Source organism: Candoia aspera, chromosome 4, assembly GCF_035149785.1.
Source record: "Candoia aspera isolate rCanAsp1 chromosome 4, rCanAsp1.hap2, whole genome shotgun sequence".
Taxonomy (NCBI): Eukaryota; Metazoa; Chordata; class Lepidosauria; order Squamata; family Boidae; genus Candoia; species Candoia aspera.
The window spans coordinates 113,846,852-113,991,030 of NC_086156.1; the positions used below are offsets into that span (position 1 = coordinate 113,846,852).

The window sequence follows — 144,179 nt, forward strand, 5'->3', positions numbered from 1 at the left end:
TTTTCCCCCTCCTTTGCTCTTTTCTGATAACCAGGCTGACAGAGTTCATTGCACAGTGAAATGGGAAGGACCTATCCATAAATAAAAAGCAAATTACGAAGCTGGATGTTTTGTCATTCTTTTCTAAAGAAAATATTCTACTTGCTACACGGAATCCAACAACAACACCATAATAAATTAATTTATTTCCATTTATTTCCCCCCAACATTGCAGGGAGTTTATTTATTTATTTATATATTTATTGGAATTTCCTATACAGTGTAGAGTAACACTTCATGGGTTTTATGATAAGAAGGCAGGAAATTTCCAGATCCAAACAGACCTTTCAAAATCCATACCTGATTAAACTTTTTGTGCCATGTAATTATATCCCCATTAATGGTTAATTCTTTCCCTTTAGGAGCTTCTAGATCCATCCTTCCAACTCTCACCCTCTCGAACGAGACATTTGGAAAGGTGACCAAATTTATGATGTCAAATCCACTTTCCATTTCCCCATTATCCTTCAAGGACACTTTTTCTCCAGCTGAGTTGTTGAATGAAATACCTCGAAGAAATGGGTGGAGCTGCAGGGTTGGAAAAATAAATCAAAGGAGGTTGAGAATAAAAGGAAAAGGATTCCTCAGCTTTAAGGAATGTCTGAATAAAAACTGGTGGTAGATTATAGTTAATGCAGAAATGGAGCTTCTAACACTCTCAGGAGTGATCAAACTTTACTACTGGATTATATCTTTCAGATTGTATTAGAGGTCTGTCATAACAGAGTCAGAGTGATACTCAGGTCATGAAACCTTCAAGAAGAAATTTCTAGGAAGCTATAGAGTTAATCTGCCCTCCCCTGATCCCCCTAAGGAATAAAGAAGAGAAAAAGAAATCAGAAAAAAAATCAATGAACAAGATGTAGAAACAGTATGGTAAACATTTTCTCACATATATTGAATATATTTTCCAGAGTCATTACCTGCCAAGCTTGCACATCAAAACATAAAGATTTTTTGCATCCTACCAAATGTCTTCTGCTGGACCTGAGTAAGGAGATAGCGTGCAGAGCATGAGCCAAAGCATAGACAGCATTATAGATACTATAGCTGTGTCCAGTCATCTGCATCTCAAAAAGAGGTCCAGGAAGATTCTCCACCCTCTCTTTCCCAGTACACCTGTCATTGTCCAAAATACCGTCCAGGGGATCTGGAAAGATGCAGTCAAATGCTTGTGCCCAGAAGTCCTTAAGAAATCTATCTCCTTGGGTCCAAGAAGGATGTATGACCTGAACAAATTCCTTGAACCCTAAATGTTCTCCAGGAAGAATTGTAAAGGAAATGGCACCATGGAACACCTCAAGATCAAATTGTCTTTGTGTTCCTGTCAATAGGAAATCAATCTGGGCAGTGATGATCCAAACTTTTCCAAATAATATACTTCTTTCACTAGTAGGATGAAGTATAAATATAATAGTGTTCAGCCATGAAATTGTCAATGATTCTCCATAGATTATTGATGTACTAGTTTTATTATCTGATAAGATGTTGTAAGTATTGGATACTAATTCAAGCATATCATTAATCTTATCCCAGTGGGTTTTTTGTGGGATAATTTGTGTAAAAGCTGAACAGATTCCATGTTGAGAAAGCAGGGGCTCCAAAATTTGCAAAAAATGCTCTCCACCATTACTATCCACAGCAAGTAACCCAATCCACATCCAGTCAAAATGTTGAAGAAGTCGAACAATCCCCATGTATTGTGGAGATTCATTTGGGACCATGTAATAAATGGGCAAGTTCCTAGTCCTCTGAATGTCCAGTGGGGGAAATGAGCCATATGTGAGCTAAAAAGAAATGTACATAAATTACAGCAGTTCTATGGGAAAAAAAGTGTGATTTTTGTCATTCGATCTATCCTTTCAAACAGCTTTCAATATATATATATAGATATAGATATACATACATATATACATACATACATACATACATACACACACACACAAATACATACATACATACTTGTCATGAGTGCCGTTGAGCTGAAGGCATCAGCACAACAGCACACATGAAAATACCCATCAAGCAGGGGAAGGGATTTAGGATAAGCAAAGCACGCACAACAAAAGACACAGACCCCGAGGAGAAGGGAAGGTCCCCGGCCGGACGACCCAGCCATCGAGACACAAAAGAAGAGGAAGGAAAGACAAAAGACAGGGTGGGTCACAAGGCACACCTGAAGCTGTCAGCAGAGCGCAACGGAGATCGCCCAGCTGACAGCAATCACCGGCCGGAGAAAAGAACCGATCATGGGCAAGCCCGGGGCAACAGCAGGGGCCCCGCAACCCTTCACCTACCGGCACGGAAGCATGAAGGACAAAGGGGGGATGACGCAAACCAAAGAGGAGGGGCGCTGACCGGCGCGGGCTATTTAAACCCCGCACCGGCGCGCTCCCTTCACTCTCAGCTTTTTTCGCGTTCTGCACTACGCTGTAATAAACCTGAGCCTGCTCTTCCTAAAACAGTGTCTGTGTTTTACTCAGCAGCAGGCAGCGCATGACATAAAGCTGAGAGTCACAAACTCAGCCTCGCCAAGCCCCACCGGACAGCAACAAGTCCGCGGGAGGAATAGACGGCAAGAGGACCACGAGCGATGGGGCCGACGCGTCGCGACCAAGGCGGGCGAAACGCACGGCGAGGAGCGGAGGAGGACCGATCGAGGCCAGAGGCCAGGAGCCACAGACACCCTCCCGGCCCACCCCGAGCCTCAGCTCCAACCTGAGAGGAAGGCGGAGGCGGAGGCGGCCCGACCACGGGAGGGAGCAACATACCTCCCGAGACCCGCGGAGACCTCCCCGCCCCACATCGCACCCCAGCCACAGGCATGGAGCGTCAGCCCAACCGCAGCAAGCACGGTGGAGGATGAAGAGGCAACCCAGCCGACGCACTCCCAAATCGAGGAAGCGGACCAGCGGACGGGAACGCCCGAACCCCACCGGCGGCTCAACCCTGCGGAAACACCGACAGATCCGATCCCAGCCGCGGCGCGAATCTCGGACGGGGAAACGCAAGCCAGGCTCGCGGCCATGGAGGCCCAACTAAGGGACCTCAGGACCATGCTGCAATCGCTAATGTCCCCCACACTTCACAACGACGTTCCCATGCAGGTACACACCCTGACCCACACCCCGAGCAGGTCGTCGCACCCCCATAGGCCAAATGCTAACAAGCAAGCGCCCCAGGCGGACGAAGCCACGGGTCGGGAAGCGAGAAGAGGGGACTCACCGAACGCCCGGGCCCCAAAGGACTTCCCCATTTTCTTTAACGGGGACCCCGCGAAACTGTCGTTCTTCATCACGAACGCCAGGGAGTCCATGGGGCGGCACGGACACTCCTTTAACTGTGAAGCGGACAAGATCGCAGTCATGGCGATCAAGCTACAAGACAGGCGGCAGACTGGTACGTCCAAATGTATGAGTCCAACTCCCCCGCCCTATCCGACTTCCACGCCTTCATCGCGGAGATGAAGCACTACTTCGAGGACCCGCTGGCCAAAGAAAGGGTTAAAAGCGCACTCCAAGGCCTCAAACAGGGTGCACGAACTGTCCCGGACTACGCCCTCGAATTTAAAGCCCTCGCAGGGAAGATCAACGATTGGTCTGAGACCACCCTGCTAGAAATGTTCAAAAGGGGCCTCAACCGCGAGGTACTCCAATGGGCACTCTACTGGGATGACCCGGAGATTCTGCAAGGCTGGATCCGCCTCGCGGGGAGAGGGAACACGCGCACCGCACTTTACTAATGGCGACAACAGCGGATGAGACACACAACAGCCCAAAGGTACCCGCACCTCACTTGGGGCCGGCCGGTCCCACGTAACAAAAGCGGAGGTTTAATCAAGGGCCTTGTGGGAAGTGCGGAAAAATGGGGCACAAAACGGCGGATTGCTTCGCCAACCGAACACTAGCTAGCGCTCCCAAACCGGCACCGAGACCAACCCTCAAACCAACCAACCCAGCACCGCCCCCTCACCACCGGATGACCGGAGCCACAGCGACACCAGACGAAGGTTGGGACGCCTACCTGGGGGGAGAGGCCGCCGAAGGCCCAGACCAGCGGGCGGGAAACGCCCCCCACCTGCGGTAAAACGCGCCGAAAAGCAGGTGGTGGGACCGGGGCGTGAAGCACACCGACAGAGCGACGAAAGCCCCATAATAATGGGGGCAATCAGGCTCTCCGTGGGCAACAGAGCCACCACGGCCGCGGCACTAGTGGACTCGGGGTGTTCAAAGAACCTGATCCACCCTGACATAGTCGCCAAGCTCAACCTACCTTGCCGCCCCCTCCCCACGCCGCTGGCATTCCACCAGCTGGACGGCTCAACAGCAGGAGGGAAACCAGCCACGATGCAGACCGAGCCGGTCACCCTTCAAATGGGCACCCACACTGAACGAACATCGTTTGTGGTGGCCCACATAGGGCGGCCCATCGTGGTCTTGGGAATACCATGGCTCGCAACGAACAACCCCCGCATTGACTGGAAGTCCCGCACCTTCCAATTCGACAACGGCGCGTACCGGGTGCCAGCTACGGCGGGCAGGATCAACCCCACAGTGGGACGGGCAGAGGCGGCAGCCCAGGACAACACAACTACCCCAGAAGAACTACCCGAGCAATACGCTGACTTCTCAGAGGTCTTCGGGGAAGCGGAGGTGGATCAACTACCCCCCCACTGCAAGATGGACTGCAGGATCGACCTGCTTCCCGATGTCCCCTTACCCAGGCCGAAGATTTACTCGATGACCCTGAAGGAGATGACAACCCTCCGGGAGTTCATCGATAAAAAACCTGGAGAGGGGCTTCATAGAGCCGGCATGCTCACCAGTCGGAGCACCCGTCTTATTCCGGGAGAAAAAAGATGGCACCCTGTGGCTCTGCACGGACTACCGGGGTCTCAACGCAGCGTCCCTATCCAACAAATACCCCTTACCCCTCGTGAAGGACATGCTCGCCCACCTGGCCACGGGTAGAGTATTTTCCAAGCTGGACCTTCGCGAGGCGTACTACAGAATCCGGATCAGGGAGGGGGACGAATGGAAAACTGCGTTCAACTGCCCCCTAGGCACCTTTCAGTACAAAGTGCTGCCATTTGGACTAGCAGGGGCCCCGGGAGTGTTCCTGCAGCTCATCAATGAGGTACTGCATGAACACCTGTTCAAAGGGGTCCTGGTCTACATAGATGACGTCCTCATCTACACCCAGATGCACAAGGAACACGTCACCCTAGTCAGACAAGTCCTCGAGAAGCTAAAAAGGGCGAAACTATACGCCAAACCCGCAAAGTGCGAATTCCACAAAGCACGGCTAGACTACCTGGGGTACTGAATCTCCGGGGAAGGCGTGGAAATGGACCCCGCAAAAGTCGAGGCGGTGGTGAACTGGGAACGCCCACGTAACAGACGCCAACTCCAAAGTTTCCTCGGCTTCACAAATTTTTACAGGTCATTCGCACGGGGGTTCGCGGAGATAGCCCTCCCCCTGACAGACCTCCTCAAAACGAAAGGAGTGGGGGACACACGGTGCGCCAAGAACCCAGGGACGGTACTAAATTGGACTCCCGCGTGTCAAACCGCATTCAACAAGCTGAAAGCGCTGTTCACCACGGAGCCAATCCTCGCGCACCCGGACCCAGAACGGCCGTTCGTGGTCCAAGCCGACGCCTCAGACTTCTCCCTGGGGGCCATACTACTCCAAAAGGACCCCACAGGACTCCTGAAGCCATGCGCCTACCTGTCGAGGAAATTCTCGGAGACGGAAAGGTGCTGGCACATGTGGGAGAAGGAAGCCTTCGCCGTAAAATCGGCGCTAGAAACATGGAGGCATCTACTAGAAGGAGCCACCCAACCATTCGAGGTCTGGACAGACCACCGGAACCTCGAGGCCCTCCGGACGCCCAGACGCCTCAGCCCGAAACAGGTCAGATGGGCCCAATTCTTCAGCCGCTTTAACTTTCAGCTGAAGTTCCTGCCGGGCAAAAAGAACTTCCTGGCTGACGCCCTCTCCCGACTGCCCCAAGACGAAGAGCCCGTCCCAGACATGATCAGGACAGTCCTATCCGCCTCCCAGCTGGGGATGGCTGTGACCACCCGGAGCGGTGCACAGAAACAGCCCAACCCCACGGCGCAACCGGCGGCGGGGCAACCAGCGACCAGACGGCGCCACCCGCAACTGCCAGGAGATATACGAGGGGACCTCACCGCCGCCCTCAAAACCGACCCCTGGCTACGAGCAAACCCCGACAAGGTGACGATGGCGCAGGACCTAGCATGGGGGGAAGGCAGAATATATGTCCCGGACTCGCAACACCAGGCGATCTTGCGTAGATCGCATGACAGCAAGCAAGCGGGACACTTCGGGTTCCTAAAGACCCTGCATCTAACACGGCAACAATTCTGGTGGCCCGTGCTCAGATGGGACGTGAAGGCCTACGTAGCATCCTGCCCGACATGCGCCACGGCCAAACGGGCACCAGGCAAGCCCCCGGGACTCCTACAAATGGTGGCGGAGCCCTCCCGCCCATGGGAGGAGATCTCCATGGATTTTATAGTAGATCTCCCACCCAGCCAGAAGAAAACGACCATTTGGGTGGTGAAAGACTACTTTTCGAAACAGGCCCACTTCATCCCCTGCTCATCGGTCCCGTCTGCCCAGCAACTGGCCAAACTCTTCCTTATACACGTGTACAGGTTACATGGATGTCCTGCATGCGTGGTGACCGACAGGGGCACACAATTCACCTCAAAATCCTGGCGGGCCTTCCTAAAACTGACTGGGACCCAACAAGCCCTATCCACGGCCTGGCATCCCCAGACGGACGGAGCCACAGAGATCCTCAATGCCACTCTGGAACAATTCATACGCTCATACACCAACTACCATCAAGACGACTGGGTCGACCTGCTCCCATTCGCAGAAGTCGCATACAATAACGCCGTCCACACGAGCACGGGGAAAACCCTGTTCGAAGTAGTCTCCGGACGCGACTTCGTACCTATACCAGAGCTACCGCAACCCCCGGGACCCCAAGTGGATGCTAGCGACTGGGGACGGAAGATAGCGGAATCGTGGCCAATAATCACGGCAGCGCTAAAGGACGCACAGGCGGCCTACAAAGAACAGGCCGACAAGCACCGGCGCCAGCAACCAACATTCCAGGCAGGGGACATGGTCTACCTATCCACCAAATTCCTGAAATCACCGCAACCTTCGAAAAAACTGGGGCCTAAGTATATCGGGCCGCTGCGAGTAACACAGATAGTGAACCCGGTGGCGGTACGCCTGGACCTGCCGCACAACCTAAGGAGACTCCACCCGGTATTTCACACGAGCCTCCTGAAAACTGCAACCACCTCGCGATGGCACCCAAGCACGCCGCGGCCCTCCCCGGTGATGATCGACGGCCAACAACACTTCGAAGTAAGAGAAATACTCGACTCGTGCCGTCAATGGGGAATGCTACACTACCTGGTGAGGTGGAAACACTTCCCCCACCCAGAATGGGTGGCGGCACAACACGTCAAGGCACCAGACCTGACCCGGGCATTCCACAGGTTGTACCCCGAGAAGCCACTGGGGCACCAAGCCGAACCGGGCCCTTGAACACCCTCTCCCCTCGGGCCTCCCCCCCCCACCTGCCACACCCCCAGGGGAAAGGGCCTCCCAAGCCCGCGACTTGAGTAGACCTCCTCCCCCCCGGGACTCACCCTCCCCCCACCCCGGGCCCACTAAGGAGAGGTGATTAGTCACAAGTGCATCGCCAGGGGGCAAATGCCCAGGATGCACACAGGACAAATCCGGACTCAAATACAAAAAAGATAAGGGTCCTACCTGGAGCTGAGAAGCACCCGACCAGCCACGCCTCTACCTACGATGGACTGAGCCCAAACCAGCAGGGTGTGGTCGAGGCATGCGCACTCCCAGGGTGTGGGTGGGGCATGCACACTCGACACACACCTCAAAGATGGACACGAGGCAGAGGGCGGAACAAGGGGAGGGGCGCAAACACTCCGGCGGGAGATTAAAAAAAAAAAAAAATTTTTGACAGCTGTCCTGGGGAAAGCCGGAATGCCTGGGGGGGGGCACTATTCGAACGGGGGGCAGTATGTCATGAGTGCCATTGAGCTGAAGGCATCAGCACAACGGCACACATGACAATACCCATCAAGCAGGGGAAGGGATTTAGGATAAGCAAAGCACGCACAACAAAAGACACAGACCCCGAGGAGAAGGGAAGGTCCCAGGCCGGACGACCCAGCCATCGAGACACAAAAGAAGAGGAAGGAAAGACAAAAGACAGGGCGGGTCACAAGGCACACCTGAAGCTGTCAGCAGAGCGCAACGGAGATCGCCCAGCTGACAGCAATCACCAGCCGGAGAAAAGAACCGATCATGGGCAAGCCCGGGGCAACAGCAGGGGCCCCACAACCCTTCACCTACCGGCACGGAAGCATGCAGGACAAAGGGGGGATGACGCAAACCAAAGAGGAGGGGCGCTGACCGGCGCGGGCTATTTAAACCCCGCACCGGCGCGCTCCCTTCACTCTCAGCTTTTTTCGCGTTCTGCACTACGCTGTAATAAACCTGAGCCTGCTCTTCCTAAAACAGTATCTGTGTTTTACTCAGCGGCAGGCAGCGCATGACAATACTACAGATATAGATATAGATATATACATACATACATACACACAGACACAGACACACACTTAGGTATATTATTATTATTATTATATTTCAATTTTTCCTCACTGTCCATCTCCCCCAAAGGGGGACTCTGGGTGGTTTACAACACAACAAACTAATTAAAACCATAAAAGATAGATTGCAATACAAAAGATCATTGTAAATCGATAAATACATGACCCTTCTGGCAAAATGCTCTCATATATATACTCTATGTATGTCTGTGTGTACGTATGTGTTCTTGTATACACACACACACATACACACACAGATATGTACATACATACATATACTGGATATATAACTGTTTTCCCCCCAATCATCTCACTATCACATCAGATCCTGTTCCACTGCTTATCCTCCATGCATCCATCCATCCATCCTACACATTTTGTTCAATCACCTTTGTGTCTGCCTTGGGTCACAAAATTCCTCAAACAACTACTGTAGGAAGGCAGAGTTGTTGTTTTTTTCAAAAAAATACCCCTGAAATATAATTGAAGACAGCCATATTTTTTTTCCCGAAATCACATCATGGAATCAGTTATCATCATCATCATCATCATCATCATCATCATCACCATCATCATCATCCCCCTTATTCCCACAACCTACCTGTGGAATCTTGTAGGAATTTATGATGTCTGCCATATAAAATGAAGTATCAGAACCAAGTCCCCCAATGATGGCAATAAGATTTTTCTTCTTGGTATCACATAAGTAGTTGGGGAGAAATCTAGCTGATTTGAAAAGCAGATCCAGGGTGGTCCGATAGGTCATTCTTCCATCATAGTAGCTGTCATAAATGTGGAAGCCAAGGGTGATATTGGGTAAGATCAGGGGATTTTCATTGATCTCCATCACAGCAAATGTCAAGGCAAGGGCATGCTGGTAGAATTTTGTTATAACACTGAAAAATATTAGTTAAGAATGTCATGCTACAGTCAGTGGAACTGTCTGCCTCCCTGCTGAGAATTAGAATGTCTTTAAATTATTAGAAGGTTAGAAGGAATGTTGTTTGATAGGTAGGTAGGTAGGTAGGTAGGTAGATATGTAGATAGACAGATAGATCTTCCATGAATGGGGTAACTTTCAATGAAATCTTGCCTTATTTTATAAGAACAGAAACCATCTACCAAAGTTTCCTTTTTACTCTCGGACCATTTCTTAAAGATCAAAATGAAATTGTTATATTTTCCAGGGAGCTACAGAAATGGTAGCTGGGGTGGGAGACTTGGAGAGTTTTCATCCCTCCCTCTTCAAATTTCCTTTTCTGAAGTTTGTGACTTCTGAATAAATTCTTTTCAAAAGAAAAATAAAGATAAACTCAGTTCTGTTCAGATTTTAGCACCTCATTTTCCATGTTGCAATGAAATAGTTCTTTAACCCTGACATCCCTACGAAGGGGAGAGAAATTAAATTCCATGAAGTGAGATTCTGAACACGTGCACAGATTTCCTCTGGGAGACAGGGAGTTACTTTGATAAAAGAGATGAATTCTAACTACTTTCAAGGACATTGGAAAGAACTTGAATTCTATTCCAAATTGTTAGGTTTTCCTTAAAACCAATTTCCTCTTTTAATAAAATTAATCTAATACAAGAGTGTACTTCTATAGAGATGAAAAACATGAATATAATTTAAATCAGTCCATGAATCAATATTGCCCTGTGTCTACTTTCAAACCAAACCATTTTTATCTGTACTTGAATAGAACTAGTAAGAGACTCACCTTTTAGGAAACATATACCTTCTTGTAACCATAAAGATAACCCAGGGTTTGTTTGATTATGATTAATGGGGTAAACCATTAATGCTTACCCAATAAGCAGAATCCCAAACCTTTATTTCCTTTTCAATATCCTGAATTCTTTTAAAGAGTTCATTGCAATCTGATTCAGTGATTGTTTTGAGTTGGCCAGTTCTAAGAAATCCATCTTCACACTCCCAAAGAGAAAACTTTTCATTATGGACTAATATAGTCCACAATTTTTATCTCTCTTCTCTTCTCTTCTCTTCTCTTCTCTTCTCTTCTCTTCTCTTCCTCTTATCATCTTATCTCATCTCATCTTATCTTATCATCTTATCCTACCTTGCCATCTTTTTACCATCTTATCTTATCATACTTTATCATCTCATCTCATCTTATCATCTTATCATATCATCTTATCTGATCTTATCTCATCTGATCTTATCATATTATCTTATCCTATTTTGCCATCTTTTTATCGTCTTATTTATCTTATCGTCTTACCTTATCTTATCATCTTGTCTTATCATCTTGTCTTGTCTTATCGTATCTTTTCTTATCATATTTTCTTATTATCCTATCTTGTCTTGTCTTGTCTTGTCTTGTCTTATCTTCTCTTGTCTTATCATATGTTCTTATTATCTTATCTTTTCTTATTATCTTACCTTACCATACCTTGCCTTACGTTATCCTATCATCTTATCTTATCCTACCATCTTGTCTTATCATCTTATCTTATCTTATCATCTTTTCTCATCATCTTTTCTTATCTTATCATCTCATCTTATCATCTGCAATTGTTTAAATTTAAGAGATACAAAAGGAAAAAGTAAAAATTCCTTACTCTGGAACCTCAGAAACTTCCTGATAAGGCTGCTCATTGAATGAAACTTCATTAAAAGGGTAAAAGACCATAGAGGTCATCCCACCAATGAGGAGGTCACCAGCTTGGTACCAGTCATGTGGAATCGGAAGAGGATCACCTTCAGAGTAGGACAGAGAATCCGCTTTCAGCCCCTGGAACAGCAACAGGAACAACATCTTGGCAGCATCACTTCTCCCCCAAAGCAGACTCTTGTTTATCCATCCACTTTTAGATAGAATAAACTGGTTGGTTTGCACAGAGCGTGTGAAATTGGTGAGCTGAACCAATCATAGTCCTTTACATAATTGTAGAGGAAAGGTAATTTGTCCTTTGACTAAATGAAGGAGAAGATAATCAGTTATTTATTATTCTTCATTTTATGTAACTCCCATGGTAGAAAGAAGCAAACAAACTAGTTGATGGCGCAAGATTTGCAATAAGTGACATAAGTTAGAAATTGAATGTTCAATCCCACATAGAGTCAGAACTTCAGGACACTGTTATTCTAGAATTACCAAGGGGTCAACATTACCTCAATATTGGGAGCAATTCCAGATGCTTTTCTGGCTATCCAGTTGGGAGAGAGGCATTCAGGCTTCTCCCAAGGCTGACTGTAATTTTCTGAGTCCACTGTGAGTCATCCTAGGCACTTCATTCTGCACTTCCTCTTTTACCAAGTTCTATCTCTGCAGTTCAATGATCGCTTGTTCTGACTGTGCCACATTTTTGCCCAAACTTCCATTGACCATTTCCTTTTATAATTTGACTGATCCACCTCTTGTCATGTTCACTGTTTCAGTGTGCTCTGTACATCGTAATGTTTCACATGCCATGGTGCTGATGCACGTTTCTGTTGGGAGGGAGCTGCTTGAAAGCCTTGTGACAAGTTCTGTATCTATCTTCATTTCAATGGAATGTGTTTGAGTTATGTGCTCTGCTCAAGGACTTTTCCCGCGGACCATCATAAGCCGTTAGGAGCACCTGGGATTGTGAGCCTGGGAAGATTCTACATGGGGAGGGATCTCGTTTGTACCGAGGGTTTTTTTAGTTTGCATTTGGTGTGCTTTTCCTATTCTCAGCTCTCTTTGTGATCCTGCATACTATTCTTTAATAAATCAGATATCTGTATGAACCTGTTCATGAGTCTGATGGTGTTTTAGGATAGGCAATCATTACATAAAGCTGAGAATCAAAATAAAAGTTATACCGTTAGCTCCTACCAAGAAAAGTTCTTGTGAGGGAAAATAGTTAACGATGGCCGGGCCAACGGGTAAGAGCAGAGAACTGAACCTCACCCCGGAACCCTTGGGTTTCAGGCAGGATCCGAGTTCTAGCCCTGCTGTGGAGGATTCCGATGATGGGAGAGAACAAGAGCCGCCATGACCCAACAAATTGCCTGCCGAGTCAATTGCCTGGAAGGCAGTGAGAAACATTCATTGGTTCCCGCTGACCCCAAAAATACGGTAACCAGGGCCACAACCACTCAAGCAGCAGCTGATTCAGTGCCAACAGGAGTGGGGGTGAAAGACTTTTCCATTAAGTTTGATGGGGATCCGACCAGATTATCTTTCTTCCTCACTAATGCTAAAACATACATGAAGCAGTTTGGACCATGCTTCCCTTCTGAAGAGCCCTGGTTACCGTATTTTTTCCCTCCATGGGGTGAGGGCACAGGTGGTTGAACTCTGTGGGGTGAGGATTCATCCCAGGGCCATCTTCGTCCCAGCTCTGCTGGCGGTCGATGTGGGGGGATGGAGGATGATTGCACAGAGCTGGAATCTCCTTTGTGCCTCGGGTGCCCCCCCCCATGCTAGATACAAGGTTCTTAGCATGTACTGCATTGATTCTAACTTTGCCTCTACCACTCTTAGCCTTTCAGGGGTTTGAGATTCCCTCCCCCCCCATGTGTTAGGCTGTCTCTCCGTTGACACCATGGTAAACTCTACGTTTGGGGTCAGCGGGAACCAATGAAAGTCTTCTTGTGTATTGGCCAAAACCATCACAGTGGTGGTAGCTTTTAAGGCCACCTTGCCAGGGTCCAACCTGAAAAGGTGGTTGGGGAAAAGATTGGCCCTTTCCATTGTCCTTTCGGGTTCTCTATCTCAAGCTGGCATTTGTACTGTGTGGTTGTCAAGCTCTCCCCCATTCCCTGACTTAGACATTCATTCTGTCACTGAGGAAGCTATTGTGTATTGCAGTGAAGGGTCAGTGTCCATGTTCTACTGCGTGATTGGCTATCTGGGCCTCCTGTCTCTTGCCAGCTTTGTTGTGGCTTTCCAAGCCCGCAAACTCCCCAACAGCTTTAATGAAGCCAAGTTCATCACCTTCAGCATGTTGGCCTTCTGCAGTGTGTGGGTCTCCTTTGTTCCGACATACCTGAGTACCAGGGGAAACGCCATGGTGGCTGTGGAGGTCTTCTCCATCTTGGCATCCACTACTGGATTACTGGGGTGTATCTTTTTCTCTAAATGCTACATTATTGTCTGGAGGCCCGAATTAAACAACAGGGAGAAAGTGATAAGAAAAAAATAATAATGAACCCCTTTACATTATCTCTGATGATATTCTACATCGGTGTAAAAATTTTCCTCAAGAAGTTCCAAGAACTCCATCACGGGAAAAGCCATTGGAAAACAGGATTGAAAAGACAAAGAATGCTGTTGAGTAGAATCACTGGTGAGATGAATTTAACCTGTCCTGCAATCCAATCAATTCTTTCTCTGCTCTGGAAGTCGGACCCTAACCGGTCTTGCCTCAGTCAGGTGCTGCTATGCCACTCTTGGTAGATTGAATTAAGTTGTGATGAAAGTTAATAAAGTTGTGATATCACTGTGCTCTTTTCATCCCTAAATGGGGATGAGGAAGTGGATTCCATTTAGCTCCATATCAAGAACTGGAATCCAACTGTCGTTCTTATTGTACCTCCCACTTGGTCCTTTTAGATTTCTCAGTGGCATTCAGTCCTGTTGTCCATGGTTCTCTCAGATTGGCTCCTAAGCTTGGGAATGGAGGGGACTGATTTATTGTGTTTCTACTCCTTCCGGTGTGGGCAATTCCAGTCAATAGCTATAGGGAAGAACACTTAAGGCCTTCACATGGCTACCCAGCTAACATATGAACTCTGGAGGGCTATCAGCAGCAAAAAGTAACTTAACATAATCATAAAGCCAAGTCACTATCAAACAAGTTCAATCTCACAAACCATACCTATACTGGGCTCATCCATCATCCAAGCCAAATGGCTGGGGAAAAAGCCACAGTTTCAGGGGCCTCCAGATTTCAGGAAAGAGACTGAACCTTTGATTGCCCTTTTTCCTTGTTATGCCACATTTATATGAAACCACAAGAAGGGGTCATCAGCAAGGTTAGGATGAAGTTATACATTATGACAAATTATGTTTGTTCCAGTCAAGGCTGAGCTTCAGATGTTCTGGAGGTCTTTATTCAGGGTTTGAATGGGGCTATAAAGGATTTTATGGGAAATTTCATAGCCTGGAAAATCTGCAGCTGCTATGCTACAGGCAAATCGTTTTGTAGCAGTAGTGACTCATTAGTGCCCATCTGGTACAACTAATGAAGCCCTTGATAAGTTGTATCAGGTGTGCTTGAGACAACACCCATTTTGCATACTGTATATGTGCTGTTGTGACGGATTCTATTCGGGCGGTTGAATAATTTTGAGACGGGAGAAGTCATGATCAGTGGCATTTTCAGTTGACTTTGGGGACACCACTTGAAGCATTTGTTGTGTTGAGCTACTTCAATTGCCTTTGCTTGATTTTTTCATTGCAAACAGCTGAAAGTCTGTACATTTTGATAATCAACCTGATTTGCAATGAATAATTTTGATTACAACTGTAGCTTCCAATATTCTTCACAGCAGTTATAAGTACAATGTAGTTTAACCCCTCTGTCTAATATTACTCTTTTTTCTATAATCTGTCTTGCCTAACCATCAAAACCATAAATCACAATTTCATTGTTTTGTTTTTTTTTCATTTTTATGGAAAATGTACATAGGAAGCTTCCAGTCACCAATAAATGTAGATAGTGTCTTTTATCTAATCAAAGCAGTCAATTTATCCATTTCAGCGAAATCTGTTACCTTCACCAACCATTCCTCCATAGTGGGTATTATTGCATCTTTCCATATCTGTGCATATAGTAATCTCACATTCCCCTTCTCAAAATTCTAGTATCTCATGATAAGTTAGCCATTTTTGTTTGCTTATTTCTCATGTATAATGTGCGTCCTGTGCTGAGAGCCACAGAGGCATTTTTTGGCACAACTGGGTTTGTGTGTGCTCCATAGTCTCAATGAGGCCGGCCTGACATAATGATTTTTAAAATCCACCTCGACCTTGACTTTGTCATACCACAAATATCCATGCAGCCCAAATCTCAGGTCATGTCCTTCTAACTCCAAGAGCTTTTTGTTTCTCAACAGCACCTACTGCCTCAACCAAACCAAACAGCTGCAAAATGTAATTTCAAACCAGGTAAACCCAGTCCTCCTCTTTTCTTTGCATCTTGTAACACCTTATCTTTAATTCATGTCTTTTTCCCCTACCACACAAATTTAGATATATCCTTCTGCCACTGTTTAAATGGTGCATCAGTTGTCAAAACAGCTATTGTCTGAAACAAAAACATCCTTCTAGGTAAGACATTCATTTTTATCACAGAAATTCTCCCCAACAATGACAATGACAATTTCTCCCATCTGAACATACCTTTTTAAACTTCATTCCATATTTTAACATGATTGTTTTGAAATAACATACAGTTCATGTTTGTCATAATGAATATTTTACCTTCTCCTCAATCTTAAACCTGTTGCATTCATCATTCTGTTTGATCTTCTGTTTTCATATATTTGTTAACATCTTTGTTTTCAATTCATTAATTTGAAATCTGCATATTCACCCAATTCTTTTATTTGCTCATTAATATTTCAGATCCCTTTAAAGGTTCTTCCAGAATCAACACCAAGTCACCGCAAAAGCCCTTAACTGAGGGCTGTAACTAAGTTTCTTTTTTAGTCTTTACTCCCACAACCCTCTTATCTTTTCTTATATCTCTATTCAATATCTCCAGAACTAAAATAAACAAGAGAGGCATCTGTGTCTTGTTCCTTTTTGTACCTCACACAGTTTTGTTAAATCTCCATTAAACATTATTTGTGCTTTCTGTAATCAATCATGTTCTCTCCAAAATGCATATCTTCCAGAACCTTAAACAAGAAAGCCCAATTCAAATTGTCAAAGGACTTTTCTGCATCTAAGAAGATTAATTCAGCTTGTTTTTTATCATCTTGCTTCTGAAATGCCCAACACATTTCTGACATTGTCCTTTAACTATCTTTTAGGTAAAAACCCACATTGATCCTCATGAATAAATTATTCAAAGCTATTTTCAGTCTATAAGCAAGGATTGTTGTGAGCAACTTGTCATTATTCAATAATGATATCAGCCTATAGTTTCTTGTTAAAGTCAAATCTTGTCCTTCTTTAGGGACTAATGCTATATAGGCCTCTTTCCAACTCCCTGGCATCTTTCCTCTCTGGCATCCTTCCTTCTCTATCCTGTAGGATAGACTTTGTGTTTTGTCAAAGTTATAAAAGTCCATCCACAAAACATTGAGAATAAGAACCCGATAATCCATCTGGTCCAGACACGTTTCCTAGTTTGATCTTTTTTATAGCTTCAGAAACTTCCCTTATTGTTCTAGGTCCATTCATAATTTCTTTCTGTTCCTCTGTAATCCTTCATAAATTTTGTTTCTTTAGATATTCATCTATTTTCCTTCTAAAGATATGAGTTCTTTTATGCAAATTAGAATAATATTGATGAAATGCTTTTTGTATTATCACATTCTCTGTTAATACAATGTCTCTCTTTTGGAACTACGGTATCTTTTCCTTTTCTTTTTCTTTTCATAATTTTTATGCTAGCCACTTCCCTGGTTTATCTGCAAGGTCTTTTCTTTTTTCTTTTTTCTTTTACTTTGCATATGGATTTTGAAATAGAATTGTGTACAAATGATGAAAGTGTAATTGCTAACACACACAGACGCACACATGCACATTTTTATTGAAATTTGAAACAGAAGAAAAACAAATTAAAGATGTGATGATAGTGGACTAAAATTTTTAGTTATAATATACAGATGGCTGAATATGGTGCTGGAAGGATTGAAATTTATATTATGTTATAATCTTGTAGAGATTTTTTATAAAATAATGTACCATTGGTATTTGTCACCAGAGAAATTCTCTAGAACGTATAAAGGCACTTCAAATTTATGTTGGAAATGTGAACAGCGAGAAGGATATTTTATCTTGTTTGGTGCATATGTAAAAAAGGTAGAAAATTCTGGATTCAAGAATATAAATGGATTCAGAGGACCTTAAGGAATGATATATGATTTGTTTTGATTGGTAATATATGATTGAAAGCAGAGGTTTTTCTTTTGGGACTGGTGGACATAGAGTTGAAAAATTCTCATGGCTTGAATTCTGTTCTGGTACATGATAACTGCAGCAAGGTTACTGTATGTAGAAAGACGGAAAGATTCAGCACTACCCACAATGAAGGAATGGCTGGTGAAAACAATGGAACTTCCTGAGATGGCTAATTTGACTTCTTTGATCAGAGAAAACACATTGTCTATTTTTCCTGGCTGGAAACCCCTTATAGACATTTTGGTTGAAAGAGAATAAAATGAACTTATGAGTTATGGAATTATGGAATAGAATATGTACAGAAGAGAGGCATTTTGTAACCATAAACAAATATCTAAACTTAAAATTGTCCTTGTAAGTGCTCTGAAGAAAATTGGAAGCTACTTTTTATATCTTTTTTCTTCCTTTCTATTTTTTCTTTCTTTCTTTTCCTTTCTTGCACTTCTGTTTGATTTCTTTTTCTTTCTTTTTTATTATCTTATTACTTTGAGCTTCTAGAGGAAAGATTATAAACCTATATCTATGAAATTGTTGAGCTGTTTTACCAATCCTCAAATGTGACTCCAATAAAACTTTCAGATTGATTGATTGATTAGAATTGAGTTGCAAGCCGAATCACCAACCATATTTGAGTTACTTATATTTCCACCATACATAAATATAATTAAAACAGCAAAAATAATCAAACAAAAAATGATACCAAAGAATATATTTCTACAAAGTGGAATCATAAAAAGCTTAGAATTTCAATACATAGATTGGAGGAATCTTCCTCCATTCATCTCCCCCTGAAAAGCTTGTTGAATTAGGTTTAGGTTCTACTTAATGTAAGTAGGAGTGGTCACCCAGCCTTTTATTTGGAACCCAAAGTCCAGAGGGTTGGATTTTCTGATATGTATTCAGGCCTACTGATCTCCATGCCAGAGGCAGAACTTCCAAAATAAAGATACATCAATGAATAGTGTCTAAGTCTTCCTTTTTATCAAGTGCTCCTTGGAATTCAAGTCAGGCCTCAGCACAATAATGTAACATTTGGGGAAAAAGATGCAACCAAGTAGTGCAAAAGTGGATGCTAAAATGGAGAAGATCTCCACAGCTACTGTGTACTTCCCTTTGATGCTCAAATAAGCTGGAATGAAGGACAACCAAACAGTGCAAAAAATCAGCATGCTGAAGCTGATATACTTGGCTTCATTGAAGTTATCTGGCAACTTCCTCGTTTGGAAAGCCACTATGAAGCTGATGATGGACAGAAGGCCCAGGTAACCCAAGACAAGGTAAAACATGTTGGCAGAGCCTTCATTGCATTCAGCTATAATTTCAGTGATTAGGGTCTTATGGTCCAGATCTGGGAAAGGAGGAGAGATGGCCATCCCTGCTACACAGATGGCTGCTTGAAGAAGGGAGCAGGAAAGAATTATGAGCCTGGCCAATCTTTTCCCCAGCCACTTTCTCAGGCTGGACCCTGGTTTGGTGGCCATGAAGGCCAAACTGACAGTGATGGTTTTGGCCAACACACAGGAAACAGCCACTAAGAAGATGAAGCCAAAGGCTGCTTGTTGCAGAAGGCAGCTTACGGTTCCAGGTTGTCCAATGAATAAAAAAGATTAAATATTAAATCCTGTCTCAAAGTCAAAATTAGCCACCCAAAGTTACAAATTTGAGATGGGTGGCAATTTAAATTGAATGAATAAATTATATATGTATATATATATGTATATGTTAATGTATATTTGTATGTATGTCTATGTGTATGTGTGTCTATATCTATATCTGTGTGTGTGTATGTGTGTCTGTATGTATGTGTGTGTATGTATGTATGTATGTGTGTGTGTATGTGTGTGTATGTATGTATATATATATTTCAATTACTCTTGTTATTGCTTCTCCAGCAACACAACTAATTTCATCATTCCTGTTTTAATAACTGCCCTGTAATTACATTTGAGATACCCAGGAAATGCTATAGATTTGAGATGGTGTGCAAATGTCCTTTGTGTTTGTAAAAGACGAGGACAATGTTTCACAAATTTGAAAACACAACAATCAAAGCGAGAACAGTGTTGAAAATGAGCACAGAGCTGTCTGCATGTTGTGTCCTGAAACTTCTTTTGTTTAATCCAAACAGCTACACCTATTTCTTTGTATGATTTCCTTCAACAATTCCACTGGAGATACCTTCTCATTTAATGAAAACAAAGACATGGAATCTTGTTTTCTGCTTTACATAACATTCCTTACTTTCAAAGGGAAGAGTGTTTACTGGGTACTGTATGTATGTATACATGTATATACATATAATACCATTTAAACATATGTTGTTTTAATGAGTAGGTGATGTCTGCAACGAATTCTGCCATCCTGGTTGTCATAAGAAATGGATGAAGGGAGAAATTATGCTGTTATGATTGTACTCCATTGTCAGAAGCAAGGACTTCAAATGAGAGTGGTAGCTCATGTAATCAGCTGGTTTTCTCCTGCAATCTCACATGCACAATTAGAAAAAAAAAATGAGTTGTTTGTATATATTTTATATGTTTGAGCAAAAACTGAAAGTTTAAAACTTCCTGATTGATTGATTGATCAATTGGAATTGAGTTACACTCCTAATCACCAAACATATTTGAATGCCTTATAGTTCCACCATACAAAAAGATGATTACAACAGCAAAAAGAATCAAAGAAAAATAGTACCAAAGAATATATTTCCACAAAGTAGAATCATAAAAAGGCTATTAATTTGAATACATAGATAGGAGGAATCTCTCCCCCATTCATCTCCCCCTCAAAGGGGAGAATTGACGATTCATGAAGTAGGTTCAGGTTCTTCTTAATATATGTAGGAGTGCTCAGCCAGCCTTTTATTTGGAACCCAAAGGCCAGAGGGTGGGATTTTCTGATATGTATTCAGCCCTATTGATCTCCATGCCAGAGGCAGATCTTCCAAAATAAAGATGCCTCAATGAATAGTTTCTAAGTCTTCCTTTTTATCAAGTGCTCCTTGGAATTCAAGTCAGGCCTCAGCACAATAATGTAACATTTGGGGAAAAAGATGCAACCAAGTAGAGCAAAAGTGGATGCTAAAATGGAGAAGATCTCCACGGCTACTGTGTACTTCCCTTTGATGCTCAAATAAGCTGGAATGAAGGACAACCAAACAGTGCAAAAAATCAGCATGCTGAAGCTGATAAACTTGGCTTCATTGAAGTTATCTGGCAACTTCCTCGTTTGGAAAGCCACTATGAAGCTGATGATGGACAGAAGGCCCAGGTAACCCAAGACAAGATAAAACATGTTGGCAGAGCCTTCGTTGCATTCAGCTATAATTTCAGTGATTAGAGTCTTATGGTCCAGATCTGGGAAAGGAGGAGAGATGGCCATCCCTACTACACAGATGGCTGCTTGAAGAAGGGAGCAGGAAAGAATTATGAGCCTGGCCAATCTTTTCCCCAGCCACTTTCTCATGCTGGACCCTGGTTTGGTGGCCCTGAAGGCCACAATGACAGTGATGGTTTTGGCCAACACACAGGAAACAGCCGCTGAGAAGATGAAGCCAAAAGCTGCTTGTTGCAGAAGGCAGCTTGTGGTTCCAGGTCGTCCAATGAATAAAAAAGAGCAGAGAAAGCAAAGAAGCAGGAATGCAAGGAGAGTGTAGGTGAGTTCCCTATTGTTGGCTTTGACTATCGGAGTATCTCTGTGCTTTATGAAAATTCCTAGCATGAAAAGAGTGAGGAGGGCAAAAGATAGAGCAAGAATTGCTAAACTAGCTCCTAAAGGGTCTTTATATGATAGGAAAATTATCGTTTTGGGAATGCATTGGTCCTGGTGCCTGCTTGGATACTGATGTTCTGGACATTCAGAGCAGTCATTCATATCTAGGGAAAAGAACCACAAATTACACATTTTCTTACTCATACTACTGGTTGAATGCCCCAGTCTTAGCTGCCTCATAAAGGAATGCATATCTTCTGGTACATTTTTTCCTTTGAATTTGCAATCAGTATTTTATTTTTCTCTTTTGGGAGATGCATTTTGTTAAGTATTTTTTTTTTTTTTTTATGCTTTTGATTTTGCAGATCAGCTTATTTCCTGCACAGATATTTTTCTTTCCTGTATTGTATGTTTGCTGTGGTTGATATCGATTTTGTCATAAAATAATCCTCAGGAAGGAGAAATGCTCAATCTCTTCCAAAATGCTTAGAAAAGTTTTCACATCATATTCAAATCATCAGTAGAGGAATTTTCAGGCCTAAAGATCTCTCTTTCTCTCTCTCATAATAATAATAATAATAAATAATAATAATAATAATAACTGCAGGCATAACCTTCATGATGTGCTTGTATTGTTGCATCCAGGTAAGTGGTGTGGATAAACACTAGTCTGAGAAAATTTGAAAATACTTTTGGAAAATGTGGCATTTTTTTTAATCAGCATATCAATATTAATTGTATATAAATGATGGTGAGAAAATAAATTTTGGTTGTCTGAACATAAACACTTTATAGGAAATCAATTGAAGCAATGCAGTTTCACATAGGTATAAGATTAACCATAAAGACCTCTAATGAACGCAGTGGGATGAATTCCTTTTTTCTCCCCACAGGAGAGTTCTTCTGAGGACTATCTATCTCTGCCTTTTTCTGTATGAACAAATGCTCCAGGTTATTCTCAACCCAGAGTTGGGTTTACAATTCTCTAGTCTCAGACATCCACCACAGTGTCTTCCGCAGACCCAGCTGGATTCTTCCTCTGTTGGTCTGTCCTTTATCAACCAAAAGTTCAGCTCTAATGTATCCCAGGTAACTCTCCTATCCCCCCTTCTCAAAGGCCATCTCCTCATGTCCCTATATGATCTTTATATCTTTCTTCTGACACTTCTCAAGCCTGTCAGTAGCTTACTGGAAATGTGGGGCCTAGAATTCTACACAGGAATTCCCACTGGCTGGATTTCTACAAGAGGATTTCCCTATCCTTCTGTGGGCCTCACAGGAAAACACAAGTAGGTTTCAAACGAGATGAGCTAATTCTATTTTATTGTAATGCTACATTTACAGAATCTTGCAAGTCAGAAGGTACAATTGTCCCCTCCCCAATTTCCCTTACTGCCCATGAAATTAGAGCTTCTCTTCTTAGCCTCTTGCCCGCCCACGATCCCGTTGTGGGCTGTCTGACTGTTCCCTTTCCAGTGTTGCTTTGCCCCACCTCCCAAGGTCTTTTCCACATACCATTACACCTTCATTCATGCTGTTTCCTCCATTGATTATTCCATTTAAACTCTCCCATCTCCCAACCTTATCTTTTCATTTACCTTATTCAAAATTTGACTAACCAAGAGCAGATGGAGATTACAGTCTTACCAGGAAGAAAGAAGTTCAAGCAATTCTAATAGATCCCACCCTCATGAACTCGTTGGAAATATGTGTGTTTAATCCATGTTTCTATATCCCACTCCCCACTTCTTTTATTCTGGCATTAAACCTGATTCATGGGACTAAATGTGAATCTCCTGGGTTTCCCTAGTTATTTCTTGCTGAATAACCCTAACTTCCTCCTGTCACTTTTTTCTGCAGCAGTTTATATCTTTTCTTAAATTTGTTTTCTATGTACCTTTGGGGGCTCCAAAGATCCTATTCCTGCCAATTCCCATAACAATAGTACCCTTGAAAAGAAATAGGCATTTCCTTGGGAGGGTAGAATGGGGAGGCCACCTAAATTAACCTGGGTGGCGTATGAAAATGCCTACCTTTCTGGTTTGAAATCTTCCCTTCTGGGCATGGAACACAATTGTAACAACAAAATGTTGCTCCTTCTTTCTTTTCCTTCTGATAACCAGGGAGGCAGGGAGGGTTACACAGAGACATGGGCTGTGTCTGTCCATAGAGAGAAAAGGGTTTCAGGAGTGAAAGGATGGTGAAGAATAGTATTTTATTGTTAACTTATTCAGTAGCCCTGTGACCCAACCTTCAGACAGTCACTGCTGAATGAGCAGATATAGGAATAGATGGGAAGAGAGATAAAAACATTCCTGATTTTCTAGCATATCATTTCTACAGTCTACTTCAATGTTTTTTCCAATAAAATGGTGTTTTCTCTGAATGAGTTAAGAGAGTCCAACCGGTATAAGTAGGAGTTAATTAGATATCCATGACATGCCTAGAAAGAAATGCACCAGGTAATTGCATGAAAATAACTTGAATTCACAAACCTTGTATTCCATTGTATTTTAACTGATTTACAGGGATGTCTATCCTGCTAAACATGATTCTCAGTGGCTAATAAAATTAAAATCAATGCAATAAATAAGGTACAGCCATGAGACAAAAGAATGTGGGCTCAGCTAGTCTTCTGACCTCAATGGTAGAAAAGAAGAAAGATATAGTCAAGGTCAGAGTTGCAGAAATTGGTGGGCATGTTCCTGACCAAATCTTGAAGAATCACTAACTGCAAAGTAACAGTATGATGAGAGCTTGTCTGCTATACAGTTTCAGGTCTGGTTTTTAGTTCCTGGAGAAACGAGAAACAGGTCAGTTGCAAGTTCTCTGAGTGATTCTGGTCTGCTCAGTTGCTATCAGCTCAACCTATTCCGGAAGATTGCCTTTGGGAAAAAATGGAGGTTGGATTGCTCTACATTTCATATTGATTCCTCAAGGCAAGACAAATCAAATGTGAGAAATGAAAATCTTTCAGACTTAATATCTCATTTGGATTCCTAGGATTGGATCCATCACAAAGGTGATGGTGGTCAGATTCATCCAGGATTGTTCCTGCCTCTGGCAATGAATATAAGAATGAATGGGACCCTAGGAACTGCTGAAGTCTATTATATTTTACCTGGTTAAATCCTTGATGCCAAACAATCTCATCCTTATTTATAGTTAGATATTTCCCATCAGAAATGTAAGGATTTACCCTTCCAATTTTGTGCCTAAGGAAAGAGTTGTTTTTGAAGACAACCAGGTTAGTTATTTCAAAACCAGTTGGCATCTCTCCGTGCTTATCCAGGAAGATAGTATCTCCAGCAGAATTGTTGAATGAAATGTCTTGAAGAAATAGATGAAGCTACTTATAAGAATGGGGGAAAGATTAGTCACCTTGAGTTTCTGTGTGACAGCTTTTTTTAAAAAAAACATATATAATACACTCAATTTTTGTTGTTAATATTGTGGGCACTATAACCAATAGCTGCAGTAATCTTGACATTAATGAATTGTGATTTAAATTTTATTTCTCAGAAACCACAATCTGTTCTGTTTTCCATAAAACAAACCTCCTAAAGTGCTATTGGACTCTGGTACTTTTGAAGAAATGTAAGGTTCCAGTATTTTTCAGCTTTGGGACAAGACTGGGGAGACCTGATCTACTTCTACCTTGGAAGCATATTGGGTGACTGAGCTAATAACTCTGTGCTGGCCTCAATAACATCATAGAGTTCTTGTTATAGTTGTTATGATAAATGAGAGGAGAGAGCACTATGTTTCCTTCAGCTCCTGAATACAAGACAAAATATAAATCTAATAAATTAATAATATAATAAATAAGCATTAAAAATCTATATCAAATATGTCATATCTTACTGCATGTTTCAATAGGAATAAAATGTTTTCAGCTCCTATGGAGGTTGCATCATCTCATCCTTGATACCTTAGTACCACTTTATTCATCTGACAGAAAAGAAATTACCTGCCAAGGCTTTAGTTTCTGAAGATGAAGATCATGGTTACCCATCTTTGCTTTTCTTCTGGACCAGGATGAATAGATGTTTTGCAAGCCATGTGCCACAGCATAGATTGCATTATAGATACTGTAACTGTGAGCAGCCATGGCCATTTCAAAAAAAGGACCAGGAAGGGTCTCCAGCTTCTCCTCTCCAGTACATGTCTTATTGACCTTTAATGATCCTGTGGAATTTGGGAGAAGACATCCAAAAGCTTGTTCCCAAAACTCCTTGAGAAAAAGGTCTCCTTGTGTCCCAGACAGCTGAATCCTCTGAAGAAATGCATGGAACCCCTGAATTTCATTTGATTGAAGTGTCAGAGAAATGGATCCTCCAAACAGCTGCAAATTCCAGCCTTTCTGGAAGCTCATTAATGCAAAATCCATCTGGGCTGTCATGATCCACACATTTCCAACTGGGAAAAGTTCTTCAGATTCACTACTGACTTCTTCTATCATCAAGGTCAACCAAATGAATGATGTAGTTTCTCCATAAACAATAAAGACTCTGGATGTTCCCTGTGTCACATGTAGGTTATATTTTTCAGCTGTTTCCAAGGTTTCTTCATAGTGATTCGTATGAGCTTGTTTTGGAGTTCTTTCAATGAAGGCTGTACAGATTCCATTCTTGGAAAACAAGGGCTGCAAGCTCTGGAGGAAAAGTGTTCCACTTTCATCTTCTACAATGAAGAGGCCAACCCAGGTCCACCCAAAATGTCGTAGCACGTGAATAATCCCCAAACTCTGATGGGCTTCATTGGGGACAATGCGGTAAAAGGAAGGCATCCCAGTTTCATACTTCTTTTCTGGGGCAAATGACCCATATGAAATCTACAAAAAGCAAAGAAATAAAAATGCAGCAGTAATTGAGTGAGTGGACTAATGGATGGTTTTCAATAGGTGTCTTTTTTTAAACAGCATTTAGGCAGCAAATTCAGTTCACAGAAATGGGGTGAATGTGCTTAGTGAAAATGTATATATTGGAAAACTGGAAAGGGATTTTTTTTTTCCCCATCTGAATTTAGAAAAATAGAAAAGTGACTTCTGCATTTTCCCCAGAAGGAGAGAACTAATTTTCTAATCTTCTTGTCTCTAGTTTTGAAGTATGTTTGATCCCAGGTTTCTAAAATATTGATTTTTTAAATTTAAATTTTACACACTCTCCTCCAACTCTATCACTTAATGACTAAACTCCATGCTCATTGATTATGAATATAATGAGGGTATGGGAAATGAATATTAATTTATATGCTTCACTGAACGTAGAATAGAAAATTAGCAGAATGATCTCTATATCCTCCTCTTATATGTACAGTATGACTGAATTGTTCATAGCAAATCTTTTCATATGTTAGGTAGATCTCTTTCCATGAGACTAAAATATTCCCCTTCCCAAGATGCTGAGTTTAATGTTGGTAATTTCAGGTAGACTGAGCAGAGGAGATGAGCAATGGATGTTTCCTGGTGCAGGTGAGGAGTAGAAGAGAAGTGATTGTAAATAAATCTAAAGAGAAGACCGAAAAGAGACTGGGATGCCCACATGAGTAAGAGAGAGAGAGCAGAAATGACTTGTACAGAGAAGCAAAATCAGAAAGAGAGGCATTTCCTCAACAATCTTCTATTTGGTTGTCGCCTAGAAGCTCATAGGTTGAGTAGAAAACTGAGCAATTGGCCATCCAGAAATGATAAACTTTATAAAGTCTTTAAAAAGACTTCAAATCATACAATAACACCATCACAAGGATGTGTAGAAAGGTGAGTTTAGCAAAAGACAGGAAATAGCTACTGGGCTCTTTACATATGAGTGGGATAATGAATTCCTCTTTGATTCAGGTGTGTCCCACTAATTCTGCCCAAAAAGTTTGGGAGGTCCAAGCGAAAGAGGAATGAGGAGGCATGTGAAAATTCCAAACTTCCCCTTACCTCTGAAATGTCTTACCTGTGGAATTTTGTAGAGACTTAAGAGGCCTGCCATGTGGAAGGAAATATCATAGCCGAGCCCCCCAATGACAGCTATGAGGTTTTTCTCCACCCCACAGTGGAAGTTGGGGACAAACCGGTCAGCTTTTGAGAGGAGATCCAAGTTATTGCGGTAGACCATCCTTGCATCATAGTAGCTATCATAAATATGGAATCCAAGGGTGACATTGGGCAAAAGCTGGGGATCCTCATTTACCTCATTTACAGCAAACACCAAGGCCAAGAGATGCTGGTAGAACTTGGTCACCATGCTGTCAACATAGAAGCATATTGCAGTTTTAGAAAATTTTACCTTTGAATTCTCCAAAACAAATGTCCATTATTTTGACCTCTCTTTCAATCCAACTTTCTTTCCTTTCTAAAATAAGAGAGAAAAATAAAAGATGCTCTGCCCATTATTATGCCTCACAATTGTATCTATCTCTGAAAACCCACCTTTCTATACATTCTTTTGAAGGTGTTATCATATGATTTTATTCAATCTAATATGCTTCTTACGTTATGTGTGTAGCAAGAAGATAGACCTATTTGATATATCAAATAAACCATGACTACAGAAAGAAACTAATATTACACAATGAAAATTCAGGAAAGGATATAAATGGGGTAGTCTGCCCAGTCCATTTTCTTTCTACTGTCAAGGGGAGCTCTCTGTAATAGTAATTCTCAATAAGAATCAGAAAACTGACTTCTTGAAAATATGGGAAAATTTTGAGATTAGCCCTGCCGCTCCTTGCTATCTATGCCTTTACAGAGTTAATTATGAGTATCTTTTTTACCACTGCCATGTAATCATTATAATTCCTCAAACACTAAACTGTACACTGTAGTGGAAACCCATTTCTACATTAAAGTTGGAATTGAAAAGAAAGCTCCTTACATGGGTAGATCAAGGTTTAGCTCCTGGAAGGGGTGATCCATATAGTAAGCTTGGTTTAAAATACAGAGTATCTGAGAGAGCATCCCACCTATGAGGAGGCCACCTGGCTGATACCGCTCATGAGGAACCGGGAGAGGATCTGTTGTGGGGCACTTCATTGTAACTGGCTAATATGCTATAATAACACTTTTGAATTGGCTTTTTGATATCGGTCAGTGAGGCATCATCGTAAGTTGAGTTCCCCCTGTGATCAACCTTCTGACTAGCTGCTATCCAACCAAACACAGCATTGGTAATGTCAAGAGAATTATTAGAAACTAATCCAGAACAGTAACCTTGGCATGTACATGAGACCTCACAAGTAAACAATAAAGGGGTGACATTCTCAACAGATAAGACAGAATTTGTTCCTCCCCCTGTGTCAAATGGCACCTATAGAGGAGCTTATAATAACTTTTGATGATGCATCAAGTCTCAAAGTCATGAAGAAGAAAATAGTTTTCTCCACTGTAATTATCTTCTGTCACCAAGTGGATTATTTCATTATAGATTCTCCTCCTTTTTCCTGCCTCTGCTGTTTAGCATCACAACTGGGTAGGTCAATGGCTTGGGGTTCCTGCTCTGTGCCTTTGTGCAGGAAATATTTTTTTGAAAGAAAATGCTGAAAGTGGTGCAGGAAGTACATTAAGTTCCTCTCATATTATGTTTCTTTTCAATCCTCTCAAAATGTCAAGGCAAGACAGTGAGGGCATCAGACACCTTCAGCATAGTTGGACCTGTGTGCCTTCAAGTCAATTTTTGACTGCTCAAGTTCCTGCCCTACAATTTTCTTGCCAACAGTTTCAGAAGTGTCTTTCCTGTTCCTTCTTCCTAGGGCTGAGGAAGAATGACTGACCCAAAGTCCCCCAGCTGTCTTTGTGCCTAAGTGGGAGTAGAGCTCCCAGTCTTCTGGTTTCTGGCTTAATGCCTTAAGTTTACATGTAATTAATTGCTGTAAACAAAAAGAAGGTCTTTTTTCTATATATTACATAGGCAGTACAGAAGGCTTAGACAACCTTGTGCCATCTACAGGCCCTTCAGTCCTGATCATTTCCCATTTTTGTAACACTTCCTTTGAGTTTATTTCTTTGTTCATAACACTTATATCCCACCATAACCAGATGACTTTCATTGGTTGAGTTATGGCTTAAGAGATGTAGAGGGCACTAGTTAATTGCCTCCTTTGGACTTGAGTTTATCTCAGATGGAAAAGAAACCCCTTGGAAATCTCCATTATCACATACTGTACATAAGCCTGCCTTTTAGGTCAACGTCACATCCTCAGACCAGCAGTATTATGACTTTATATTGAGTAGACAGAGGGATTCACTGGATTTAGTTTTTTCATTAAAAATGATGAAAACAGTGTCACTCTACAAGTTCTGTCCTCTTGTATGTCTGTGTGATATCAGAAATCTTGTACAAAAGTAGTCGAAATTATGATATAATGGCAGAATACTCCTTTCATCATTGGTCCCATGTCACATGATCAAAGCTGGGCCCTTGGCAACCAGCATGTATTAACGATGGTTGTAGCATCATTGGTCACATGATTGCCATTTGCCACCTTCCAGGCCAGCTTCCAACAAGAAAAATCAATGGGAAACTGTGATTCATTGAATGACCACTGTAAATAATGTCATACAATCATGTGCGGTCATGCTTAATTACCACACTGCTTAATGATGAATTTTCTGATCCCTATTTGGTCAGATGTCAGGGACTGCCTGTCTATAACAAGCATGGCTTTTCTCCCGATCCCTAGCCTATTTGAAGTTAAGAATGTGCACCCATCACATTTTCAAATGAAGGAGACAGTTGTGCAAAGCAAAGACAAAGAGAGATGTCATAGTGGTGAACAGGTTAGATTAGGGTTTGTTTCTTACATGTTCAACAAATGATGGCACTAACAAGACATGGATTGACATTACCTGTGACTTCAGACACTGACTTTCCCCTCAGATGCCCACCATGTTTATTGGATTGATAATGGAGAAGGAAAAGGCAGGTATCGGGCTGGCAAAATAGAAGGAAGGTGGGACAAGGGGGGAAGTGGACAGGGAGATAGAAGGGTAGATGTTGGGGCCAATCAGGTACAATATGCCCTAGATTTTCTGAAATCTGGGTTATGCTTTATTCTTGCTTGTTGGGCATGAAGGAGCAGAGATCACTTTGGTTCAGATCTGGAGGGGGAAAAAAAGTAATAATAACTTAGTGTCACAGTACTAATTACTGCCCACTGGAATCATCCTAAGGATAGTAATTTGCCCATCTCTCTCAGATGCTCACTGTCTTTCAGAAAGAAATAAGCATATCTAACATTTAAAAATAAAATAAAATAAATAAATAACCCCTGTGTTCTGCTGATATCGGATAGGACAAGAAGACGATCTTCCAGAACTTCTGTCTACTTCTTGAAGAAAATGACTTTGGGCTGGCTTTAGGTTCTGGTGGTTTGGATACAAATTTGCACTGCCATGAATTAAGGCTTCTGCATGTCATTGGACGAAGTGGCCTTGACAGAGCTTGGTGTTAACCATGTCAGGCTGTTGTAGTGGGTTGACCCAAGAGAACCTGCAGCTCAAGAGCAGCCGGGCTGCTCGCTTGTGGATGCTAGTGGTGCTCCTGCTGCTTCAAGCCTGCAAAGTAAATTCTCTGAGCTGCCCACAAAATGATCCCCTCCTTGTCCCACACGAATGGTACCAACCAGGTGGCCTCATCATTCGTGGGATTGCTTCTCAAATTATGTATGTTGCTCTTGAAATTTCCTTTAAGCAGCATCCCTCTAAGGAGATTTTTGAGGTTCCAAAGAAAGGGTTTATATTTTATTTCATTTCATTTTACTTTATTTTATATTTTATATATTTTACTTTATTTATTTTACTTTTACATCTGCTTCATGGGATCTCATCCATAATGCAAATCCTTAGAATTCTTTATTAAAAAAATATTGGATGCTTGATGGAAAGCTTAGATAGGCTGGTCTTTCCCTTGGGCTTTCCTTCCTGTCATGTTTGTAAAAAACTGATGGGTCATCAATTTTCCTGCAAGGGAAACTTTCAGCCAAAGTTAAAACTTTCTTAAAAACTCACATTCAATCATGCTCTAGAGGGCGTAGGGAATGGCCTTGAAGGACAGGAAGACTAGCCACTAGCAAGGTGATGGTCAGATAGGAGGGGCCTGAGCCTGGCCCAAGAAAGTAACTTGAGAAAACGTCTCAGAAAAGCCCCTTCCTGGTTCTGACAAAGGTAAAATGAGGGAGTGGGAAGCAGATTCAGACTTGCAGGCACCTCTTATTATAGTTGCCATGATGAAAATACTCCTCAGCTATACAGCATTGGTTTCTTAGTCTGGTCTACCTTGTTGGGCTGACACAATTGCATTCTATACAGCTTTTTGCAATGTTGGGCTTTTCTATGATTCTTTAGACTTAAAAAAATGGGGTTAGCAGACTAGCAGATTAATTTGAAAGGGAAGCCTTGATTTTGCTGAATTTGCCCACAGAACCATGAAGACAGAGGACATAAGTTTGATTTGAAGTATTTTCTGCTGTAAACAAAAAGAAGGTCTGTTTTCTATATATTACATATGCAGTACAGAAGGATTAGACAACCTTGTGCCATCTACAGACCCTTCAGTCCTGATCATTTCCCCTTTTTGTAATATCTCCTTTGAGTTTATTTGTTTATTTGAGTATTTTTTTTAAATAGGGCCAAGTTTTTATAGACCTACAGTATAAATGTGCATCAGGCCAGCTCCATCTTTCTACAACTATCTCCATAACAAGAGAAAGTAGAATTTATTTATTTGTTATTCAAATTTAGACACCGCCCATCTCCCCCAAAAGAGGGACTTGTAGGACTAGATCTGGTTAACAATTGGGTTGGGGACAAGCAGGAGATCCAAAGGTTGTAGGCCAGACTGAGAAATTGGGGAGGAAAAACCAAAATCCAGTGGAAGGAAAGGGCAATCCACGTTCATAGTGTTGCCAAGAAAATTGTGTGTTTTTCTTGATGTAGTCAACAGGAGTCCAGCTTTAGTCTTGCAGATATGTACTAAAGAGAAGAAATAATAAAACTGTGAATCTAACATAAGATTACCATAAATAAGAGTGACTCACCTGGCTGTACTTATGTGGTATCTGGAATATGCTTGGGTATTAGTCCTTTTCTCTACAAAAGCCAAATGTGAAAACCTGAAGCACTGCTTATGACGTGAGGTATTAGAACGTATTTAAAGTTAGACCCTCAATTTCTTTATTCTCCCTTGTTTAGGAAGGGACATTTCCAAATCTCCTTAAGTTTTAAATTTTAACGTTTTAAAAAGTTTTCAAGAATAGAAAAATGGAAATAACTCCACAGAATGAAAGAAAAAGTGAAGTGACTCAGGTAGGTAAAGGTTAAGGTTTCCCTTGACATGAAGTCCAGTCATGTCTGACTCTAGGGGATGGTGCTCATCTCCGTTTCAAAGCAGAGGAGCCGGTGTTTGTCTGTAGACTGTTCTGTGGTCATGTGGCCGGCATGACTACACAGAACGCCATTCCCTGCCCGCTGAAGCCGTACCTATTAATCTACTCACATTTGCATGTTTTTGAACTGCTAGGATGGCAGGAGCTGGGACTAGCAACGGGAGCTCACCCCGTCATGCTGATTCGAACCACTGACCTTCCGATCGGCAAGCTCAGAAGCTCAGCGGTTTAACCCGCAGCGCCACCGCGTCCCTTGAAGTGACTCAAATAGTGTAGAAAAGGGCAGAAAAGGCTTATATAGGCTCTCCCACTTCTCTTTAAAATTGGACTGCAGTTGTTGTTATAATGCTGAATTGAATCCAATTCCCTTACCTCATTCCCATTTAGGGAGAAATTAAATGCATATCGCAAACATTTTTGTTTTAAACCACAATTTATTTTGATAAATAAGAGGCATGTAGGAGTAGTAAAAAAAGAATTATTTCTTTCATTAAGCCATCAGGAGCTGTCTGTATCTCTTTAAATTCTTCTCTGTTTTGAGCTCATACTGTCATTTAATGCACTGCCCTTAGTCCCACTCTAACTATTGTCTAACCGCCTTATATAGAGCACATGATTCATATATATGATGTAAAGCTTCATTACAGGCCTAGTGAGAGAGAAGAGTAATGAGAAGACAAGGCAGAAGAAGAACTTGGATCAATGTAAGAAAGGCCAGAAGAATAAACGGGTCATAATAGAGGTTACCATAAAGTAGCAGATTGTAATTGTCTATTAGATCACAATCATGATGGTAGAAGTTCAAATGGGAGAAATAGGAAGCTTCTCCATAAAAGAAAAATGGCTTTCAATGATACAATATCAAGCAATATATCTTGTTGGGGCATGGATGGAAAGTTTGATTTAAGATTTAGGTATTTAGATGAGTCTAAATAGTTTTTTTTTTCTTTTTTTTCCCCCAATCATTATATGACTGTAAATTCTGGAGGAAATTTTAAATATCGATGTAGGATAGAATCAGAGAAAATGTATAGGGTTAGTTATTTTTTTTTCCTTATCAGTTGCTCTCTGTTATTTAATTCAGGCCAAAGCACAACGGAGAGTCATGGCCATCCTGATCTCCAGAGGGATGGTGGCCCATAGGGGAGGTGCTGCCACAGAGAATACAGGACTTCAGGGTCCAAAAAGATGGCATTATTTGATGGAAAGAACCTGGAGCATGCCCTCTCTGCTAGAACTGATAGAGTGAGCAGAGACAATGGAGGCAGGAGATTCCACAAATAGCTTGGCCCCATGCCATGGAGATGAACAAGCACTTTGAATGAGACCCAGGAACCTGCTGGCAAGCCATGCAGTGCCTACAAAACAAGTGTTATATTGCTGATGCTCTTTCCTGCCAGCACATAGGCAGCAGTATCAGGGTATTCTCCAAAGGCAGCCCCAAGTAGAGGTTATTACACTAATCTACATTTGGGCAGAAAAACTCATAAGTCACTGCTGCTCCAAAAAGATCTGCCTGTACCACACCAGCTTCAGATGTTCCAGGCTATGACATGTCCCACACAATCCTTTATGGCCCCATACAAACCCTGAATAAAGACCTGCAGAACATCTCCAGCTCAGCCTTGAATGAAAAAACAAAACAAAACAAAAAACCTAACTTGGCATAATGTGTAACTTCATCCAAAACTTACTAATGACCCCTACCTGTGGTTTCATATTAGTGTGGCATAACAAGGAGAAAGATCAATCAAAGGTTCAGCCACTCACCTGAGATCTGGGGGGCCCTGAAACTCTGACTTTTCCCCCAGCAATTTGGTTTGGATGATGAATGAGCCCAGTATAGCAATGGTTTGTGTGATTGAACTTGTTTGATAGTGACTTGGTTTTATGATTATTTTAACTTAATTTTTGCTGTAACATATCCAGAGTACATACGTTAGTTGCATAGATATGTGATAGTTCTCCAGGATTAATATGTTAGTTAGATAGCCAACTGAATGCCTTAAGTGCTCTTCCCTATAACTGTTGACCGGAATGGCCCACTCAGGAAGGAGTAGAAACACAATAAATCAGTCCCCTCATTTCCCAAGCTTAGGAGCCAATCCTGGAGAAGAATGGATTATGGAATTGAATGCCACTGAGAAATGGAAAAGGACCAAGTGGGAGGAACAATAAGAATTACAGTTGGATTCCAGTTTTTGATATAGTGCTGAATGGAATCCAGTTCCTCATCCCCATTTAGGGATGAATCGAGCACAGTGCTATCACAACTTCATTACCTTTCAACACAAGTTATTTCAATGCACCAAGAGTGGCCTAGCAGCACCTGACTGAGGCAAGACCGGAGCAGAGAGAGAGTTGATTGGATTGCAGGACACATAAAATGCATCTCACCAGTGATTCTACTCAATAGCATTCTTTGTCTTTTCAATCCTGTTTTCCAATGTCTTTTCCCATGATGGAGTTCTTCAAACTTCTTGATAACAAATTTTACACTGATGTAGAATAATATCAGATAAAATGTAAAGGGGTTAATTATTATTTTTTTCGTATCATTTGCTCCCTGTTATTTAATTCAGGCCTCCAGACAATAATGTAGCATTTAGAGAAAAAGATACACCCCAGTAATCCAGTAGTGGATGCCAAGATAGAAAAGACCTCCACAGCCACCATGGCTTTTCCCCTAGTACTCAGGTATGTTGGAACAAAGGAGACCCACACACTGCAGAAGGCCAACATGCTGAAGGTGATGAACTTGGCTTCATTAAAGCTGTCAGGCAATTTACGAGCCTGGAAAGCCACAATGAAGCTGGCAATAGCCAAGAAGCCCAGGTAGCCCAGAATACAGTAAAACATGGAGACCGATCGTTCATTGCACTGCAGAATGCTTTCTTCATTTACTGAATGCATGTCTAACTCAGGGAATGGAGGATAGATTGACAACCACACAGAACAAGTACCTGCTTGGAGAAGAGAGCAGGAAAGGACAATGGAAAGGGCCAGTCTTTTCCCCAACCACCTTTTCAGGTTGGACCCTGGCATGGTGGCCCTGAAAGCGACCACCACCATGATGGTTTTGGCCAACACACAAGAAACAGCCACAGAGAAGATGATGCCAAAAGCTGGTTGTCGGAGGAGACAAATCACTTTCCCAGGTTGGCTGAGGAATAAGAAAGAAGACAAGAAGCAGAGCAACAGGGAGACAAGGAGAGTGTAGGTGAGGTTCCTATTGTTGGCTTTGACTATGGGGGTGTCTCTGTGCTTAATAAAAATCCCAAGTACCCAGATTGTGATGAGGGAGAAAGAAAAAGCAACTGAGGCCAAACTCATTCCAATAGGATCTTCATAAGACAAAAAGGTAATGGTTTTGGGGAAGCATCCATTTTTTTCTTGGTTTGGATATTGATCTTCTGGGCACTGGAAACAATCGTGCTCATCTGAAAAAAAATAAAAATAAGGAAGTCCCATTTTGATTTTCATCCATGAGTAAGACAGTGTTGATTTCCTACTTTCTCATTCATACTGGACATTCATGGCCATGAGATTTTCCTTTTTTTAAATCTTCTCATGCCTCACTATACTTCAAATATCATTATTGATCCTCCCCAGACTATTCTTCCTTTAGTCAACTACAAGACACACACAGATGTTGCTGACAAAGGATCAGATAGGCATCTTCACAAATTTGTACTTTTAATTTTTAAATATCTCTTCGAAACTTGGAATTTCTTTTAACAGCAAAATCTGTAGTTGTTTTTTTGGGGGGGATGCTTGGGGAGTCATGCATGTCTTTTTTCAGACACCACTCTGGTTTTCCCATTCAATTTCAGAAAGAAATTAGGGATGAATGCAGGTGCTTAATAACTACCCACCAAATTCTTCTATGCTTACTTGCTGAACTTATTCTGTTTTTAAATTGTGTCTGCCAGCTAAGAAATTTGGAGTACATTTTTATCTACCTGTCTTATTGGAGACCTTTCCTTCTGGGCATGGAACACAATCATAGCAGCAGAATATTTCCCCTTCTTTTACTCTTTTTTGATAACCAGGCTGACAGAGTTCATTGCACAGTGAAATGGGAAGGACCTATCCATAAATAAAAAGAAAGTTACAAAGCTGGAGGTTTTGTCATCCTTTTCTCAAGCAAATATTCCCGTTGCTATGCTGAGAAGAACAACAACATTAAAATAAAATAATTTCTTCCCATTTATTTCCCACCAAGATTGCAGGAAGATAAATCAGTTATTAAACATATTTTATTTTGGAATTTACTATTCAGTGTAGAGTTTGGTAAATTAACCTTCATCGGTTTTATGATAAGAGGAAAGTAAATTTCCAGATCCAAACAGGCCTTTCAACATCCATACCTGATTAAACATTTTGTGCCACGTGATTATATCCCCATGAATGATTAATTCTTTCCCTTTAGGAGCTTCTAGATCCATCCTTCCAACTTTCACCCTCTCGAACGAGACATTTGGAAAGGTTAGCAGGTTTATGACATCAAACCCACTTTCCATTTCCCCATTATCATTCAAGGACACTTTTTCTCCAGCTGAGTTGTTGAATGAAATACCTCGAAGAAATGGGTGGAGCTGCAGGGTTGGAAAAATAAATCAAAGGGATTGAGAATAAAAGGAAAAGGATCTTGTTCATTTAATTTCATTGGGAAAAAGCCAGTAAACACATCTGCATAGACTCCCTCACTGCCTTCCTGAGAATTTCTCTGTCTGCACTGGGACACTAAAGTAAAGAACGAGATCAGCTACAGCCTTTGACAAAACATTTGATGTTCTCGATCACAGGGAGGTTGCCCCACCATCTCAGTTGGTTCACAGATCTTGCTGAGAAATCACATGGTTTCCAGAACTGAAGCAGTAAGCTGAGGTTATCCTCCCCTCTTCTCTTTTGCAAGCCAACATCTGCAATTTAACTTCAGTTATCCTAGCCTTCTGTCTTCCCTCCCGATCATTACAATTCCTGAGTTTTAAGGAATGTCTGACTGAAAACTGGTAGTCGATTATACTTAATGCAGAAATGGAACTTCTACATTCTCAGGAGTGATCAAACATTACTGGAATATATTATTCAGGTTTTATTAGCGGTCTGTCATGATACAGTCAGAGTGATACTCAATCTCTGATACTGCTCTGGTCATGAAACCTGTGAGAAGAAATTTGTAGAGGGCTATTAAGTGAATCTGCGCTCCCCTGATCCCCCTGAGGAAATAAATAAATAATAATAATAGATGAAATCAGAAAAAAAACATCAATGAACAAGATGTAGAACCAGTGGGGTGAATTATTTCTCACAAATATTGAATGTTTTTTCCAGAGCAATTACCTGCCAAGCTTGCAAATCAAAACATGAAGATTTTTTACATCCTACCAAATGTCTTCTGCTGGACCTGACTAAGGAGATAGCATGAAGAGCATGAGCCAAAGCATAGACAGCATTATAGATACTATAGCTGTGTCCAGTCATCCGCATCTCAAAAAGAGGTCCAGGAAGATTCTCCACCCTCTCTTTCCCAGTACATGTGTCATTCTCCAAAATACCATCCAGGGGATCTGGAAAGATGCAGTCAAATGCTTGTGCCCAGAAATCCTTAAGAAATCTATCTCCTTGGGTCCAAGAAGGATGTACGTCCTGAACAAATTCCTTGAACCCTAAATGTTCTCCAGAATGAATTGTAAAGGAAATGGCACCATGAAACACCTCAAGATCAAACTGTCTTTGTGTTCCTGTCAATAGGAAATCAATCTGGGCAGTGATGATCCAAACCTTTCCAAATAATAGAGCTCTTTCACTGCTGCGGGTTAAACCGCTGAGCTGTCGATCGGAAGGTCGGCGGTTCGAAACCGCGCGGCGGGGTGAGCTCCCGTTGCTCGTCCCAGCTTCTGCACACCAAGCAGTTCGAAAACATGCAAATGTGAGTAGATTAATTGGTACCGCTTCGGCGGGAAGGTAACGGCGTTCCGTGAGTCATACTAGCCACATGACCCGGAAGTGTCTATGACAACGCCGGCTCCAAGGCTTTGAAACGGAGATGAGCACCGCCCCCTAGAGTCGGACACGACTGGACTTTACGTCAAGGGAAACCCCACTGCTGGGTCCAAGTATATATATGATAGTATTCAGCCATGAAAGTGTCAATGATTCTCCATAGATGATAACTGTACTAGTTTTATTGTCTGATAAAATGTTGTAAATATCGGATGCTAATTCAAGCATATCTTTTATCTTATCCCAATGAGTTTTTTGTGGGATTCTTTGTGTAGAAGCTAAACAGATTCCATGTTGAGAAAGCAGGGGCTCCAAAATTTGTGAGAAATGCTCTCCACCATTACTATCTGAAAAAAAGAGCCCAACCCACGTCCAGTCAAAATGTTGAAGAAGTCGAACAATCCCCATGTATTGTTGAGATTCATTTGGGACCATGTAATAAATGGGTGAGTTCCTAGTCCTCTGAATGTCCAGTGGGGGAAATGAGCCATATGTGAGCTAAAAAGAAATGTACACACAGTATATTCCAGGAGTTCTATGAAAAAAAAAATGTAATTTTGTCATTCTGTCTATCCTTTCAAGACATATTTCTTAAAATATCTTTCACATAGTTCTAATATTATTAGTTTCCCCCCTCCCATCACGTCATTACGGATCCAGATCAAGTTCTATTGCTTTTTCCTCCATCCATCCATCCATCCATCCATCAACACATTTTGTTGAATCAGCTCTGTGATTGTTTCAGCCTTGTATCACAACATTCCTCAAACAACTATGAAGATTTTTTTTTTTAATTACCCCTGAAATATAGTTGAAGACAGTATTTTTCCCCAAAAATCACACCATTATGGGACCAGTTCTGGTTTAGAAATTCTATCTAACATATCTCTATCTGTCTATCTGGCCATCCCTCCGTCCCTCCATCCCTCCATCCCTCCGTCCCTCCATCCCTCCATCCCTCCATCCATCCCTCCATCCCTCCATCCCTCCATCCCTCCATCCATCCATCCATCCATTCTCTATTTCTACCTTGGATTACAACATTCCACAAACAGCTATGAAGGAAGAGTTTGTTTGTTTGCTTTTAAATCCCCCCTTATTCCCACAACCTACCTGTGGAATCTTGTAGGTGTTTATAATATCTGCCATATAAAATGAAGTATCAAAACCAAATCCTCCAATGATGGCAATAAGATTTTTCTTCTTGGTATCACATAAGTAGTTGGGGAGAAATCTAGCTGATTTGAAAAGCAGATCCAGGGTGGTCCGATAGGTCATTCTTCCATCATAGTAGCTGTCATAAATGTGGAAGCCAAGGGTGATATTGGGTAAAATCAGGGGATTTTCATTGATCTCCTTCACAGCAAATGCCAAGGCAAGGGCATGCTGGTAGAATTTTGTTATAACACTGAAAAATATTAGTTAAGAATGTCATGCTACAGTCAGTGGAACTGTCTGCCTCCCAGCTGAGAATTAGAATGTGTTTAAATTATTAGAAGGTTAGAAGGAATATTGTTTGATAGGTAGGTAGGTAGGTAGATATGTAGATAGACAGATAGATCTTCCATGAATGGGGTAACTTTCAATGAAATCTTGCCTTATTTTATAAGAACAGAAACCATCTACCAAAGTTTCCTTTGTACTCTCGGACCATTTCTTAAAGTTCAAAATGAAACGGTTATATTTTCCAGGGAGCTACAGAAATGGTAGCTGGGGTGGGAGACTTGGAGAGTTTTCATCCCTCCTACTTCAAATTTCCTTTTCTGAAGTTTGTGACTTCTGAATAAATTATTTTCAAAAGAAAAATAAAGATAAACTCAATTCTGTTCAGATTTTAGCACCATACTTTCCATGTTGCAATGAAATATTTATTTTACCCTGAGATCCTTACAAAGGGGATGGAAAAGAAATTCCATGGCGTGAGATTCTCAACATGTGCACAGATTTTCTCTGGAAGACAGGGAGTTACTTTGATAAACAAAGTGAATTCTAACTACTTTATACGACATTGGAAGGAGCTTGAGTTCTATTCCAAATTGCTAGGTTTTCCTTACGACTAATTTCCCCTTTTAATAAAATTAACCTAATACAAGAGTATATTGCTATACTCTTCTAAACCCCAAACCTTTCATATACCCAAAGAGAAAACCTCCTATGATCACCTAATACAGTCCACAGTTTCTATTTCCATTTTTGCAATTGGTCTTTTTCAGAAGTTACAGAGGGGGATCCTTACTCTGGAATTTCAGAAACCTCCCGATAAGGTTGCGCATTGAATGCGACTTGAAGAAAGGGGTAGCTGACCATAGAGGTCATCCCACCAATGAGAAGGTCACCAGCTCGGTACCAGTCATGTGGAATCGGAAGGGGATCACCTTCAGGGTAGGACAGAGAATCAGCTTTCAGCCCCGGGAACAGCAACAGGAACAACATCTTGGCAGCATCACTTCTCCCCCAAAGATAGAATATACTGGTTGGTTTGCACAAAGTGTGTGAACTTTGCTGAGCTGAGCCAATCATAATCCTTTAAGTAATTGCAGAGGAAAGGTAATTCGTCCTTTGACTAAATGAAGGAGAAGATCATCCGTTATTTATTATTTTTCATTTTATGTAACTCCCATGGTAGAAAGAAGCAAACATGCTGGTTGATGGTGCAAGATTCACTATAAGTGACGTAAGTTAGAAATTGCATGTTCAATCCCACATAGAGTCAGAACTTCAGGACACTGTTATTCTAACATAATCAAGGGCTCAATGTTATCACATTATTGGGAGCAATTCCAGATGCTTTTCTGGCTATCCAGTTGGGAGAGAGGCATTCAGGGTTCCCCAAGGCTGACTGTCATCTTCTGAGTCCAGTGTGATTCTTCCTGGGCATTTCATTCTGTAATTCCTCTTTTACCAAGTTCTGCCTCTGCAGTTCAATGCTTGCTTGTTCTGACTGTTCCACGTCTTTGCCCAAAGTTCCATTGATCATTTCCTTTTTTTCATTTTATGGAGCCAGCTCTGTTCTTCCTTCCTTAGATATCCTCAGGTGCTCTAGATCTGCCACCTTCAATCCCTGAAAAGCAGTTTTCCCATCCCATTGCCATCAGTCCAAAACACTTAAATCAGGATGACTTAAGTGGTCTGACAGCAGAAGCTACCACAGGGTGACCAGTGCAGGTTTGATGCTGGAGGATCACATGAGTTGGAAGGAGATGTCTTCTGCTCTTCCTACTTAAAAATGCTTCTAATATCATCAGGATCAACCAAGTAAAATAAATTGCTTCTCTGTAGTACATACTCTTTCTTCCACTCCTGGATACAGGTATATCTCACTTAGCGGCTGCCTTGTTTAGTGATCATTTGCAGTTAAAATGGTGATGACAAAGTAAGTTTACCACCCATCCTTGCATTTACTCCCTTTGCAGGTCTGTAAAGCAAGGAAAGCTGAAGTAAGTTCATAAAAACAGGCACGGTTTCACTTAGCAACCGCTTTGCTTAAAGACAAAGTTGCTGGTCCCAGCTGTGGTAACTAAATGAGGACTTCCTGTAATAGTTCCTGGCCATAGCCATTGCTTTATTTTATTTATTTATTCACACACAGACACATCTATCTATCGATCGATCGATGGATCGATCGATGGATCGATCGATGGGCTGGTTTCAGAGTTTTTTTTTATGAATACAGGTGGTGAGTTCAATTGGTTCTGATGAAGTGGGTCATGGTGACATGGTCAGTAAGTGAACCACCAGAGAGAGAGACTGCAAAGATTGTTGGTTGCTGCTCTTTCATTCAGGTAAAGTTCTTTCCTGCAGTGTCCTGTGCTTGACCCATTCCCCCCCTTTTGTTGTTTTTTTTGCCCCTTTGCAGGGCAGACAGATGCTTGAACAAGCTATCTCTTCCTGACTCCATCACTTCCCTGAAAAGTGCCAAGGGCAAGTCAACAAGCTCTGTGACCTTAATCAGTTAATTGGGCATGTGGGCAGCTGCTGCCTGAAAAAAACTGACCAAACCTGAACCAATTTTGTTGTCCTAAATGTGGGCATCAGTTACTTTTTAATCACTCTCATATCGTGAACAGCCACGATCAGAGTTGGTTGCTAAATGAGGCACACCTGTATTCCATTCTGGGACTAAAAGAGGTCTTTTTTTTCAAGAACTTTATTAATTTTCTAAGTATAATTAAAATACAAAATGTAGACTATCGAAGAGGTAGGAAACAGGTCTAAAAAAAAAGGAAACTATAAAAGTACACAATTAGAGAAGTCAGAGAAAAAAAGTGACTTCTGACCTTCTCCAGTACAGATATAAATACATTTACAAATAAAGTCTCGTTCCATTAGTTAAACCTTAGTAATATCATTTCTATCAAATCAAACCATGTAATCATCAAAACCCAAAATCAAAGCTTCATTTTTTTCTGACACAAGCAAATAATCTAAAAGTGGTTGCCAGATGGAGACAAATCCAGACACGGAATTTCCTCTTATCAACGCCGTTAACTTGGCCAGATGGGCCACTTCCATCGGTTTAATCATTCATTCCTCCAGTGTAGGGATTTGTGGATCTTTCCATCCTTGTGCATATAAAAGTCTTGCTGCTGTGATCCTCTATCAAAGCAAAGTCCCATGCTGTTTCTTGAGCTGTTTCTCCATCGGTCCCAAGAGAACAGTTCTGGCTGAAAAAGGTCTTGATAATCAGCTTCATCTAGATATGTCTGTAACTGATGCTCTGACTCTTTCTCTAAAATCTTTTCTCCAAAGGGAAGGTTGACCAGCAGGTGGTAGTTGCTCAGTATGGTTGGCATGAGAGGTACTTTCTATAGGGACAGACACACCACTACATCTTCTAAGGTGGCTGTTACTACCTCCACTCCCATCACTGATCACTTTCAGATCCAACAAAACACACAGAGCTGCCTGAAGAGCCAATTAAGTTCTGGATCCAGCCCACAGATGCCAGAAATCATGCTACAAAGAATCCCATCCACTTCACAGGCCACTGGATGATCTTCTGCAGACACAGTAAGAGTCAAGATGTAAAAACTCTCTGCTGCTCTCATCACAACTGCAATGGCCCAAACATGGCTCCTCAAAAATTGTTTACCAGCACAGAACACATATACTGGGCTCAAATAACATTCTGGCCACAGTGGATAAGGGGAAACAAACAAACAAACAAAGAAACAAACAAACTAGACCTTCAAGGCTTTGAAGGCTAACAGCTTCAGAGACATTTAAATCCCAGTGGTATGTATGTATTTTATGTCCAGATCAAACTTTGTTCTGCCAAAATGTGGCCACCACCACAGCTTTGTCATTAGCTTGCTGTAGGTCATTAACAGTACAAGGCTCGGGCAATAATCAGCACACCATCAAATGGGCTGGATCTTGGATTTCTCCACATTCACATGATATATTGCCATCAGCCACTTAAATAGATTCATCTTACACTCAGTGTAATCTCAGGGGTGAAACCGTTCCCTAGGTGTAGTGAATAAAGAGGATGGACTTGAAGGATAGAGAGAAGATCCACTACCAAGGCAAAGATCAGATAAATGGAAGTCGACCCAAAGACAAGAAGGCAGTTTTCAAAACCAACTCCTACAGGCCCCTCCCTAATTCCTATTTAGATAAGGAGGGAGGAAGAGTAGCACTTCAGATTTGCAAGACTGACATCTGTCCTATCTGGAGGACCAGACTAAGAAAGAGTCACCATGAAGATCTAAAACCACTCAGTTTAGGGAAAATTGAGATTCCTTAATTAAAAGGGACATCTTCCCAATTCTGCCTTGCAGAACACATACACAACTGTTTCCTCCGGGGGCGGGGGGGCTACAATGGTTTTCAATATTTAGATGCAAAGTCAGCGGGTGATATAATTGCAGCTGAATGTGATTTGAACCGAAATTTAGATTAGCACCAAAGTTTCATTTTCCTGATGCTCTTTAGTAAACCAAGAACCTATCATCATTAACAGGAGAGAGAGGCCTCTCAGGAAATACCACATCAAGTGATCTGGGTTCCACATCAACTGGAAAGGAGCCCAAACTTTTCAACTTCCAAAAGGTTGTGTCAGCTTCGGTCCAGTTCAGGATTCTTTGAAATACAGAAGTGAAAAAGGGGTGCCTAAACCATGGCATGCAACTCCACCATCTTACCAACAGAGATGCTCTGTAAATTCAGCCGGTTTCTTCTACCATGGGAATCAATAAAAATAAGAAAACCAGATAAGCAATTATCATGGCTACAATTTTTTCAAATGACTATAATTTGTAGAGTTGCCAGAGCTAAACCTTTGCAAACAAGAGAAAGCAGCAAGCTATTTAGGCTAAAATCAATTAAAATTGATTCTAAATCTGCCTCTTTTGAGGGAGAATTGGGAGTAAGTGTCAAGAGGTGTGGGAGACCCAGCAAGTTGGATTCCCAAAATTGTGCTACCTCCACCCCAGGCTGCTGCTGCTGCCGCCTTTTCCATCTTAGCCGGGAATTGTACTGTAAAGGTTTATTCTTGTTATTAGAGGTACTTATTGTGGCATGCATTTACATCTCTCTTGATAATCCACGTACTACAAGTCAGTTACTGTCTTTCAATCAGGCAGCTGGTCTGCATAGATAAAGAGAAGCCCTCTTTAGTTCGCTGTGAAGATGTTCTTCCTTTTGATGTTCCCCATGCTGAAAGTAAATTCTATGACATGTTCTGAATATGATCCCCTTCCTATTCCGCATGATTGGTACCAACCAGGTAATCCCCTTATTGGTGGAATGGCCTCCCAGATCTTTTACCACTTTGCTGAACTTCTGTTCAAGGAGAAACCTCATCAGGACGCGTTTATGGTTCCAGAGTAAGTCATTTCTCTTTTCCCTCACTGCATTTGCTAAGAAAGAATAGGAAGGAAGGAAGGCAGGCACTGGGAAGGGAGGAAGGAAGGAAGGAAGGGAGGAAGGGAGGAAGGGAGGAAGGAAGGAAGGAAGGAAGGAAGGAAGACAGACACTGGGAAGGGAGGAAGGAAGGAAGGAAGGAAGGGAGGAAGGGAGGAAGGGAGGAAGGGAGGAAGGAAGGAAGGAAGGAAGGAAGGGAGGAAGGGAGGAAGGGAGGAAGGGAGGAAGGGAGGAAGGGAGGAAGGAAGGAAGGAAGGGAGGAAGGAAGGAAGGAAAAAAACCTCCATATAGCATTTTCCCATAACGAGGGTCTTTCTATTTTGTGATATAAGATGGAACTGTAAAGAGTGGTTTTGTTTGAAAAATGGCCTAGAAATTTAAGAACTGGAATCTTAAGGAGGTCACAAATAATTATTTATATAAATGACTTTGCATGAAGAAACATAAAAAATAACATTTCGGATTTTCCTCACTGTGTCTTCCGAATGCATCTAAGAGTGATTTATTCATTACAGCACAGCTGTGCATACTCTGGTTTAGCGAGATTGGCATTTCTGTCTATCTCCAAGTATAGAAAGAAGGGGGTTTCTCATTCTCCTCCAGAAGAGTTAAGAACTGATGTGGTTTTAACCAATGACTGAGCCATGTTGCTAATAGAGATGATACCAAACTTTTGTTCAGTCTTCGTTGTCATTCATTTAACATAATGTAAGTAGGACTCTAGTCATTTGGAATACAAATCAATGGCTTATAAGTGTTAACGAACACAGAAAATTCAGCCATCTCATCAGCACGATTGTGTGTACCTTATGGTCCACAGATAAAATATGGCCTCATGCTCATAAACTCACAGCATGAAATGTTTTCAATCTCCCTACACAATGTACAGAAATTGAGGAGAAAATCATCATAACCAGGAAAGATCATGACCAGAGGCCCTTCCCTTAGAACTCCTTGTATTCAATTTTATTAATCTTATTTTTGTTCTCCAACTTTTTGGAAAGTAAAAACCATTGAAACTCCATATCTCAGGTTTCAAAACCAGTTGATGTTCACCTCTCATGAAGTTATACATCTATTCCTTTTTTAAAAAATTCTGATACGGCTATAAAGAGAGGACAGCATAATTAATGGATGACTTTGCTTAGAAGAAGCAATATTCTAAATTGGAGATTCAGATATGTAAAAACTAAGAATTTAAGGGTCAGGCAAAGGCCCCACTCATTTGTGTATCACTACTTTTAATGTAACCTGTCCTGTTGGATTATTAGGGAATGTTCCAAGTGTACAAAGGAAAGGTCAGCAGTAAGACTACCTTCTTGTAAAGAAAAGCAGAACTTTTAAAATGCGTTTTAGATTTTAGAGACACAACAATTTAAGCCATCATAGAACAAAGTGGTTAAATATTTTTATTTTCAGTGTCATAACCAAATTCTACCAGCACACCCTTGCCCTGGCCTTTGCTGTGAAGGAGATCAATGAGAATTCCCACATCTTGCCCAACGTCACACTTGGGTTCCACATCTATGACAGTTATTATGACGCAAGGATGACTTATCGGACCACCCTCGACCTGCTCTTCAAATCCAAGAGATTTGTCCCCAACTACAAATGTGACATCACGAAAAACCTCATAGCTATCATTGGAGGACTTGGTTCTGATACTTCAGCTTATATGGCAGATATTGTAGGCTTATACAAGATTCCACAGGTAGGAAGTGAGGAGAAGGTGGAAATAAAATCAGAAATTTTCTTTAGTAGAACTTTTTGGATTTCTATGATCAAATGTTTGAGCATATATCACAGAAGGATGGGGAGGGGGAGAGAAATACAACACAATTTCAATTTTATATTATTTCATTAGGCCAGGTAGGTAGTAAGCAGAATTGGGAAGAAAACCTGAAGCTCTTGGTGGGAGATGTTGAATGTCTTGTGTGCTTCAGGGGTAGGGCCAGAAATGATTCAACAGTGATATCTAAACACAAAACATAACAGAACAAAAATAGAGTAATAAATCCTGACCAGAATATTACATATAATGATGAGATCTGATACAATTGTTTTTGTGATTTGGATTCTGCTCTCTGACAACTATTCTAAGAAGTAGGTTTGAAATAAAAGAATGAGACAATAATTTAAAAACAATCATATATATGTATGTGTGTGTGTGTGTGTATATATATATATATATATATATATATATATATATATATATATATATATATATATATATATATTCTTTTAGCTCACATATGGCTCATTTCCCCCTGTGGAGAATCACAGCATAAAGACATCTTCCCTTTATTCTATGGTCTCAAATGAATTTCTACAATACATTGTGATTAGTAGATTGCTTCAATATTTTGGATGGTCATGGATTGGGCTACTTGCTATTGATACTCAAGAAGGAGAGCATTTCATGCAGACAATAGAAACTCTTCTTTTCCAGAGTGGAATCTGTTTAGCTTCTACACAAAGAATCCCACAAAAAACTCATTGGGATAAGATAAGTGATATGCTTGAATTAGCATCCAATATTTACAACATTTTGTCAGACAATAAAACTAGTACATTTATCGTCTATGGAGAATCATTGACACTTTCATGGCTAAATACTCTGATATATATACTTGGACCCAGCAGTGAAAGAGCTCTATTATTTGGAAAAGTTTGGATCATCACTGCCCAGATTGATTTCCTATTGACAGGAACACAAAGACAGTTTGATCTTGAGGTCTTTCATGGTGCCATTTCCTTTACAATTCATTCTGGAGAACATTTAGGATTCAAGGAATTTGTTCAGGACATACATCCTTCTTGGACCCAAAGAGATAGATTTCTTAAGGACTTCTGGGCACAAGCATTTGACTGCATCTTTCCAGAACCCCTGGACACTATTTTGGACAATGACACGTGTACTGGGAAAGAGAGGGTGGAGAATCTTCCTGGACCTCTTTTTGAGATGCAGATGACTGGACACAGCTATAGTATCTATAATGCTGTCTATGCTTTGGCGCATGCTCTGCATGCTATCTCCTTACTCAGGTCCAGCAGAAGACATTTGATGGGATGCAAAAAATCTTTATGTTTTGATGTGAAAGCTTGGCAGGTAATTGCTCTGGAAAATATATCCAATACATGTGAGAAAATATTTACCACACTGGTTCTACATCTTGTGCATTGATTTTTTTTTTTTTTTCTGATTGCTTTTCTTTTCTTTATTCCTTAGGGGGATCAGGGGAGGGCAGATTCACTTAATGTTGTTGTTTATTTGTTTAGTCACTTCCGACTCTTCGTGACTTCATGGACCAGCACACGCCAGAGCTTCCTGTCGGTCGTCAACACCCCCAGCTCCCCCAGGGATGAGTCTGTCACCTCTAGAATATCATCCATCCATCTTGCCCTTGGTCGGCCCCTCTTCCTTTTGCCTTCCACTCTGCCTAGCATCAGCATCTTCTCCAGGATGTCCTGTCTTCTCATTATATGGCCAAAGTATTTCAGTTTTCCTTTTAATATCATTCTCTCAAGTGAGCAGTCTGGCTTTATTTCCTGGAGGATGGACTGGTTGGATCTTCTTGCAGTCCAAGGCACTCTCAGGATTTTCCTCCAACACCACAGTTCAAAAGCATCGATCTTCCTTCTCTCAGCCTTCCTTATGGTCCAGCTCTCGCAGCCATATGTTACTACGGGGAACACCATAGCTTTAACTGTGCGGACCATTGTTGTCAGTGTGATGTCTCTGCTCTTAACTATTTTATCGAGATTTGTCATTGCTCTTCTCCCAAGGATTAAGCGTCTTCTGATTTCCTGACTGCAGTCAGCATCCGCAGTAATCTTCGCACATAGGAATACAAAGTCTTTCACTGCTTCTACATTTTCTCCCTCTATTTGCCTGTTATCAATCAAGCTGGTTGCCATCATCTTGGTTTTTTTGAGGTTTAGCTGCAAGCCAGCTTCTGCACTTTCTTCTTTCACCTTCATCATAAGGCTCCTCAGTTCCTCTTCTCTTTCAGCCATCAAAGTGGTATCATCTGCATATCTGAGATTGTTAATGTTTCTCCCAGCGATTTTAACTCCAGCCTTGGATTCCTCAAGCCCAGCATGTTCCATGATGTGTTCTGCATACAAGTTGAATAGGTAGGGTGAGATTATACAGCCCTGCCATTCTCCTTTTCCAATCTTAAACCAGTCCGTTGTTCCATGATCTGTTCTTACTGTTGCTACTTGGTCGTTATACAGATTCTTCAGGAGGCAGACAAGATGACTTGGTATCCCCATACCACTAAGAACTTGCCACAATTTGTTATGGTCCACACAGTCAAAGGCTTTAGAATAGTCAATAAAACAGAAATAGATGTTTTTCTGAAACTCCCTGGCTTTTTCCATTATCCAGCAGATATTGGTAATTTGGTCCCTAGTTCCTCTGCCTTTTCTAAACCCAGCTTGTACATCTGGCAATTCTCACTCCATGAATTGCTGAAGTCTACCTTGCAGGATCTTGAGCATTACCTTACTGGCATGTGAAATGAGTGCCACTGTTCGATAGTTTGAACATTCTTTAGTGTTCCCCTTTTTTGGTATGGGGATATAAGTTGATTTTTTTTTCCAATCTGATGGCCATACTTGTGTTTTCCAAATTTGCTGGCATATAGCATGCATTACCTTGACAGCATCATCTTGCAAGATTTTGAACAGTTCAGCTGGGATGCTGTCGTCTCCTGCTGCCTTGTTATTAGCAGTGCTTCGTAAGGCCCACTCAACCTCACTCTTCAGGATGTCTGGCTCTAGCTCACTGACCACACCGTCAAAGCTATCCCCGATATTGTTATCCTTCCTATACAGGTCTTCCGTATATTCTTGCCACCTTTTCTTGATCTCTTCTTCTTCTGTTAGGTCCTTGCCATCTTTGTTTTTGATCATACCCATTTTGGCCTGGAATTTACCTCCGATGTTTCTAATTTTCTGGAAGAGGTCTCTTGTCCTTCCTATTCTATTGTCTTCTTCCACTTCTGTGCATTGCTTGTTTAAAAATAATTTGTTATCTCTTCTGGCCTACCTCTGGAATTTTGCATTTAATTTGGCATATCTCCCCCTATCACTGTTGCCTTTTGCTTTCCTTCTTTCTTGGGCTACTTCTAGTGTCTCAGCAGACAGCCATTTTGCCTTCTTGGTTTTCTCTTTCTTTGGGATGTATTTTGTTGCCGCCTCCTGAACAATGTTGCAAACGTCTGTCCAGAGTTCTTCCGGGACCCTATCTACTAAGTCCAGTCCCTTAAATCGATTCTTCACCTCCACTGCATATTCCTTAGGAATATTAGTGAGCTCATATCTAGCTGATCTGTGGGTCTTCCCTAATCTCTTTAGTCTGATCCTAAATTGTGCAAGAAGAAGTTCGTGATCTGAACTACAGTCAGCTCCAGGTCTTGTTTTTACCGACTGTATAGATGTCCGCCACCTCTGGCTGCAAAGGATGTAGTCAATCTGATTTCGGTGTTGTCCACCTGGTGAAGTCCATGTATAAAGCCATCTCTTAGGTTGCTGGAAGAGAGTGTTTGTTTTGCAGAGTGAGTTGTCTTCACAAAATTCTCTCAGCCTCTGTCCTGCTTCATGTTGTTCTCCCAGCCCATGCTTACCTGTAATTCTACGTGTTATTTGACTGCCCACCTTAGCATTCCAGTCTCCTGTGATGAAAATAACATCTCTTTTAGGCGTATTGTCCAGTAGGTGCTGCAGATCATCATAGAACTGCTCTAGTTCAGCTTCTTGAGCATTTGTGGTTGGGGCGTATATTTGGATCACTGTGATGTTAGATGGTTTGCCCTGAATTCGAATCGAGATCCTTCTCTCGTTGTTTGGATTGTATTGAAGCACTGCTTTAGCCACTTTACTATTAATTATGAAGGCTACTCCATTTCTTCTGTGGTCCTCTTGTCCACTGTAGTAGATCTGGTGGTCATTTGATGTGAAGTGGCCCATTCCAGTCCATTTCAGATAACTGACGCCCAAAATGTCTATCTTTAATGTTGACATCTCACCAAGAACCACGTCCAATTTGCCCTGGCTCATAGATCTTACATTCCAGGTTCTGATGGTGTGTTTATCCTTAGAACATCGGATTCGCCATTCACCACCAGCACCGTCGGCCACTAGCCATCCTTTCGGCTTTGAGCTAGCTGCGTCATCACGTCTGGGGCTAGTTGAGCTCATCCTCTGTTCCTCCCCAGTAGCATTTTGAACATCTTCTGACCTGGGGGTCTCATCTTCCGATGGTATACAGACATATCTCTGCTTGTACTGATCCATTGAGTTTTCATGGCAAGAATACTGGGGTGGGTTGCCATTACCTTCCCCAGGGATCGGATTTAGTCTTACCTCTCTGTCATGACCTTCGCATCCTGGGTGGCCCTTCACGGCTTAGCTCATGGCATCACCGAGGTGCTCTAGATCCAGCACCACGACAAGGTAATGATCCTTTGCTGAAGGATTCACTTGATAACCCTCTACAAATTTCTTCTCAAAGGTTTCATGACCAGAGCAGTATCAGAGATAGAGTATCACTCTGACTGTATCATGACAGACCTCTAATACAGTCTGAATAATATATAACCAGTAATGTTTGATCACTCCTGAGAATGAAGAAGTTCCATTTCTGCATTAAGTATAATTGACTACCAGTTTTCATTCAGACATTCCTTAAAACTGAGAAATTGTAATGATCTGGAGGGAAGACAAAAGTCTAGGATAACTGAAGTAAAATTGCAGATGTGGGCTTGCCTAAGAGAAGAGGGGAGGATAAGCTCAGCTTGCTGCTTCAATTCTGGAAACCATGTGGTTTCTCAGCAAGATCTGTGAACCAACTGAGATGGTGGGGCAACCTCCCTGTGATCTAGAACATCAATGTTTTGTCAAAGGCTGTAGCTGACCTCTTTCTTTACTTTAGTGTCCCAGTGCAGACAGAGAAATTCTCAGGAAGGCAGTGAGGGTGTCTATCCTGATGTGTTTACTGGCTTTTTCCCAATGAAATTAAATGAACAAGATCCTTTTCCTTTTATTCTCAATCCCTTTGATTTATTTTTCCAACCCTGTAGCTCCACCCATTTCTTCAAGGTATTTCGTTCAACAACTCAGCTGGAGAAAAAGTGTCCTTGAATGATAATGGGGAAATGGAAAGTGAGTTTGATGTCATAAACCTGCTAACCTTTCCAAATGTCTCCTTCAAGAGGGTGAAAGTTGGAAGGATGGATCTAGAAGCTCCTAAAGGGAAAGAATTAATCATTCATGGGGATATAATCACATGGCACAAAAAGTTTAATCAGGTATGGATTTTGAAAGGTATCTGTGGAACTGGAAATTTGCTTTCTCCTTATCATAAAACCCATGGAATTTTACTATACACTGAATAGTAAATTCCACTACATACATACATACATACATACATACATACATACATACATGTGTTTAATAATTAATTTATATCCCTGCAATATTGTTGGGAAATAAATGGGAAGAAATTGTTTTATTTTAATGTTTCTGTTCTTTTCAGCATAGCAATTGGAATATTTGCTTGAGAAAAGAATGACAAAACCTCCAGCTTTGTAACTTGCTTTTTATTTATGGATAGGTCCTTCCCATTTCTCTGTGCAATGAACTCTGTCAGCCTGGTTTTCAGAAAAGAGCAAAGGAGGGGGAAAAATTCTGCTGCTATGATTGTGTTCCATGCCCGGAAGGAAAGGTCTCCAATAAGACAGGTAGATAAAAATGAACTCCAATCTTCATAGTGGGGAGACAAAATTTAAAAAAAGAATAAGTTCAGCAAGTATGCATAGAAGAATTTGGTTGCTAGTTATTAGGCATCTGCATTCATCCTTCATTTTTTTCCTGAAATTGATTGGGAAAACCAGAGTGGTGTCTGAAAAAAAATATGCATTACTCCCCAAGCTTTCCCCCCAAAACAACAAGAAGAAGAAGAAGAAGAAGAACAGACTGTGCTGTTAAAAGTAATTCCAAGTTTGGAAGAGATATTTAAAAATTAAATGTAAACAATTTGTGAAGTTGCCTTTCTCAGCAGCTTCTATATGTATCTTGTACTTGATAAAAGGAAGAATAGACTAGGGAGGATGTTTAATTATATTTGAAGTATAGTGGGGCATGAGAAGATTTTTTACAGATATCTCATGGCCATGGGGACATTGTGAACCCAGCACATGATTCTGAGGTCAGTAGGAAAGATAAAGTAGGAAATCATCACTATCTTACTCATGGATGAAAGTCAAAATGGGACTTCCTTATTTTTTTTTTTCAGATGAGCACGATTGTTTCCAATGCCCAGAAGATCAATATCCAAACCAAGAAAAAAATGGATGCTTCCCCAAAACCATTAGCTTTTTGTCTTATGAAGATCCTATTGGAATGAGTTTGGCCTCAGTTGCTTTTCTTTCTCCCTCATCACAATCTGGGTACTTGGGATTTTTATTAAGCACAGAGACACCCCCATAGTCAAAGCCAACAATCGGGACCTCACCTACACTCTCCTTGTCTCCCTGTTGCTCTGCTTCTTGTCTTCTTTCTTATTCCTCAGCCAACCTGGGAAAGTGATTTGTCTCCTCCGACAACCAGCTTTTGGCATCATTTTCTCAGTGGCTGTTTCTTGTGTGTTGGCCAAAACCATGACAGTGGTGGTAGCTTTTAAGGCCACCTTGCCAGGGTCCAATCTGAAAAGGTGGTTGGGGAAAAGACTGGCCCTTTCCATTGTCCTTTCAGGTTCTCTGCCTCAAGCCGGCATTTGTACTGCTTGGTTGTCAAGCTCTCCCCCATTCCCTGACTTGGACATTCACTCTGTCACTGAGGAAGCTATTGTGTATTGCAGTGAAGGGTCAGTGTCCATGTTCTACTGTGTGCTTGGCTATCTGGGCCTCCTGTCTCTTGCCAGCTTTGTTGTGGCTTTCCAAGCCCGCAAACTCCCCAACAGCTTTAATGAAGCCAAGTTCATCACCTTCAGCATGTTGGCCTTCTGCAGTGTGTGGGTGTCCTTTGTTCCAACCTACCTGAGTACCAGGGGAAATGCCATGGTGGCTGTGGAGGTCTTCTCTATCTTGGCATCCACTACTGGATTACTGGGGTGTATCTTTTTCTCTAAATGCTACATTATTCTCTGGAGGCCCGAATTAAATAACAGAGAGCAAATGATAAGAAAATAATTAACCCCTCTACATTTTCTCTGACAATATTCTACATCGGTGTAAATTTTTTCCTCAAGAAGTTCGAAGAACTCCATCATGGGAAAAGACATTGGAAAACAGGATTGAAAAGACAAAGAATGCTGTTGAGTAGAATCACTGTGAGAAGAATTTAACCTGTCCTGCAATCCAATCAATTCTTTCTCTGCTCTGCAAGTCAGACCCTAACTGATCTCGCATTTATACCATTGCTGTTATACCACTATTGGTGTATCAAACTAAGTTGGATGAAATTTAGTAAAGTTGTGATAGCACTGCACTCTATTCATCCCTAAATGAGGATGAGGAACTGGATTCCATTCAGCACTATATCAATAACTATAAGAATTGGATATTGTACATCCCACTTGTTCCTCTTAGCTTGGGAATGGAGGGGACTGAATTATTGTGCTTCTACTCCTTCCTGCTTCAGCAAAGGATCATTACCTTGTCATGGTGCTGGAGCTTGAGCACCTCAATGATGAAATGAGCTAAACCGTGAAGGGCCACCCAAGACGGGAAGGTCATGACAGAGAGGTCAGACTAAATGTGATCCCTGGGGAAGGTAATGGCAACCCACCTCAGTATTCTTGCCGTGAAAACTAAATGGATCAGTACAACCAGAGATATGTCGGTATACCATCGGAAGATGAGACCCCCAGGTCGGAAGATGGTCAAAATGCTACTGGGGAGGAACAGAGGATGAGCTCAACTAGCCCCAGACGTGATGACGCAGCTAGCTCAAAGCCGAAAGGACGGCTAGCGGCCGACGGTGCTGGTGGTGAACGGCGAATCCGATGTTCTAAGGATCAACACACCATCAGAACATGGAATGTAAGATCTATGAGCCAGGGCAAATTGGATGTGGTTATTGGTGAGATGTCAAGATTAAAGATAGACATTCTGGGCGTCAGCGAACTGAAATGGACTGGAATGGGCCACTTCACATCAAATGACCACCAGATCTACTACTGTGGACAAGAGGACCACAGAAGAAATGGAGTAGCCTTCATAATTAATAGTAAAGTGGCTAAAGCAGTGCTTGGATATAACCCAAAAAACGACAGAATGATCTCAATTCGAATTCAGGGCAAGCCATCTAACATCACAGTGATCCAAATATACGCCCCAACCACAAATGCTGAAGAAGCTGAAGTAGAGCAGTTCTATGAGGATCTGCAGCACCTACTGGACAACACGCCTAAAAGAGATGTTATTTTCATCACAGGAGACTGGAATGCTAAGGTGGGCAGTCAAATGACACCTCGAATTACAGGTAAGTATGGCCTGGGAGAACAAAACAAAGCAGGGGCACAGGCTGATAGAATTTTGCCAAGACAATTCACTCTGCATAACAAACACTCTCTTCCAACAACCTAAGAGACGGCTTTATACATGGACTTCACCAGATGGACAACACCGACATCAGATTGATTACATCCTTTGCAGCCAAAGGTGGCGGACATCTGTACAGTCGGTAAAAACAAGGCCAGTGTGTTCAAGCTATAGGACTGAGCAGAGAAAACGATGACGAGTAGAGATATAAATGAACAAAAAATAATGTTTTGCAGAAATAGAGGGAGAGAGTTCTATGTATGGCTCATTGTAGCACTACAGAAGGGAGGTGTATCTCAGGCAAATATCAAGAGCTGGTAGAGTTCTTCTCAAAATATTCTTATCCTTTCAACCATCCAGTATTCTCTCTTTTGTGTCCAGAAAACTTAGTGAAGCATATTCAAAAGATACATCCAAACTAAAGAGATTGAAAGAAAGAAGCCTACAAAGAAAAAGAAACAGAACTAAAATGGTGTGAAACAACAGAAAACAAGCTATTACAAAGTGACTTCTGAGTTTCTGTAGCAAACATAGACATGAATCAATTTCAACCTCTTACTCCAATTCATATTACAGTGAACATTATTTCTATAAATCATTTAAATTCTCATTATTACATTCGCTTCTAAAACAACAGAACCTCCCCCTCCATCACTTGGATCTCATTACCTTTTATATTTATTGATTGATATTGATATTTGTTGATGAATGATACTATTTATGGTTTTATTGAATTTTAAACTCTTGTATTGTGAACCGCCCAGAGTCCCCCGTATGGGGGAGATGGGTGGTGAGGAAAATACGATAAATCACTAAATAAAATTAGAGAAAAAACATATAGAACCCTTCAAACACAAGTTGGAACCTAATACAGTAACAACCACTGCCCTTCTTCATTATAACTTGCTCCTATCTGCCAACTAAACTAACATTAACCAACAATATAAAAATTATCCCAACAGCATAAACATTTCTCTAAACCCTTAAAAAAAAAACAAAAAAACATCCTGATAACCACATTTAAACAATAAGTAGGATTTACTGAAAATGTAAGAATTTTCAAAACAGCATAACCATTTATCCAAACCTTTAAAAAGCCACCGTGATAAACATATTTAGACAATTATCCCACTTCAAAGTAAACCAAGGCTTTTACACCTCTCCGTATCATGTCCCGAGCTTTCTTCTATCAATTTCAAATTCTGCAACCTGCTTGAAAAAGCCAAGATATTTGACCAAAATCTTCCAGCATCTAGATTTTAATTCTCTTTCTTGATCATGGTGTGGTGGCAACACTGTCTTGTTCCCTTCACCTTTCGACAACTCAATTTTCCTTTGATTCTTTAAATGTAAGCCACCAATTCTCATCTTTTTTTCTTTGGAGAAACCAGTTTACTCTTAAGGTAGTTTTCAGCCTTATCAGTTTCTCTCGATTCTTGTGACAATTTGGACTCCACAAATTCTGAGAAATGCTTCAAGACTTGAAAAACTGCATTGTAGACGTCTTAAAATATCCAGTTAATTCCCTCCATATTTCTCAACAGTAAGATAGATTATGAGGGACGCGGTGGCGCTGCGGGTTAAACCGCTGAGCTGTCGATCGGAAGGTCGGCGGTTTGAAACCGCGCGGCGGGGTGAGCTCCCGTTGTTAATCCCAGCTCCTGCACACCAAGCAGTTCGAAAACATGCAAATGTGAGTAGATTAATTGGTACCGCTTTGGCGGGAAGGTAACGGCGTTCCGTGAGTCATGCTGGCCACATGACCTGGAAGTGTCTGCGGACAACGCCGGCTCTAAAGGCTTAGAAACGGAGATGAGCACCGCCCCCTAGAGTCGGACACGACTGGACTTTACGTCAAGGGAAACCTTTACCTTTACCTAAGATAGATTATAGTGCCCTCTAATGCCTTAGGAAGGCAAAGTCATTAAGGTTATAACTGGACACTCTCTCTAGCCTTTTTATCTCTGGTGTGGCCAGTCAGGAAAATAAAAAGTAATAACAAAGAGTATTCCCATGGGAAAGTGGAAGCCTATAGATCAGAGCTCCAATCCACAGGTCCAACAAAGGGGAGAAAGTTTCATAATCCTCAAAAATGACTTGTAGAAAGGCTCTCTCTGGTAAAATTCACAAACTTAGTGCTGTAGAAATGGGGTGGGCAGCTTTAATGTCTGTTATGGTTTCATAGAAGAAGAAGATGACGGCCCCACCTCCCAGCTGATTGCTTACCACTCAATCATGAAATGCTGTTCTGTGGTCTTCTGGCTGTGACCAGACATCTGGAGGGAACATGGGGTGATTCCTGGGGTTCTCCTTAATCCAGAGAATGTTTCTCGGCTCCAAGGAAGCCTGCCTGAGCCCATGAAATAAAGCCATTCTGACAGGTCAGTCCGAAGACAGTGGAAAAAATGGCAATTGAAGCTGTCCTATTACCTGAGATAAATTTGTTTTTGTTTTGTTAGAATTATGGGCCAGCTGGAACTTCTATACAAAAGCTGAATTTTAAGTGCAACAATCACACTATCTAGATTTATCCAGTTTTATAAAGAAATGAAAGCTAGAAGTCCATAGGGCTTCACCCAGATACCACAGTGAACGTCTTTGAAGACATGGCTATTTTCCAAGCTGGGCCTAGGATGGGTGTGGGGTCCTTGTTGTTTGCCTTTTGTTAATAAAATAAAACATAAATAGATAAATATATCCACCTTTTATCATTTCCTAACTTCTAATGACTTAATGTTAGATTTCATGAGGAGATAATGGTTGGGGCAGGATAGTCCCTCCTCGGAATTTCACATTTCATGCTTATACTGATATTCACAGGATTTTTTTTTTCTTTTAATAGAACAGGAGGGAGAAACTGTACTTAGTGATTGTTCTAATGGGACAATGTGGAAGGATTTATGGAAATAATGTGGTTTTGTTTTAATATATAATAAGGGATTGACTATGGAAATGTTTTGTATATTCTTGCTGTTAAAAGTCAGAAGTCACACTTCTTTGTAACTTTGAAAAAAAAAATCTTGAATTTTCACTCCTTTTTAGTTTAGTTTTTTTCCCCCCTTTGTAGTCTTTTTGTTTTTCTGGAGCTTTTATTTTTGCTTGAAACTTAATAAAATTATTATAAAAAAGAATTATGTGGCAGCAAAATGGAGAAAGATGTAAATGAAAGAAGTTCAAAGAGTCCAATTAAAAAAAAAACGGTATTAACCATTTTTTTCAAAAAAATGAAGACAGTTTTTAATGTAAACCAATCTTAATAAGTATCTTATTTCACTGAGACTAAGAAAACATAGAGTCCCTCCTTAGGAGGGAGATGGGCACTGATAACATTTGTTAAATAAATAAATAAGTTTCTAGGCTTATTTGTAGGTCTTACAAATGCATTACTATCTTCCACACTTCTTTCAGTCATGAAATTTATTTTCTTAGTTCCTTAATCTCACCAGATATGGACAGACTCAACCATGCTTTCAACTGTGAGCATCTTAGGCCAGGCCATGTCCAGAAGCTCTAGAGAGCCATCAAGAGACACATAGAGGTAAACAACATTTACATACCGTTCAGAAGGGACAATAGAAAAGCCGAAAGACCAGAACACTACCTCGCCAGCCATCAACACCCAGATATGCAAAGATTAACACCAGGATTAACACCAGATGAACAATCAAACAGTACATTATACCTTAATCAAGGAACTATTAACTCAACCAAGCAGCAAACAACAGCCCAGTCAAGGAACTCCCAAGGAGAGGACAACACTTCCACCAACACAAGCTTGGCAAACCATGGTATATAAACAGAGAGCAAGGCCCACTCCCTCTTTGCAATGAAGATGTTGCCTGGTCTGGCAATGAAACATCTACAAGAAAGCAACAAGGCTCAGAGAGACCAAGGGCTCCACATTTATGTATTTATTTATTTATTTATGGACAGATGCAGCTCATTTCAGTTTTAAATCTTTCCTCCTCCCTCCCCCCAGGTCATTGGAAGGAAAAGAATGAAAGAAAGAAATTGTTTTGTTCTAATTAAATTCAATGCCCAGAAGGGAAGATTTCTTACCAGAATGGTAGATAACTTAGTACACCACCATTTCAGAATAAATAGAGGGATTCTCAAAAGTATATGCTTTATGGTGTGGGTATCTGTATTTCTTTTCAAGGTATGGCAGCAGGAAGTTTGACATATGCTGAAGCAAGCCTGGATGCACTTATTTGCCCCACATTTGATAACATGTTACGTTCTACAAGCCTGTCTTATGGTTGAGAGAATTTGTCCACAGTTACATCCAAGTTGGGATAGATTTAAATATGGATGGATGGATGGATGAATAAATAATGTATGAATATCTTTCTCCATCATCAGCATCATCAGCTTCTTGGTTTCATAGGAGATTCAGTTTTATGTTCTTATCTTATTACCTCGAGCATCTAGAATAAAGATTATATATCTATATCTAAAAATAATTGAGCTGTTTTACCATTCCTAAAATGTGACTCCAATAAAATTTTCATATTGATTGATTAATTGGAATTGAGTTGCAGGCCTAATCACCGACCATATTTGAGTGCCTTACATCTCTACCATAAATAAATAAGATTACAACAGAAAAATAATCAAACAACAATGGTACAAAAGAATATATTCCTACAAAGTGGAATCATTAAAAAGCCGCTAATTTGCATACATAGATAGGAGGAATTCCTCCCACATTCATCTCACACTCAAAGGACTGCTGTGGTACGTTCAGGTTCTTCTTAATGTAATGTACATCTTCCAATATAAAGACACATAAACAAATAGTTTCTAAGTCTTCCTTTTTATCAAGTGCTCCTTGGAATTCAAGTCAGGCCTCAGCACAATAATGTAACATTTGGGGAAAAAGATGCAACCAAGTAGTGCAAAAGTGGATGCTAAGATGGAGAAGATCTCCACAGCTACTGTGTACTTCCCTTTGATGCTCAAATAAGCTGGAATGAAGGACAACCAAACAGTGCAAAAAATCAGCATGCTGAAGCTGATAAACTTAGCTTCATTGAAGTTATCTGGCAACTTCCTTGTTTGGAAAGCCACTATGAAACTGATGATGGACAGAAGGCCCAGGTAACCCAAGACAAGATAAAACATGTTGGCAGAGCCTTCGTTGCATTCAGCTATAATTTCAGTGATTAGGGTCTTATGGTCCAGATCTGGGAAAGGAGGAGAGATGGCCATCCCTACTACACAGATGGCTGCTTGAAGAAGGGAGCAGGAAAGAATTATGAGCCTGGCCAATCTTTTCCCCAGCCACTTTCTCAGGCTGGACCCTGGTTTGGTGGCCATGAAGGCCACAATTACAGTGATGGTTTTGGCCAACACACATGAAACAGCCGCTGAGAAGATGAAGCCAAAGGCTGCTTGTTGGAGAAGGCAGCTTATGGTCCCAGGTTGTCCAATAAATAAAAAAGAGCAGAGAAAGCAAAGAAGCAGGAATGCAAGGAGAGTGTAGGTGAGTTCCCTATTGTTGGCTTTGACTATCGGAGTATCTCTGTGCTTTATGAAAATTCCTAGCATGAAAAGAGTGAGGAGGGCAAAAGATACAGCAAGAATTGCTAAACTAGCTCCTAAAGGGTCATTATAGGATAGGAAAATTATTGTTTTGGGAATGCATTGGTCCTGGTGCCTGCTTGGATACTGATGTTCTGGACATTCGGAGCAGTCATTCATATCTAGGGAAAAGAACCACAAATCACACATTATCCTACTCATACTACTGGTTGAATGCCCCAGTCTTAGCTCCCTCATAAAGGAATGCATATCTTCTGGTACATTTTTTCCTTTGAATTTGCAATCTGTATTTTTTTCTGTTTTAGGATATGCATTTTGTTAAATATTATTATTATTTTTTTTATGCTTTTGATTTTGCAGATCAGCTTATTTCCTGCACGGATATTTTTCTTTCCTGTTTTGTATGTTTGCTATGGCTGATATAAATTTCGTCATAAAATAATCCTCAGGAAGGAGAAATGCTCAATCTCTTCCAAAAGGCTTAGAAAAGTTTTCACATCATATTCAAATCATCAGTAGAGGAATTTTCAGGCCTAAAGATCTCTCTCTCTCTCATAATAATAATAAATAATAGTAATAATAATAATAATAATAATAATAATAATAATTGCAGGCATAACCTTCATGATGTGCTTGTATTGTTGCATCCAGGTATGTGGTGTGGATAAACACTAGTCTGAGAAAATTTGAAAATACTTTTGGAAAATGTGGCATTTTTTTAATCAGCATATCAATATTAATTGTATATAAATGATGGTGAGAAAATAAATGTTGGTTGTCTGAACATAAACACTTTATAGGAAATCAATTGAAGCAATGCAGTTTCACATAGGTATAAGATTAACCATAAAGACCTCTAATGAAGGCAGTGGGATGAATTCCTTTTTTCTCCCCACAGGAGAGTTCTTCTGAGGACTATCTATCTCTGCCTTTTTCTGTATGAACAAATGCTCCAGGTTATTCTCAACCCAGAGTTGGGTTTACAATTCTCTAGTCTCAGACATCCACCACAGTGTCTTCCACAGACCCAGCTGGATTCTTCCTCTGTTGGTCTGTCCTTTATCAACCAAAAGTTCAGCTCTAATGTATCCCAGGTAACTCTCCTATCCCCCCTTCTCAAAGGCCATCTCCTCAAGTCCCTACATGACCTTTATATCTTTCTTCTGACACTTCTCAAGCCTGTCAGTATCTTACTGGAAATGTGGGGCCTAGAATTCTACACAGGAATTCCCACTGGCTGGATTTCTACAAGAGGATTTCCCTATCCTTCTGTGGGCCTCACGGGAAAACACAAGTAGGTTTCAAACGAGATGAGCTAATTCTATTTTATTGTAATGCTACATTTACAGATTCATGCAAGTCAGAAGGTACAATTCTCCCCTCCCCAATTTCCCTTACTGCCCATGAAATTAGAGCTTCTCTTCTTAGCCTCTTGCCCACCCACGATCCCGTTGCGGGCTGTCTGACAGTTCCCTTTCCAGTGTTGCTTTGCCCCACCTCCCAAGGTCTTTTCCACCTTCCTTCATGCTGTTTCCTCCATTGATTATTCCATTTAAACTCTCCTATCTCCCAACCTTATCTTTTCATTTACCTTATTCAAAACATGACAAACCAAGAGCAGATGGAGATTACAGTCTTACCAGGAAGAAAGAAGTTCAAGCAATTCTAATAGATCCCACCCTCATGAACTCTTAGGAAATATGTGTGTTTAATCCCTTTCCATGTTTCTATATCCCACTCCCCACTTCTTTTATTCTGGCATTAAACCTGATTCATGGGACTAAATGTGAATCTCCTGGGTTTCCCTAGTTATTTCTTGCTGAATAACCCTAACTTCCTCCTGTCACTTTTTTCTGCAGCAGTTTATATCTTCTCTTAACTTTGTTTTCTATGTACCTTTGGGGGCTCCAAAGATCCTATTCCTGCCAATTCTCATAACAATAGTACCCTTGAAAAGAAATAGGCATTAACTTGGGAGTGTAGAATGGGGAGGCCACCTAGATTAACCTGGGTAGCGTATGAACATGCCTACCTTTCTGGTTTGAAATCTTCCCTTCTGGGCATGGAACACAATTGTAACAACAAAATGTTGCTCCTTCTTTCTTTTCCTTCTGATAACCAGGGAGGCAGGGAGGGTTACACAGAGACACGGGCTGTGTCTGTCCATAGAGAGAAAAGGGTTTCAGGAGTGAAAGGATGGTGAAGAATAGTATTTTATTGTTAACTTATTCAGTAGCCCTGTGACCCAACCTTCAGACAGTCACTGCTGAATGAGCAGATATAGGAATAGATGGGAAGAGAGATAAAAACATTCCTGATTTTCTAGCATATCATTTCTACAGTCTACTTCAATGTTTTTTCCAATAAAATGGTGTTTTCTCTGAATGAGTTAAGAGAGGCCAACCGGTATAAGTAGGAGTTAATTAGATATCCATGACATGCCTAGAAAGAAATGCACCAGGTAATTGCATGAAAATAACTTGAATTCACAAACCTTGTATTCCATTGTATTTTAACTGATTTACAGGGATGTCTATCCTGCTAAACATGATTCTCAGTGGCTAATAAAATTAAAATCAATGCAATAAATAAGGTACAGCCATGAGACAAAAGAATGTGGGCTCAGCTAGTCTTCTGACCTCAATGGTAGAAAAGAAGAAAGATATAGTAAAGGTCAGAGTTGCAGAAATTGGTGGGCATGTTCCTGACCAAATCTTGAAGAATCACTAACTGCAAAGTAACTGTATGATGAGAGCTTGTCTGCTATACAGTTTAAGGTCTGGTTTTTAGTTCCTGGAGAAACGAGAAACCGGTCAGTTGTCAGTTCTCTGAGTGATTCTGGTCTGCTCAGTAGCTATCAGCTCAACCTATTCCGGAAGATTGCCTTTGGGAAAAAATGGAGGTTGGATTGCTCTACATTTCATATTGATTCCTCAAGGCAAGACAAATCAAATGTGAGAAATGAAAATCTTTCAGACTTAATATCTCATTTGGATTCCTAGGATTGGATCCATCACAAAGGTGATGGTGGTCAGATTCATCCAGGATTGTTCCTGCCTCTGACAATGAATATAAGAATGAACAGAGACCTAGGAACTGATGAAATCTATTATATTTTACCTGGTTAAATCCTTGATGCCAAACAATCTCATCCTTATTTATAGTTACATATTTCCCATCAGAAATGTAAGGATTTACCCTTCCAATTTTGTGCCTAAGGAAAGAGTTGTTTTTGAAGACAACCAGGTTAGTTATTTCAAAACCAGTTGGCATCTCTCCGTGCTTATCCAGGAAGATAGTATCTCCAGCAGAATTGTTGAATGAAATGTCTTGAAGAAATAGATGAAGCTACTTATAAGAATGGGGGAAAGATTAGTCACCTTGAGTTTCTGTGTGACAGCTTATTTTTATAAAAAACATATATAATACACTAGATTTTTTATATTATTGTTGTTAATATCATGGGAACTATAACCAATAGCTGCAGTAATCTTGACATTAATGAATTGTGATTTAAATTTTATTTCTCAGAAACCACAATCTGTTCTGTTTTCCATAAAACGAACCTGCTAAAGTGCTATTGGACTCTGGTACTTTTGAAGAAATGTAAGGTTCCAGTATTTTTCAGCTTTGGGACAAGACTGGGGAGACCTGATCTACTTCTACCTTGGAAGCATATTGGGTGACTGAGCTAATAACTCTGTGCTGGCCTCAATAACATCATAGAGTTCTTGTTATAGTTGTTATGATAAATGAGAGGAGAGAGCACTATGTTTCCTTCAGCTCCTGAATACAAGACAAAATATAAATCTAATAAATTAATAATATAATAAATAAGCATTAAAAATCTATATCAAATATGTCATATCTTACTGCATGTTTCAATAGGAATAAAATGTTTTCAGCTCCTACGGAGGTTGCGTCATCTCATCCTTGATACCTTAGTACCACTTTATTCATCTGACAGAAAAGAAATTACCTGCCAAGGCTTTAGTTTATGAAGATGGCTACCCATCTTCGCATTTCTTCTGGACCAGGATGAATAGATGTTTTGCAAACCATGTGCCACAGCATAGATTGCATTATAGATACTGTAACTGTGAGCAGCCATGGCCATTTCAAAAAAAGGACCAGGAAGAGTCTCCAGCTTTTCCTCTCCAGTACATGTCTTATTGACCTTTAATGATCCTGTGGAATTTGGGAGAAGACATCCAAAAGCTTGTTCCCAAAACTCCTTGAGAAAAAGGTCTCCTTGTGTCCCAGACAGCTGAATCCTCTGAAGAAATGCATGGAACCCCTGAATTTCATTTGATTGAAGTGTCAGAGAAATGGATCCTCCAAACAGCTGCAAATTCCAGCCTTTCTGGAAGCTCATTAATGCAAAATCCATCTGGGCTGTCATGATCCACACATTTCCAACTGGGAAAAGTTCTTCAGATTCACTACTGACTGCTTCTATCATCAAGGTCAACCAAATGAATGAAGTTGTTTCTCCATAAACAATAAAGACTCTGGATGTTCCCTGTGTCACATGTAGATTATATTTTTCAGCTGTTTGCAATGTTTCTTCATAGTGATTCGTATGAGCTTGTTTTGGAGTTCTTTCAATGAAGGCTGTACAGATTCCATTCTTGGAAAACAAGGACTGCAAGCCCTGGAGGAAAAGTGTTCCACTTTCATCTTCTACAATGAAGAGGCCAACCCAGGTCCACCCAAAATGTCGTAGCACGTGAATAATCCCCAAACTCTGATGGGCTTCATTGGGGACAATGCGGTAAAAGGAAGGCATCCCAGTTTCATACTTCTTTTCTGGGGCAAATGACCCATATGAAATCTACAAAAAGCAAAGAAATAAAAATGCAGCAGTAATTGAGTGAGTGGACTAATGGATGGTTTTCAATAGGTGTCTTTTTTTAAACAGCGTTTAGGCAGCAAATTCAGTTCACAGAAATGGGGTGAATGTGCTTAGTGAAAATGTATATATTGGAAAACTGGAAAGGGATTTTTTTTTTCCCCATCTGAATTTAGAAAAATAGAAAAGTGACTTCTGCATTTTCCCCAGAAGGAGAGAACTAATTTTCTAATCTTCTTGTCTCTAGTTTTGAAGTATGTTTGATCCCAGGTTTCTAAAATATTGATTTTTTAAATTTAAATTTTACACACTCTCCTCCAACTCTATCACTTAATGACTAAACTCCATGCTCATTGATTATGAATATAATGAGGGTATGGGAAATGAATATTAATTTATATGCTTCACTGAACGTAGAATAGAAAATTAGCAGAAAGATCTCTATATCCTCCTCTTATATGTACAGTATGACTGAATTGTTCATAGCAAATCTTTTCATATGTTAGGTAGATCTCTTTCCATGAGACTAAAATATTCCCCTTCCCAGGATGCTGAGTTTAATGTTGGTAATTTCAGGTAGACTGAGCAGAGGAGATGAGCAATGGATGTTTCCTGGTGCAGGTGAGGAGTAGAAGAGAAGTGATTGTAAATAAATCTAAAGAGAAGACCGAAAAGAGACTGGGATGCCCACATGAGTAAGAGAGAGAGAGCAGAAATGACTTGTACAGAGAAGCAAAATCAGAAAGAGAGGCATTTCCTCGACAATCTTCTATTTGGTTGTCGCCTAGAAGCTCATAGGTTGAGTAGAAAACTGAGCAATTGGCCATCCAGAAATGATAAACTTTATAAAGTCTTTAAAAAGACTTCAAATCATACGATAACACCATCACAAGGATGTGTAGAAAGGTGAGTTTAGCAAAAGACAGGAAATAGCTGCTGGGCTCTTTACATATGAGTGGGATAATGAATTCCTCTTTGATTCAGGTGTGTCCCACTAATTCTGCCACAAAAATTTTGGGAGGTCCAAGCGAAAGAGGAATGAGGAGGCATGTGAAAATTCCAAACTTCCCCTTACCTCTGAAATGTCTTACCTGTGGAATTTTGTAGAGACTTAAGAGGCCTGCCATGTGGAAGGAAATATCATAGCCGAGCCCCCCAATGACAGCTATGAGGTTTTTCTCCACCCCACAGTGGAAGTTGGGGACAAACCGGTCAGCTTTTGAGAGGAGATCCAAGATATTGCGGTAGACCATCCTTGCATCATAGTAGCTATCATAAATATGGAATCCAAGGGTGACATTGGGCAAAAGCTGGGGATCCTCATTTACCTCATTTACAGCAAACACCAAGGCCAAGAGATGCTGGTAGAACTTGGTCACCATGCTGTCAACATAGAAGCATATTGTAGTTTTAGAAAATTTTACCTTTGAATTCTCCAAAACAAATGTCCATTATTTTGACCTCTCTTTCAATCCAACTTTCTTTCCTTTCTAAAATAAGAGAGAAAAATAAAAGATGCTCTGCCCATTATTATGCCTCACAATTGTATCTATCTCTGAAAACCCACCTTTCTATACATTCTTTTGAAGGTGTTATCATATGATTTTATTCAATCTAATATGCTTCTTACGTTATGTGTGTAGCAATAAGATAGACCTATTTGATATATCAAATAAACCATGACTACAGAAAGAAACTAATATTACACAATGAAAATTCAGGAAAGGATATAAATGGGGTAGTCTGCCCAGTCCATTTTCTTTCTACTGTCAAGGGGAGCTCTCTGTAATAGTAATTCTCAATAAGAATCAGAAAACTGACTTCTTGAAAATATGGGAAAATTTTGAGATTAGCCCTGCCGCTCCTTGCTATCTATGCCTTTACAGAGTTAATTATGAGTATCTTTTTTACCACTGCCATGTAATCATTATAATTCCTCAAACACTAAACTGTACACTGTAGTGGAAACCCATTTCTACATTAAAGTTGGAATTGAAAAGAAAGCTCCTTACATGGGTAGATCAAGGTTTAGCTCCTGGAAGGGGTGATCCATATAGTAAGCTTGGTTTAAAATACAGAGTATCTGAGAGAGCATCCCACCTATGAGGAGGCCACCTGGCTGATACCGCTCATGAGAAACCGGGAGAGGATTTGTTGTGGGGCACTTCATTGTAACTAGCTAATATGCTATAGTAACACTTTTGAATTAGCTTTTGATATCGGTCAGTGAGGAATCATCATAAGTTGATGATTGTGATCAACCTTCTCACTAGCTGCTATCCAACCAAACACAGCATTGGTAATGTCAAGAGACTTATTAGAAACTAATCCAGAACAGTAACCTTGGCATGTACATGAGACCTCACAAGTAAACAATAAAGGGGTGACATTCTCAACAGATAAGACAGAATTTGTTCCTACCCCTGTGTCAAATGGCACCTATAGAGGAGCTTATAATAACTTTTGATGATGCATCAAGTCTCAAAGTCATGAAGAAGAAAATAGTTTTCTCCACTGTAATTATCTTCTGTCACCAAGTGGATTATTTCATTATAGATTCTCCTCCTTTTTCCTGCCTCTGCTGTTTAGCATCACAACTGGGTAGGTCAATGGCTTGGGGTTCCTGCTCTGTGCCTTTGTGCAGGAAATATTTTTTTGAAAGAAAATGCTGAAAGTGGTGCAGGAAGTACATTAAGTTCCTCTCATATTATGTTTCTTTTCAATCCTCTCAAAATGTCAAGGCAAGACAGTGAGGGCATCAGACACCTTCAGCATAGTTGGACCTGTGTGCCTTCAAGTCAATTTTTGACTGCTCAAGTTCCTGCCCTACAATTTTCTTGCCAACAGTTTCAGAAGTGTCTTTCCTGTTCCTTCTTCCTAGGGCTGAGGAAGAATGACTGACCCAAAGTCCCCCAGCTGTCTTTGTGCCTAAGTGGGAGTAGAGCTCCCAGTCTTCTGGTTTCTGGCTTAATGCCTTAAGTTTACATGTAATTAATTGCTGTAAACAAAAAGAAGGTCTTTTTTCTATATATTACATAGGCAGTACAGAAGGCTTAGACAACCTTGTGCCATCTACAGGCCCTTCAGTCCTGATCATTTCCCATTTTTGTAACACTTCCTTTGAGTTTATTTCTTTGTTCATAACACTTATATCCCACCATAACCAGATGACTTTCATTGGTTGAGTTATGGCTTAAGAGATGTAGAGGGCACTAGTTAATTGCCTCCTTTGGACTTGAGTTTATCTCAGATGGAAAAGAAACCCCTTGGAAATCTCCATTATCACATACTGTACATAAGCCTGCCTTTTAGGTCAACATCACATCCTCAGACCAGCAGTATTATGACTTTATATTGAGTAGACAGAGGGATTCACTGGATTTAGTTTTTTCATTAAAAATGATGAAAACAGTGTCACTCTACAAGTTCTGTCCTCTTGTATGTCTGTGTGATATCAGAAATCTTGTACAAAAGTAGTCGAAATTATGATATAATGGCAGAATACTCCTTTCATCATTGGTCCCATGTCACATGATCAAAGCTGGGCCCTTGGCAACCAGCATGTATTAACGATGGTTGTAGCATCATTGGTCACATGATTGCCATTTGCCACCTTCCAGGCCAGCTTCCAACAAGAAAAATCAATGGGAAACTGTGATTCATTGAATGACCACTGTAAATAATGTCATACAATCATGTGCGGTCATGCTTAATTACCACACTGCTTAATGATGAATTTTCTGATCCCTATTTGGTCAGATGTCAGGGACTGCCTGTCTATAACAAGCATGGCTTTTCTCCCAATCCCTAGCCTATTTGAAGTTAAGAATGTGCACCCATCACATTTTCAAATGAAGGAGACAGTTGTGCAAAGCAAAGACAAAGAGAGATGTCATAGTGGTGAACAGGTTAGATTAGGGTTTGTTTCTTACATGTTCAACAAATGATGGCACTAACAAGACATGGATTGACATTACCTGTGACTTCAGACACTGACTTTCCCCTCAGATGCCCACCATGTTTATTGGATTGATAATGGAGAAGGAAAAGGCAGGTATCGGGCTGGCAAAATAGAAGGAAGGTGGGACAAGGGGGGAAGTGGACAGGGAGATAGAAGGGTAGATGTTGGGGCCAATCAGGTACAATATGCCCTAGATTTTCTGAAATCTGGGTTATGCTTTATTCTTGCTTGTTGGGCATGAAGGAGCAGAGATCACTTTGGTTCAGATCTGGAGGGGGAAAAAAAGTAATAATAACTTAGTGTCACAGTACTAATTACTGCCCACTGGAATCATCCTAAGGATAGTAATTTGCCCATCTCTCTCAGATGCTCACTGTCTTTCAGAAAGAAATAAGCATATCTAACATTTAAAAATAAAATAAAATAAATAAATAACCCCTGTGTTCTGCTGATATCGGATAGGACAAGAAGACGATCTTCCAGAACTTCTGTCTACTTCTTGAAGAAAATGACTTTGGGCTGGCTTTAGGTTCTGGTGGTTTGGATACAAATTTGCACTGCCATGAATTAAGGCTTCTGCATGTCATTGGACGAAGTGGCCTTGACAGAGCTTGGTGTTAACCATGTCAGGCTGTTGTAGTGGGTTGACCCAAGAGAACCTGCAGCTCAAGAGCAGCCGGGCTGCTCGCTTGTGGATGCTAGTGGTGCTCCTGCTGCTTCAAGCCTGCAAAGTAAATTCTCTGAGCTGCCCACAAAATGATCCCCTCCTTGTCCCACACGAATGGTACCAACCAGGTGGCCTCATCATTGGTGGGATTGCTTCTCAAATTATGTATGTTGCTCTTGAAATTTCCTTTAAGCAGCATCCCTCTAAGGAGATTTTTGAGGTTCCAAAGAAAGGGTTTATATTTTATTTCATTTCATTTTACTTTATTTTATATTTTATATATTTTACTTTATTTATTTTACTTTTACATCTGCTTCATGGGATCTCATCCATAATGCAAATCCTTAGAATTCTTTATTAAAAAAATATTGGATGCTTGATGGAAAGCTTAGATAGGCTGGTCTTTCCCTTGGGCTTTCCTTCCTGTCATGTTTGTAAAAAACTGATGGGTCATCAATTTTCCTGCAAGGGAAACTTTCAGCCAAAGTTAAAACTTTCTTAAAAACTCACATTCAATCATGCTCTAGAGGGCATAGGGAATGGCCTTGAAGGACAGGAAGACTAGCCACTAGCAAGGTGATGGTCAGATAGGAGGGGCCTGAGCCTGGCCCAAGAAAGTAACTTGAGAAAACGTCTCAGAAAAGCCCCTTCCTGGTTCTGACAAAGGTAAAATGAGGGAGTGGGAAGCAGATTCAGACTTGCAGGCACCTCTTATTATAGTTGCCATGATGAAAATACTCCTCAGCTATACAGCATTGGTTTCTTAGTCTGGTCTACCTTGTTGGGCTGACACAATTGCATTCTATACAGCTTTTTGCAATGTTGGGCTTTTCTATGATTCTTTAGACTTAAAAAAATGGGGTTAGCAGACTAGCAGATTAATTTGAAAGGGAAGCCTTGATTTTGCTGAATTTGCCCACAGAACCATGAAGACAGAGGACATAAGTTTGATTTGAAGTATTTTCTGCTGTAAACAAAAAGAAGGTCTGTTTTCTATATATTACATATGCAGTACAGAAGGATTAGACAACCTTGTGCCATCTACAGACCCTTCAGTCCTGATCATTTCCCCTTTTTGTAATATCTCCTTTGAGTTTATTTGTTTATTTGAGTATTTTTTTTAAATAGGGCCAAGTTTTTATAGACCTACAGTATAAATGTGCATCAGGCCAGCTCCATCTTTCTACAACTATCTCCATAACAAGAGAAAGTAGAATTTATTTATTTGTTATTCAAATTTAGACACCGCCCATCTCCCCCAAAAGAGGGACTTGTAGGACTAGATCTGGTTAACAATTGGGTTGGGGACAAGCAGGAGATCCAAAGGTTGTAGGCCAGACTGAGAAATTGGGGAGGAAAAACCAAAATCCAGTGGAAGGAAAGGGCAATCCACGTTCATAGTGTTGCCAAGAAAATTGTGTGTTTTTCTTGATGTAGTCAACAGGAGTCCAGCTTTAGTCTTGCAGATATGTACTAAAGAGAAGAAATAATAAAACTGTGAATCTAACATAAGATTACCATAAATAAGAGTGACTCACCTGGCTGTACTTATATGGTATCTGGAATATGCTTGGGTATTAGTCCTTTTCTCTACAAAAGCCAAATGTGAAAACCTGAAGCACTGCTTATGACGTGAGGTATTAGAACGTATTTAAAGTTAGACCCTCAATTTCTTTATTCTCCCTTGTTTAGGAAGGGAAATTTCCAAATCTCCTTAAGTTTTAAATTTTAACGTTTTAAAAAGTTTTCAAGAATAGAAAAATGGAAATAACTCCACAGAATGAAAGAAAAAGTGAAGTGACTCAGGTAGGTAAAGGTTAAGGTTTCCCTTGACATGAAGTCCAGTCGTGTCTGACTCTAGGGGGCGGTGCTCATCTCCGTTTCAAAGCAGAGGAGCCGGTGTTTGTCTGTAGACTGTTCTGTGGTCATGTGGCCGGCATGACTACACAGAACGCCATTCCCTGCCCGCTGAAGCCGTACCTATTAATCTACTCACATTTGCATGTTTTTGAACTGCTAGGATGGCAGGAGCTGGGACTAGCAACGGGAGCTCACCCCGTCACGCTGATTCGAACCACTGACCTTCCGATTGGCAAGCTCAGAAGCTCAGCGGTTTAACCCGCAGCGCCACCGCGTCCCTTGAAGTGACTCAAATAGTGTAGAAAAGGGCAGAAAAGGCTTATATAGGCTCTCCCACTTCTCTTTAAAATTGGACTGCAGTTGTTGTTATAATGCTGAATTGAATCCAATTCCCTTACCTCATTCCCATTTAGGGAGAAATTAAATCCATATCACAAACATTTTTGTTTTAAACCACAATTTATTTTGATAAATAAGAGGCATGTAGGAGTAGTAAAAAAAGAATTCTTTCTTTCATTAAGCCATCAGGAGCTGTCTGTATCTCTTTAAATTCTTCTCTGTTTTGAGCTCATACTGTCATTTAATACACTGCCCTTAGTCCCACTCTAACTATTGTCTAACCGCCTTATATAGAGCACATGATTCATATATATGATGTAAAGCTTCATTACAGGCCTAGTGAGAGAGAAGAGTAATGAGAAGACAAGGCAGAAGAAGAACCTGGATCAATGTAAGAAAGGCCAGAAGAAAAAAAGGGTCATAATAGAGGTTACCATAAAGTAGCAGATTGTAATTGTCTATAAGATCACAATCATGATGGTAGAAGTTCAAATGGGAGAAATAGGAAGCTTCTCCATAAAAGAAAAATGGCTTTCAATGATACAATATCAAGCAATATATCTTGTTGGGGCATGGATGGAAAGTTTGATTTAAGATTTAGGTATTTAGATGAGTCTAAATAGTTTTTTTTTTTCTTTTTTTTCCCCCAATCATTATATGACTATAAATTCTGGAGGAAATTTTAAATATCGATGTAGGATAGAATCAGAGAAAATGTATAGGGTTAGTTATTTTTTTTTCCTTATCAGTTGCTCTCTGTTATTTAATTCAGGCCAAAGCACAACGGAGAGTCATGGCCATCCTGATCTCCAGAGGGATGGTGGCCCATAGGGGAGGTGCTGCCACAGAGAATACAGGACTTCAGGGTCCAAAAAGATGGCATTATTTGATGGAAAGAACCTGGAGCATGCCCTCTCTGCTAGAACTGATAGAGTGAGCAGAGACAATGGAGGCAGGAGATTCCAGAAATAGCTTGGCCCCATGCCATGGAGATGAACAAGCACTTTGAATGATACCCAGGAACCTGCTGGCAAGCCATGCAGTGCCTACAAAACAAGTGTTATATTGCTGATGCTCTTTCCTGCCAGCACATAGGCAGCAGTATCAGGGTATTCTCCAAAGGCAGCCCCAAGTAGAGGTTATTACACTAATCTACATTTGGGCAGAAAAACTCATAAGTCACTGCTGCTCCAAAAAGATCTGCCTGTACCACACCAGCTTCAGATGTTCCAGGCTATGACATGTCCCACACAATCCTTTATGGCCCCATACAAACCCTGAATAAAGACCTGCAGAACATCTCCAGCTCAGCCTTGAATGAAAAAACAAAACAAAACAAAAAACCTAACTTGGCATAATGTGTAACTTCATCCAAAACTTACTAATGACCCCTACCTGTGGTTTCATATTAGTGTGGCATAACAAGTAGAAAGATCAATCAAAGGTTCAGCCACTCACCTGAGATCTGGGGGGCCCTGAAACTCTGACTTTTCCCCCAGCAATTTGGCTTGGATGATGAATGAGCCCAGTATAGCTATGGTTTGTGTGATTGAACTTGTTTGATAGTGACTTGGTTTTATGATTATTTTAACTTAATTTTTGCTGTAACATATCCAGAGTACATACGTTAGTTGTATAGATATGTGACAGTTCTCCAGAACTAATATGTTAGCTGGGTAGCCAACTGAATGCCTTAGGTGCTCTTCCCTATAACTATTGACCGGAATGGCCCACTCAGGAAGGAGTAGAAACACAATAAATCAGTCCCCTCATTTCCCAAGCTTAGGAGCCAATCCTGGAGAAGAATGGATTATGGAATTGAATGCCACTGAGAATTGGAAAAGGACCAAGTGGGAGGAACAATAAGAATTACAGTTGGATTCCAGTTTTTGATATAGTGCTGAATGGAATCCAGTTCCTCATCCCCATTTAGGGATAAATCGAGCACAGTGCTATCACAACTTCATTACCTTTCAACACACGTTATTTTGATGCACCAAGAGTGGCCTAGCAGCACCTGACTGAGGCAAGTCCGGTTAGGGTCTGACTTCAGAGCAGAGCAGAGAGAGAGTTGATTGGATTGCAGGATACGTAAAATGCATCTCACCAGTGATTCTACTCAACAGCATTCTTTGTCTTTTCAATCCTGTTTTCCAATGGCTTTTCCCATGATGGAGTTCTTCGAACTTCTTGATAACAAATTTTACACTGATGTAGAATAATATCAGATAAAATGTAAAGGGGTTAATTATTATTTTTTTCGTATCATTTGCTCCCTGTTATTTAATTCGGGCCTCCAGACAATAATGTAGCATTTAGAGAAAAAGATACACCCCAGTAATCCAGTAGTGGATGCCAAGATAGAGAAGACCTCCACAGCCACCATGGCTTTTCCCCTGGTACTCAGGTATGTCGGAACAAAGGAGACCCACACACTGCAGAAGGCCAACATGCTGAAGGTGATGAACTTGGCTTCATTAAAGCTGTCAGGCAATTTACGAGCCTGGAAAGCCACAATGAAGCTGGCAATAGCCAAGAAGCCCAGGTAGCCCAGAATACAGTAAAACATGGAGACCGATTGTTCATTGCACTGCAGAATGCTTTCTTCATTTACTGAATGCATGTCTAACTCAGGGAATGGAGGATAGATTGACAACCACACAGAACAAGTACCTGCTTGGAGAAGAGAGCAGGAAAGGACAATGGAGAGGGTCAGTCTTTTCCCCAACCACCTTTTCAGGTTGGACCCTGGCATGGTGGCCCTGAAAGCGACCACCACCATGATGGTTTTGGCCAACACACAAGAAATAGCCACAGAGAAGATGATGCCAAAAGCTGGTTGTCGGAGGAGACAAATCAGTTTCCCAGGCTGGTTCAGGAATAAGAAAGAAGACAAGAAGCAGAGCAACAGGGAGACAAGGAGAGTGTAGGTGAGGTCCCGATTCTTGGCTTTGACTATGGGGGTGTCTCTGTGCTTAATAAAAATCCCAAGTACCCAGATTGTGATGAGGGAGAAAGAAAAAGCAACTGAGGCCAAACTCATTCCAATAGGATCTTCGTAAGACAAAAAGGCAATGGTTTTGGGGAAGCATCCATTTTTTTCTTGGTTTGGATATCTATCTTCTGGGCACTGGAAACAATCGTGCTCATCTGGAAAGCAAAATTAAGGAAGTCCCATTTTGATTTTCATTCATGAGTAAGACAGTGTTGATTTCCTACTTTCTCATTCATACTGGACATTCATGGCCATGAGATTTTTCTTTTTTTAAATCTTCTCATGCCTCACTATACTTCAAATATCATTATTGATCCTCCCCAGACTATTCTTCCTTTAGTCAACTACAAGACACACACAGATGTTGCTGACAAAGGATCAGATAGGCATCTTCACAAATTTGTACTTTTAATTTTTAAATATCTCTTCGAAACTTGGAATTTCTTTTAACAGCAAAATCTGTAGTTGTTTTTTTGGGGGGGATGCTTGGGGAGTGATGCATGTCTTTTTTCAGACACCACTCTGGTTTTCCCATTCAATTTCAGAAAGAAATTAGGGATGAATGCAGATGCTTAATAACTAGCAACCAAATTCTTCTATGCATACTTGCTGAACTTATTCTGTTTTCAAATTGTGTCTGCCAGCTAAGAAATTTGGAGTTCATTTTTATCTACCTGTCTTATTGGAGACCTTGCCATCTGGGCATGGAACACAATCATAGCAGCAGAATATTTCCCCTTCTTTTACTCTTTTTTGATAACCAGGCTGACAGAGTTCATTGCACAGTGAAATGGGAAGGACCTATCCATAAATAAAAAGAAAGTTACAAAGCTGGAGGTTTTGTCATCCTTTTCTCAAGCAAATATCCCCGTTGCTATGCTAAGAACAACAACATTAAAATAAAACAATTTCTTCCCATTTATTTCCCACCAAGATTGCAAGAAGATAAATCAGTTATTAAACATTTTTTTTTTTTGGAATTTACTATTCAGTGTAGAGTTTGGTAAATTAACCTTCATCGGTTTTATGATAAGAGGAAAGTAAATTTCCAGATCCAAACAGGCCTTTCAAAATCCATACCTGATTAAACTTTTTGTGCCACGTGATTATATCCCCATGAATGATTAATTCTTTCCCTTTAGGAGCTTCTAGATCCATCCTTCCAACTTTCACCCTCTTGAAGGAGACATTTGGAAATGTTAGCAGGTTTATGACATCAAACCCACTTTCCATTTCCCCATTATCATTCAAGGACACATTTTCTCCAGCTGAATTGTTGAACGAAATACCTCGAAGAAATGGGTGGAGCTGCAGGGTTGGAAAAATAAATCAAAGGGATTGAGAATAAAAGGAAAAGGATCTTGTTCATTTAATTTCATTGGGAAAAAGCCAGTAAACACATCTGCATAGACTCCCTCACTGCCTTCCTGAGAATTTCTCTGTCTGCACTGGGACACTAAAGTAAAGAACGAGGTCAGCTACAGCCTTTGACAAAACATTTGATGTTCTAGATCACAGGGAGGTTGCCCCACCATCTCAGTTGGTTCACAGATCTTGCTGAGAAATCACATGGTTTCCAGAACTGAAGCAGTAAGCTGAGGTTATCCTTCCCTCTTCTCTTAGGCAAGCCCACATCTGCAATTTAACTTCAGTTATCCTAGCCTTCTGTCTTCCCTCCCGATCATTAAAATTCCTTAGTTTTAAGGAATGTCTGAATGAAAACTGGTAGTCGATTATACTTAATGCAGAAATGGAACTTCTATATTCTCAGGAGTGATCAAACATTACTGGAATATATTATTCAGGTTTTATTAGAGGTCTGTCATGATACAGTCAGAGTGATACTCTATCTTTGATACTGCTCTGGTCATGAAACCTATGAGAAGAAATTTGTAGAGGGCTATTAACTGAATCTGCCCTCCCCTGATCCCCCTGAGGAAAATAATAATAATAATAATAATAATAATAATAATAGATGAAATCAGAAAAACCTCAATGAACAAGTTGTAGAACCAGTGGGGTGAATTATTTCTCAAAAATATTGAATATATTTTCCAGAGCAATTACCTGCCAAGCTTGCACTTCAAAACATAAAGATTTTTTGCATCCTACCAAATGTCTTCTGCTGGATCTGACTAAGGAGATAGCATGCAGAGCATGAGCCAAAGCATAGACAGCATTATAGATACTATAGCTGTGTCCAGTCATCCGCATCTCAAAAAGAGGTCCAGGAAGATTCTCCACCCTCTCTTTCCCAGTACATGTGTCATTGTCCAAAATACTGTCCAGGGGATCTGGGCCGTGATGATCCAAGCCATGAGCTAAACCATGAAGGGCCACCCAGGACGGGAAGCTCATGACAGAGAGATGAGACTAAATGTGATCCCTGGGGAAGATAATGGCAACCCACCCCAGTATTATTGCCATGAAAACTAAATGGATCAGTACAACCAGAGATATGTTGGTATACCATCGGAAGATGAGACCCCCAGGTCAGAAGATGGTCAAAATGCTACTGGGGAGGAACAGAGGATGAGTTCAACTAGCCCCAGACGTGTTGACGCAGCTAGCTCAAAGCCGAAAGGACGGCTAGCGGCTGACAGTGCTGGTGGTGAATGGCGAATCCGATGTTCTAAGGATCAACACACCATTGGAACCTGGAATGTAAGATCTATGAGCCAGGGCAAATTGGATGTTTCCATTGGTCAGATGTCAAGATTAAAGATAGACATTTTGGGCGTCAGTTATCTGAAATGGACTGGAATGGGCCACTTCACATCAAATGACCACCAGATCTACTACTGTGGACAAGATGACCACTGAAGAAAAGGAGTAGCCTTCATAATTAATAGTAAAGTGGCTAAAGCAGTGCTTGGATACAATACAAAAAACGACAGAATGATATCAATTCAAATTCAGGGCAAACCATCTAACATCATAGTGATCCAAATACACGCCCCAACCACAAATGCTGAAGAAGCTGAAGTAGAGCAGTTCTATGATGATCTGCAGCACCTACAGGACAATATGCCTAAAAGAGATGTTATTTTCATCACGGGAGACTGGAATGCCAAGGTGGGCAGTCAAATAACACCTGGAATTACAGGTAAGCAAGTCCTGGGAGAACAAAACGAAGCAGGACATAGGCTGAGAGAATTTTGCCAAGACAACTCACTCTGTATAACAAACAGTCTCTTCCAACAACCTAAGAGACGGCTTTATACATGGACTTCACCAGATGGACAACACCGAAATCAGATTGGCTACATCGTTTGCAGCCAAAGTTGGCGGACATCTATACGGTTGGTAAAAACAAAACATGGTGCTGACTGTTGTTCAGATCCCAAACTTCTTCTTGCACAATTTAGGATCAGACTAAAGAGATTAGGGAATACCCACAGATCAGCTAAATATGAGCTCACTAATATTCCTAAGGAATATGCAGTGGAGGTGAAGAATAGATTTATGGGACTGGACTTAGTAGATAGGGACCCAGAAGAACTCTGGACAGAAGTTTGCAACATTGTTCAGGAGGTGGCAACAAAATACATCCCAAAGAAAGAGAAAACCAAGAAGGCAAAATGGCTGTCTGCTGAGACACTAGAAGTAGCCTAAGAAAGAAGGAAAGCAAAAGGCAACAGTGATAGGGGGAGATATGCCCAATTAAATGCAACGTTCCAGAGGTTAGCCAGAAGAGATAAGGAATTATTTTTAAACAAGCAATGCACAGAAGTGGAAGAGGACAATAGAATAGGAAGGATAGGAGACCTCCTCCAGTAAATTAGAACCATTGGAGGTAAATTCCAGGCCAACATGGGTATGATCAAAAACAAAGATGGCAAGGACCTAACAGAGGAAGAAGAGATCAAGAAAAGGTGGCAAGAATATACAGAAGACCTGTATAGGAAGGATAACAATATCGGGGATAGCTTTGACGGTGTAGTCAGTGAGCTAGAGCCAGACATCCTGAACAGTGAGGTTGAATGGGCCTTAAGAAGCATTGCTAATAAAAAGGCAGCAGGAGATGACGGCATCCCAACTGAACTGTTCAAAATCTTGCAAGATGATGCTGTCAAGGTAATGCATGCTATATGCCAGCAAATGTGGAAAACACAAGAATGGCCATCAGATTGGAAAAAATCAACTTATATCCCCATACCAAAAAAGGGCAAGACTAAAGAATGTTCAAACTATTGAACAGTGGCACTCATTTCACATGGCAGTAAGGTAATGCTCAAGATCCTGCATTTAGACTTCAGCAATTCATGGAGCGAGAATTGCCAGATGCACAAGCTGGGTTTAGAAAAGGCAGAGGAACTAGGGACCAAATTGCCAATATCCGTTGGATAATGGAAAAAGCCAGGGAGTTTCAGAAAAACATCTATTTCCGTTTTATTGACTATTCTAAAGCCTTTGACTGTGTGGACCAGAACAAATTCTGGCAAGTTCTTAGCGGTATGGGGATACCAAGTCATCTTGTCTGCCTCCTGAAGAATCTGTATAACGACCAAGTAGGAACAGTAAGAACAGACCACGGAACAATGGACTGGTTTAAGATTGGGAAAGGTGTATGGCAGGGCTGTATACTCTCACCCTACCTATTCAACTTGTATGCAGAACACATCATGCGACAAGCTGGGCTTGAGGAATCCAAGGATGGAGTTAAAATTGCTGGAAGAAACATTAACAATCTCAGATAGGCAGATGATACCACTTTGATGACTGAAAGCGAAGAGGAACTGAGGAGCCTTATGATGAAGGTGAAAGAAGAAAGTGCAAAAGCTGGTTTGCAGCTAAACCTCAAAAAAACCAAGGTTATGGCAACCAGCTTGATTGATAACTGGCAAATAGAGGGAGAAAATGTAGAAGCAATGAAAGAATTTGTATTTCTAGGTGCGAAGATTACTGCGGATGCTGACTGCAGTCCGGAAATCAGAAGACACTTAATCCTTGGGAGAAGAGCAATGACAAATCTTGATAAAATATTTAAGAGCAGAGACATCACACTGACGACAAGGTCCACATAGTTAAAGCAATGGTGTTCCCCGTAGTAACATATGGCTGCGAGAAATGGACCATAAGGAAGGCTGAGAGAAGGAAGATCGATGCTTTTGTACTGTGGTGTTGGAGGAAAATTCTCGGAGTGCCTTGGCCTGCATGAAGATCAAACCAGTCCATCCTCCAGGAAATAAAGCCAGACTGCTCACTTGAGGGAATGATATTAAAGGAAAACTGAAATAATTTGGCCACATAATGAGATGACAGGACATCCTGGAGAAGATGCTGATGCTATGGAGAGTGGGAGGCAAAAGGAAGAGGGGCCGACCAAGGGCAAGATGACTCGATGATTTTCTAGAGGTGACGGACTTGTCCCTGTGGGAGCTGGGGGTTTTGACAACCAACAGGAAGCTCTGGCGTGGGCTGGTCCATGAAGTCACGAAGAGTCGGAAGCGACTAAATGAATAAACAACAACATTAAGTGAATCTGCCCTCCCTTGATCCCCCTAAGGAATAAAGGAAAGAAAAAGCAACCAGAAAAAAGAAAAAATGATGAACAAGATGTAGAACCAGTATGGTAAATATTTTCTCACATATATTGAATATATTTTCCAGAGCAATTACCTGCCAAGCTTGCACATCAAAACATAAAGATTTTTTGCATCCTACCAAATGTCTTCTGCTGGACCTGAGTAAGGAGATAGCATGCAAAGCATGAGCCAAAGCATAGACAGCATTATAGATACTATAGCTGTGTCCAGTCATCTGCATCTCAAAAAGAGGTCCAGGAAGATTCTCCACCCTCTCTTTCCCAGTACATGTGTCATTCTCCAAAATACCATCCAGGGGATCTGGAAAGATGCAGTCAAATGCTTGTGCCCAGAAGTCCTTAAGAAATCTATCTCCTTGGGTCCAAGAAGGATGTATGTCCTGAACAAATTCCTTGAACCCTAAATGTTCTCCAGAATGAATTGTAAAGGAAATGGCACCATGAAAGACCTCAAGATCAAACTGTCTTTGTGTTCCTGTCAATAGGAAATCAATCTGGGCAGTGATGATCCAAACTTTTCCAAATAATAGAGCTCTTTCACTGCTGTGTCCAAGTATATATATGATAGTATTCAGCCATGAAAGTGTCAATGATTCTCCATAGATGATAACTGTACTAGTTTTATTGTCTGATAAAATGTTGTAAATATCGGATGCTAATTCAAGCATATCTTTTATCTTATCCCAATGAGTTTTTTGTGGGATTCTTTGTGTAGAAGCTAAACAGATTCCATGTTGAGAAAGCAGGGGCTCCAAAATTTGTAAGAAATGCTCTCCACCATTACTATCCACAAAAAATAGCCCAACCCACGTCCAGTCAAAATGTTGAAGAAGTTGAACAATCCCCATGTATTGTTGAGATTCATTTGGGACCATGTAATAAATGGGTGAGTTCCTAGTCCTCTGAATATCCAGTGGGGGAAATGAGCCATATGTGAGCTAAAAAGAAATGTACATACAGTATATTCCAGGAGTTCTATGAAAAAAAATGTAATTTTGTCATTCTGTCTATCCTTTCAAGACATATTTCTTAAATTATATTTCACATAGTTCAAATATAATTAGTTTTCCCCCTCCCATCACATCATTACGGATCCAGATCCAGTTCTATTGCTTTTTCCTCCATCCAACCATCCATCCATCCATCCATCCATCCATCCATCCAACACATTTTGTTGAATCAGCTCTGTGATTGTTTCAGCCTTGTATCACAACATTCCTCAAACAACTATGAAGATTTTTTTAAAAATTACGCCTGAAATATAGTTGAAGACAGTATTTTCCCCCCAAAATCACACCATTATGGGACCAGTTCTGGATTTAGAAATTCTATCTATCATATCTTTATCTGTCTATCTAGCCATCCCTCCATCCCTCCAACCCACCATCCCTCCGTCCCTCCATCCCTCCATCCCTCCATCCCTCCATCCCTCCATCCCTCCATCCCTCCCTCCATCCATCCATCCATCCATCCATCCATCCATCCATTCTCTATTTCTACCTTGGATTACAACATTCCACAAACAGCTATGAAGGAAGAGTTTGTTTGTTTGCTTTTAAATCCCCCCTTATTCCCACAACCTACCTGTGGAATCTTGTAGGTGTTTATAATATCTGCCATATAAAATGAAGTATCAAAACCAAATCCTCCAATGATGGCAATAAGATTTTTCTTCTTGGTATCACATAAGTAGTTGGGGAGAAATCTAGCTGATTTGAAAAGCAGATCCAGGGTGGTCCGTTAGGTCATTCTTCCATCATAGTAGCTGTCATAAATGTGGAAGCCAAGGGTGATATTGGGTAAGATCAGGGGATTTTCATTGATCTCCTTCACAGCTAATGTCAAGGCAAGGACATGCTGGTAGAATTTTGTTATAACACTGAAAAATATTAATTAAGAATGTCATGCTACAGTCAGTGGAACTGTCTGCCTCCCAGCTGAGAATTAGAATGTGTTTAAATTATTAGAAGGTTAGAAGGAATGTTGTTTGATAGGTAGGTAGGTAGGTAGATATGTAGATAGACAGATAGATCTTCCATGAATGGGGTAATTTTCAATGAAATCTTGCCTTATTTTATAAGAACAGAAACCATCTACCAAAGCTTCCTTTGTACTCTTCGACCATTTCTTAAAGTTCAAAATGAAATGGTTATATTTTCCAGGGAGCTACAGAAATCGTAGCTGGGGTGGGAGACTTGGAGAGTTTTCATCCCTCCTTCTTCAAATTTCCTTTTCTGAAGTTTGTGACTTCTGAATAAATTATTTTCAAAAGAAAAATAAAGATAAACTCAATTCTGTTCAGATTTAAGCACCTTACTTTCCATTTTGCAATGAAATATTTCTTAAACCCTGAGATCCTTACAAAGGGGAGGGAAAAGAAATTCCATGGAGTGAGATTCTCAACATGTGCACAGATTTTCTCTGGAAGACAGGGAGTTACTTTGATAAACAAAGTGAATTCTAACTACTTTATACGTCATTGGAAGGAGCTTGAGTTCTATTCCAAATTGCTAGGTTTTCCTTAAGACTAATTTCCTCTTTTTTAAAAATTAACCTAATACAAGAGTATATTTCTATACTCTTCTAAACCCCAAACCTTTCATATACCCAAAGAGAAAACCTCCTATGTTCACCTAATACAGTCCACAGTTTCTATTTCCATTTTTGTAATTGATCTTTTTCAGAAGGTACAGAGGGGGATCCTTACTCTGGAATTTCAGAAACCTCCCGATAAGGTTGCTCACTGAATTCAACTTGAAGAAAGGGGTAGCTGACCATAGAGGTCATCCCACCAATGAGAAGGTCACCAGCTTGGTACCAGTCATGTGGAATCGGAAGGGGATCACCTTCAGGGTAGGACAGAGAATCAGCTTTCAGCCCCGGAAACAGCAACAGGAACAACATGTTGGCAGCATCCCTTCTCCCCCAAAGATAGAATATACTGGTTGGTTTGCACAAAGTGTGTGAACTTTGCTGAGCTGAGCCAATCATAGTCCTTTAAGTAATTGCAGAGGAAAGGTAATTCGTCCTTTGACTAAATGAAGGAGAAGATCATCCGTTATTTATTATTTTTCATTTTATGTAAGTCCCATGGTAGAAAGAAGCAAACCTGTTGGTTGATGATGCAAGATTCGCAATAAGTGACGTAAGTTATAAATTACATGTTCAATCCCACATAGAGTTATAACTTCAGGACACTGTTATTCTAACATAATCAAGGGCTCAATGTTATCACAGTATTGGGAGCAATTCCAGATGCTTTTCTGGCTATCCAGTTGGGAGAGAGGCATTCAGGGTTCCCCAAGGCTGACTGTCATCTTCTGAGTCCAGTGTGATTCTTCCTGGGCATTTCATTCTGTAATTCCTCTTTTACCAAGTTCTACCTCTGCAGTTCAATGATCACTTGTTCTGACTGTTCCACGTCTTTGCCCAAAGTTCCATTGATCATTTCCTTTTTTCATTTTATGGAGCCAGCTCTGTTCTTCCTTCCTTAGATATCCTCAGCTGCTCTAGATCTGCCACCTTCAATCCCTGAAAAGCAGTTTTCCCGTCCCTTTGCCATCATTCCAAAACACTTAAATCAGGATGACTTAAGTGGTCTGACAGCAGAAGCTACCACAGGGTGACCAGTGCAGGTTTGATGCTGGAGGATCACATGAGTTGGAAGGAAATGTTTTCTACCCTCCCCTCCTAAGCATGACCTGAATGTGTTTCTTCATGGAGAGTTTTAATTCATAAGAAGGTGGCTTGAATAATCCATCTATTTCTTCATAACCTCTTCGAAAATCCTATGAGAAATGCCTGAGAGTGAGAACCAATCAATACTATTGAGGTAGTGTGCCCTATAGCCTGGGAGAAATGCATTTGCACATCTCAGAAATACAGGTCTTTGACTGCAAATGGATCTTCAAATTTGGAGATGCTGTTAATTAGAAAAGCATAAGTAGCTTAATGCTTTACAGATTAATACAGTTTTTTTTTTAAAAAAAAATCATAAACTGTGATTTATGAACTGTAATATTATTGGATTTGTCCCTAACATCAAGGCAAATCACACTGTGTTCTCTGGTCCATGATTGATGAGGTTCAGTGTTTTCCCAGAAAACATTGTCAATGGATTTCCAAAATGTGCATGTTTACATGGGTAAATGGCTGGGGAGGGTGAGTAATGTTTTATGGCACCATTAATGAAACTTCTTCTCATCCCTTATTTTCATGCCGATTAATTCACTTGAAGTTGAGGAGATTCCCTGCCCATTTTCACCTTCTTTTTGGATGGAAATGAGTAGATTTATGCAACAAATGTCTCACAGTGTAGATAACATTATACACTGTAATAATGTATATCCAGAAGTGTTGATTTCAAAAGGAAGGTTCTCCATTTTTTATTCCCCAATACATGTTTGATTGACATTTAATGTCCCCATAAAAAATGGGAAACACCATTCCAAGGCCTGTTCCCAGTAATCCTGGAAAAAGTCATCTTCTTATATGCAATACAGCTGAAGCCTCTGATGAAATTTCTGAAAATCCTCAACTTTCTTTCCATGATGATTCAGGGAAATGGACTCTCCAAACATCTGGGCCATTCACAGTTTCCAAACAACCATAAATGGTTTAGATTCACTACCATCTTCTGCTATCAACAGGATCAACCAAGTAAAATAAGTTATTTCTCCATAAAATATATTCTTTCTTCTGTTGCTGGAAAAGGTGCTAGAGTAGCTATAAAGAATCCTGTCCACCTTGCATACTCCGCAAGCCTTGTGCCCAGGCCTGGGGCCCCAAATATGTGAAGGGCCCTGTTATATGGTTGTGCTAACACCAATGTTTTTTAAGATCTCTTGGTTACATTTATATTTATGTTTTTGTATCATTTTTACTGTTTGTTTTTATTATTGTAAGCCACCCAGAGTCACTGGTTTGAGATGGGCAGCTATATAAATTGAATGAATGAATGAATGAATGAATGAATGGAAATGAATTCCTGATGACTTTTCAAGATCTTGCTCCAGTGACCACATTTACTCTGTTCAAGTGGTGTCTATGCCAGAGTAAACCTGAACACTTTTGTCCGTACACCATGTAGCAAATAATACAGTATCAAAGAGGATTGCTGGAAGATCATCCTACCCTTTCTTCCCCAACAGTTTGTGGGTCATCTTGAAAAGAACCAGTTGATGAGATTCTGCAGCCACAATAAGAATCCACATTAGAAATGCTCTGCTATTCTTACTACCACTGCAAAGGCCCAAACATAGCCATATATTTGTGTTTGGTAATATTCATTGCTGTAGGCATCATTTCTGTCATTTGATCTCCCAGAGTTCCTCCAGATGTCCATGGGCCCTCTGGGATTGGTGCACCCCCAGAAGGTCCACTCAAGAGTAATCTCATTCAATATTCTTATTGTCTTCTTATTCTATGGTTAGGGTGGCAAGGACAAATTAAAGTTCCTGCTGATGTATCATCTTAGTTGCCCTGCATTTTGTTCCTTACTGAGTTCCTCAATCTTATCACATGGGTAGTGTTAGAATCTTATAGCTGTTGGTGTTGGGGAGGAGGAGGAGGTTAATCTCCATGCCTTGATATAGAGATTGCTATTATTGACAGAGGGCACTCAAGATTTCATGACCTCTATGGCAATCATGGGCTTGTTCCAGGTAATATTTTGTCCAACTCATGTAGCTGGTCCTTGAAGTATTTACACTGGTGGAGGAGAATGTGTCTTTTGTCTATTATGAGAGTCAGGCATGACTGCTAAATTTGTTACCACTACCTCCAATCCACTTAGAGGCACCAGCACCACACATTGCATGAGCTAAGTGAATGAGGCCCATGGTGGAGAAGGTGACACTAAGACACTAAAAACAGGCTCACCACCTATCCTGTGGTCATTATAACATGGAGGAACATCACTTACAAACACAGAAAGATGGTAGTCTCAATGATATCTTCCCATTTCTTAAAAGTTAATATAATAATGATTGCATATGGAAGTTAGGTGAAATGAACTAAAAACACTCCAACTTTTCTCCTGAAAGCAAACTGAAACATTGGAATCTGTCATGGAAGGGTGGGAGAGAAGAAAAGGATGGGTCTGAGAACTGCAAGCAACAGAAAGGCTGAGGGAAGATCAGATGCAATGAGGAATGAGGATGATGAACTGAAACAAAAAAAATCAGTTGGTCATTCAAAAGAGTGGGCATGATCAGGCACGGAGATCTCATGTGTACTCATATATGCACCTCCTTTTTTTTCCCCTCTATCTTCCATCCCTCCCAACCTCACCATTCATCTGAAAGACTGATATAGAATTCACCAACAACGGTTTGATTTAAAGGTGGTCAGAATAGATTTATGAACATAAATTAATGAAATCTATTTACAAACATACAGTAATAGATTTCTCCTTTCCCCTGCCTATCCTAGCCACAAGACTGTTATAGCACACTTTCACTACCACAAAATGTAGAGATGATTGTCAGTTGGGATGGCTTTAACAGGGATTTGACAAATTCATGGAGGATACATCCAACAGTGGCTAATGTTACATAATCATAATGGAAATTTCATGCATACAAGTGAAAGATTGCTCATAACATATCAGCTGTAGTTGGGGCTGCCCTTAAAGATATTCAGAAACTGCAGTTGGTTCAAAATGCACAGCTGCATACTTTCGGGCTTCCGACATTAGGAGCAGATAACACAAGTTTTGCAGATCCTGCATGGCTTACTAATTGTTTTCCAGGTCCAATTTAAGGCATAATTTTAGCCTATAATGCCCTCCATGACATGGCATCCAGATATCTACTGGACCACTTTCTCCAGCAGGTTTGGCTCAACCAATTAGTTCTAACAGGGAGAAATTGTTGAAAATCCCTCATTCTGGGGAGGTTTGGGAGCTGAGATAACGAGGCAATGTTGCAGAGCCAACATTATGGAATAGCCTTCTGTTTTGTTGGCCTTTTCAAAGCTATGAAGACTCAGTTGTTTTAGACAGCCTTTCCCTGATTTAATTTGATTTGATCTTGCCATCAGTTCTATCCCAGTCCACTCATGCATGCTCACACAGACAAGCACACGTGCACACACACACACACACACACACAAGTTCAGTTGCAAGAAGCTTTACTTTGGATTGAGCAATTACAAGAAGTGGCAGGCAGGGTCTGTGTGCTAATGTACACATAGTGTAAAGCAGCCCCACATATCTTGGAAGCTAGTCTGTAAGAGGTTTCCAGTGGCCAAATCCCAAAGCAGCCAGCAGAAGCATAGTCAGGGTACAGTAGACCAGTTGTCAGCCACTCCAGAATCAAACTGACAGTGTTTCAGGAGCATGACAGTCAAAGTTTCAGATAAAAACAAGGGAAACCAGGCTACCCGTAGCTCTTAAATAGTGTCCATGCTGGTTAATCAATTCTTGGAAAACCTCTGGTGTGCAAAAAGTCACAGTAATCATCATTGTTTTGCTTTCCATTCCATCCAGCATGCTGTGATTACTGGGCAGGTAATGCTTAGGTTCTTGAGTGCTCAAAGCTTGGTCAGGCTGAGGTCTGTCTAGCTGTCTCAGAACAGGCTCCTTGGTGTCAGAACCCTCTGAGTCAGAGCTGGACATGAACCCATATTTTTATCCTATCCTTTTTTGTATTGTTGTAGTGCTGTTGTGTTTCTATATTTGTATTGGATATGCTTTATATTGTATTTTTTATGTGAGCTGCTGAGAGTTGTTTGATATGATAGCTAGCTAGATAGCTGGGTAGCTAGAGATAGATAAATGATAGAGATAGATAGATAGATAGATAGATAGATAGATAGATAGATAGATAGATAGATAGATAGATAGATCAGCTGAAGGCTAAAGGCTGTTTCTTAAGAGCATTCCTGAAGAACAGAAGATTATTTGACCCATGAATGATATATGACTTTCCAGTAGACATTTGCTTGACCTCTTTAGGGAAAGGATGCTGGACAAGATGGGCCCTAGGCCTCAGTTAGCATGATTCCCTAATCAAAACAGATCAGTAATTTCTTGGCAGCAAATACCATTCTTTTTCCAAGATACATATATGAATGACAAATAAATTACTCAGTTTTTTCTCCTTACTAAGTGTTCCCTGTTGTTCAGCTCAGGTCTCAATACAATGATGTAGCATTTAGGGAAAAAAATACATCCTAATAAACCAGCACTGGAGGACAAGATGGAGAAGACCTCCACAGCCACCATGGCTTTTCCCCTAGTACTCAGGTATGTTGGGACAAAGGAGACCCACACACTGCAGAAGGCCAACATGCTGAAGGTGATGAACTTGGCTTCATTAAAGCTTTCAGGCAATTTACGAGCCTGGAAAGCCACAATGAAGCTGGCAATAGCCAAGAAGCCCAGGTAGCCCAGAATACAGTAAAACATGGAGACCGATCCTTCATTGCACTGCAGAATGCTTTCTTCATTTACTGAATGCATGTCTAACTCAGGGAACGGGGGATAGATTGACAACCACACAGAACAAGTACCTGCTTGGAGAAGAGAGCAGGAAAGGACAATGGAAAGGGCCAGTCTTCTCCCCACCCATTCCCTCATCTTCGAACCAGGCTTTGTGGCTATAAATGCTAGAGAAACAAGGATGGTTTTGGCCAACACACAAGAAACAGCCACACAGAAGATGATGCCAAAAGCAGATTGTCTAAAAGAGCAGGTGGCTTTTCTTGGTTGTCCAAGAAAAAGCAAAGAGCAAAGGAAGCAGAGCAGAAGACAAACCAGGAGAGTGTAACTGAGATCCCGGTTATTAGCTTTGACAATAGGGCTATCTTTGTGCTTAACAAATGTTCCAATTATCCATACTGTTACCAGGGAAAAAGAAATAGCAACAGAAGCTAAACTGATCCCTAAAGGTTCTTCATAAGAAAGAAAGCTTATTCTTTTAGGGATGCATCTGTTTTTTTCATGGTTAGTATACTGATCTTCTGGGCATTTGTAACAATCTGTATCTGGAAAAAAAAAACCAAAACATTTTAGTGCTGATTCATGTCTAAATCAATAAACATAACAGATAATAGCAATTGATAACCAAATTATTGACAATGTTAATGCCTGACTGTGCATTTTACTCATACTATATACAATATCTTGGTTTCAATTGTGCCATGCCCACATAATAATGCATTTTATTATGCTAAGTGCCACCTTTTTACCTTTAGATCAGATGGAATTTCAACAAATTAAGTTATAGCTAATTAAATCAAAGTTACCTGTGATTGAAACTCAGCCCAAGTAATTACCCTGATGTGTTAGACTATCCCCAGCCAAGAACTTGCTATGAAAATGACATTCAATTTATATATCAGTTCAAAGGCTGGAATTTCAAAACAAAGGAATGCACAGGCCAAAAAAGAAAGTGAATGTGTCCAGCCCAATATATGTACATTATTGTAATTAAAAGTGAATTCTAAAGGGATAAAGATAGAGATAGAGATCAATAGCATTCACTTTTAATTTGTGTCTGTTTGTGTGTGTCTCTGTGTGTATAGCTTTTGCTTCTCTATGTTATTTTTTTTAATAATCTAATATATTGACTTCCTTATATATGTACAATGCACAAAATGGATCATCTTCCACATCACTTTTTAAAATTGCAAATTGATGCATCCATTTCAGCAAAATAATTTGAAAAGATGAGAAATCAAAGAAACCAAACAAAGTAATTTGGGATTTCCTGACAAATATGATTTCACATCTACTGTGAGGCTACAGTGCATTCAGTAAGAATGTTTGCTGAATATCAGTTTTTCGGAGCAGACATCCAGGGGAGGTATGGCAAACTGGCACATCCCTGGATGAGTGGAGACAATGACTATGGCAAAGACCAAAGAACCCACAAGTAGACCAGTCCTATTGAAACTCTGGATAAGGAGAGGAGCAGAAGTCAAAAAAGGAGAAGGTAACTGAGATCCTGGTGATGATGGAACCTTTTAAAGGACACTGTGTTTGCTAACCTTACTTTCTAATCACTTTGGGAAATTACCTCTTAAGGCTATTAGAGATCTTTGAAATGACAAGTTTGAAAAGCCACCTGGTGAGTTTACCTTTATTCTTGAAAAAAAAGAAAAAATAATATAAGCTTAAGAATTTAAGGAATTGGATATAAATAGCAAAAAGCTACATAAGATTCTGATGTAAGAAAGTTACAAATGAATTAAGGGACGAGACAAATCTGGAATATTAGGACTTTTACAAAGTTACAAATGAATTAAGGGATGAGACAAATCTGGAATATTAGGACTTTTACATAAGATTTTGGAAATAATTATATAAATAAACAGATTTTCATGGGAACTAAATTGTTTTGTCTCTCCTAAGTCAAAACAGAAATTCAAGGCTTTATGATTTCAGAAATTGGACACTAGAGGGTATTAAAGATTCCAGGCAGAAAAGGAAAAAAAGTGAAAGTTTGCTGGGTTTTTTTTTTTTTGGTTCGTACTAGAATTTACAAAATGACAAAAAATGTTATGACATTTGAAATACTTCAGGAGATTTTTTTAAGAATAATGTCAGAAATTAGCAGGTTCAATGTCTGCAATTATGTTTGCTTCTATGGATGGACTACGTCCAAAAGATGTTAATGAAGGAATGACAAATGTGAAAGACAATATTTTGAGAGATTTACAGGATAAAGAGATGAAACAATTTTTGCCTGATGTAGAAATATTAGAATGAGAAATACTGTTTTGTTTTGTTTTGTTTTTTGAAGTTGGATTATAAGAGAAAGACAACTAAAGTGGAAACACAAATGACAACCAAGAGAATTACCTGGATAAGGACTTTCTACTGGATATTCAAAAGAAGTTGGTTAAAGCCTTGAAAATGAAAGTGGAAATACAAATGATAAACCAAGAGAATGACATGGATAATGACTTTTTATTGGATTTACAAAAGAGGTTTGCTAAAGCCTCAAGGAAGCCTTTGGGATGGGAAAAATTAAAAAAATAAAAATGAAGAGAGATCAAATCCTACAACAGCATCTGAATGAATTAAATATCAAGATTGTTAGAAGTAAAATGAAGGAATTTAAAGTTGGCTTGCTTGACCAAAATATGACATTTCCATACAGCTCTGCTAACCCTTTATAGATTTTTTGCTGATAAAGGTAAAGGTAAAGGTTTCCCTTGATGTAAAGTCCAGTCGAATCCGACTCTAGGGGGCGGTGCTCATCTCCGTTTCTAAGCCTTGGAGCCGGCGTTGTCATAGACACTTCCGGGTCATGTGGCCAGCATGACGACTCGGAACGCCGTTACCTTCCCGCCGAAGCGGTACCTATTGATCTACTCACATTTGCATGTTTTCGAACTGCTAGGTGAGCAGGAGCTGGGATTAACAACGGGAGCTCACCCCGCCGCGCGGTTTCGAACCGCCGACCTTCCGATCGACAGCTCAGCGGACTGAAAAGCTGATGATTTATGGATTTGCATATAGATAAGGGAGAGATTATGGGAAGAAGAGATAGTTGCTTGTAACCTTAGAGAGGGTGAAGAGTTACTAATTTTGCTTATACTTGTTGTGATGACGATTGGAAGATACTTCTTTAGATATTCCTTTCCTTTCCTTTCCTTTCCTTTCCTTTCCTTTCCTTTCCTTTCCTTTCCTTTCCTTTCCTTTCCTTTCCTTTTCCTTTTCCTTTTCCTTTTCCTTTCTTGCACTTTTTATTTTTTCTATCACTATTTTTTCTCTGAGTTTAGTTTATATTTGTTTTTACTGTTGTAATCATTTTTTCAATAATAATTATACTGAAGCTTAATTATTTTTGTGATTTCTTCAGAGTCCCAGTATTTAGTTCTTACAAGGTTTAATAACTAACACTTTTCTCCTTGATCTTCTACTCAAATTTAGAATGAAATCTTAATGAATACTCATTCTTAATATCCATCTAGCCAAATTATTAGTAGTTGTGTGAAAAAACATGTTATTTAGTAGTAACCGAAACCACTTTTTCTCCCTAGAATTGACTGATCCAAGCAGTCCATTGTTAGTTACTGAACTGTGGAGAGGGGGCTGAACTGAATCGATATAACGAGCAAATTTAAAGAATTTGAACACTTACCTATCTTGTCTGAAACCTTCCCTACTGGACATGGAACACAATCATAGCAGCAGAATTTTTTTCCTTCACTCTTTCTCTTCTGATAACCAGGCTGACAATTTTCATTACAAGTTGAAATGGGGACAACCTACCAAATAAATATATATTTAAAAGTTGCCATGCAAAGCTTTGCATTTCTTCAAGAACCTTCCATTGCTACACTGATTTAAAGAAATGATCCTTTTATCCTAAAGAAAACATGGGCAAGTCCAGTACTGAATGAAAGCACCAGAAATGTTAATCACATCTTCACACTGCATTGTCTTTAAAATAAATAAGTAAATAAGTAAATAAGATGAATGTTATTTCTCTTTCTGATCTGCTAGATTTTATTGAATCATGTGAACAGAAAATCAAATTTCCAAGCTTAATGGACCCATATGAGATTCTTTGACCAACAGTCACTGAAAGCATACCTGATTGAACCATCTGTGCCAAACAACCATGTCCTCATTAATAATTAACTCTTTTCCTTTCAGTGCATCTGAATGCACTCTTCCAATTTTCACCCGCTGGAAAGAGGTGTTGGAAAAGGTGACCAAGTTCATGATGTCAAATCCACTTTCTATTTCTTTTCTTTGATTAAAGGAAATTGTTTCTCCAGCAGAGTTGTTGAATGAGAGGTTTTGAAGGAATGGGTGGAGCTACATGATTTGGAAAACAAAGCAATTAAAAGGAAAAAATAATGAAATATAGTAAGGACCTACTGTTACCATAATCTCATCTGATCTACTGTTAATGCAATTTCATCTGATACTCCTAACACAAAGTTTGGAAGTTCAGATCAGATTTCAGATGAACGATTTAGCCGTGTGCTACACAGTGGCAACTAACATGGTCAGCGTTTGAAAACTAAGTCTTCACTGTATGGTAACTTTCCCCTTAGCCAATCATCATGTCGCAGTAAGTGCACAGAAAGCTAAATGGAAGGTACATTCCAATTACTGGAAGGAATGTACATCATAAAGCCATTATGAAAAGATCAGATGTTCATCTCTGTTTCATCAGTTGTTTCTCTACAGGGTGTAGCATATTTTAAGGGAATGTAAAGCTGATCTTGAGAATGGTGAGAGTAAGGATGAAACAAAGAAGAAATTACCGGAAGGAAGCCTGAGAAAGGAACTCAATATCATCTTGCCTTGATGTGATTTAGTATAAGAAAGATCCCAGAGGAATTTGGACAGGCTTTCAAGATTCTGTTATTCTATCCTAGTATAATAACAGACATTCCTGTTATCCCTGCATTGACTGTTCCTGGAATTGGCCTACCTCAAAGGATTGAATTCACTCTCAGAAGCATCATTCCATCTCAGTCCCTCCTCAATGGCTCATTCCTTACTTCTACCTTTATTTATAACTTCAATTTGTATAGCCACCCATCTCAAAAAATGAATCTGAGAGATTCATGAATGTCTTTACCATACATTTCCCAAGATCAGCTCCACATTCCTTTAGATGTATAAACTATTTGGCTTTAATCTATCCACTGAAGATGCGTTGTTGCATGAAAATTACCTGCCAAGATTGAAACTCTTGACATGAAGATCTTTTACATCCCATCCAATCTCTTTGGTTGGATCTGAGTAAGGAAAGAGCATGCAAAGCGTGTGCCACAGCATAAACAGCATTATAGATACTGTAGCTATGTCCAGTCATCTGTGTCTCAAAAAGAGGTCTAGGAAGATTTTCCAGACTGTCCTCTGCGGTGCATGTATCATTGTCCAACATTACCCCCAGCAGATCAGGAAACGAACAGTCAAAAGCTTGTTCCCATAAATCCTTAATAAATCCATCTCCTTGAGTCCAGGAAGGTTTTATGCCTCGAAGAAATTTCTTGAACCCTAGAAGTTCTCTTGAGTGAATTGTAAAGGAAATGGCACCATGGAACAATTGGCTGTTCCAACCTCTTTGCATTCCTGTTAACACAAAATCAATCTGGGCAGTCATGATCCACACCTTTCCAAATGATACATGTCCCTTCATTCCAAGATTGAGTAGAAAAGTAACAGCAGTCAGCCATAACATTTGCAAAGATTCTCCATAGATGATAAAGATACGAATTCTACTATCTGTTAAGGGGACATATATATCTAATGCTGTTTCAAGAATGTCTTTCACATTATCCCAATGAGCTAATTGTGGGATTCTCTGTGTACAAGCTGAACAGATTCCATTCTGGGAAAGCAATAGTTCCATGATCTGTAAGAAATGCTCTCCATTGCTATTATCAACAGCAAAGATTCCAACCCATGTCCACCTGAAATGTTGAAGAAGTTGGATAATCCCAGCATATTGTTTAGATTCACTTGGAACCATGCAGTAGAAGGATGAAGTCTGGGTTCTATGAATGTCTTGGGGGACAAATGGACTATATGTGAGCTAAAGAAAGGAGTTAGGAAGAGGATGGAGAAGGAGGAGGAGGAGGAAGGGGAGGAGGAGGAGAGGAAGAAGAGGTCAGTCTTTCTTCTTGCTCATGTAACAAATATTTGTTGAAAGAATTTGTTAGACACAAGAATTAAAAGTCAAGACTGCAAGGAAATGTTTTCAAGTGTATAAATGTAGGGCTATTTAGGACTGTTCAGACTCTCAGCAGTTTGCAATAGTAACATACAGCAGTTGAAACATATAAACATATAAATTAAATCAGAAGAAGAAGAAGAACAGGAGGAGGGGAGGAGGAGGAAGAGAAAAATAATAAGTAAGGGAAATCAGATAAAATACCAAAAACAGGAGTTAGAACAAATAATGTAGAACCAATAGGACAATCAACAAACACTCCAGATTATGTCAGGTCATTTAATTAATGCTCTTTGGAAGAGCTTGGTTTTCACCATTTTCCAAAGAATAATCAATTATGGGCTAAGTTTCATCTCCAGAACCCTTCACTTCACAGAAATGGTGAACAACAAAGAGCATCTTCTAGGACTGGATTTTGGTTGGAACAGCTGGTCCTGAAGGCACCTAAGGGCTAAGCCATATAAGGTTCCATAGGTTAAAATTGGCAATGTGACCTGCACCTGCAAGCCTACTGGAAGTCAGTGCAGGGTGTGTAGTGCTGGTATAGTCTGCTCCTACAGCAGTCAATAGGTAGTCTGCTGCATTTTGCACCAATTGCAGCTTCTGGGTGGTCTTCAAATGTAGTCCTATGTAAGTCACATTGGATTTAGTATAAGAAAGATCCCAGAGGAATTTGGACAGGCTCCAACCTAGAGATGAGGACTTTAGCATTGCCAGGCTGAGATTCGGTGTTTATAAGTACTCTTCCAATAAAGCATGCTTACACCTCCTTTTTAAACACAAGATAATTATAAAAGTAGAGTGTATTGTCTTCCTTCTCTACTCCAGATCATACCTGTGGAACCTTGTAGAAATCTATGATGTCTGCAATATATGAAGAAGTAGCAGAACCCAGCCCTCCAATGATGGCTATGAGGTTTTTCTTAACGTCACATTTATAATTGGGGACAAATCTCTGTGATTTGAAAAGCAAATCCAGGGTGGTTCGATAGGTCATCTTTGCATCATAGTAGCTGTCATAAATGTGGAAGCCAAGGGTGACATTGGGCAAGATCTGGGGATTCTCATTGATTTCTTTGACAGCGAAGGCCAAGGCAAGAGCATGCTGGTAGAATTTTGTTATCACTCTGTAAATAGAATTATTTCACATTTTCAGAAGTAATTCTACAATGCCTCAAAAAATTTTGTCCGTGTATGTATGTGTGTGTATGTATGTATGTATGTGTGTGTGTGTGTGTGTGTGTGTATGTATGTATATATATATATAGTTTCTAAGTAAGTCAGTGATATGTATTTCTAAGTGATTTCAATTGTCAGAATATTTACAGGTATCCCCCCCCCCCAATTTGCCATGCATTATTTAGGACACTATATAATTTGGAACTTGCATCATACCTTTCCATATCTACACTTATGTCTTGGAAACTTCCTGAAAAAAGGAGGCATTTTCTGAGGGTTACTATCAATGCTTGGAATAGAGTAAGTGGTCATACCATCTGGCTTCTCTTTGGAGAATTTGAACCCCTCCCTTCCTTCCTTCCCAGTATAAACTTAAAGTTTAAATATTAAAGATCCAAGCGACATTTAATTCAATTACCTGAATTTGTCCAACATGTTCCTCAGTGGATATAATATACAGATTTCTCATTTAACTACTGACTAACATATAAGGAGAGGAGGAGGAGGCTTTAAAAAAAGGAGATGAGAACATGAAAACATTGAAGGAGAATTGTGTCTACTTCTATTGATACCATTTTTAAAAAGTCAAAATGCAAAGAGACCTAAAACAACCAAAAAAAATTATTTTCATCTTATGAGGCAGCTGTTACTTCTACAAATAATTCTTTATGATTTAATAGATCTGTGTATCTAGCAACACAATTTTGGCTCTTTTTTTTTTTAAAGACTCACTCCCCCCACCCTCTCATCATGTGCCAAATTGAAACAGCCTATGACTGTGAGACAGTGAAGTCCACCCTCCCATATTTCCCTCAGTTCACTGTGATCTCTCTAAAATCAAGTGATGCACATAGAAAAAAATAGAGATGCCTTACTCTGGAATTCCAAAAAAATTCTGAAAAGGGTGGTCCTTGAACAAAACCTCATTAAAATGGTAAATGATCTGAGAAGACATTCCACCAATGATGAAGTCACCTGGTTGGAACCACTCATGTGGAACACCGATGGGATCACCTGTAGAACATGTCAAAATATCAACTTTGATCAAGAGGATCAGAAAGAGTAACATCTGGGCAGCAAAATGTAAAATCCAGACCAATGGTGGGCCTTAAATCATCTATTCACCCTTGAATCAATATACCTCTCAAGACCTGTCAATGCATCCAGTTAAATGCAAATCCTACATATTAGCCAACATTTTAAGATTAATCTTAAAACTGGCTGACAAAATGGAGTAAGCAGCAGGGTAGGGAGGAGAAATAGAAGGTTAGAAAAAGCCCTGTCTGCCTCTGCCTCCTCCTTCTAACTCTCTGTGGCACAGAGGTTCGTTTATAAACATTTTCAGCGTAATTAATTGCTTTATTATCTCTAAAGTCTTTTGGAAATGTCTGGAGCTTTAGTTATACAAATCAATTATAGTTATCTGAATAATTCTAGAGAGGGAGATCATTCTCCCTTAAAGGTGAGTTAGCCCCTTCCCTACCAGCCTTCCAGAAGTCCTTGAAATATGATTTCCCCATCAACCTTGGGGATCTCATGAGAACAAGAAGCTTGTGAGATGCTTGCACTGTGTTTAGGATGTTGCTCATTCTCCTGAAGTCTTGGTTTCATTTGTGTTTAATTTGTGGTTTCAATAGTTGTTACATCCGTTTTTAACTATCTCTCTTGTTGTACGCCACCCAAAGTTTTGCTTGTAAGATTGGCAGCTATATAAATCTGCTACATAAATGAATTGCTAAATAAATCCACCAAATTAGTTTTTTCAGTATTTTTTTGATGAGTGGCTCCAATAGCAAAATAAAGAAATTAAATTAGATTGAAATGGTTTTAATTTTTGCTGATTTATAAATCTTATCATCATGAGGTTTATGAATATATTGATGTATGATGTTTGGACAGCTGGTTTGGCCTAGTGGTTAAGGCACCAGGCTAGAAACTGGGAGACTGTGAGTTCTAGTACTGCTTTAGGTAAAAAGCCAGCTGGGTGACCTTGGGCGAGTCACTCTCTCTCATCCCTAGGAAGGAGGCAATGGCAAGCCACTTCTGAAAAACCTTGCCAAGAAAACTGCAGGGACTTGTCCAGGCAGTCTCCGAGACACTATTGAACAGATTTTAAAAATGTATGATTTATAAATTAAATCATCCATTTTGATAAAAATATAGGTTTAGAGTCATAGGTATAGGTATAATTTCTCAATGGTTAGGAATTGTGTTTATATGGTTGTCTGTGTGTATATGTACACACAGACTCATATACATATATAAATTTAGAAATTAGTTGCTATAAAGTATTATTCTGATCATAATCAGAGTACTGAGGATAGTCTTCAAAGTCTTCTAGAAAACATGATCATGTTTTTTTTTTTTAATTAGGAACACATGGAGTTTTCTTTCAAAAGCTATTTTGAAGGGAAGCCCTCCAGTCAGTCACTGATGCCCTAGTCATCTCTTATAAAGACTATTGTAATGCCCTCTACATGGGGCTACCCTTGAAGAGTATCTGGAAGCTATGGCTGGTTCAAAATGTGGCTGTGTGAGAAATTTTGGGTGCCCCAAGGATGGCACATGTAACACCTTTGCTGCGGGTGCTGCATTGGGTGCCAATTTGCTTCTGGGTACAATTCAAGGTGCTAGTTATTAACTTTAAAGCCCTAAATGGCATGGGTCCAGGTTACCTGAGAGACCATCTCATCCTCATTATATAGACCCATCCCATCTGGTCAGGCAAAGGAGGCATGTTGCAGACTTTGTCTATGAAAAAATGTTGATTGGTGCATCCCAGGAAGACATCCTTCTCTGCGTTGCCCCTGCCCTATGAAATACTCTTCCCCCAGTGGTGAGGCAGGCCCCCACTCTCTCAGCCTTCCGGAAAGGGGTGAAGACTTGGCTCTGCCATCTTGCGTGGGGTGTGAAGAGAGGTAACCAAACCTGGGAGTGGTTAGCACCCTGAAGATGCTCTCATAAAATAAGAACCTTTTTCCTATCTATGTCTTGGAATATATTATTTATTTAAGAATATTGTTTTATTGTATTTTAACTAGCCTCTATTCCTGTTTTACTGTAAACTGCCCAGAGTCACTCTTTGAGTGAGATGGGCGGTGACCAAATTTGTAATATAAATAGATAAATAAACAAACAAACAAATACATTTCAGTAATGAAATGAATGGATTATTGCCCAAATTAGTTGTGAGGTGTAATTCCAATGTAATATCTGAGGTTTTATGGTTGGATATTTTGGCATCAAAAGAAATACATTAATCTGAGTGATTTACACCTGTCAAAGTACCTGACTTGATCCAGCCAACTTGCCTGACATTGATTCAGTGGGGTGGTCTATTTCAACTCATTCCAAATTCAATAATATAAATTATAACAACATGGAATCCCATTTTGGAAGTATAATTACTCATTTATCTTGCTTGGTCCAAATAAATAAATAAATAAATAAATTTGTATGCTGCCTGACTCCTAGCAGCTCTGGGTGGCTCACAACAATCAAACAAAGAAATTACAATAAAACATAAGGAAAAAAAGGAAAAAAAAGGTAGGAAGTGCAGTGAAATGAGGGGTCTCAGTCTCCCTCACTGACGGCTTGGGTGAAGAGATAGGTCTCCATGGTTCTTTTAAACAACAGCAGAATGGGGGCCATTTGGGTCACTTCTGTACATTTCAAAATCTTTTAGCAATCCTTTGAACTCCCATTTTGTCCAAGCATCTTCTAAATAGATTTTCCCCATTGTTTTAGCACCTGATCCAAGACACTGAAGTTAGGACGACTGGTAGTCTCATCTCAAGAGTTGCTTTCAGGTGGCAAACTGACCTTATAATATTAAACCACTGCTTGCCATGGTAGTCTTCGACCTATGATGGCAATTGGGACTGGAATTTCTATTGCTAAGCAATGCAGTTGTAAAACTCAACCGCATCCCTTAGCAATGACAATCCCTACAGTTCCAGTTGCCACTGTTGACTGAATCCCACAGTCATTATGCAACACAAATTCCTGCTGGCTTCCCACAAAAAAAGTAATTGGGAATCTGGCAGGAAGTCGCAACCCCAGTCCAGCAGGCAGGTAAGTGGCTGCTGTCAGGTGGGGAAGGGAGCTGGGGATGCATGGGGATGCAAGGTAGGGTGGTAGTACATGTGGGTGTGAGGGGGTGTGCAAAAGATGCATAGCAGGTTGGGGAGGGGGTCTGGGGGAAGGGATGAGCAAGAGGCAAAGTGTGGGTCAGGGAGTATGCATGGGGTGCACAAGGGTGCAAGGGGGTGCATGAGTGGCCAGGGAGGGTGTGTGGGGGTGAGGGTTGCATGAGAGTTGTGCAATGGGTTGGGGAAGATGTGCAGAGGTGTGTGAGGATGCGAGGGGGTGCATGAAAGGCATAACATGGATCGAGGAGGGTGTGGAGGTCTCATGAATGGCAGATGTGGTGTGAGTGCAGAGGGTCTGGGGGAGGGTACACAGGTGGGGGAGATTTACCCCAGTGACTTGTGACCTTCCCTGCTAGCTTCCCCATTGGCTTTCTGGGGAAGGTTGCAAATGACAATCATGTGATTGCAGGGCACTGTAACTGGTCGTAAGTGCAAACAGGATGCCACAAACCTAAAACATGATCACATCACCACAGGGGTGCTGGGAGGGCCTTATTTCCAAGGACTGGTTGTAACCACCATTCATTCAGTGCCATCATAACATCGAATGGTTGCTGAATTAATGGTTGTAAGTTAAGGACTACCTCTGCCTGTTTTTTGAAGCAGATCTCTTCTGCCCCCTTTCCACCCTACAGAGTTGTATGTAAGGGATGTGAGTGTTTCCTCATTGAGATATTTCAGTCATAAAAAGATAACTTAGAATACATTTAATTTATCTTACATGGCAAGCTATTCAAAATATCCATGAGCCAAAACTGAGAAGGTGAACCAAACAGAATTCCTAAAAGAGTGTGTTCCATTGTGTGAAAGAATGCCTTCTCATGCAAGCCAGAAAGATAGGTCTCCAATTAAAATAAGCATATATTAGAAGATGGGAAATGTTCAGAGTGCTGGAAAGCATTTGGCCTGAGAGATCAGAAAAAAACACACACACCAGGCATTTTTATAAAAATAAGTATTTTTACAGAAAGCATAAAACATAAACAGAATCCTGGATAGGTCCAAAAGCTTTTTATATACAAACAAAACATTTCCCATGGCCTGTCAGTTTGGCTGTCTACTAGAATAGGGCAATAAACACTAGAGACCTAGATACCATCTCAGCATGGTTCTTCACTCTAAGTTAGGACACTAATTAACAAAAGGATATAAACAAATATTACAAAAAAAGAAATGGTACTTAAACATGTCTTCTTATCAGTTGCTCCCTGTTGTTTAAGTCAGGCCTCAACACAATAATGTAACATTTGGGGAAAAAGATACATCCTAGGAGCCCAGCACTAGAGCACAAGATGGAGAAGATCTCCACAGCCACCATGGCTTTTCCCCTGGTACTCAGGTATGTTGGGACAAAGGAGATCCACACACTGCAGAAGGCCAACATACTGAAGGTGATGAACTTGCCTTCGTTAAAGCTGTCAGGGAGTTTGTGGGTTTGGAAAGCCACAATGAAGCTGGCAAAAGCAAGGAGGGCCATATAGCTCAGGACACAATAAAACATAAAGACGGAGCCTTCGTTGCATTGTAGAATCATTTCTTCAGTGACTGAGTGCATGTCTAACTCTGGGAATGGGAGAGAGGTTGACAACCACACAGTACAGATACTTGCTTGAAGGAGAGACAAGAAAAGGACAATGGCAAGGGACAGTCTTTTCCTCACCCATGACCTTAACTGAGATCCTGGCTTGGTGGCCTTGAAGGTGAGAGAAACAAGGATGGTTTTGGCCAACACACAAGAAATGGACACCGAGAAGATGAGACGAAATGCAGACTGTCTGAGGAGACAAGTCACTCTGCCAGATTGTCCAAGGAAGAGCAAAGTGCAGAGGAAGCAGAAGAGAAGGGAGATGAGGAGAGTGTAGGTGAGTTCCTGATTGTTGGCTTTGACAATGGGATTGTCTTTGTGCTTCATAAAAGTTCCCAGCACCCATGTTGTAGTGAGGAAATGTAAAGCAGCAACAGTGGCTAAACTGAGTCCAAAAGGGTCTTCATAAGACAAGAAGCTAATTGTTTTCCTGATGGATCCATCTTTGTCATGGTTTGTGTATTGATCGTCAGGACATTGAAAGCAAGCAACAGTATCTAAAAAGAAAAAGCCTGATGTCCACATGGATTCATGAGAAAGATAATTGATTACTTTCATTTTCATCCTCACCCTGACATTCATGACTTTGGTAGAAAATAAACAAGCCACAGTAAGAAAATATATTTGAACATCTCTTTATACAGTACATCTTTTGTGTATTGTTGGAATGGAATCAAATATTACTTTGAGTAAACACAAGGAAGTGTAGCATAATGCCAGGAAAATCTCCATTCATTTTTAACTTTATGTTCTTACCATAAAGAACTGTTCCAACAGAGATTTATGAATACCTGAAGTGATCATTTTCATATTTAAATATTGGCTTAAGATCACAGTTCAAAATATGGCAGGTAAACAGGATGTTTTCATCAAATTTCAAGTGAAGATGAAAGGCAATATAAGGAAGAAATTGCAAAAAACAAACAAACAATATATTACACATGTTTCAAGGAAAAACTTAATAGGAAACATAATTTTCTGATGCTGCAAAAGAAGTATGTCTCATTTTTATTTATTGTTATTTATATTTTGTTGGTTTGTTTCTTTTAAAACTTCATTTTTTTTGTTTACCCCCATAAAGAAAATATTGCAGCCAGGTGGCATCAAAAATCAAATACATAGATACTTTTACATCCTAGAGTGCCATCATAGGATGGAAAATATTAATAAGGAAGATTTTCCAAAGAAGCAAAACTGTTCAGAAATGGAGCATAATGAAAGTGACTGGGTAGAAATGAAAATAATTCAGATTTAAGGTAGGAATTATTTATTTTTATTCCTCATAATTTCTATAAGATTCCTATTATTGTTAAATTAAATGTTTTATTAAATGGTTCCATGTTTCTAAAAAGTGACTTCCATACGTTTCAGAAATACTGATTTCATTATGAAAGCTGGAGAGGGTTCCTATATATTTTAATGTACATTGGAGGTTTCTAGCTACCACATCAATACAAGCTGTCCTTATAACTACACATCGGTTCTGAATCCTTCCTTCCTTCCTTCCTTCCTTCCTTCCTTCCTTCCTTCCTTCCTTCCTTCCTTCCTTCCTTCCTTCATGGTCACTGTAAAATATGTAGGTTTTTAAAATTGCACAATCACTTTTGAATCTTTCTTGTTTCTTATATTTTATTTTTTTAAAAAAGTTCTGAAATCACTTCTTTTTTTGCTGTCTATGTTCTCTCTACATTGCAACTGTTTCCAAATCTCTGTTAGGATGCTTGCTTGGTTATGAAGCCTAAAAATTTCCAGGATTTTTTTTTAGTCTGACAAATTAAAACATTGTTGTCATTGTTGTTATGTGATCATCATATCATGTAACTCCATTCTTAGAATCCTACAATGTTTAATGAATTAATGATATTGATTTCATTGCCCCATTCAGTTTCTAAATAAAACCTCATGAATAGACAACCTGAGAAACTAATTAGAAAGAGTTCAGCACGACACACCCACAAAGGTACCAGTATGGTGTACTTGTTTGAAATGGAAGTGTGTCTGAGATTTCAACTACATCTCTATAACAACAAAATCAGAGGATTTTGTTAACTTACCTTTTTCATTGGAGATTTTTCCCTCAGAGCATGGAACACAGTCATAGCAGCAGAATTTTTTCTCTTCATACTTTCTCTTCTGATAACCAGGGTGACAATGTTCATTGCAGAGAGAAATGCGAAGGACATAGTAATCAATATTAAAATGTTGGAAGATGAGGATTTATTGTTTTGAAGAAAAATCAGTTGTCAGACTGAATATGAAATGTGCTGTCCTATCAACAAAGGTCCTGTCAAAAGGCTGTACAAAAGAGTCAAAACATAAATTGGATTTGAGAATGTATTTCAAATCACAATTAGTTACTTTTTCAATTTGTACTGTAAGTTGAATTTGTGAGCACTGCTGATCCAGATTTCCATTTTTTTTTTCAATTGGATTCATGTGAGGATTTGAACATGTGATGTTCCATTAATTCAATCCATCCATTGGTCCATAAGGATTGAGTCAATCTAATTTCCTTTAGATCAATATTTTGATGAATCTTCACTTAACCAAAGAAATAACTTCCTTGAAATGCATTTCTTTCACGTTTTCATTTCAATGATTGAGGGAAATGTAATAAACTGTAATGCAATAAAATGTAATGGTATATAGGAAAGAACTTGGGTGTCCGAGTGAAGAAATGCTGCCTAGAGAATGGCCAGATAAGACAGGGCATATCCCACAGCTGCATAGTTGGTGGAGCAAGAGGCTCAGAAAGGACCCTCCTTAGCTTCTCTGGCTTTAAAGGTGACAGCAGGAGATTAGTATTTGGATCAAGTGGATTCATATGAGGATTTGAACATGTGATGTGTTTCATTAATTCAATTCATCCATTGGACCAGAACAATTGAGTCAATCAAAGTTCCTTTAGAACACAATTTGAAGAAGGTTCAGTCAACCAAGAAAATATAGTCCCTTAAATGCATGTGTTTTTCTCCTATATTTTTTTATTTCAACATTTGAGGGAAATGTAATAAATATTGTGCACAATATTACTTATGGTTAGCTGTTAACAATTAAAGCAGAAAGAATGTAATTTCTTAATCCGCTTAATCTTCACATGTTACCAGGAAGGAGAAAAGGAAATTTCCCAACCTAATGAACCCATCTGAGAATGGTCATACAAACTCTCCTGGAAAAAATACCTGGTTAAACCATCTGTGCCAAACTATCATGTCCTCATTAATGACTAATTCCTTTCCTTTCAGAGCTTCAGGATCCACCTTTCCAACTTTTTGTCTTTGGAATGTGGAATTGGGGAAGATGATGATGTTTATGATATCAAATCCACCTTCCATCTTCTTTTGATCATAAAAAGTCAGAGTTTCTCCATGAGAATTATTGAATTTCATGCCTTTAAGAAATTGGTGAAGCTATATTCTTGGGAACAAGAAGAAAAAGAGAAGAAAAATAAAGAATAGAAATATATCTTTGATTTGTACTGCACTTTTGAGGGGCAACATGAAAAGTCCATTTCTCCAGCCTCTTGAGAACCTGTTTACTGCGCTCTGCTTAGGGGGTTAATCAGAAGGATCAGATAACTCTACTTCAGCAATTATTAAATGGTAGATAAAGTGGATTCTAGTCTTCCACATCTTCTGGTTCCCAGTCTTTCATGGGTTGAACTGGAGGAACCAATTTCAGAAATCAGATTCCCACTCTGGGCCCCTCTGCAGTTTTTAAGGAAGCCTCATCAAACTGATTTGCTCCTGACTTCCCACCCATTTTTTTTATTTCATGTTATTCTCAAAGATGGAAGGCTGTTTTGGAGATGATAAGGATTGAAATAGAGCTGGCTAGGCTGAGTAGGAGTCCTCTATTATCTTAAATAATAGGTGAAATACCTAAAAAGTCATAGGGATTTGAAAACCAGGACCTGAATCTTACTCCACTTCAGCCATCCTTAAAATCCTTAGGGAGTAAAATGGGAAACACAATGATGGAAATAAAAGTATATACTTAAATATTATCAATGGACAAGACATTCAACACCATTTTAATAGCTTCTTCCCTTTTAGAATCATGCAGCCCAACTTTGTACATTACTATTTTCTAATCTAAGGTACTTGTAGCACACAAATCACCTGCCATGGTTGTGCATCTTCTTCTTCTGATAATTGTGGTGGTCTCTCATGAAGGATACACAGGCTGCAAGTTTTCTCAGGATGAGAGCTTGTGGTCTCTCATGAAGAATGTAGGAAGAATGCACAGACACAACTTCCTCGGGATGAGAGCCCCGATTCAAGCCGTAAGCTCTCTTTTATTATTCCCCCAGTTAAGCAAGTGCACTAAAACAGTAATTCACATAGCAGAAGGCTGATTGGTCTAAATAGCAATGCATACCTCATGTAACCCCCCTGATAGCCTCCTGGCACAGCTCAGGTTACAGCTCCTGTTGCCTTGTGAGGAAAGTTTTTGCTACAACCTTATCCACTATGGAAGTTCAAGGAAGGTTCAATGTAAATAAGCATCTCGCACAGCTGTCGTGGTTTGCCAACCAACAACATAGCATACAATGCTCTCTACAGATAATTTGTGCCTCACCAAATGTCTGTGATTAGACCGAAGTAAGGAGAGAGCATGTAAAGTTTGAGCCAATACATAGACAGCAGGTTTAAGCAAAGATGACAAAGCGTCATTTCCTTGCCAAGTTCCAGGAGATTCTTGTTCATATGCCAATGTTTTATGCCAATCAGAAAGGCTGGAATTCTAATTGTACATTATACTTGGAAAGAAAAAAAAAAGTGCTTGTTATCTCTCACTTGTTACTCATGTTTTTTTGTACCACTGATGTACTCAGTGCATTAAAGAAAACTAAAGAAGCCAACTTATGATAAAGCAAATGCAACCTAAAGCACTAGAGGACCTTTGATCCTATAAAGAAGGATCTGAAGGCTTATTGTTCTTCCTGAAGGAAAGACTTTGTAGGGCTTGGTCAATGGTTGTAACATGAAAGGAGACTATAGTGAGTGAAAAAGGAAAGTGAGGGATGAGGAGGCATCTGAAAAGGAAGGGAAGAGAAAGATGTTCTGCTGGGAAGAGATTCAACAACTTGATGAACAAATTCAGCTGTGTGGTCAGATGCATTTAGGAATAATGAAGGGAAAGAATACTACTGCTGTGATTGTGTTCCATGCCTAGATACAAAATTGTGCTACATTAAAAAGAAGCAGTAACTCCATTAAATTCCATATTCCATTAGGCAGTACCTTGCATTACAAAGGGTTCACATTATAAAAGAAAACAATCTTATTTTCCCTCCATTCACTGCAATTCCTCTAATTAGTTATGCCACAAAAGTGAGACCTAAGAATTTCTTACTCTGGAAGTCCAAAATACTCATGAGAAGGATGCTTCTCAAATGAAACTTCATTAAAATAGTAATTAGCCATAGATACCATCCCACCAATGATGAGGTCCCCTTGTTGATACCATGGAACAGTTATTGGGTCACCTGGATGATATGGTCAGGACTTTACTCTGAGGAGTGGAAATATGAGAAGAAAGAACATTCTGGGCAGCAAATGCTTTCTAGATATAAAAGCTCCACCACAACCAGCTTCCCAAGTTAGTATATATTTGCCAGCCTCAAAACTCCTCTCTAGAGCAAGGTATCTGTCTAACCATTACTACTGATTCTCCTTGGACATAGCGCTAATATTAAAGCTATCCAAAAAGATGGGAAAGGTTCTATGGAGTTGGAGCAAAAATCTTAGTCTGGGGCAGTTGAAATGACAGGACTTGTCTGTCCTTTCTCCTACTCCTAGTTTCCATGAGAAAGACATTTCTTTATATTTTTTTCCATGTCTCAAATGTTTTGTTCAACTGTTTACAGCACTGATGAAGGGAACAAATTAGTATCATTGGAGTAATGCTAGTGGGAAGAAAATTATTCCTTCAGCAGTTTCTCTCCCACTGTTAGCTACACACACACACACACACACACACATGTATGTATGTATGAAGTTGAATTAAGTATGTCCTAATTTCTTTTCTGTTTGTGACATAATAAGTGGAAAGGTTGAGATGTGATCTTCAGTTCATCTCAAAGCCACTCTTTGACTATCAGAAATTCACTCATTTTCCATATTCCAACCAGAATATATTTCCCATTTAATGCAGGTTTCAGAATAACCAACCTGGAAGCACTTGCACAAAATGTATTTCAGTACAGTAGTAAAATTAATGGGTCACTAGTATGACTTCTCCGTATTTTGCGGGAAAAGGACATTGTTCTACTTGGGTTTTGTAAGTCTTGTTATATTGTTATAACACAAAAGTTTAATCTGCAGAACCTGATCCACATCTGTCTAGAAGGGATCTTTAGTCAGTGCAGATAAACAGATTGTATTTGGTCAATTCCGGTTGGATTTGATTGGTAGGAAAGCTTACAATGCTAAAAAAAATCAGCCCATTTCCTCCTTTTAAGCATGTTTTCCTCTTCCCATCTGTCACCATGTGCCATGACTGACATCAAATTGATGAATAAAGAAAAATAAACTATTTGAAACCAATAGAACCTTAACCCCTGAACTGACAGACAGAATGCTGAAATCTTCCAGATTTCCAGATTTGCAATTTGCCCATCATCTAGGGGAAAGGTGGAATGAAATTAGTGATGGGAAAAGGCATTTAATTACTTTCAGATAGAATGTTGCAGAATGTAAAACATGGTGATTTAATGTCGGTGGACCTTCATCTCACAGGTCAGTTGGACCCAGAATTTCTGTTATTTCCTGGTTCCTTCTTATTTATTTATTACCTATTATAAACCATTTGAGGGTTACCTCAATAGGCCTTGGCCATCCACTTTGAGGAAATGGAGCATCCCAAAAGTCCAGTAACATGTGAGAAGGGTCTTCTGAGAGCTTAAAATAAGAGGGTTCGGTGAAGATATATTTCTGTGGTTAATAATTATTCCTTCTTCTATGATCAGGAGTGGTTTGTTCTGAATTCCGTATATATGAATTTATAAAACCTGTTAAATTCTAACAGGAGCCTGTCCTATCAAAGGACAGTGTGCCAGTATCACTATGATTTTTAAACAGACTGATTGGATTTATAAAAAATTCCCTTCTCACCCCTATGGGTGGTATGTGCCTTCCTCAACCTTGGGTCCTCTATCAGAGTCCTGGGAGTTTGAGGGTTCGGTGCAGGATCTTATCTGTTCCTAGCACTGCACTCTTCTGGACAGAGAGCTCTAATGTTGCTCCTGGGATCTGTTTGAGCCCCTCTCCCAGCTTTGGGGTCACAGCCCCGAGTGCCCCTACCACCACTGGAACCACTTTGGCCTGCACTTTCCACATCCTCTCTAGTTCCTCCTTCAGGCCCTGGTATTTCTCCAGCTTCTCATAATCCTTCTTCCTGATGTTGCTGACACTTGGCACCGCTACATCTATCACCACCACCATCTTCTGGTCCTTGTCTACTACCACGATGTCCAGTTGATTGGCCAGTACCTGCCTGTCTGTCTGGATCTGGAAGTCCCACAGGATCTTAGCCCTGTCATTCTCCACAACCTTCTGTGGGATCTCCCATCTGGACGTGGGAGGGTCTGGCCCATACGCTGTGCAGATGTTCCTGTATACAATGCCAGCTACTTGATTCTGCTGTTCAGTGTATGCTGTTCCTGCCTGCATCTTACACCCTGGCACTAGGTGTTGGACTGTCTCTGAGGCCTCTGCACGGTCTGTACCTTGGGTCCTATCTAGCGTGGTAGACCCCTGCTTCTATGAATCTGGTGCTTGGTGCCTGTTCTTGTGCTGCTATGATCAGTGCCTCAGTGCTTTCTTTTAGTCCAGCCCTTTCCAGCCACTGGTAGTATTTCCCAAGGTCAGTCACTTCAGCTATCTGTCAATGGTCCATCCCATGCAGGGCCTTGTCTGGCTGTGGCACTTCCTCTGCTTGATCTTCCTTCCATGTCTGCTGCAGCCTCAGGCAGTCTCTCAGGAGCTCATCTTTAGGTGCCATCTTACTGATGTTCTCCTGGGTGCTCTGGGTCTCATCCAGGACAGTGGCTTTGACACTCACCAGACCATGCCTGCCCTCTTTCCAACTGGTGTACAGTCTCTGGGTGTAGGACTTGGGGTGGAAGCCTCCGTACATTGTGAGGAGCTTCCAGGTCTTCACATCAGCAGCCTCCATGTCCTCCTTTGGCCAGCTCACTATACGGGTAGGGTATCTGATGACTGGCAGGGCATACATGCTAATGTCATGGATCTTGTTCTTCCCATTGAGCTGGCTCTTCAGGACCTCTCTTATCCTTTGGTGGTACTTGGATGTTGCTGTCTTCCTTGCCTCCTCATTGTGGTTCCCATGTGACTGTGGGATACCAAGGGACTTGTAGCTGGTCTGTATGTCTGCTATTTGGCCTGCTGGTAATTCCACCCCATCAGTCTTAACTACCTTCCCTCTCTTTACTACCATCCAGCCACACTTCTCTATTCTGAATGACATCCCAATGTCCTCACTGTAGATCCGTGTCAGGTGGATCAGTGAGTCAATGTCTCATTCACTCTTAGCATACAGCTTGATGTTGTCCGTGTAGAGGAAGTGGCTGATGGTAGTTCCACTCTTGAACTTGTATCCGTATCCAGTTCTTGTGATAATCTGGCTGAGGGGGTTCAAGCCCATGCAGAACAGCAGTGGGGACAGTGCATCACCTTGGTATATGCCACACTTGATGGCCACTTGTGTGAGCTGCCTTGACTTGACTTCCAGTGTTGTCTTCCACAGTCCCATTGAGTTCTCGAGGAAGGTCCTGAGTGTCCTGTTGACTTTGTATAGCTCCAGACACTCAGAGATCCATGTGTGTGGCATTGAGTTGTAGGCTTTTCTGCCATGAATCCAGGCTGTGCTCAGATTGATCTTTCTAGACCTTGAGTCTCGGGCGACTGCTCTATCTATGAGCAGCTGGTGTTTTGAGCCTCTGGTGTTGTTCCCAATGCCCTTCTGAGCTGTGCTCATGTTCTGGCCCATAAGGCCCTGTAGCTTGGCAGCTATGATGCCTGATAGGACTTTCCATGTTGTGGGGAGACAGGCTATTGCCTGGTAGTTGGATGGTATTGTTCCCTTGTGGAAGTCTTTCATGATCAGCACTGTCCTGCCTTGTGCTGGCCAGTCTGGGTGGGAGCCTGCTGCTAGCAGCTGGTTCATCTGTGCTGCTAGGTATTCATGCACTGCTGTTAGTTTCTTTATCCAGAAGGTGTGGATCATGTCTGGGCCAGGTGCTGTCCAGCTCTTCATGTTCTTGGCCCATTGTTGGATGTCTGCTACTGTGATGGTGACTGGTTCCTGCTCTGGGAGATTTCTGTGGTCTGCTCTCAGGTCCTGCAGCCGGTTTGCACTTGTGTTATGCATCTTCTCTTTCTCCAATATGTTCTTCCAGCACTGTTCCATTTCTGCTGTTGGTGGCTCTGCTGTTACTGTGTTGTTGCACTGCAGCTGGGAGTACACCTTGGATGGTTCTTTGGTGAACAGGGCCTCTGTTCTTCTTGGCCTCTGCTTCTCTAGCGTATCTCCTTAGCCTTGTAGCAAGTGCTGTGAGCCTTTGTTTAGCATTCTCTAGGGCTTCAGATGGAGTCAGGCCCTTGTATTTTTTCAGTAGCTGAGTCTTATCCTTAATCTCCACACCCCTCTGTAGTTCTACCAGCTGACTAACTTCTCTCTGAGTTGCCTTGATCTTAGCTTCCAACCTCATTTTCCAGGGGGGTATGTATTGCTCTTCTTCTTGATCATGTAGCCAAGCATCTCCAGGATTACAGTGGTGGTAGCGTATACCAGTTCATTGGTTTGAGTTATGGAGGTAGTAGGGTTGTCATGAGGGCTCTGTTGGCATCTCCTAGCATACTATCTGATGGTACTTTTCCCCTGAGCCTTGGTAATCAGTCTCGAGCATTCACTGTAGCTAGTTTATCCATGATTTTTTGCCTCATATCAGCTGCTGTGCTCTGTAATGGAGGGGGTGGCAGTGACGTTCCAACTTCAGGTGTTGGCTGCACCTCTAGTTGTTCTTCCTGGTCTTCTTGAGTCTGGGATGTAATGTGTGGATGTAATGAGAGGGGATACACACACACACGTACACATACACAAATACATACACACACCACAATTTAGATGCCACTGCATTCCATATTGGCTCTGAGAAGTTTACAAGGAAAGATTATATATTAAGAATGGGGAATGGGGTGGAGGTGGGAATGCTATAATAAAGGGGCCACCCATCAGATGGAGGTCCAAATTAACCTCCTCTAAAAGCTTCATCAATATCCAAGTATTTACAGTGTTGTTAAAACTCAGCAGGAAAGAAGTGGTCCAGATGTGTGACGGCATGCTGTCCTACTTAAGGAGGCCACAACAATGAGAAGGCCTGATGGTGGGGTCCCTGTAGATAAAACTCAATTTGTGGGACAGTCACACAATCCTTCTTTCACTGACCACATTGGGTGGTAGGTTACATTTCAGAGTAGGCAGATGTAGAGGCATAGGGGATGGCCGTGAAGGACAGGAGGAAGAGCTGCTACTAGGACAATGATCTGATAAGTGGGGCTTGAGCCCACTCCAAGAAATTAGTTTGAGTGAACATCTCAGACAGGCTCCTCCCTAGTTCACACTAAGATAAAGTGGGGGGGGAAGCACATTCAGACATGCACAATTCTGTTACTATAGCTGTTACAATAAAAGTAATCCCAACCTATATGCCACTGGTTTCTTAATCTAGTCTACTTAAATCGCTGACAGCGGACTTGAAGATAGCCAGGCCCTAAGCCATCTAGATAATAACCAGCACCTTGGATTACATGCAGAACGTGACTGCCAATGAAGCTCCCAAAATAGAGGTTGATGCATCCATAACCACCTGGAGAGCTACATTTATAATTCATTGTCCATAAAACCCAGTTAAAAATGTTCTGTTTCCCCCCCCCCCAATATTAATCTTTAAAATCCTTTGCATCATTGTGTGAATTTGTGTCCAAAATTTCTTCACTTTCTCACATGCATGATAAAATGTCCCCTCATGCTTTCCACATCACCAGCAGTGGTTTGAAATACCTATGTACATTTTTTTGTCATTTCTCTGGAATCACATATCAATGATCTATTATTTTACAAAAACAAAAAACAAACTCTTAAATTAAGACACAATGAAAATTTAATACTAATTACCTATCTCCCAAGTGTCTATCCCTATATTATATCCAAAATTATTAGCCCGTTTTGTCATGCAAACTTTGACCTGTTCCTCTTCTGTTTCAAATTTTAACAGAGGTTTATACATTTTTGCTATTACATGTTAATCATTTGTACATCAGTTAATTTCAAATTCCATTTGTTGTTGTTGTTGTTTAATTCCATTGTGGGGAAAATAGGAGGAGGAAGGAGTATTATGTATGTTAGCCACCTTGAGGTATTTATAAAAATAATAAAGGCAGGATAGAAAAATAAATAAATAAATGGATAAATAGTCTTTTTATCTGTATTAAACCTTTCTTTTAACTGTGCAAATGAGAACCACTGAAAATTATGTCCTCCTTCAGTCAATTATTCTCTTGGCTGCCTCTAATGTTTTTAGACACCTGTATTAATTAGTCTTGATCTGTTACTATTTCTTTCTCTCTTCTCTTTCTCTTCTACAGAATGCTTCTTGTGCTGAAGTCAATAAAGGTATCTTTGGGCACAACCTGGGCTTCCATTTGTTGCATGCTCCCAATATGGCACTTCTGACATGGTGATTTTTAAAATTTACATTAACTTTAACTATGTCATACCATAAAATACCCATGCTAAACAAGCCTCAGATTATGCTCTTCTAATTCTAATATTCTTTTATTTCTCAGCCAGCCCCATCTTTCATCCAAACTAAACAGCAGGCTGCAAAATACAATTTAAAGTCAGATAATCCTAGTCCTCCACTGTCTTTCGCATCTTGCAGAATTTTGCAATTGACCCTTGGTTTCTTGTCCTGCCATGGAAATCTAAAAAAAAAAAAAAAATCTGATTTTTTTGAAAAGTTGTATCATTTTTCAACACTGGTATTGTTTGAAAGGGACTCGCCTGGTGTCTTACGTTGCTTTGTGGTTAATTGTCTGTACTTTTCTGTGGGTTTTTTAAATATTATTTTATTATTGCGAGCTTCCCAGAGTCAGTTAGAGTTTAGTGGCATTGAAATTGAAATGCACACACACACAAACACATGTGTGTGTGTGTGTGTGTGTGTTTATAAGCTTTGAAAGATGGAATGGGGCAGGTGGCATGACACATACAATAAATGTACACTTACACTCTTTACCGCAAGCACCAGTCCCTCCACTTTGTATTCTGGATCAAGATAGGTAAATCCAATATTTCATCTTTCTTCTGTCTGTGTCTATGTTTGTGTATCATCAACATAGAAAAAAAAAATCATATGATTTCTTAAAATTAGTTTTATTTCAGAAGGGGGGGGGGAACACTTTCTCAAGTTGTCATTTAACAATTACATGTGTTTTGTTTTGTTTAAGGCCAGTTATGGGGAAAATGTTTGATAGATAATTCACTGTTCCAAATTACTTTCATGTGTTTATTTGCTCAAAGCTCCAGAGATTTTCCAGGAAGCATTGAAAATTAGACAGCATGGCTGAAAGAGGTTATAAACTCACCCCACTCCCATGGAGAGCTTGGGGTGGTGGGAAGAATCAAACAGGGGTATTGGGATCATTTCCTCCAGCATCTGTTTTTTCTTTGATCGGATCATCTTCCAATTTGAGTTGCAGAAATCTCAGTCAGTATTCAAGCACATGTCTGTATCTCCATTGAAGTTAAAGGTTAGATTGATGCTTTTCTCAAAAGGTGTTGGGAAAATCTGGTATGCTAACTCAGGTGCAATGGTGTGGGTTAATATGCTGGAGACCTCTTTTAGGAGATTTTTTGGCTGCTGATGTGTTATTCATTCTGATGTTCCCAGTGATCAAAGGTGATACTCTCAAGTGCCCAGTGGTTGATCCCTTTCCTGTTCCTCATGAGTGGTACCAACCAGGTGATCTCCTCATTGGAGGGATGGCTTCACAGAACCTCTATGCCTTCAGTGAACATTCATTTCAACAACATCCATCTTTGGAGCTATATGGACTTTCAGAGTAAGTCAATCCTATGCCTTTCTTCACCTAATGTTCCCTTGATTCTTCACAGTTTTTCTAGATAACCACTTCTGTTTCTATGACTAAAAAGGTGCTCAGAGGAAGCAGATGAAAACTTTATCTGGTCAAGTAATTTCTTCAGTTTTCTGAGAGTCTCTGGCTGTAGGCTAAATAAGACTTTTGTTCTCCCATGAGGAAACTTTATTTCAACTTTAAAATGTTTCCCCCCCCCAATATACCAAATTCTCTTTAAATAAATAAATTTTATAAAAGATTGCTTTCCAGATCATAAATACTTTCAGTGAGCAGTTCTTTGATGAATCCCCATCGCAGGAACCACTGAGACTCTACATGACTTCTTCTCACAACAGATAGCCATAAGTAATAAGAGGCTTAATGTAGACATATAAATACCTTAGCTCATTTATTGAATTTTCTGAATGTCTCTCACTCTATACTAAGTGAGAAAGTTGTTCCCCCATTTAAAAAAAAAAATCATAATATTTGGAGGGAAAAGTAGTGAGATTATGAATTGCTACAGAATATCCTGACCATGAAGAAATGATGGATGGTGATACATTCAATTAAAAAGAAAAAAAAAACCCAAAAGAGTCAATATCTAAATAGCTATATACATATACATATACATATGCATATGCATATGCATATGCATATGCATATGCATATGCATATACATATATATATATATATATATATATTGTGTGAAAGAGTGAAAAATGAATGACAAATAGGACATGCATCTAATTTCAGTCTAAAATTTGTTTGAAATAAAGAAGTACAAACATTGTTAGAGTGTTCAATGAGAACCGAAGAGCTATGAGCTGGAAAAAATTAGGGAGAAAAATGAGTTTAAAGAAAATTTTATTTCAACTTTGAAATGGTTTTCCCCCCAATGTACCAAATTCTCTTTAAAATATATATATTTTAAAGGTGGAAGAGTGGCATAAAGAAAGAAATTGAATAAATTTAGAATTTACCTCCAGAGAAACAGTTCAGTAGCTTGCCACTGAATATTGCCTTCAAAACTTAAAACATGTATTATTAGTATGTGTTATTCCGAGTAACGTTCTGTGAATGAAATGTCTAATAAAATGCTTTGTCATAAAGACGATATGGACTGTAGCCAAAAGTGTTCAATAGATTAGAATCATCAGCACTATTAAAAAAAGAAATCCAATTCCAACCCAGGGAGAAATGACTATTCTTCTCAATACTATTCTACGCATTGTAGAATTGTTTTCTGAAAGACTTTCTTTATTTCCAGTCTGATTACAAAATTCTACCAGCATGTCCTTTCCTTGGCCTTTGCGGTCAAGGAGATCAATGAGAATCCACTAATCTTGCCCAATGTCACCCTTGGATTTCACATCTATGACAGCTACAACAATCCAAAGATGACCTATCGGACTACCTTGGACCTGCTCTTCAAATCTCATAGATTTCTCCCCGGCTACAAATGTGGACTCCAGAAAAATCTCATGGCCATCATTGGAGGACTTGGGTCAGATACTTCATCCCATATGGCAGAAATTATAGACTTCTACAAAATTCCACAGGTGGGTCCATTCCACAGGTGAGGGGATTTATCCTGTTCTTCTTGATTAATTAAAGCCCAAGAGCATCCTTAAGTACACATTCTCATAAATCTCACCTAAGACTTAACAGTTGGCTCAAAATCAAAGTTAGATTCCATGGTGAATGCTGCTGGTATTTTAACATGTTTTCTGTTAGGTTGAATAAAATAATGGGTGCCCAGAAATGTAACTATATTCTCAGAATTCGAGAAATTATGGGTCAGGAATAACTTCTCATCTATCTAACTGATTTTTGAAGTGATCCATGAGAATGCCTAAGCAAAAAAAAAATCCCTCCTTGTCTCCTCTGAACCATGTTTTGGTGCTTTCTTTTAGCTCACATATGGATCATTTCCCCTGGAAGAAATGGATTCCAGTAAATTATCTTCACTTTACTTCATGGCCCCAAATGAGGTTCCTCAGTATGTCGGGATTGTTCGATTGCTTCAATTTTTTGGATGGAAATGGATTGGGCTCTTTGCTGCTGATACTGAGAGTGGAGAACATTTTTTGCAGAAATTGCAGCCATTGCTTTCCCAGCAGAGAATCTGTTTAGCTTTCACACAAAGGTTTCCAAAACTATTCCGTTTGGATGATTTGGACAAATTTAGTGATATAATGTTTAACTTTTATACCCATTTCACAGACATTAAAACAAATACTTATATCATCTATGGAGAATCTTTGACACTTGCATGGCTCACAGCTCTCAAATTTCTATGGGATGCTGCAAATAAGGGAAACACATCTTTAAGCAAGGTGTGGATCTCCACAAGCCAAATTGATTTCACACTAACAGGAACCCAAAGGCATTGGAATCTCCAGTTTTATGATGGGGCCATTTCCTTTCAAATCCATTCCAGTGAAAATCTGGAATTTAAGGGATTTCTTCAGTCCATAAAACCACATTCAAGGCACAGAGACGGGTTTCGAAACCGTTTTTGGGAGCATGTATTTGACTGTTTCTTTCCTAATTCAGAATTGTCTTCAATAAGCAGTCAAAAATGCATGGGGGAAGAAGAGCTGGAGCATCTTCCTGAACCTCTGTTTCAACTACAGATGACAGGTCACAGCTATAGTATCTACAACGGAGTTTATGCTGTGGCTCATGCTTTGCATACCATGCTATCAAGGGGAGACACCCGGAATAACATGTTGGCGGCTAAAATGGCTGAATCTCCAGAACTGCAGCCCTTTAAGGTAACATTTCTTCATCAAACGTACTTTCATTTCAGTGAAGAATTTAGTACAAAATAATTTAGCTCGCAAAATGAGCTAAGCCGTAGTTCCAGGTACAATCTATTCTGCAAATAGCTATTATTGAATCACTTAATGATCTTCTCCACCCTAATTAGATGACATTTAACTTTCTTCTCAAGGAAGATTGCAGCGCGCAATTCTGTACCTGTTATTCACCGGCAAAACTTTGTGGGTTGACCTCTTCTTCTATCAAGGAAAAGTGGAGGCACGGAGATCTTTGCAATATATACTCTGTTTTGTACTGGCATTTTGTCCAATGAAACTGTATAAGGAATTCTGGACGTCAAACCTGGAATGTCTAATATGTTGATTTCTCTCATTATTGTTCTTTCAACTTCCTCTCTTCCTTCTTCTTTTTCAAGTAGCTCCACCCATTTCTTCAAGGCATTTCTTTCAACAACTCAGCAGGAGAGAGGGTGTTCTTTAATGAGAAGAGGGAAGTCGCAGGAGGATTTGACATCATGAACATGATTGCTTTTCCAAACAAGTCCATCCGGAGTGTGAAAGTTGGAAGGCTAGATACCAATGCTTCTTACGGAAATGAATTGATCATTAATGGAAATAGGATTGAATGGCACAAAGGATTTAATCAGGTATGGGCCTCCATACGTGTAGAATGTTTATATTTTTACAACGTCCCGAACGAATGGAAAATATTTCAGTTAAAATGACTCCAACTGATCTCTGCTGGCCACGATTCTCTCTATCGGATCAGTAGTTGACCCTGTTTTCAGCTGATGAAAAAGCATAATGACTTGGCAACTACCTCTGCAACCTTTTTCATGTTGTGAGCAGGTTCTTCCAGTTTCTCTGTGTAATGAATACTGTCACCCTGGATATTGGAAGAGAAAGTCTGAAGGGAAAGCCTTCTGCTGCTACGATTGTGTTCCTTGTCCACAGGGGAAGATTTCAAGCAAGATAGGTCAGTTCAATTTTTTATGACATTGGCTGCAACGAAATTGTTTCATCAAAAGTTACAATTTGTTCTGGTGCACAGATCTATTCCTTACTAAAGTTGAGGTTTCCCAGCCAATAAAGCAAGGAACAAGGGTAACCCCTATAAATCTCAGTTATTAATAGTCTCCCAATTTTTTAAAAAAAATATTATGATACCTTGCAGAATCCTAGCATTCATACATGAAAACTCTTCTGTTCTGGCATTTTTGACCCACATATAAGAACACAAATTGGAATACAAAAGTGATTCACTTATTTGTGTAATAAGTGAATAATAAGTGTATTATTATATCTGTAGACATCTTGATCCAACCACATTTCATATGGTGGTCATCCAAAGCAGATGGCATATTATCTGCTTATTCCTTGTAAAATTGAATGGGAAAATGCAATGATCACCATTATACAAGTATTATATTGGGGATCTTTTCAATTAGTTCATCTTCTATGAAGTATTTCTATTTTTTATGACACTGGCTGCAAAAAAAATATTTCATCAAAAGTTATTTATTGCTAAAAGTGAGTCTGTGGTGCAGGGAACACCGCTAACCCATGTTAATTTTATTTTGTAATGTTCCCCAAAACCTGAATATAGGTTTGAAAATCCTAGCAGCACCACATGAAATCCCTTATGTTTTGGAATGCTTGCTCCTAATCTCAGAAAAATACAACCTGGAATTTAAAAAGAAAAGAAAAAAAGAAAATGATTAATTTTTAAAGAAATAGTTTTGGGTTCAGGGGTTGTCATCTGTGGAGTATGTCTAAGTAGTCCACAGAGGAACTGGGGACATGGTATATGTTAGTCATGCCCAGCACTACATGAAAATAGAAGGACACACATTTAGGAAAATGTTGGAATTGCTGGTATATTCCTTATAAAATTGAATTGAAATAAACCAAGTGATAAATATTGTGCATAGACCACAGTCTATTGACTAATTAATTAATTAATTACTTAAATAATTAATTAAGCAAATCTCTAAGCTACCCAACTCCAAATAGCTCTGGGTAGCTTGACAAATGTGAAAGTTTTAAAATCAATACAACCAAATAGATGACTTACAGGGAACAGCAACCAAATTCTGCACCATCTAAATTTTAATTATTCATTATAATAAATGTCTCAAACATCATGCTGCTTCATAAGAAACCTGATTAAATCATAGATTTTTGGTACAGTTGGTATACAGGTTATTTTGGAATAATCATTGGAATATAGGTACACAGGTGGCGCTGCGGGTTAAACCGCTGAGCTGCCGATCGGAAGGTCGGCGGTTCGAAACCGCGTGGCGGGGCGAGCTCCCATTGCTAGTCCCAGCTCCTGCTCACCTAGCAGTTCGAAAACATGCAAATGTGAGTAGATCAATAGATACCGCTTCGGCGGGAAGGTAACGGCGTTCCATGTCGTCATGCTGGCCACATGACCCGGAAGTGTCTATGGACAACGCCGGCTCTAAGGCTTAGAAACGGAGATGAGCACCGCCCCCTAGAGTCGGACATGACTGGACTTTACATCAAGGGAAACCTTTACCTTTACCTTTTTACACAGGTAATTGATCACAGAATGAATATCAATCATCAAACAATAGTACAGAACATTTATTAAAAAGTGGTAAATAGGAACTAAATGAGTTTCCTTTGAATCTTTTTATACAGACACAGAAGATTGTTTCGAATGTCCTGAAGATCAGTATCCAAGCAAGGAGCAAGATCGATGCCTTAACAAAACCATGAGTTTCCTGTCTTTTGAAGAACCTTTAGTGATCAGTCTGGCCTCAGCTGCTCTTTCCTTCTCCCTCATGACAACCAGCATGCTTGGAATTTTCCTTAAGCATAGAGATACCCCCATTGTCAAGGCCAACAACTGGGACCTCACTTACACTCTCCTCATTGCCCTTCTGCTCTGCTTTCTCTCTTCCTTGTTATTCCTTGGTCAACCAAGGAAAGTAACCTGCCTTCTCCGGCAACCAGCATTTGGCATCATCTTCTCAGCTGCTGTTTCTTGTGTGTTAGCTAAAACTATGACTGTGGTTGTAGCTTTCATAGCTACTAAGCCAGGATCTCGAATGAGAAAATGGGTAGGGAAAAGACTGGCCTTTTCCATTGTCCTTTCTTGTTCTTTTCTTCAAACAGCTCTTTGCACGCTATGGCTGGCAACCTCTCCTCCCTTCCCTGAGTTAGACATGCATTCCCTAATGGAAACCATGGTTTTGCAATGCAATGAAGGCTCCATTCTCATGTTCTATTGTGTCCTGGGCTACCTGGGCTTCTTGGCTATTGCCAGCTTTATTGTGGCATTCCTTGCCCGTAAATTACCTGACAGCTTTAATGAAGCCAAGTTCATCACCTTCAGCATGTTGGCCTTCTGCAGTGTGTGGGTCTCCTTTGTTCCAACCTATCTGAGCACCAGAGGAAAAGCCATGGTGGCTGTGGAGGTCTTTTGCATCTTGTCCTCCAGTGCTGCTTTACTGGGATGTATCTTTTTCCCCAAATGCTTCATCATTGTGCTGAGGCCAGAACTAAATACCAGGCATCGATTAATCAAATGAAATAATTAAATTATGTCCACATTATTTTTCTGACTGAAAAGGGAAGGATATTCGCAAACAAAAATTAAAGACTGGCCCTTTGCAATGTTTCTTCCTGTTCTCTTTTCTGAACCAACATTTGTACTATGTGGTTGGTAATTTCCCCTCCATTTTCTGTATTGTATTGATTGATTGATTGATTGATTGATCATTTTTTTTATTACCACCCATCAATCCCCACAGGGAGGGAGGTTAGATGTGCCCTCAGTTATAATAGAAGTGATTCTAAAATGGAAGGAAGCTCATTTTTCTTGTTTTACTTTGTGCTGGTCTATATGGGCCTCATGGCCTTCACAAGCTTCATTGTGGCTTTCTTTGCCTGTCAATTACCTGGCAGCTTTAGTGAAGCCAAGTTCATCCCCTGCAGCATGTTGGTCATTTTAATGTGTGGATCTCCTTTGTGCCAACCTATCTGAGCACAAAAGGAAAATCCATGGTGGCTGTGGAGATCTTCTCCCACTTGTCATCCAGTGCTTTTTGCTTGGATGTATCTTTTTTCCTATAAATGCTTCATCACTGGGCTGAGACCTGAGCTAAACAATAGGGAGCAATTAATAAAAATAATTATTAAATAATGCATTTTTCCTACCATATTGCCAAGTTCATAGATTATGTGTATTAGCCACCAAGGGTAATTTTCCCTTCAGTTCAGGTCATTATAGTATGAAGGATGTATATATTGTATTTATTAATTTTATTATTTTTATCCCACCTTTAATATTTTTATAAATAACTCAAGGTGGCGAACATACCTAATTCTCCCTCCTCCTCATGAAACATGTCCCCCCCCCGAAATATATTCCATTTTGCTATGCCATTCTTTTTCCAGTCTACCAAATGAGATTTCAATAAATATTAAATAAAAGGGAAATGCATTATTATTGTTTGTTTGTTTGTTTGTTATTCCCTGATCTACTTTTTGGAGTGTCTACTAATGTCTACAAACGACTAGTGAAGCCCTTGCCTTGTGTGCAAACATTTGTCAGGAACACCAACACCAAAATAACTCACAGATATCTCTCTGGGGGATGGGGAATACTGGACCTTATTTTTCACCTCCTGCAATCCTTCTTCACTAGTTTATAAATGAAACAATAAAACAGCAGTAGAATTTAATTAAATTCCAATTAATCAGGTTGCAACCTGTCATATCATGGCTGAGAATGAGTTGTACAAGTCCAGTGCTATAGCAATATCCTTTATCCACCTGAATATTTTCCAAGCTAAAAATAATGTTTTTAATATATTCTGATATGTCATAGAACACCTGTGTGAGTGCATACATGTTGCTTTTAGCTTCCCTGAATATGTCATGGTTAGGAGTGTGAGGGTAATTGGTGAAGAAACAACACTGAGCCAAAGATGCGAGTTTAGTTTCTTTGTTGTTTCTACTATACACAGAATTCTGCCAAACTAAATATTCCTTAACTGAGCTAAAGGGAAAAATGACCATGGGAATCTAGGGTGGTGCCAGTCTAACTTTCTTCCTCAGCCCCACCCCCCGCCCCCACTCTCCAAGCTGTGCAAGCTGTGAGAATGCTTATCTGCCTGGAATGTGCTCTCTACTCCCTCATCTCCAAGCTCCATCACATCACTCCCCTCTTCAGGGGCACATTCTATCACAAGGAGGGCCTTTTCACAACTTTGTGTTGTGCACTAGTTGTGCCCATTCCTAGATTGGGTTCCTCTGCTTACAGTCACTCATGCCTTAATCATATCCCAGTTGAATTACTATAATGTGTTCTACAGTACATGTGGCTGCCCTTGTAGAGTATCCAGAAGCTTCAACTGGTGTAAACTGCAGTGGCAGAGACAGTAATGTGTGCCGCCGGAATGTCATACGTTATACCTCTGCTCTGCAAGCTTCATTGGTTGCCAGTATTTCTTGGATATTCATCTTATTATTTTGAACAGAAAAATATATTTACATGATTTAATTTATTTTGAACAATTGCTTCCTTTTGTTGAGCTCTGGCCTCAGCACAATGATGAAGTATTTGCGGAAAAAGATACACCCCAGTAAAACAGCACTGGAGGACAAGATGGAGAAGATCTCCACAGCCACCATGGCTTTCCCTGTTGTGCTCAGGTAGGTTGGCACAAAGGAGACCCACACACTGCAAAAAGCCAACATGCTGAAAGTAATAAACTTGGCTTCATTAAAGCTTTCAGGCAAATTATGGGCAAGGTATGCCAAAATAAAGCTGTCAGTAGCCAAGAAGCCCAGGTAGCCCAGGACACAATAGAATATGAGGACGGAGCCTTCACTCCATGGTTGCATTGCAAAACCATGGTTTCCATGAGGGAGTTCATGTCTAATTCCAGGAATAGAGGAGAGGTTGCCAACCACACAGTACAAATGATGGCTTGGAAAAGAGAGCAGGAAAGAAGGATCAAAAGGGCCAGTCTTTTTCCTACCCATTTCCTCATATGAGATCCTGGCTTGGTGGCCATGAAAGCCACAACAACAGTGATGGTTTGGCCAAGAGACAAGAAACAGCCACTGAGAAGATGATGCCAAATGTTGGTGGCCGGAGAAGGCAGGTTACTTTCCCAGGTTGGCTGAGGAAGAAAAAGGGAGAGAGAAAACAGAGCTGTGTTTTCTGCAGAAATTGTTCTCTGCTCTCACTCTCAGAAGCAAACAGCCCAACCCAATTCCAAGCAAAATGGTGTAGCAATCGGACAATCCCACTGTATAGAGGAGCCTCATTTGGGGCCATAGAGTAAAGTGATGAGAACTGCCTGCTATGAAACTCTTCTGGTGGATAGGAACCATATGTAAGCTGAAAGAAAATTAAAATATATTAAATTGATAAGTTAGACTAAGTGCCCTTCTGTCTGTACCTCTTTGGGGTACAGTTGAAAAAAATATAAAATTTCCCCTGTAGTTCCCTACCAGTTCCTCTGTGTATCAGAAGATAATGCAATTACTGTGGTATTCATTCATTCAGAGAATCTATTAGGGAAGATGTTTGAGTAGAAACAGGGAAAATAGCATGGAAATCCATGATGCTTATGCTGGCTGAGTGATTTTCAGTTACTCACTAAGTCTAGCTTTGGTGATAGTGTGTGAGTGCACTTGTGTGCTTTTTTGTCAGTTTTGACTCATGAAGACTGCCTGGACCAGTCTGTGAAATTGTCCTGGCAAGACTGCAGAGGTGAGTTGCCATTGCCTTCTTCCTCCCAGGGCTGAGAGAGAGGGATTGACCCAAGTTCACCCAACTGGCTTTGTGCCTAAGGTGAGACTAGAACTTGTTCTCCCAGTTTCTAGCCTGATCCATTAACCACTACACCAAACTGGCTCTACTTTGGCAGTATTATAGGGGATAAAATACAGAACTCCATCTACTGTATATTCTTTGGGTTTAAATATAAACAGAAGACTTGGTTAATGTCCTGCATCCACAGACCAACCTGAGGAATCTTGCAGACATCTATAATGCCTGCAATATGGAAGAAGTATCAGATCCATGTCCTCCAAGGATGGCCATGAGGTTCTTAGGGATGCCACATTCATAGTTGGGGAGAAATCTATTTGATTTGAAAAGCAGGTCCAGGGTGGTTCATTCTTGGGTCATGTAGCTGTCTGATACAAGAAGACCAAGTGTGACATTGGACAGGAGTTCTGGGTTCCCATTGATCTCCTTTAGAGCAAATTCTAAGGAGAGGACATGCTGGTAGAATTTTGTGATCATGCTGCAAATAAGGAAAGCCTTTCAGAAAGCAAGCATGCAGTGAATGAAGTCGTGTCGTATAAAAATATATATACTTTTTGACTGTGATTGGAAGGTCAAATTCTTGTGTTGTGCTGATATTTCAGAGTTACATAGCATAACATAACACTAAATTGCAAGTATGTTTTGGGAAATACCCATTCTATTTTTCCTTCCATGATATCTAATATTTTACTCATAAAAACATACAATTTGATAGATTGTTAGGTTTTATGGTGAAGATGAATGGACAAGAAGTTCCCGTTTCTATTGAATGAAACCTAATTTTTCCTTTGATATATATATATATATATATATATATATATATATAGTGGGACGCGGTGGCGCTGTGGGTTAAACCGCTGAGCTGTCGATCGGAAGGTCGGCGGTTCAAAACCGCGCGGCGGGGTTTGCTCCCGTTGCTAGTCCCAGCTCCTGCACACCAAGCAGTTTGAAAACATGCAAATGTGAGTAGATTAATTGGTACCGCTTCGGCGGGAAGGTAATGGAGTTCCGTGAGTCATGCTGGCCACATGACCCGGAAGTGTCTACGGACAACGCCGGCTCTAAGGCTTAGAAACGGAGATGAGCACCGCCCCCTAGAGTCGGACACGACTGGACTTTACGTCAAGGGAAACCTTTACTTTTACTATATATATATATATTTCTTTCAGCTTCACTCAGTCGTGACCTATTTAGTTCTGAATGAAGGGACTAGACATTTTTGAATTTTAGGTCTCTCCATAGAAGTTGATGTAAAATTGCACTTTTGTGCTGCTTCCTACATATTTCTCAATCTTCCATAAAAACTGGATTCGTTAAATGGATTTTCACTGTACCATTCTTATTTTATATAGTAGGAGAACATTATGATTGAACATTTCATTTTCATTTTCTCTATCCATCTCTATCTTTCTCTGTCTATCTGTCACTATCCACCCACCCACCCACCCACCCACCCACCCATCCATCCATCCATCCATCCATCCATCCATCCATCCCTGAATTCCAGATGCGCTTTTTGTAGCCTACTGTCTTTGTGATCTGTGCATCTTCAACAATGTCTTCATCATGTAGCTGTTTATTAGCAATGCTAAAACAGTTGTTAAATTGTTCCTCACAGTATCATGAAATCTTTTAAAAGTAGAATGATCATTGAGAGAGCAGCATTTTCACTTGGTAGAACCCATGCAGAAACTGAAGAAACAGAGTGAATAAGAAATTCCTTGTCTTCTTAAAGCATTTTGTTACTCAAAGAAAGAACAGACATCATCTACAAAAGCCAAGAAGGGACAAGGTCCCATTAGATGAATCTGGATATTTGCTTACTTTGTAATCTCAAATATCCTATGTGATGGATATTCCTCAAACCAGTCTTCATTGGAAACATGTAGAATCTGAGAAACCATCCCTCCAATTAAGAGATCCCCTGGCTGGTGCCATTCATGCAGAACAGGAAAAGGATTAGCCACCAAGCAATTCAGCATATTCACTTTGATCACGGGAAACATCAGAAGGAAGAACATATGTGGAGCACAAAGTGTAAAAGTTGAGACAGTCTACTGGATTTCAAAAATGGACGATTCCAAACGAATAAACAATGCACTGTTTAAGAGAAAAGGATCTATCTAAACTTGACTTCTACAGGGAAACAATGGTATGTTTCAATACTGACTAAGAAACTGAAATCTGAAGTGTTTTCTGATTAACAACAACAAAAGACAGCAGAAGAAACAAACCTGAATAGCAGTGTTGGTCTCTTCTTATTCTCCCAGATCTCCACAGAACTGGGTTTAGATTTTGACTTATTTCACACTTGCTTTCTATTTTTCACATCTTTCTGTAACGCCTTCAGAGGTTTGAGTAGGTCAACAGGTTGTAGTGATTTGCCCAATTCTCTGAAGGCTAAATTATCCCTTCTATTTTTTTTTTTTTAATCCAGAGAGAAATTTGGTCAAGTCTCCCATGTTTTGTGGGATTAATAAGTATCAAGTGGTGTTAAAAGAGTTTCTGGGAGGGGGAGAGGGAGAGAGCCTATAGACAGAGATGATGTTGATAATGATGATGACATAGATAGATAGATAGATAGATAGATAGATAGATAGATAGATGGATGGATGGATGGATGGATGGATGGATGGATGGATGGATGGATGGATGGTAGTGAAAGACTACTCAAACTCTACTTTATTATTGTAGGCTTTAATGATAGAACCTTGAAATCCTGCCAGAATTTCCTTTGTCCTCTCTTATACCATAGAGCAGTGGTACTCAAATTTTGCTCCCTTGACATTCTTATAATGATTGAGGACCCAAAGAGCTTTGGTTTATGTGGGTTGCATATATTCTTATTTCCAGTATTAGAAATTAAAATGGAGAAATTGTAAATATTTATGGCATGTATGGCTGCCAATGGAACCAGGTCACTGGTGTTTCTTGGTGACCTGACTGCTGATAAAAGCAGCAGGATGAACTCTGAAGCATATAGGGCTATACTTTCTGCTCAGATTCAGCCAAATGCTGCCAAACCGATAGGATGCTGCTTCATGTTGCAGATGGGTAATGACCCCAAATATACAGCAAAAGCTACCCAAGAGTTTCCAAAGGCAAAGAAGTGGGGTGTTCTTCAACGGCCAAGTCAGTCACCTGATCTCAACCCAACAGAGCATGCTTTTCACTTACTGAAGACAAGACTGAAGGCAGAAATACCCACAAACAAGCAGCAGCTGAAGGCAGCTGCAGTAAAGGCCTGGCAAAGCATTTTGGTCCTTGACATTCTTAAAAAATATATATTTATATTTCAAATTTCTGTCATTGCCCTTCTCCCCCCACAGGGGGACTCTTTGTTTGAAGAGTCCCCAAAGACCTTTGGTTTATGTGGATTGTATCTCTTGATATTTCTTGTATTAGAACATAAAGGCAAGAAATTGTAAATACTTATTTAATTTCATGGATCCCCTGAAAGGGTCTCAGGGCATCCAGAGGGGTCCCCAGACCACACTTTGAGAACTGCTGCCATAGAGTATCAATCATGGTTGTTTTGAGTATTTCTTACACCTCCTTCTATGTCAGAATGAGGCTTTGTTAGTTGTCTCATATCTGTTAATTGCTCCTGCATTCCTTTGCTACCAATAACTCTGCCTTCCTCTACAATAGCTAGTATTGGGTTCGTTGGATTAAGAATCCAAAATACTAAAAAGGTGTGGATTCCCAGACTGCTGCTCATGGGTATATGATGGTGATAGTCCTTTAGATACACTTAAACAATGTTCCAACTGCTACCATCATCTGGATTTTATATTGTATTTATGTTTATGTCATATTTGCATTTATATTTATTAGAGTATTTTAATGGTTTATCTTTGTTGTAAATTCCCCTTTGGGGGGAGATGGGCAGTGGCTAAATTTAATAAATAAATAAATAACATAAATAGTCGTCCAGCAACCAGTAGGAGGACTGCAAGAAGAAAGACAGTTCCAGAGAAAGAACATTACAGGATTCCTAACCCTGGGATTTCCAGCAGAGGATCTATCACTAGCTAATTTGAATTCTACCTATTTAAATACCCTTGGTCTTGATGCAAATAATTTCTTCATAATCTGCATTAAAACATTAGGAGCTGGGTTAGGCCAACATTTACCAAGCTTCCAGTGGTGGACATGTTTGCAAGTTGTTGTTGTTCTAATTTTAAACATGCCTTGGACCATGACCACATTCTGTTTTCAGGAAAAATCTGTGAAGATAAAGGCCAATGCTTAGTTTTCAGCTTGCCATCTTCTTTCTTTCTTTCTTTCTTTCTTTCTTTCTTTCTTTCTTTCTTTCTTTCTTTCTTTCTTTCTTTCTTTCTTTCTTCCTAGTTTTAGATTAGAATCTTTATCATAAATCCTACATAACATAAAACTAATGTGAAAATTATTTAATGAGTTAACTAATCTTTGAGTGTATTTTGAAAAGCAGAAATTATAAGGTGAGAACACAACTGGGAAGAGATTTTAAACCACAATCTCTGAATGAGGCATGATTTTTTATACTTTCATAAATAATAATAATAGTTAATAAATTATTATTATTATCATCATGGGTGGGCATTCATCTCCAGCTTCAGTAGTGCCACGTAGCTTCTTCCAGCCTTCCAGCCTCCGTCAGTGAATCATGCTCCACTGTTTTACTACAGCCTCCTCCTGCAACCATGCCAGTTTCCTCATTATTACCCAGTTGGTCTTGATCAGAACCTGTCTATCTCTTGACCATAAGGACTTATTTATTGTCAATAGATATTTAATAAAGTGTTTGATAATAATTCTGTCTGGCTGCCTCATAGTCTGAACAGAACAATTCTACACTGGGATCATAGACTTCTGCTAAATCTGTAATTGCCCATCAGTAGCAGTGTGACAGTAGATACTTCCCTTCCTACTTGTCAGGCCTTCTCCCTCATTCAAACTTTAACTTTTAAAATATTTATACCTTAAAACAATTTTAAAAACTAACCTGAATTTAGATCAAGTCTTTTCTAGCTACAACTGACATATAGTATATGCAGTCACATAACAGACTTTGCATTTCTAGGTGTAAAGATTACTGCAGATGCTGACTGCAGTCAGGAAATCAGAAGATGTTTAATCCTTGGGAGAAGAGCAATGACCAATCTCAATAAAATAGTTAAGAGCAGAGACATCACACTGACAACAAAGGTCCGCATAGTTAAAGCAATGGTGTTCCCCGTAGTAACATATGGCTGTGAGAGCTGGACCATAAGGAAGGCTGAGAGAAGGAAGATCGATGCTTTTGAACTGTGGTGTTGGAGGAAAATCCTGAGAGTGCCTTGGACTGCAAGAAGATCAAACCAGTCCATCCTCCAGGAAATAAAGACAGAGTGCTCACTTGAGGGAATGATATTAAAGGCAAAACTGAAATACTTTGGCCACATAATGAGAAAACAGGAAGAGCCTGGAGAAGATGCTGATGCTAGGGAAAGTAGAAGGCAAGGAAGAGGGGCTGACCAAGGGCAAGATGGATAGATGGTATTCTAAAGGTGACGGATTTGTCCCTGGGGGAGCTGGGGGTGTTGATGACTGACAGGAAGCTCTGGCATGGGCTGGTTCATGAAGTCACAAAGAGTTGGAAATGACTGAACAAATAAACAACAACAAAGTCACATAACTCTACCTTGAGATACTGGAATATTTTCAATATTATTTCTATCTTGGAAAATAATCTGGACGATGAAAAGTAAACCACTGTTTTCATTGTAGCACTAGAGTAACACAACTCACTATCAGCTATGGTGTGTCAGCCCCCAACCTAAGTAATTGGAATTTGATTAGATTTTATTGCTGGTTTGCTACTTTGTTTATATGCTACCTGGAGAAGACTCTTGAATGAAAGAGATGGAAAATGAACACCTCACTAAATATATATTGATATTATGTACGTAGTAGACCTGTCATCTGATCATATTTTTATCTACAAGAAAACAGTTTCAGGAATTGAGCAGGTAAATGTCAAGCTGAATGATGAAATTAAGTTAAGTTCTCCCAATCAGAAAATTCAGATATTTATCTCACCCATACCGCCACCTGTGATGGAATGTGTCTATGAAGGAGGAGGTGATGTGAAGGACTAGAGTAGCCCAGCTGGTTCTCAGGGAGGAGGAAGCACAGCCCAAGGAGGGGAGCAAGATAAGAGAAAACACAGTCCAGAGCTGGAACATGGGAAGATTAAGAGATTCAGAGTAGCCATGCCCTGGAGCCTCCCAGGTTATTTCCCTTTGGGTTATAGGAGACAATGACTGTGGGAAAGACCAAAGAACTGGTGAGTAGACTGGTTCTTTGGAACTTCTCTGGACAAGGAGAGGATGGGAGATTGCCCACATATACCACAGACGGCCTGTGCTAACAGTGAGAAATCACGCTGAGACGAGGAGTAGGTCTCTAGTGTTTATTACTGCTACATTAAACAGAATCCTAACAAACTGAAGAAGCGTGGGAAAAACCCAGACAGATAAACCCCGAAAGTTAAGGCAGGTCTGATCTGTGTCTCTTTGAATGGCTGCTTAATTCCTCAGTACTACGCATGCGTTTCCCCCCCTGGATAGAGGTCCCCTCCTACTTTCCATCACTACTCATGAGAGGGCTGCTCCTCACAAGGAGACTGTCCCCCCCACATGGGTTTGAGGGCTGAGAGACAAAGGGGTCAATCATCAAGCTGACAACCATGGTGGGTAAGGAAATGATGGGAGATCTGAAGATGGTTCTGCAGAAGCAGAGCCAATGACCATGGCAAAGACCAAGTAAGAGTGGGTAGACTGGTTCTTTGGGACCTCTCCAGATAAGGAAAAGATGGGAGATCACCTACATGTGTTCCATATCGCTGCTCCCTGTGAGGAGATTGCAGGACAGTAGCTTTCCAACAGTAGCTTAACCTACCTTGAGCTGGCTTTAGTCTACCTCAGCAGCAAGAAGGCACCAAAATGGAATCTTTATGTTACTTACTTACAAGGAGAAGAGACTTGTGATCAAAGGGCTCACAGCTAAGAAATCATCCCTCACTAGAGGACACCATTTACTCATATATATGCTGAAAGATGATACTCAATAATTTCTCAGTCTTTTTGTAAAACTCATGGCCTTTATTATGCTAATACTTTGCCACAAAGATTGACTATTCCAACAGAAGGATGGAGGAGGAAGTGAGTATTTTAAGCCTACCAGTTAATCTCCCATTTCTGCACTTTTTCCTCAAATTAAGAGAGAGTCATTTTGCCATGGCTACTCAAAGCAACAACTCAGTTGTTATTTAGAGCCAGTTTTGGTTCAAGCCGAGGCTCAAAACAATGCTTTTTTGTATACAACTAGCCTGATTCAAGCTTTCAGTAGACCTAATCCCATATTTCCCCCCTCCCCCCTTCTCTCCCTCATTTATTTGAAGTAAAACAATATCTCTTCAAAGAATTGGAACCTGTGAGATTGTTGAAAGATCTATTCATCCAGAACTCATTGGCCCTATTGGTCTCCCGTATTGCGTGCATCCTGTGTGAATATATTAACCCAGATTTCTCTATTTTCTCAGACACAAGAAGCAGAAGGGAATTTGTTCCCAAAGCGCAAAATACTTGCCAGCAAAGAATGTTAACCCTTAAGAATTAGCCAACTCCCCCTAGAGTTGGTCAAATCCCTATAATTCCTTCAAGTAACCCAAGTCCCAGTGGGTTTACAACAGACAGAGGAAAGTGGTAAGCTTTCAGGGCACCAGTCTGAAAGCCTTTATAAATATCATCTGCACAATGGAGATGGGGAAAGAAAGACAGAAGGCTATGTCTCTCTTCTTTCAATCTCATAAGGCAGATTTAAAGATAGGCTGCTGACAATCTCTGCTAGATGTCAAGTCCTACATTAATAACCCTGATGGTACAAGAAATCATATTTCCCATCCTCTTGAAAAAGATTGGACTAAGCCATTGGATACTCTGTGAGTCAGACAATTTGTAGATTATGTGTAGATTATTACTAATAAGGTGCCAATTATTTCCGGAGCCTTGTGTTGTCAATGACCTACAGCAAGCTAATGACAAAGCTGTGGCAGTGGCTACGTTCTGGCAGAGCAAAGTTTGATCTGGACACGAAATAAATAAATAAATTTTACACATAGAAGGGAAAAAACACCCTGTTATTCATTGACATCAAATGTCATTTCTTCTGATTTCATGGCACCTGTTGCTTCCTGTTGGGGGCAGAGGAGGACATCTGCAGTGCCGAGTGGGTGATGCCTTCCCTGTTCCACATGACTGGTTTCAGCCTGGTGATCTCGTCATTGGTGGGATGGTTTCACATGTCTTCTACATTTTTGATGAACCTTCATTCCATGAGGATCCTTCCCAGAATCTCTTTGAGGTTCCATAGTAAGACATTATTTCTACTATCTCCATACAGTCTCTGAGCTTTGAAAGATAGCAAGTATGAGTGATGCATGTTAAATTAAGAAGGTCAAAATATTAACTAGTTTTTTGTCTCTAAGATGGTTATGGAGTTTGTTCTCATATAATGATAAGGGAAATGGGCTAACTCTATATAAGCAAAAGATGAGCAATGTGTACGTGTCAGCATATGTACGAATGTGTCTGCCTTAACAGGCTTCACAGGGTGGGGAAGGGGGGATGTTTAGATAATTTAAGAAGAATTTGCAATGATATCTCACATAGAATAGAACAATAGGAAGAACACCCAATGATTCTTATCTCTTTGTTGGAAATCTGACAAATCCATTTTTCAAGTAAGCCAAAATATTGATAGATTCTATGGCAATCTGAAAATGGAGTGGAGAAACAGAGCCAATCCTCTTTTCCAATGAAGGCAAAATGTCCGTAGAGGAGACCCTTTCCTTCCTCTTCCCAACAGAAAGCTGCATGGTTATCCAGATAAGTTTAGAGCCCAAACCGTGTCATACTTCCTCATCAAATTTCAGTTAGAATCTTGAAACAAAGAGTGGAGTGGAGAAAGAGAATCAACCTTCTTTTCCAATAGAGGCACAATGTCCTTATGGGAGACCTTTCCTTCTCCTTCCCAAGAGAAAGCTGCATGGTTAACCAAAAATTTCTGGAGCCCAAATGGTGTCATTCACCTGCACCCTAAATTTTATTTATTCTGGAAAGGAAAGTGTCTACACAGACACATCATCATCAAATATCAGTTAGAACAGAATCTTGAAACAAAGATATTGTGCAATTGGGAATTGAATTCTTAAAGAGATAATTAATTATATTTCTAGTGTGATGACAAAGTTATACCAGCACCTCCTTGTTTTGGCATTTGCTATAGAGGAGATCAACAAAGATCCCCAGCTCTTGTCCAATATAACCCTTGGCTTCCACATCTATGACAGCTACAACGATGCAAGGATGACCTATCGGACACTTTTGGACCTGCTCTTCAAATCGCAGAGATTTGTGCCCAGCTATAAATGTGATACTAAAAAACATCTCATAGCTTTCATTGGAGGTCTTGATCCTGAGACGTCCTCTTCTATTGCAGAAGTTACAGGTGTCTATAAGATTCCACAGGTAAGACACTTCAGAGGGTTGAGAGTGGGGATCTGCTACATCCTTCCCACTCTCAGAATAGTTTTGCAGTCAAAATGTGGGGAAACCCCAGATGTGATTGATCAAAAATAAACATTCATAGAATTGTATCATATTCACATATTACATAAACTCTATGAAAGTAATGTTGATATAAATGAAATGAATTATTCCTTTATTTAAATTGCTATTTACCTTCACTGTCACTTATCTTGCATCTGCACTGTCTCTATGTTACTTTTAGTTCACCTATGGCTCATCTGTCTCAGAGAAGAACCATAACCGTCAGCTATTTTCCTTTTATTCCATGGTCCCCAATGAAGACAATCAATACGTGGGGATTATCCAACTGATTCAGTATTTTAGATGGTCATGGATTGGGATTTTTGCTGTTGATAATAACAGTGGAGATCATTTCTTGCAAACTATCGAGCCTTTACTTTCTGAGAAAGGAATGTGTTCAGCATTTACGCAACGGATCCCAAAACTAGCTCATTTGGATAAAATGATTGAATATGCTAGCCTTGCTGGAGATATTTATTTTCATTTCACCAATGAGAACATAACAGTGTTTCTCATCTATGGAGCATCTATGATGATTGCATGGCTCAAAAGTGTTTTATTTCTACGAGATCTTGCAAATACTGAGAAGGTAACATTTCGGAAGGTATGGATCATGACATCCGAGATTGATTTCATATTAACAGCTTTTCTAAAGAGATTGGATCTTGAATTATGTTATGGATCTCTTTCCTTTACTACTCACTCAAAAGACATTCTGGGCTTTCAAGATTTTCTTCACACCATAAAACCTAACATTAACAAAGAAGATGCTTTTCTTAAGGATTTCTGGGAGGAAGCCTTTGATTGTTCTTTTTCATACCCAGACAAGGTCATGGGGGATGGTGATCCATGCACTGGAGAGGAGAACCTGGAGACCCTTCCGAGATCTCAGTTTGAAATGAGCATGACGGGCCACAGCTACAGTATCTACAATGGGGTTTATGCCGTGGCTCATTCCTGGCATGACCTCTCCTTATACAGATCCAGGCACCGAACTACGGTGGGTGATCATAGGTCTGAACTTCCAGATCTCCAATCCTGGCAGGTAACTTATTCACAACGAATTGATGAGTACACAACCAGAAATCCTTTCAGTCTTCTCTTTGTGATCAGGTGTCGAAATGCAACTCCTTTTGTAGCGAGATTTGGGGAGCTCACAGCACAGCACTTATCTGAAGCTTGAAAAGCTTTTTATATTTATTTGTGAACAGTCCTACTCCTAGGAACAAAAAGCTCTTTGTTCCATTATGATCAGGAGGAACAAATACTTCTAATGTAAATTATTTTCCAATCCTTCAACTCTTCCTTAATTACCTCGTTCTGTATTTTCTTTTCATCAGCTCCACCCATTTGTTCAAGGCATTTCATTTAACAACTCGGCTGGAGAACTTGTGTCCTTTAATGATAAAGGAGAGGTGAAAGGTGTATTTGACATCATGAACATAGTCACTTTTCCCAATAGCTCCTTCCAGAGAGTGTTAGTGGGAATGCTGGATCCAGATGCTCCAGAGGGAAAATTTATAATCATTAATGAAGATCAGATTGCCTGGCATCGGGATTTTAATCAGGTAGGAGTTTGCAGTTATCTTATTAGATGCCCCCTTTTTACCATCCTTTTTGTTTTACCTGGAAGCTAGAAATGATGAGCAAAGTTCTAGCATGGTCTAACAGGCAATGCTCCTGTTTCAAGCAGGTTGCCATCTCCAAAAGTTCTTCTGGGAACAGACCATCAAAAACAAAGTAAAAGGAACAGCACGCAAAGGGAGGGAAAAAGAAATTGACTTGACTTTGGAATTTGGAAAGGTGGGACTGGGTTAGCAAGTCTTTGATTATTATGATTTATCTACACTTATTCAGAAAGAGCTGGCAGGGAAGATGATGATTCCTAGGTATTCTTGATGATTCAGTAGGAGCCTGCTAGGAAGAGAATCAGGAGATATAATATCAAATTTCCTATTCTAGTGTCAGATGTTTCTTTCAAACTCAGAGGGAAAATCCAATACGGACTATGGTACAGTCCAAACTAATGCCCTAGACAACTCTATTCCTATTTATTATTATTTTGTAAATGATGTCTATCTTGTGAAGGACTTAAGCATAGTCAATATTTTCTCTGTGTCCTTTAATTATTTGACAAGTGCCAAAATGCATTTTCTTTGGTAATCACCAATATTCTAGGCCTTATTTTCTGTGTTGAGCGAGCCATCCTTCCTTCCTTCCTTCCTTCCTTCCTTTCTTTTCAAAATCCTATTCTCACCCCTGTAATGGTATTTGGGAATGACCCTGGGAGACAGCAGGGAAGAAATGCATCCTAGGGATTAATTAGATAAGTGCGGTATTCCCTGATGGACAGCGAAAGAAACTCAGAGGCTTTTGCCTAATTTACAATGTGGTAAAATGAATAGGTGGGAGATTTGTACATTTAGACAAGATTCTGTTAATGTAGCCTTATGTAAGGATGGAGAACCCAGGGGCAATGGTTAATTGCCCCTGGGTGCTCTAACGTTACACATCAAAGGGAAGGAAGGATAGAGGATGGACTACAAGCAATGAAGGGGCAAGGGATAAGAAGAGAGTAGATGGCAGCAACCCCATTCAGAACTGAGAAACTGAGAGGCCACCATCATGCAAGCTGTCAATGCAGAGGAAGGGGCGGGACAAAGAAAAGGCAGGAAGACAAAGGAGGGAGGCGATGGGAAGTGCAGCCAGTTGTGGTTTTGACAGTCTGAGGTAAAGACCTAATAAAGAACTTCACATATCCATTGTGGCTTGTGCTGTGAGTTTCTGAAATTAGGCCTTAAAATAAAAACCTCACACCTTACAATAAAGTACAATTAACTCATATGGTCATGTTTCCTGTGTGGTCTACCTGGGAAGGCTCACCCTCCTTTCATATTTTTGACTAGGTGCTTCCATTTTCACTTTGTAATGAGCACTGCCATCCTGGAAATCAGAAGAAAAAAAAGGAAGGAGAGAAATTCTGCTGCTACGAAGATTTCTAACACCTTAGGTAGTCTATGATACATTCAAATATTTTCATCACATATAGTTTATTAATGTTTTTCCTAGATTACAATTAAGAAGAATTAAAATCCAATAAATCCCCTGTAATAACTTAGCCAGTAATTATTTAAAAAATACATACATTCACAAATTACCATACCTTACCTTACCTTCCTTAACTTACATTACATTAAGCAAAATCCAGTATAAAGTACATCTGTTTACTATAAAAAATATTTTTTTATGCTATACGTATATATCATTTGATTATACCTATCTTACTGGACCATTGTTCTATGTCATATTCATAGAAATTCAGGAGGAGTGAATGGGTTTTGCATTTAACAAATAGAATTTGTTTGCTTATAATTTTCTTATTGGGCCATTCAGCAGAGGTGGCCTGACCTCAGATAAAGGATTCCCTTAAACACATCTATCACTGCAATATTCAGGACAATCTCAGATGGCTTTTAGGAAGATGTCTAATAGGTTTTTGGAATAGCCCAGATCACGGTTAAGTGCTAATGTGCTTTCCCCAATCCAAGTTTGATCAATATAAGTGTATTATCCCTGACCACCTTTTGAACTCTTTAGCTCTTTGCATCTTGGTTTCAAGCAGCCTGTGAACAATGAAGGAAGACATCAAAACATTATTTCTATTTTTCAGATGTGGATGACTGTTTCCAATGCCCAGAAGATCAATATGATAACAGGGACCAGAATGGATGTATCCCTAAAAAGATAACATTCCTATCATGTGCCGAACCTCTGGGCATCACCTTAGCTTCCATTTCCCTTTCCTTCTTGTTGATCACCACCTTTGTCTTTTGGTCTTTTATTAAACACAGAGACAGTCCCATCATCAAAGCCAACAACCGGGATCTCACCTACATTCTTCTTCTCTCCATCCTGCTCTGCTTCCTCACCTCTTTACTCTTCCTGGTGCGACCTGGAAAAGTGACCTGCTTTCTCAGACAATCTGCTTTTGGGATCATCTTCTCATTTGCTGTTTCTTGTGTGTTAGCCAAAACCATTCTTGTTTCTCTAGCATTCATGGCTACAGAACCTGGATCCAGGATGCGGAGATGGGTGGGGAAAAGACTGGCCTTTTCCATTGTCTTTTCCTGCTCTCTCCTCCAAGCCAGCATTTGTACGGTGTGGTTGTCAACCTCTCCCCCCTTTCCTGAGTTAGACATGCACTCAGTCACTGAAGAAATCCTCCCCCAATGCAATGAAGGGTCGTCCTCCATGTTCTATTGTGTCCTGGTCTACATGGGTCTCCTGGCCCTCACCAGCTTCATCGTGGCCTTCCTTGCCCGCAAATTACCAGACACTTTCAATGAAGCCAAGTTCATCACCTTCAGCACGTTGGCCTTCTGCAGTGTCTGGGTCTCCTTTGTTCCAACCTATCTGAGCAGCAGAGGAAAAGCCATGGTGGCTGTGGAGGTCTTCTCCATCTTGTCTTCTGGTTACTGTGCTGTATTTTTTCCCCCAAATGCTACATCATCATGCTGAGGCCTGAGTTAAGCAAGAGGAAGTTATTAATAAGAGGCAAGGAATAATGAAATTATGACATTTTCTTCTCTTAGCAAATATTTGCAGCTCAGGGTTGAACTGTGGAGTCCTTGGTGCTCTCTGAGACTTGTTGTTTTCTTGCAGACATTTCATTGCCAGACTAGGCAACATCTTCAGTGCAAAGAGGGAGTGGACCTTGCCTTCGGTCTAGATACCGTGGCTTGCCCTGCTTGTGTTGGTGGGGGTGTTGTTCTCTCCTTGGGAGTGCTTTGATTGGGCTGTTGTTTGCTGCTTGGTTGATTGCCTGAGTTAGTAGTGCCTTGATTAGGGTGTATTGTGCCCTTTGATGGTACCTCTGGTGTTAACCCTACTGTTGATTTTTGCGTATCTGGGTGTTGATTGCTGGCAAGGGAGTGTCCTGGTCTTTTGGCTTTTCTATTGTCTCTTTTGAATGGTGTGTAAATGTTGTTGACCTCTATGTGTCTGTTGATGGCTGCTTTGTCTGAGTGCCAGGCTTCCAGGAATTCTCTGGCATTTTTGGATTTGGCTTGGTCTAGGATGCTCACAGTTTTCCAGTTGAAACTATGGTAGAGTCTGTCCATGTGTTGTGAGATTAAGGAGTTCTCATCATGTCTTCTGACTGCTAGCTGGTGTTTGTGGATGCGCTCTGCTATTCTGCTGCCTGTCTGTCCTACATAGTGGCTGTTACAGTCTTTGCATTGTATGTTGTTAAGAACTCCTGTTTTTTCTTCTTGGGCTATTTGGTCTTTTGGCTTGCTTAATATGTTTTGAAGAGGTTTAGTTGGTTTATCTGCTACAATGATGCCATGTGGTTGTCAGGGTCTGTTGGTTGTTTCTGATACATTTCTGATGTATGGCAATGTTATCCTTTACGTAGTTTCCCTGGGTTGGGTGGTGAGGCACTTTCTGATAAAGTTGAGCGGGTATCCATTTTGTTGGAAGACGCTGTACAGATTATCTTTTTTCTTTTTTCTGGTGTTCTGGGTTGCTACAGAGTGTAAGTGCTCGTCCGAATAATGTTCTTACAGAGCTTCACTTGTGGGAGGTTGGACTGTTACTGTGGTAATGGAGCACTTCGTTGGTGTAGGTAGCTTTTGTGTAGACTTCTGTTTCTAACTTACCGTCATTTCCTCTACTGATGAGGATGTTCAGGAATGGTAGTGAGTTGTTGTTTTCTTCCTCCCTTGTGAATTCTATTTCATTAAAGATGTTACTGATGGTTTTGTGGGTTTCTTCCAGCTGTTTCTTTTGTATTAGGACAAAAGTGTCATCTACATACTGGATCCATACTTTGAGTTGTATGTTTGGGAGTGCTATCCTTTCCAGATGCTGCATTAGGGTAAGGGTTAAGGTTAGGGTTCATATTTAAAATATTAAAAAACTGCAAAAACCTCAGCTCCTGCCATCTACACACCTATCTCTGCCATCATGTTGTCCTCACTCCTTCAGGGATGTCTATCTTGCCATGTCCTCACCAGAAGTTCCATTCTACTTTTTATCCAGAGTGAAAGTGGGTCCACCCAACTATCAGTCTCCCATGCTTTGTGGGAATAAAGGCACCAAGTGGTTAAAAGAGTCTCTAAAGTGGTCAATGAATATTTGATACATAGATAGAGACTAGATAGAGCAGTGGTTCTCAAACTTTTTGTTTCCTTGACATTCTTAAAATGATGGAGGACCCAACGAGCTTTGGTTTGTGTTGTTTGCATTTATTGATATTTCCTCTATTAGACATTAAAATGGAGACAATGCAAATATTTATTTATTTGTTTTACTTCATGGATGCCCTGAAAGGGTCTCAGGGATCTCCAGGGTTCCCCAGACCACACTTGGAGAAATGCTGTCAAGGACTATCAAGCATAGTTGGTTTGAATCGTTCTTATACTTCCTTTTATTTCAGGATCAGGTTTAATTCCTTGTCTCATATCTGTTCATCGCTCTTGCATTCCTTTGCTAAAACTGTCTCTGCCTCCCTCTACAAGAGAGAGTATTGGGTTCATTGGATTCAGAATCCAAAATACTAAAAAGGTGTGGATTCCCAAAGTGCTGCTCCTCCTGCTCAGATGATGGTCATAGTCATCTAGCAACCAGGTGGGGGGCTGCACTCAGAGAGACAGTTCCAGAGAAGGAGCTAAAATTAAGAATAAATCCTACAGTGAGATTTAGTATTAGAGAATTATTTTATTCTTACATAAAGTTCTGGTGAAGATGCCTACCAAGATGTCATCAAAATGATAACACATTTTTGGTGATGTCAAGACTCAAATTCCACCCTTATGGTTCTCCATCTGATGCAGATACTGAATTTGCAAGATTCACATCTGTATGCCATGACACATATTCATGATAACAGGAACCTCCCTTGCCTGTCCTCCTCTGGCTGATCGTTGATTGTAATGAATTGAAATTGAGTTTCCTGTGCCCCTGCTGATGCCTACAATGGGGAGGTTCCATGCTTTTCTTTTTAATCTGCAAATGAATTGCTTCCAAGAAGGTGGCATCACTCCCTTCAAACCAGCCATAGGCTGAGTCTGCTGTGCTGGTGACATTCAAGAAGCTCACCCCACAACAGAGCTGCAGAGAAGAAGGCACCAAAGAACCAGAAACCAGAAACACACAAGGCAGAACAGTGGTGCCAAGAAAATACACTGTGCTATTATTACTGGCTATCAAGAACATGTGTTTTTCAATTCAGTTGTACCTTGCTGGGTTTTCCCCAAACAATGCCCTGGCCCAAATTAGAAGCAGTTGCAAAGCCCTGCAGGTGTCTCTTTTCCATATGGCTTCACATTCTTTGTTTCAAGGGGGTTGCCCTCCTTCCTCCCATCCCACCCTGAATTCTTAGAAAACCAGGAGCATCTGTGATGGGGTTTCCTGTGTCATTTAGCTAAAAATCTTTAACATTTGCACCTCAGAATGATCATTTGGATTTCAGAATGTTCTCAGGGAAACACGGGATCACCTTTGTATTTGACTGCAGTGACCACCTTTGACTGTGGTCTTTCACTGCATGAGACACAATTTGCTTGGAAATGTCTCAGCTGAGATGATTTTCCTCACAGCTAATTTAATGGCTGTTTCTAGAATCTCCTCCCAAGGCAGTGTAGCTCATGGACAGTGCTGCAAAGAAAGGCCCTTTGTGGGGGATATACTGCATATCACCTACTACTGAGTGCCCTGCAGCTAATGTTGCTATAAAGGAGCTGACCTGATTGGACAAGATGTAGTAATGAATATCATCTGCTTTGTATAACCATCCCTTCCACTTCAGATGCTGATTCTTAGGAGTCCGGGATGAGAAATAGGGTGGACGGCTCTTTGGAATTGGGGAGAAGCGATTTCTGTGAGCTTCACCGTGGATATAGCTTGCTGGAAAGGCATTGGTTGTGTCACTACTTTATTCATTGTAACAGATGTCTTAAACATAGATTAGGGGGAAACTCCATCTTCTGTCCACTTGTCATTCAAATTACCTTCAGCAGCTTTTAAGGGGAAGTTTATTCCCTTCCCCTTCCCGCTCCCTCCCTCCTCCCTCCCCTCCATCTATCCATCGATCCTGAATTCTGGCAATTGCCTGGGCAAGTCAAAGCAGTTTTCTTG

The 144,179-nt window shown here is 40.3% G+C and overlaps 8 protein-coding genes across 8 annotated transcripts in view; 2 read left to right on the forward strand and 6 right to left on the reverse strand.

Moving 5' to 3' along the window:
* The window catches only part of LOC134497183 (vomeronasal type-2 receptor 26-like), a 1,905-nt gene extending 1,488 nt beyond the window's left edge, over positions 1-417 (reverse strand). The window contains exons 1-2 of the mRNA XM_063302859.1: positions 340-417; positions 1-71 (exon numbers count right to left, since the gene is read on the reverse strand). The exon at positions 1-71 is cut by the window's left edge and continues 56 nt beyond it. Of these exons, the coding sequence (XP_063158929.1) occupies positions 1-71; positions 340-417 (149 nt within the window). The remainder of the gene's footprint in view (positions 72-339) is intronic.
* Positions 418-20,770: 20,353 nt separating this feature from the next.
* Positions 20,771-27,741, reverse strand: LOC134497185 (vomeronasal type-2 receptor 26-like). Its single transcript, XM_063302860.1, has 4 exons — positions 27,451-27,741; positions 26,211-26,342; positions 23,542-23,668; positions 20,771-21,672 (listed from the first exon to the last, which is right to left on the reverse strand). The coding sequence occupies exons 1-4, from the start codon at positions 27,739-27,741 to the stop codon at positions 20,771-20,773; spliced, it is 1,452 nt and encodes a 483-aa protein (XP_063158930.1).
* Positions 27,742-35,419: 7,678 nt separating this feature from the next.
* Positions 35,420-39,322, reverse strand: LOC134497186 (vomeronasal type-2 receptor 26-like). Its single transcript, XM_063302861.1, has 5 exons — positions 38,972-39,322; positions 38,225-38,665; positions 37,249-37,476; positions 36,841-36,967; positions 35,420-36,318 (listed from the first exon to the last, which is right to left on the reverse strand). Exons 1-5 carry the CDS (start codon positions 39,320-39,322, stop codon positions 35,420-35,422), a joined length of 2,046 nt encoding a protein of 681 aa, XP_063158931.1.
* Positions 39,323-45,637: 6,315 nt separating this feature from the next.
* Positions 45,638-54,951, forward strand: LOC134497187 (vomeronasal type-2 receptor 26-like). Its single transcript, XM_063302862.1, is given in 6 exon segments — positions 45,638-45,717; positions 47,174-47,465; positions 52,843-53,070; positions 53,376-53,502; positions 54,057-54,170; positions 54,173-54,951. Coding segments are annotated over 6 exon segments (1,620 nt in total).
* A 6,156-nt stretch (positions 54,952-61,107) lies between these two features.
* LOC134497188 (vomeronasal type-2 receptor 26-like) lies at positions 61,108-68,082 on the reverse strand. Its single transcript, XM_063302864.1, has 4 exons — positions 67,792-68,082; positions 65,828-66,682; positions 63,881-64,007; positions 61,108-62,009 (listed from the first exon to the last, which is right to left on the reverse strand). Exons 1-4 carry the CDS (start codon positions 68,080-68,082, stop codon positions 61,108-61,110), a joined length of 2,175 nt encoding a protein of 724 aa, XP_063158934.1.
* A 7,696-nt stretch (positions 68,083-75,778) lies between these two features.
* LOC134497461 (vomeronasal type-2 receptor 26-like) lies at positions 75,779-82,945 on the reverse strand. The gene is made up of 4 exons (XM_063303119.1): positions 82,145-82,945; positions 77,603-77,830; positions 77,197-77,323; positions 75,779-76,677 (listed from the first exon to the last, which is right to left on the reverse strand). Exons 1-4 carry the CDS (start codon positions 82,943-82,945, stop codon positions 75,779-75,781), a joined length of 2,055 nt encoding a protein of 684 aa, XP_063159189.1.
* Positions 82,946-90,159: 7,214 nt separating this feature from the next.
* Positions 90,160-96,520, reverse strand: LOC134497189 (vomeronasal type-2 receptor 26-like). The gene is made up of 4 exons (XM_063302865.1): positions 95,720-96,520; positions 94,621-94,848; positions 94,166-94,292; positions 90,160-91,058 (listed from the first exon to the last, which is right to left on the reverse strand). Exons 1-4 carry the CDS (start codon positions 96,518-96,520, stop codon positions 90,160-90,162), a joined length of 2,055 nt encoding a protein of 684 aa, XP_063158935.1.
* Positions 96,521-110,324: 13,804 nt separating this feature from the next.
* Positions 110,325-123,148, forward strand: LOC134497190 (vomeronasal type-2 receptor 26-like). The gene is made up of 7 exons (XM_063302866.1): positions 110,325-110,379; positions 116,616-116,787; positions 118,073-118,364; positions 118,719-119,582; positions 120,008-120,235; positions 120,438-120,564; positions 122,256-123,148. The coding sequence occupies exons 1-7, from the start codon at positions 110,325-110,327 to the stop codon at positions 123,146-123,148; spliced, it is 2,631 nt and encodes an 876-aa protein (XP_063158936.1).
* Positions 123,149-144,179: the final 21,031 nt, after the last annotated feature.

Excerpts from the sequence above, each read along its gene's own strand:
- LOC134497188 (XM_063302864.1), bottom strand. The coding sequence starts at position 68,082 with ATGGTGACCAAGTTCTACCAGCATCTCTTGGCCTTGGTGTTTGCTGTA. Across the intron at positions 66,683-67,791 it reads GTCTCTACAAAATTCCACAG|ATTTCATATGGGTCATTTGC; the intron begins GTAAGACATTTC and ends TGCTTTTTGTAG. Across the intron at positions 62,010-63,880 it reads GAAGATTTCAAACCAGAAAG|ATATGAATGACTGCTCCGAA; the intron begins GTAGGCATGTTC and ends TCTTTTCCCTAG.
- LOC134497185 (XM_063302860.1), bottom strand. The coding sequence starts at position 27,741 with ATGGTGACCAAGTTCTACCAGCATCTCTTGGCCTTGGTGTTTGCTGTA. Across the intron at positions 26,343-27,450 it reads GTCTCTACAAAATTCCACAG|ATTTCATATGGGTCATTTGC; the intron begins GTAAGACATTTC and ends TGCTTTTTGTAG. Across the intron at positions 21,673-23,541 it reads GAAGATTTCAAACCAGAAAG|ATATGAATGACTGCTCTGAA; the intron begins GTAGGCATTTTC and ends TCTTTTCCCTAG.
- LOC134497189 (XM_063302865.1), bottom strand. The coding sequence starts at position 96,520 with ATGGTTCCAAGTGAATCTAAACAATATGCTGGGATTATCCAACTTCTT. Across the intron at positions 94,849-95,719 it reads AAGAGTTTCAATCTTGGCAG|CTCCACCCATTCCTTCAAAA; the intron begins GTAATTTTCATG and ends CAAATCATGTAG. Across the intron at positions 91,059-94,165 it reads GAAGGTTTCAGACAAGATAG|ATACAGATTGTTACAAATGC; the intron begins GTAAGTGTTCAA and ends TTTTTTTTCCAG.
- LOC134497190 (XM_063302866.1), top strand. The coding sequence starts at position 110,325 with ATGTTGCAGAATGTAAAACATGGTGATTTAATGTCGGTGGACCTTCAT. Across the intron at positions 119,583-120,007 it reads CAGAACTGCAGCCCTTTAAG|CTCCACCCATTTCTTCAAGG; the intron begins GTAACATTTCTT and ends TTTTTCAAGTAG. Across the intron at positions 120,565-122,255 it reads GAAGATTTCAAGCAAGATAG|ACACAGAAGATTGTTTCGAA; the intron begins GTCAGTTCAATT and ends CTTTTTATACAG.
- LOC134497186 (XM_063302861.1), bottom strand. The coding sequence starts at position 39,322 with ATGGTCCCAAATGAATCTCAACAATACATGGGGATTGTTCGACTTCTT. Across the intron at positions 38,666-38,971 it reads GCAGTGGGGTTTCCCTTGAC|GTTTGGATCATCACTGCCCA; the intron begins GTAAAGTCCAGT and ends TTATTTGGAAAG. Across the intron at positions 36,319-36,840 it reads AAAGGTCTCCAATAAGACAG|ATGAGCACGATTGTTTCCAG; the intron begins GTAGATAAAAAT and ends ATTTTTTTTCAG.
- LOC134497461 (XM_063303119.1), bottom strand. The coding sequence starts at position 82,945 with ATGGTCCCAAATGAATCTCAACAATACATGGGGATTGTTCAACTTCTT. Across the intron at positions 77,831-82,144 it reads TTGATGTGCAAGCTTGGCAG|CTCCACCCATTTCTTCGAGG; the intron begins GTAATTGCTCTG and ends CCAACCCTGCAG. Across the intron at positions 76,678-77,196 it reads CAAGGTCTCCAATAAGACAG|ATGAGCACGATTGTTTCCAG; the intron begins GTAGATAAAAAT and ends TTTGCTTTCCAG.